At 37.9% G+C, this 123,219-nt stretch overlaps 2 protein-coding genes across 7 annotated transcripts; one reads left to right on the top strand and one right to left on the bottom strand.

Annotated features, from left to right (window-relative positions):
* Positions 1–19,654: 19,654 nt before the first annotated feature.
* GSTCD (glutathione S-transferase C-terminal domain containing) lies at positions 19,655–97,289 on the bottom strand. Of its 2 annotated transcripts, none has more exons than XM_074866863.1 (12): positions 97,211–97,289; positions 87,388–87,819; positions 85,312–85,773; positions 79,432–79,686; positions 78,664–78,757; positions 35,216–35,331; positions 34,955–34,999; positions 34,429–34,557; positions 30,056–30,189; positions 28,255–28,285; positions 24,077–24,146; positions 19,655–20,727 (listed from the first exon to the last, which is right to left on the bottom strand). In XM_074866863.1, exons 2-12 carry the CDS (start codon positions 87,796–87,798, stop codon positions 20,591–20,593), a joined length of 1,884 nt encoding a protein of 627 aa, XP_074722964.1. In that variant the 5' UTR covers positions 87,799–87,819; positions 97,211–97,289; the 3' UTR covers positions 19,655–20,590. The 2 variants fall into 2 exon arrangements, with proteins under 2 accessions (XP_074722964.1, XP_074722965.1); XM_074866864.1 differs by lacking the exon at positions 97,211–97,289 and adding an exon at positions 96,851–96,885.
* INTS12 (integrator complex subunit 12) lies at positions 96,957–115,507 on the top strand. 5 transcript variants are annotated; one of them, XM_074866868.1, is made up of 8 exons: positions 96,957–97,108; positions 98,142–98,213; positions 103,752–103,917; positions 105,921–106,073; positions 106,618–106,805; positions 110,614–110,773; positions 112,068–112,220; positions 114,552–115,507. In XM_074866868.1, exons 3-8 carry the CDS (start codon positions 103,762–103,764, stop codon positions 115,131–115,133), a joined length of 1,392 nt encoding a protein of 463 aa, XP_074722969.1. In that variant the 5' UTR covers positions 96,957–97,108; positions 98,142–98,213; positions 103,752–103,761; the 3' UTR covers positions 115,134–115,507. The 5 variants fall into 5 exon arrangements, with proteins under 5 accessions (XP_074722969.1, XP_074722968.1, XP_074722970.1 ...); XM_074866867.1 differs by lacking the exon at positions 98,142–98,213 and having other exon boundaries at positions 96,958–97,108; XM_074866869.1 differs by lacking the exons at positions 96,957–97,108; positions 98,142–98,213 and adding an exon at positions 97,503–97,757.
* The last annotated feature ends 7,712 nt before the right edge of the window (positions 115,508–123,219 follow it).

Here is a 123,219-nt window from a genome sequence, read left to right as displayed (position 1 = left end):
TTTCAGGAGTGTATGTTCCCCATGGTATGCTTTTTGTCCACAGCCTCAACCCAGCGCTTTTCAGACACAGAGAAAAACCAACTGTAAAAGCTACAAGGTCATGATTCTGCAAGGTGCTCATTACCTATGCTTAGACACTGAGCAAGCCCCCTTACTCTGATAGATATAAAAACTGCACTGAGGACCAAACCTGGTTCCTTTCATTCACGTGAAAGGCGAAACTGGCTGCTCGTGGCTTGGATGGGCACATGCTTCACTGGGTAAAAAACTGGCTGGATGGCCGGGCCCAAAGAGTTGTGGTGAACGGAGTTAAATCTGGTTAGCGGCCAGTCACGAGTGGTGTCCCCCAGGGCTCGGTTTTGGGGCCACTCCTGTTTAACATCTTTATTGATGATCTAGACGAGGGGATCGAGTGCACTGTCAGTAAGTTTGCAGATGACACCAAGTTGGGTGGGAGTGTTGGTCTGCTCGAGGGTAGGGAGGCTCTGCAGAGAGACCTGGACAGGCTGGAGCGATGGGCTAAGGCCGACTGTATGAGTTTCAATAAGGCCAAATGCCGGGTGCTGCACTTGGGCCACAACAACCCCCAGCAGTGCTACAGGCTTGGGGAGGAGTGGCTGGAGAGCTGCCAGTCAGAGAGGGACCTGGGGGTGTTGACTGACAGCCGGCTGAACATGAGCCAGCACTGTGCCCAGGTGGCCAAGAAGGCCAATGGCATCCTGGCTTGTATCAGAAATAGCGTGGCCAGCAGGGACAGGGAAGTGATCTTACTCCTGTACTCGGCACTGGTGAGGCTGCACCTCGATGACTGTGTTCAGTTTTGGGCCCCTCACTACAAAAAGGACATTGAATTACTCGAGCATGTCCAGAGAAGGGCAACGAAGCTGGTGAAGGGTCTGGAGCACATGTCGTACGAGGAGCGGCTGAGGGAACTGGGGTTGTTTAGTCTGGAGAAGAGGAGGCTGAGGGGAGACCTCATCGCCCTCTACAACTACCTGAAAGGAGGTTGCAGAGAGCTGGGGATGAGTCTCTTTAACCAAGTAATAAGCGACAGGACAAGAGGTAATGGCCTCAAATTGCACCAGAGAATGTTTAGGCTGGATATTAGGAAGCATTTCTTTACAGAACGGGTTGTTAGGTGTTGGAATGGGCTGCCCAGGGAGGTGGTGGAGTCCCCATCCCTGGAGGTGTTTAAGAGTCGGGCTGACATAGCGCTGAGGGATATGGTGTAGTTGGGAACTGTCAGTGTTAGGTCAATGGTTGGACTGGATGATCTTCAAGGTCTTTTCTAACCTAGACGATTCTGTGATGAGAAACTGATAGCTACACAGTGAAGACAACAACATGATGGCATTTGGGAAAGAGAGGAGAGCATCTAGCTCGGATTAGATTCTTGTTGAAATATAGAGCTGATTTCCAGCTCTTGACTGATTACTCTTTTTTTTTCTTCACTTGGATGTATGATGTAGGATAACAGACGGCGCAGAATTAAGTCACTGTCAAGATTTTACGGGCAAAAGGGGAGAAATCCTCTTTGTGAAACCACAGGGACTTCTTTCTGATAACAGCATCTGTCTGCATCTCTCCAACTTGTAGAAAAAAAGCATCCACAAATTACACCACAATCAAGTTCAGGACATGTGCCAAAAGCAACATTTGAACCTTGCTGTGAATTACAGACTAGGGCAACCTGACTCTTTTGCTCTAATGTCCAAAGGGACATGTCATAAAATCAGTTCTTTTCATGCAATGCTGCACAGTGGTACTTATGTACACAGCAACTTTAAAGCACATGCTACTCCTTTAAAGCATACTCACAAATGATAGTAAGATCATTTAACCTCTCCAGACTGCACCCAGTATTTAACATTTCCTCAGCAGCCTGTTTGGCACTCTTGTATGTTAATACTAGTGTGCTGGTCAGACATGGTGCCTACTCCAATTAAGATTGTCTGCTCTTGGTTAACTTCTGCTGCCTTTACAATTTGTTTTGGAACACCAGCCTGAAAAAACAGTTAACCAGCCACTGAAAGATCACATACTGCACTTCCATACCCATCAATGAGACTGAACATCCAGTTGTTTATGAACTCATTATTTTAGTGGTGCTTTATCAATGCCAGTGGAGTTTTCTTAATGAGGTTGTTTCTCATATCCAGAACACTAGAAGGATTACTGGGTGAGCTGGCAAAGAATCAAATCTCTTGACAAGTTAAAGGTGTATAAAGCTGTCTTCCATACCCCACTGCTGTGTGGGCATGCATCAAGGTCAATTATACAGAAGATGGAAATGGAAGAAGTTGTTGGAAGTACTACTAGAAGCACTTCTGTGCCTTATGTTTAGTGAAGCAGTATGAAAGCTTGACAAATGTCGAAGCCATAAGGTGAGCTGACCTGATGTTCAGCAAGACATTATCGATAAAAGTCCAGCAGCTGTGCATCAAGCACTCAGATGCCCAGCACATACCCAGCTACCAAGCAGAGTACGAAGTGGAACATGGACAAAAGAACAAGTGTCCAAGCAAGCTTTTTCAAAGATACTTGGCTGAGTGAAACATGATAGTCATGTTTTTAGCTACAAATTAGCAACAGTGAAGCAGAAACACGGAGGAAGACATAGTATTTTGAACAGCACGCTGTACCCTTGAGTATGAAAAAAACACATGAAGCAATTGCAAATAGGAAGGTAAATTTTGCCTGAAAAGGTGTTTATTTTATGCATAGTGACCCTTCCCACCATGCTTATTTTCCTCTTCTCCATTCCTCCATAAAGACCTTTATGTACCATGTACCAAAGAAGCCACAGTATGAGCCCTGATCCTTATCTCACTTTCATGGATATATCGAGCTCAGGTTGAGATCCTTCTAAGAAAATCAAGACCCCAAGCTTGTTAAGATACTCTGTGTTGAGAGCAAAGGAAGAGTCTAAAATACTTGCAGTTACCTGTGCCACTAGAAAGTCCATTAGGTTCTAATTTCCCAGGGGATGAAGCCCTAGGTATGTATTCTATTGCTGTGTTCTACACTGTAAGTGAATAAAGGCACATCTGACTACACACATGTCCTGGTTTAACCAGGATAGGGTTAAGTTTCCCCAGCAGAGGGGGGAGCTCTAGCCGGGTTATTCAGATACCATGCGGACGTCACATCCTGGCAGGTCACATTTTTCCTGGCGCGGAGCGCGGTGCACTCGTGGTTTTGTACATCGTGCTTCAAACTGCTGTATTTGGTAGCTATTTTGCTCTGTTCATTGCTATCACTATTACTGTTATTGTTATTGCTGTTGCTTGTTGTGTTGCTATTGCATTGTTGTATTAAACCTTTCCTTATTTCAGTCTTGGGGCTTTGTATTTCACTCCCTTTGTGGGGGAGGGGCAGCGGCCGCGTGGTCTCAGACCCCGGCAGGGGCTAAACCACTACAACACAAAACTGAATTTTGGCGATAAGGTGGCAGACAGTCAAGAAATGCTCTAAAGACTAAGGCTAACTAATTCTGCTGCAGGGAGGATAAAGGTGGTGATGACAACTGCTGCTTCTGGGATGGCAAGTGTGACAGTGACGTCTGGCACAGTACAGTCAAACAACACATGCAGGAATGTGTTCAATATACAGCTCAGTACAGTACTTGTATTTTTCAGAAAAACAACACAGTGCAGCGTTAAATTCCATTAAAAAATCAACGTAATGAGCAATATATGAAACTGGTAATACAAGTAATGCCAACTAAAAAAGCATGTAAACAACAGGAAATCCAGTTCTAATGAAATGAAGCTTACTTACAGCTTTCTCGAGTGAAACAAATCTTTTTTGTATGCATGGGACCTGTTCTTCTTGAACAATAATACTTACTTTTACTTCACTTGGGGTAGACTGTGGCCAGCGGTCTCAAGTGTTTAAAACTTCAGCTGCAGGGCTAAATACAGGTTTCTAATACACTCTTTGTAGCTATAATCATTCCTGAGGGGAAAAAACAACAGAACAAAACCAGTTTCTGGAATACTCCCTGGTATTGACTGGACAGGCAATATTAAGAAAAAAGAGCTGAAAAGATACAAGTGGTAGATACGTTAGGCTGACAGATATTGGTAGATACGGTAGATATGGCAGAAATCACACAGAAACAACGTTAAAATTTATCTTCATTGTTAGGTAGCTATGATTTGGACGTAATCGCACCAGTAAAAGATACTGCTTTCAGTGCAATCTACTGCCCGGTAACTTTTCTCTGAGGGAGGCATTAAATGAGTAACTTTTTTCAAGTCAATTTTTTTTAATATTAACTTCCTCCTTGTCTTAAAACACACTACAAATATTAATGAATTAAATCCTCTGTTCAGCAGAATCAGGCAATACTCCCATTTACATAAGCAGAAATTAAGGAACGGAAAAGGATCTGCCCACAAATCAAATCACCCATCTTCAAATCAGAAATAGATCTTCTGTTTTTCAATTTCCTACTTAAACCACAAATCCATCCTTCCTTCCTTCTAAGTATTTCATCCTCATTAAGGCTAAGAAAGTTAACCACAAATACCACACTACCCCAAGTCACTAAATCACACTATGACGTGTGTAAAAAACACTTCATTTGTAGTTAATGGTATCCATGATCATATTCTGCATTTGTGATGCTAATGTAACATGTATACTTGTTGCAAAATGGAAGAGAAGGAAGAATCCAAGTCCAAATAATCTATGAAACTTTTAATGTCCTTACTTTTTCTCTGGTGCTATACAATTCTGCTTTTCAACCAACTTTATATATATTATATTTAAAAATAGTATTTATTGAGTAAATATTATTTCCGTCATATGCTAGGTAACAATCTCTGTCAGTCCCATGCTAATAAGAAAACTGTGAGGCACCAAGAAAATCCAGCAATTAAATCAGCTAAATCAATCTTGGTACTCCACCTCCCTCTTAGTAAACCTACTTGAAAGGGTAAGAAAGTAATCAAAACCATTAGACATTGTAGTATCAAATTACCTTCTGTACAGACAAACACCGTGCTTTGGAAATACTAATTCAAAAGCTTCCAAATGCTTTTTCTGCATGAGGTCTTCCAAAGTAATTTGCTTTTTCCAGTAAGTTTTTTCCACACATACTTGACCCTTCTTTAAAAACTATGAGTGGTACTTGTGTTGAAGCTTCCTGCATTTCCTTACAGTGTAAAAAATTTATTTACCCCTGTAAACAAACAATAATTTACCTTTCAAAGCCCAGTAAAATTTCATATTCTGCTCTGCATATGTTTTTTAGACAGATTCCTAACTGCTCATGGTATCAATTTTTGTAACAAAGATATTTCACATAGGGGATCAGAATGATAATCCCCCAAATCTAACATTACTCTGTTCATTAGGGAGTCAGTCTACTTGGCCTCACTTGCAACACAATCACTGAATGCAGAAAAATCTGCAACTTCAGCAGGACGGTGAGGGACAGCATAGCCAACTTCAAAAAACTATGCTAAACTGCCTGCACTAAGCCCAGCCTTGCACATCCTGCACCTCTCACTGACGCCAGCAATGAAAGAGATGCAACTGTTGGAAAACATGGGTTTTAAGAAATTTTTTTGTGGACAGGACCAAAAACTACACTGCATTGATCCCCACTTGAAGGCAGGCAACCAGGTGGAACTGGGATGAGCTCTGCATGCAAGTAAAACAATGGCTTCACAGATTAAGCAGAAAACCATGCATATGGCCTGACGCTGTCTGAAAAAGGGAGAAAGAGAAGAAAGTTTTAGGAACCTGTTGAATAAATGATTGACAAGCTATTTTATGTAATCAGATTGTCAGCACTGACATTAGCATTGTTACCTACTCCAGGTTGTTTCAATCAGTTCAGTTGGCCTTTGGGAAAGCCTCACAACAAACCAGCTAGGTTCGGTGCAAAGGAGGCAGGGCAAAGTTTCCTAAGGAGCCTGGCTTAGTCATGCTTCTGTAACAGCCTTTTCCACATAATCTTTGTGAGGTCCCACTATTCCAGTAATACACTGAGTCCAATACAACTCCTATAGCTTTACAGCATGTGTTTTGCAGATTGTACTACAGCTCTTCATGTCCAGCTTTACACTGTGCAGCCAATGTTCAATGCTGTCTCCTTTCCTCAGGAAACCAAGCACTTGAACACAAGAGAACTGTTCATTATACATGACCAATACACCGTCACCTAAATCATTATCATCTCCATGGGCTGCGTGCACATGCAGTTAGCAGTCAGAATGAAGAGACCATAACAATTAAGACATCTAGCCTGAGTGGAAGATACCAAAGAAATATTACTTGCATGGCAAGAAAATGCACATAATCAGCAACACTCAATCAACGGTGTACTGTCTTCTTCACGGGCAAGAAGTGCATAAAAACCTTCTGTTCAACAATATTAAAGGCTGATGACAGATTCTTTAAAAAAAAAAAACAAAGCAAAAATCAAATCACCAGATTACTATCTATAACTAAAAGAAAAAACAAAGAAAACAAACCAGAAAGAGTCACATATGTCATAGAGAGGATAACTATTAAAAAAAACTGCTAAGAATCAAAAAACCACAAGTACGTGAGCTGAAACCAAATTTAACCTAACACTTTCTGCTATAACTTTAACAAAACAAAAAGGCAACATTAACAGAAAAGATCTCCATGAAGACATGTTCTTGACCACAGTTCTAATGTAAACTGATTTGAATGAAGCAGGCCAAGTGTTTTGTATATTACCTGAAATAATTATGGACTTTACGTAAGTTTTCGCTTTATGAGCCTGGACTGCAAGCTAGGACTTCCTGGGCTACATAAGAATTTTAACATATAAGAAATAGCCATAAATCAGCCAGAAGTTACCAGAATTGTCCTCAGGACAAAAGAAGCAAATAATCTGGTGCAGCATGGATTCAATTGCTCATGAAATACAGTCCTTGCAGCAAGAAATACACTGGGAGATGCAGAACCAGAAGGAAATGATTTACAGTAGCCTAAGATATCAGCCTTGACTATCAGTTTTTGTAACTTTGTTTTTCCCCATGCCTTGAGCTCACTGCCAATACCAGACAAAAAAAAAGTTGGAGGTCCATATATTAATACAGGTATGCTGCCCAGACTATCTGTATAAATTATAAAGTATGACAATGATTTTCCAAAGAGAAATAGCATAAATTCTGGCAAAGACGGAATAAATTAACTCAAAATATATAAATCACTCCAGGTCCCGATTTTCCCCATTTCATTTGTTTTCAGGTGCTGTAACATTGCTTGCCTGAGCTGAGCTACAGCTGTGTAATGAGATGTACTGGATGCTGATAAATTGACCTAGAACTATTTATATAAATGAGTTTAAAATGCTATTCTTGAGGGGAAAATGAGCTTGTCTAATTGATTAAATTCCTTATTTAATTTCCATCTTGTTTTGACATACAGAAAATACATTCTGAGCTATCAAGGGGGAATAGTAGGCAAGAAAACCTACTACAGATGTTCTGAGAGATTTCATAGTTGTGATATTGTTGACCCAGCTCCTCTGTTCAACTCTACAACTGCAATCTCCAAAAGAACTTTCAGAAGTTAAAACAGTGTGGGCAGCTGATTATTTCTGTCACTGCTTCACAGAATGGTTGAGGTTGGAAGGGATCTCTGTACATCATTTGGTCCACCCCCCCTCCTCAAGCAGGGTCACCTGCAGCTGGTCACCATGTCCAGGCAGCTTTTGAATAGCTCCAAGGATAGAGACTTCACAACATCTCAGGGCAACCCATGCCAGTGCTCAGTCATCACCCTTACAGTGAAAAAGTGTTTCCTGATGTTCAGATGGAATCTCCTGTGTCCCTTGTCTTGTCACTGGACACCACTGAAAAGCACCTGGCTCCATGTTCTTTACACTTTCCATTCAGATATTTGTCCACATTGACGAGTTCCTCCCCCAAGCCTTCTCTCTCCAGGCTAAATGGTCCCAGCTCTCTCAGCCTTTCCTCACAGGAGAGATGCTCTTGTCCCTTAATCACCTTCACAGCCTTTTGCTAGACTGTCTCCAGTACCTTTGTATCTCTCTTGTACTGGGGAGCCCAGAACTGGACACAGCATTCCAGGCATGACCTTACCAGTGTTGAGTAGAGGGGCAGGATCACCTCCCTTGACTTACTGGCAGCAATCCTCCTAATGCAGTCTAGGCTCATGTTCAACTTGGTGTCCACGAGGACCTCCAGGCTCTTTTCTGCAAGACTGCCTTCCAGCCAGTCAGCATACAGTCCAGGGGGTTGTTTCTCCCCGGGTGCAGGACTTTGCACTTTCCATTGTTGAACTGCATGAAGTTCTTGTCAGCCCCTTGCTCCAGCCTGTTGAGGTTCCTCTGGATGGCAGCATGGACCCTCTGGCATATCAGCCACTCCTCCCAGTTTTGTGTCATCAGCAAACTTGCTGATGATCATCCAGATCATTTATAAAGATGTTAAACAGAACTGGACCCAGTACTGACCTCTGTGAAACTAACAATTTATACCAATAACGTTTTCATATGTTTTAAGTCAAAACTAAAAAAAAGTCTCTCATAAGTATAATGTAGTAATAGTTAAATAAAGCACATGACTGGTATGATTATTGCACAGATAGCTGCTTGTGAGCCTTTTAATGCCTTTCAGCATTAAAGATTTTGTTTGTGGTTTTCATTAGGTAGGATTTGAGAGACTAAAACGTGCATGAAATTCACGTATTCAGAACACATTGTGAGAGACAAGAGGATGGAAAAGATTTAAGATGGGTTTAAGTGCTCAGTATGAAAGGAAATGAAGCAGTTTCATAGTTATCTACAGGTTTTGGTAGACAGTTACTGATTCTTCTATATTCTGCTAAAACAATGCAAAATGACTCAATTTTACTTTGTACTGTGTTCTTGAAGCTGTATATTCAAAGACAGTAAGTGAACCCAAATAACACTTCTAAAGACTTCTACAGGTTTTCACAGATCTCTTTTGAGAGGAGACAATAAATTTGGGATTCTGTTTTAAAATGCAATTTGACACATGCCTGAACTGTTGAAATAAACCGGCATTCTCCTAAACTGAGATTTTCCTAAGGTAGAGAAAAACAATAGATGGATTGGGAGCACCAGACTAAAAGCTTTTTCCATCAGTAATGAAGATAGTCTGCAGAAGGAAAAGTGAGAAAATTTCAGGAATAGAAAACAAACTGTAATGGCTAGCATGAAAGGAGAGGGAAAACCTAAGAAACAGTAAATGTGGAACAACAGGAACAAATCTGTCGACAATTTTAAAAACTGGTTTGCAGACCATATCAAAATGTTCTAGGACAAATGAAAACCAGTCCAAATTTTAAATGGCTCTGTAGAGCTTTAAATAGCAGAATCCACAGGTAACCAAATTAATGACAAAATTAATGAACAGTTCTAAGGACAGACAGAAGATGGAACTAGGACAAATGGATAAAAGTTGGTTCCTGTCGTGTTTCAGAAAGTACATTTTATTCCTGTCTTTTTAGTCCTAATACATAAATAACCATGACTGATAACTATGCTTGGTCAAGTAGGGGAAGTATTGGAGTTGAAAAGACAGACAGGGAAGTGTCTATAAAAAGCTCTACCTTCTTTCAAGAGCTATAGCCTGAACTACTCTAAAATATTTTGCAATAATCTGAAGAGTGTAAAAGCTGCACCTTTAATCTGACAAACTGTCAGCTCTCAAAGACAGAAGGAAACTATCCAGATAAATGAGGTGTCATTTTTCCTTCGAGTGTAGTTAAAGAATGTCAGCTACCCATCCGAAAATCAGACTGTCAAGCTTGCATAGTACTCAGTTTCCACTTTTACTGAAACTAAGGGCAATGATCATATAAGGACAAAGGAATACATTTTAAATATGTTAAATCAGGAAGCAATCAAAGGAAGTCCACTTAAAGGATCAGATTTGTTTGTATTGTAAATGACATTAAGGATGCTACTCTCTGGTTCTTGGTTTGATTTTGGAATTCAAACCAAACAAACGTTTGAACCCAAACCTAGTCATAGTGAACTTTTAGTTCGTTTAGTTTATGAATCATTTCCCCAACATCAATAGCATTACTGACATGAATAAAAAGTTAGGTGTGCACACTTGTAGGACAACTCTCTACATTATACGCAGCCCCAAAGATCAGTGCATCAGTCTGAACTACGGACATGTTTCGTTAAGCAGACAGGTCATAGAAATTCTACAGATTCCTCCTTGACAGCACAACAGGGTCCGGACTATAACTTAAACTAGTACCTCCTGGCATTTACTGCTTTTTGTAATTTCTTCCTATTTGGCATCATGGGTGTCCACTTCAGCTTTGATTTTCTTGGTTCAAACCAGAAAATTACTGAGTAAAGAAAGGTATTTTCTACTCTTTCTCAATGTGTGGAAGATGCGTACAATTAGGAGAGTCAGACAGCACTTACAGAAAACCTGCTGTGCTTCATGTAAGGTATGAGTCTAGCAGACCTGATGACCCAGGCACAAAGTGCTATTGTTCAAAATCAACTTGAGAGCAACAGCTAAAATCTTTTCCTTACTGCTTTCTGGCCTGCACTGACTCTTCTCTGTAGATGAAGGTAGGTATCAAGTCATCACAATTTTGTGGATAAGTATGCCTACATTTTCATGGTTAACAGACAACCTTCAGAAAGATGCTAACATTCTTCAAGATTAGATGCACAAGACTATCCTGAAAAATTTTTAAACTATACTTTCTAGCAATCTCTACATACAGCAGCAAATTCTGAATAAGGATGGTAGACACAAATGGTGCTGTATAATCCTCAGAACTTGAATGTTCCCACTTCTTTCAAACAAGGCAAGTGCTAACATCAACTTAATTAGATGATTTTTGTCTGTCAGGTTGACAGTACACGTCACTGGTATTTATTCTTGTAACAGTAGCTATTGTATATACCAGTAGTATACAGATACCCTGTTAATATAAGATTATCAAGAGCTAAAAACAACTGCAGTTGCAAATTCTCAGTAAGGATTATTCATCTGGAACATGTTTTACTTTAGAGGGCTTTTTGGTATTTATTAGAGAGCATATAAAAGTAATCCAATTGTAAGAAAGATTCATAAACTAACTGAAGGTTTCAAATTGCGTAATTGCTTTAAATCAGTTTTAAAAGGATTTTCTTTTCCAGAATCCTACTTTGAACATGAAATGTTACTCCAACATGGATGAGGCATCTATTTATAACCAAATGTTTGTGTGTAATGATCAAACACAAAAAAAAGAGGAATTTAATGTTTATTTTAGTCTTGATTTTCATCCAATACCTTGTGTAATTTATCCTGAAATTCTAATTATATCCCCCTATATAAGCACTGCAAATGTGAAAGCTGAGAGAAAGATCTATTTGCTAGAGCTTTTTTCCTCTTCTTTTTCCAAAGTAAAGAGATGCTTGCGGTCAAATTACTTAATGAAAAGAATTCAAAGTGTTAGCAATCATCCCAACAAAGAAAACATGTCCATTTACAGTATTGTTTAACTATTTCTATAGTTGGTGACCACATTAAATGGGTATTTGAATGGGAACATGCCAGATGAATAAAAACAACCTTCACGGGTGCCAAACATTTAGCCATTTCTACAAAATTAGCCAAAAGCATGCAAAAGCAATGTGCAAAATTACACACACCTACTATAACTACTGGCCTCTTAGGCAAAATGAGTAGCCTATATCTGATGTGATTTTGTTTAAGAAACCAATGTCAATAAAATACACTAGGAGCTACTACCAGCCCATTACGTCATCATCCAAGCTTATACTGAACCACAGCAATACATATGTATTATAGCTCAGGAACTGTAACAAAGCATGGGGCATGAAAAAGGGTATCTATTCATGAAAGAAATCTACCATTTATGCTGAAGTACATGAAGAATAATGTTAGCCCAGACAAAACCCAGAATAACCAGAAGCTGTGCCGTTCAGCAGCCTTTAGTAGTTGAAGAATAAAACTGAATAAAAGCTAATTTTAAGAAGTCAGCCACTGAAGACCTCAATTAAAGGACGGCGCCTGGGATTTGCCACAGTGAATGAGAACTTTGATTCTTCTGTGGTCCAGATTGGAGGCCTCTGAGAAAGGAGCAAAAATGTTTCTAACGAACAGTAGTTGGCTCCAAGTTCTTGGCCTAAGTTCTAAAACATGAGGCTTCCATCCCCCATGATCCTTCTCTATCATCTATTTGAGCTATGGAGAACTTCATTATCCTTATTTTAAAAAACCCTCTATTTAAAAACTTGATTTAAAACCTGGCTCAGCGACAGTTTATCATGGGGAATTCCACTGGCTAAATACAGATGCCACAAAGAAACATGCATGTTATAAACACAATCACTTGCCTTTAATTTTGCAAACTTAGTGTAGAACTCTGGGGGTGCCAATAAGTTGGTTATGTGATCCCAGACCACCACTTTTATATTTTCTTTGCAAAATAATAGGATTCTTTGTATACAAGCTATTAAAATCACCTACATTATTTTCTTCACCTTATGCTTGTGTTTTAATAAGTATTTTTACATAAACTGAATGCAACCAAATAGTAGGTCAGCTTGTCACAAAAAACATATAAGCAGCTCTTACATCTTCAAAAAGCCATAGATAACCCAGAAATGGTCCACAGTCCAGGAAATACCAGACAAAAAAATGGGGAGGGGCGGGGGAGAGGGTGTGTGTAGGGAAACAAAATTGCTAGAGGGAGAGAGTTCCACAGCTGGAGTATCTCAAATAACCATCCTCCATTGAACTCACCCTTCTCTCTCCACATTTACACCCCACTGCTCCTCTCCACATGCCTATACCAAAAGTACCCCAGCTGTCTTGAAAATATTAGGCTAAAACATCTGATAGAAGTCAGATGTTCCTCAGTGGAGTAGATACTGTGTGGCTTTTCTTTAAATGAGTAAATTAAAAGTTAATTTTAGACTTGTTCATGTTTATTTCATAGGCAAGAAAACTTATCCATTTCCTCTATGTTTAATGTTTCCCATCACACCATAGCCACAACCAGTTCCCCCACTTGGATGCTGTTCTCTAACTCATACATGTCCATAAGAGTAGATAGGACACATCTGAGAGTACTGGGAGAGCTGGCTGGCATCATCATGAAGCTGCTCTTTATTGTCTTTGAAAGGTTGTGAAGCCTGAGGAGGTTGTTCCCTGATTATTTCAGAAAGGTAAATCTTAGAGCAAGAAGGATAACACAGGGAACTATGTGCAGGTCACCCTCACTCCTGTCCCTGGGAAAAATCACAGAGCAAAGCCTCTTGGAAGCCCTCCAACCCGATGCGTCTATGATTTCCATCTAACTCTGTAGCCTCAAGAAACAGGATCACCTCTCCACACAAGCTCTAAAACTGAAAAAAATTCTCTTTCCTTTTTATTACTGCAACATCATTTTAGGAACATTTGTTCTAGCATATCAATCCCTAATCATTCCAAAATGATACATCTGTAACTGGAGTCATGCCAAGGCCTTTGACATGCTGCTGTTTGAGGGTGAACAAAATTACAAAAATCCAAAGAAAAAACACTAAAACTGAGAAACACATACGAAGCTGGACATCAAGACAATGATGGAGATAAAGGAAAGCTAACTTTTGAGTTTTCTGTGGCACATATTAATTTACTGTTGCACTGTTTACCTTAGATATGCCTTTTCCTCTATTACTTTCATATAACAGAAGTGATTTTCCTTTGTCTCGTGTGTCCATGACTGAACAATTGCATTTTTCTTGAATATAACTTGGAATTACATTGCTATAATTGCAGGTGTTTGAGCTACAACACAGTTGTACTGGTAACAGTTCGGAGTACAGTAACTTACTCTGTCTTCATACATTCAAAAATACATTCCTTCCAAAAACCTCCAAACTGTAATTATAATGTTAAATGAAATGTTACAACATTAAATGCAGCAAAAGCAACCAAATACTAATAAAAATGTTAAAAATTACAACAGTAGCATATAAAAATAAAGGGCATGTTAAGTACATTGGCATGTTATTTTGAAATGACACTTTAATGCTCAGAAAAACCTGTTAACAATTAAAAATATGCATGGAATGCTCTTCCAACACACCCAAAGTAACCATCTGGGTTGGAAAACTAGCACTGGGAGAGGGGAAAGCAAGAAAAAAGGGAGCTATAATAGCACACTAACAGAAAGATAAAATGAAAATTACTTAGGACTGACAGAAGTGTAAGAACGTTAATGCGAGCTAATTTTTTTGATGGATTAAAGTGCACAAAAATATTAAAAACAGTTTCTGAAATTAGACTTTGGCATATGAACACAGCTAACAAGCAAAAATGCCTTTTTTCTGTATGCTATATCTATTTCTAACCCTTTTGCAACTAGCAAGTAGTAGTTTATTCAAATTTCACAATCACATATATAATTACTGACATTATTTTAGTTTTCACATATCTAAGATTCTTCTGACTCCACCTCTCATTTAATCGCACTCTGATTCTGAAGGCAGACAGAACAGAGATTTTTTTCTAAGCTTCAAGAAATGTAACTCGATCCTCACCAATATACAAATACCATATTGGGCACTAGTGTTGATGAATGGATTCCAAACTCAAAGACATCATTGAAAAGAAGGGATAATTTTTAAAAAAGCAGTATCAGCAGTAGTATGATCAGCAACGAATTATTTCTACACTCCCAACGTACTTGCTGTGAACTAACCAAACCATAGGTAGCAAAGAAGCGTGTAGGTACAGTAGATCTAAAAAGGAGAAAAAAATGACATCACATCAGCGTGATGTCACCACATCAGCAGCATCTTTCAACCTTCAGATTTGTTAAGTGAGAAACAGTAATGGTTCTGCTCTGCAGGTGGTTTATCTATGCATTTTGATCAGTGGGTGGTGTAAATGTTTTACAAGATTTTCACAGTGAATCCAATAAAATTGGGTTGCAATACATCTTACACATGGTTGTGCCGTATACAGGTGCAGAATTTTATGACCTGCTGATGAAATGCTTCCTTAGTGCTGAAAGAACCACATCTCCATTATGCACGTTTCCTACTGGATTGGGCACACATGGTACGCCTCTCTGGGCCATCACTGCATCGTTACGCTTTGGTACTTATATACCCCATGACCCCTCTCACTTGCATCTCTGCTCCACTCAGCAACTACCAGCTGTATCTCTGGGAAAGTACAAAGAGCTCATCCTGGGTACTTTTTGTTCTAGCTCTGCAGTTCTATACCCATTTTCCATTCTGCTGCATGCATGACTACTGTAGCAACCTAGAGAACTGCAGAAGATTTCTGCTGTTGTTCAAGTCTGATATACATAAAACAGTTCAACTCCAACGTATTCAACAGTTTAACATATATATAAAAGTCACAACTCCAATATGATATTACAGATTCTATTAGGCAAGTTTCACTCAACCTCTCAAAAGATCAATTTAACACCCCCAAAAAGATTTTTAAAATAGAAGCCTCTTAAAACTTTTCAAATACAACAATGGAGTCTAAACATAGAAAGGGCTCATACACAAAAATAATTAAAAAGTGATGTTTCGTGTATTTGCAAGTCAGAGGATGAAAACCTCAGTATCATGGAGAGTTTGCCATCTTCAGTGCAGCCATGATTTCAACCCTCATGTATCCTGAGTAAGCGCTCTTCTAATTCTTAAAGCTCAAGGGAAATCTTTCACTCAAGGAAGAATGACAAATTTATCAAAAGGAATGTGACAGTAAAATTGCTGAAGCAATACAGGTACATTTCAATTCAGACAACAGGTTTATATTTCTCAATGATACTGGTATATGTTGTTGCTGGGGTTTTTTTTTAAAAAAAGATTAGCACTAAAATTAGTAGTCATATTCAGTATTAATATAACTGTATCACTTAGCAAACCTGTTTCAAGGGCACCATCACAGCTGATGCTGTGCAAACTTATGAAAGATCAGCAACAATCATGTAAAACATAGTCTGAAGGGGAAAACGCATAGAATTAGTCAATAATTTAATTTCTGAAATCAGTGATTACTTAATAAGAATACTCAAATAGCATCACTCACTTTTCATGAAATTAATATTTCCACTAGCACCTTAAAAAACAAAATGCAAAAAATTCAAACATTTAAGTAAAATGCTTTTGAATTACAAGTTAGGAAATACACCATTTAACACATACAACATTTAAAAATTGTTCTGTTTTCACTCAGAAATGATCTGAGTGATTTATTATAAAACTATCCTAACCATTCTTCCTTACATATGAGGCTTATCAGGGGAATTTTGAAAACACAGATATTTTCTTAAATTCACTTTGAGAAGAGTGCAGAGCAGGACACTTCATTACTCGTTTCATTTCTGAGTAAATAAAAGCTACAAGCAAAGAGAAAATGAATTTGGTTTCAGTTTTACTGTTTGCGTATAATCTTAATACATCATTAATTTAGGAAAATGAATTTCTTTTAATGATAGTTGCAATAAACTGAAACTTGCTAAGGACAAGCTACTGAACTGAAACCATGATAGCCAGGTAGTTTAAGTGCAAGTCTGAACGTGGAAAGTTCTGAGGTTTTCTTCATGTAAGTAACATTTTTGACACTAGACATATGGACAGGTACGTATATGATAACTAGATTTTCCCTTTTTTAAAAAAGTAGTAATAACATCACAGGAACTTAGACTGAGATTGTATATCAGGAGTTTCTTATGACAGGCAAATGCTCCCAGAAAAAAACACTGAAAGTAGTACTTGAATAGGCTTAAAGGAAAAAATTGTGCTTTTTTTTTCTGTTGACAGCTAAGCAACTAAGCACTAAGACTGAAACCAACACTTCAGCTGTTCAGTTACCTTTTGTTAAACAACGCTTTTCTAGCTCAATACTCTTTAAATATATATATATATTCATTGAAAGGGTAAATCACTATTCCCAAACCAAAATCTTGACAGAAAATAGCTGCAACTGATCATGTCTAGCCAAACTAATATGTATATAAACCCATTATAAAATCAACTGTGTGCTGTTTCACTGAAGATTACTTAAAGCTCAAACTTGTATGTGTACATATTTGAGCATACAGGGTTTTTTAATTGTTCTTTTCAATGAGAATACCTGGCATAGCATGTCATCTAGGAAGACAGCTATTTAAAAAGACATTTCTGCTTATCATCATTGCCTTTTCAAATGACAGATCCACCAGTCAAGCGATAATCAGAAACAGAAAACATCAGTCTAAAATTTATGGCAGTCCTACAAATGAATCATTTTATATGTGCCTCTGTAAGAACGATCGATGGGTAATTTTGACAACACATGTATTTTTCATTTCTTTAAAAAAAATCAATAGATTGATTTAACTGAGTAATACTAACATCTTTTTTTTTTTTTTTTTTTTTTGTTAAGATCAAGCCACTGTAAAATTAGGGGCCACAATGTACCTACTAGGAATGTTCCTTATTTATTACTAACCCTGCCTAAATATGGCAATACTAAAACCTCTTGAAATAGGACTGATGAAGCAGATAATTAACATGATAAAGACTAAAAACAATGAACAAAAATAAAGATACCCATACATACAGATGACTAACTTAAACACACAGAGGAGCTCAGTTCAGTTTGGTCATCTGTTTCCTGTTATAAACTTAGTTTTTCCAGGATTACTGGCTACAAGGGTAACATAAAAGAAGACTAGCAAGACAACGGAAAATTATGACTATGTTAGGACAACATTTTGTCCACCCTAAAGCTGGTCCCACTGGGGCCAGACACATAAGAAACACAAATAGTATGGGGACATATTGGGACATCAAACTAGCTCCCTGCATAACAGGCTGCACAACAGCAGTTGTTCACTTACCAGGACCACAATGTCCAGTCACCTTGTTTAGGGAATTCTAAGCTCTATTAATTCCATACCATTTATGTATATGGAAGCACATAACAAATTAACATACCTAGAAATTAATATAATTGAGCTCACATTTCTAGAGGGAAGTACATGGCACAGAGTGGCAATTTAATCTGTGGTAAATTAGCTATTGACAGCTGTTGAAAATATCTTCTCTTTTTAATGCTTTTTTTCATCTGTTCCTCTTGACTTTTCAATAAACAAAACATCCGTTCGCCTCAAGTATAGTTCAGGCTTTACTATTCATGGTAAGGTAACTCCATTCTTAGACATGAGGAAGATTCTGTTCTCCTGAGAAGAAAAGAAACCAAAGCTCATTGATGCCAACAGTGACAAGACCACAAAGCAGCACAACAAATCAGATGCAGTCTCACTATCCTGTAAGCCATCAAGATGACAGATACTATGAGATGCCACCAAAATATCCCTGACCTCTGAGAAAAAAAAAATCTGTCACAAATTCACTTTCTATAGTTTGGCTCATCCAAGAAAAATGGGATGTCATGATGCATATAAACACAGCACTAGTGTTGCTTCTATAAACCTCTTCTTCCTGTGAAGCCCAGCTCTATGTGGGGTAGCAGATATAAAATAATTTACTTAAGTCACAAATAAACAACACCTGTGGGAAGCTACATCATTAACATGAAAACAGGTACTTTAAAAATGGGAGAAAACCCCACAATACTAACAAAACAGAGAGTGATATTCAGATTCTTGTGTGACTTTAGCTATTTTCCAAATAAGGCTCCTTCTCCACCTCTGTGTCCAAGAAATACTGGTTTTGCCTGTTAAAAAAGTCATTTTTATCTTTTATTCAGTGACACACACGCTCCCTGTGGCACATCCCAAATGTATTCCTTCTCCTTTTCTGGTAGATCCAAAAACTATTACAGACCATTGAGATGGATATTGTAGAAATTTTGAAGCATTTAACAGCACAGATTTTTGCTCTACTGAAGGCTATTAATATCAGATCATGTCAAATATTCAACATCACCATAACTAAAACACTCATATTGGTACCGATTGCCTGGAGCAGAGCATTGTGAAAATCCTTACTGTAAACAGCATCAAAGCTTGCATCAGGTGTCTCACCTTGATGAGTCCTTCCTTCAGCATAAAAGGTAATGAAGAGACATTTTCTCATTCCAGACATAGTACCTGGAGTTCTAAATAAAGTAATTTAACATGAATAATGTTCAGACTTGACACAATGCTATCTTAAAAACTGAATTCTCTTTGGGCAAGTACGAGAGAAAATCATGGAGACAACTGGTATTGTCATATATTTTATATTTGCTATATATTCTTCCAATCTCCAGTTTCTCCTGTAACTATAAAAAGTTGGAGAAAAAGTATTTTGTCACTATCTACTGAAGAACTCAGGCTAAAAGTATGAATTCATACCTACATCACTCACCTTTGTGCTTCCAAATAAGTGTGCAGCTTCCTTCAGTCTTCACATTAGAAAAATCCAAGTATTTAGATCTTTTAGTTTCATGAGGAATGAAACATTTCAGGATCCTTTCTTTTCCTCCAATACCTATGGTTTGTAATTGTTTGCCACATGCACTGAAGGTATGTTCACACTGACCAAACTTCAGATATATTTAAACTAAACCATGGCAGAATTCATAAATGTCTCAAACCCATAAACACACAGTTAAAATCTCATTAGGAGCTATTTTCCATTGTGCCAGTGTCAACGGATGATTTTAAGTTGGGGTAGAGAACTGCCTACTAAGCAGAACACAGAAGAACATTTATTTTCATTTTACAGTAACATGACTGTGGTTGATCTTTTCAAATGATTTCACAATGGCAATTTTCTTCAAATTTTAAACTGAATATCAAATCAGTGAAGGCAATGTATATAGACACATGAACTGTCCTTAAAAATTTCTTCTGACAGCAATTTTTTTAAGAATGGGAAGCAATACACTTCAATTAGCAGAGGTGGCAGTGAAGTATCCATTCACTGACATCATCACTAGCTCCCGTTATCTGATCAATGGATAATTAGGGGTTTGCTTTCTTTAACTAAACACGCTTTCAAGTGCCTGGTTACAGAATCCTTGTGTAATATTTAAAGATAATTTTTAAGTCTTTTTAAAAAGATTAGTAAGTTAGAATATATTTTTCATAAACAGAATGATGCCCCAAGTATTTTGATGAACTTTTATTAAAAATAATCTTCCTACAATAGTACGGAATTCTTTAGCAAATTCAAGCCATCACCTGTCGCACAGCCTTCTTCACTAACACCACAGATTTGATCTTTTCTGTTCCTCTAGTGATCTGCATTATTGGCTGATAACTGCTCTGCTTAAGAACACAAATACAGTTTTGATCATGAATGCAATTTTGAAGCAGCCAAGGCAGTTTTACTAAAAAGGAAATCAATGAGACCAACTTTTTTCTAAACCTTTACAGATGGATATGATGCCATGCACAGTTGTTAGATCCAGAAACTTCTCAGTAACAGAACCAAAAGTTAATAACACAAGTACAATTTGTGATGCTCTGCATGCAGTTCACTTTCTAAGACCTTTTGTGCTGCTTCCTTTTCCAAACACAATGGGTTCAAGATGCGTTCCCAGCTATACTTGTATCTGATGGATGTCATTATGCACTGAAGATTTATGTTCAGCTTCAAATCAAATGCAAGTTTCACACTCTAAGTAGGGATGCCCACAAACATATTGTTCTTTGGAGAACAACTCTCTGGCTCCATAGATATAACTTGGACAGAGTAGTTACGTTCTTCCGCAGCCCATGCCCGATCCAGATCCACAAGCCCCATACACTGCTTTCCTAAAACGAGAGCAAAGGAGAGCATGGAAACTCTAAAAATGTAGAAACATTATCAGAAACATGTACTTCAATGTTAGGAAAACACATCGGTAAGTCATCTAAAAAATAAGTTCCAAATCTACTTAAAAAACTATTTTAATCTGTTTTACTTCAAATAGACAGTCATTAATAGTTCTAAATCACATCTGTGACTTGTAACCCTCATTCAGCAAAGATCTTGGGAGGGATTATTAACTCTTTATATATGGAGAAACATAACAGGCACAACTATGTTTAAGCATTCTCATAACTTACAGAAAAATCCATGCATTAATGTGAAAGCCACAGGAAGAAAAAAAATGCCTAGTTTACCCCTTAGCTCTCTGAATTGCCAAGCTTCTACTGCCTTTATAACTGTAACTGTTTTCCTCCTGTACTTTCATCTAAAATCTGAAAAATCTCTGGTTATTGAATATCAATAAAAGACTAAAATACCAAACAGTGATACAGTGTAATTGATTTGAGACATGAATGTAACTTCTTACAAACGAAAATACTAAATTACTAATGAAAACTAATCTTATCTCAGATTTACCTGCACAAAAAATTGGAATAATAAATTCAAGGGTTTTTTCTGCTTAGAAGTTTGTATTATCATACAGCCATGCCAAGGTGATGTGATGGGGCAATCTGCCTTTACGTATTTACTCATTATAATTGACTATGTTCTGAAATACAGAATTGATTTGTCAGATCATATTTTCAGCAGTTTGAAACTCTCTTGCAAGAAAGATTTAGCACTTCCCTCAAACGTTTTGTCAGTAACAAGTCACAAACAAGGCACAATCTTGCTTCAGTCTCAAAGCCAATGATTCTACCTCTTTTCTTGTTCCTGACAGAATTGTACAGTTAAATATATTTGGAGTCTAAGATGAAGGGAAGAGACAGGAGCACTCATTCTGTTTACCATCGGGATACATGTCTGGCATTTCAAACTACCCTCTGGAACTGTCTGCCTTGCCCACCTGAATGTATACAGAGCTTGAGTGCCTGTACCATTACAAGCCCTGATATGCATCCGTTAGGTGTCTGCAGAAGTTTTGGGTATGTTGCATAAGCAGGTCCCTCAGTATCCTTGTATTTCAGAACAGCTGGTGCGCACCACACTTTAATACAGTACTCAGTCCAAGCTATTCTGCTTTTCCCCTAGAAGCCAATGGCCAGAAGTATTTTCTTCTTCTCAGCTGAATTCCTTAGTTACAAAAGAAATTCACTACTTTGACTTCACCAACATTATGACATTTGGACTCTCTTCTGTTGGTGGCTTAGAATTTGAGAGGGGTAGTAATTGAGTAGGAAACAATTTAGAGATATAATAAGGTTCGGCCTGAAAAAGAACTTTCCAGCTCCATCCTGTATGGATTTATATGTTGCAGGGAGAAATTACCGGTTTATATAACCAGGATAGATCTCCATAAATTACTTCTTGTGGCACTATTCTCCCACGTTTGTGGTTTCATAGAAAATCACGTTCTGTGGCTGGTTGAACAAAATGGCATGTACATGCTCCTGCCACTGACACCAATATCATTATTATTCAAAGTGTACACACTAAAGGGCAGTTGGGATTGTCACAACTGGTGCCCGGTTCCCCGGGTGCTCTCAGCAAGACTGTGTGAAATACATGGAGCAGTTCTGTGATCTGACGGACTAAATCAGGTGGGCTGTAGCAACGTTCACAAAACCATTCGGTATGTTTACACTCAGGTCCCACTGCTGCATACAGTAGATAAAACACGCACATCCAGTGAAAATGGGAAACAGAACTTTGTTCATTTAAGAGGGAATTGTTGTGCGTAGCAGAACCGGGTTCAACTGCATATTTTTACATTCACAGATACTACTGAAATTGGTGATAGCTCCTTTAACAAATCCATTGTTTCAGCCATGACAGTCACAGACAGAATGCCGTACTTTAGTGATTTAGGGGCTTACAGGTAATGAAACAAAATCATTTGTCACTTCACTGAAGCTACATAAATTCAGTAGTATTTGCGAAAATACAGTTTACAATACAATCCTAAAATATTCAGAAAGTAGCAGAGTGAGTCATTTTGACACCATTTACAATAGAAAAGAAAAAGTCTTTTAGTGCAGTAAGTATAGGAAATACTTTGAATTCTTCAAATGAAGCTTTTTAAAAACATTATGATTATTTGCTACTACTGCTTTAATACACTTTCTAAGTTTTTCTTGCAAGCCAAATATCCTGAGAGGTCCCAGACCTTTCTGTCTTTTCTGACCTGGAAGCTAGTTTATAGCTTCTATCAGAACATGAATACCAGACAGGAGCATATTATACCCTTTTGTAAGTCAAAGAATACTAGAATATTGCACATAATGAAGAAATGTCTTTGCTTATTGCAAATATTTGAAGTGTTATGGATTTTGCTGTCCTTCTGAGTAATGAAATTCCATTTATCTTAATGATAGCTTCTTGCATTTCTTTTCCTCAGAAATCATTGACATCTGACTAAAACTAAAATCTCAGGGATCAACTTACTTGGCTGTTAATTGAACAGAAATGACCCAACGGAAGGCAGCTGGTCTTACTCAGAACAGCAATAAATACAAACCTGAAACAGAACTGATTACCAAAAGGTAAATATTGAGTACTACACTGCTGTAGCTATAAGTTTCCCCACAATGGGAAGGCTGGTACCCCAGGTAAGGGGTAAGCCAAACTACATTCTTTCAAAGTCTTCAGATTATAAATATTGTTCACTATTTAAAAAACAAAACAAAAACACACAGAAAACCTTCTGGGTTTTTTCTAAAATTATTATGATGACCCTAATAATGAGGTGGACCAAATAGGTTTGTATGCTCTTAAGCCTGCCTGTACCAAAGCTCACCCAGCCTCTGCAATTTAGCTTTATTGTTTCCAGGTGACATTAGATGTTTGCCCTTCTAAGAGTTACCACCAGCAATTATAAGCAGGACAAAGGGTTCACACTGAAAATCACTACTATGAATAGCCTGTGCTTTTAATGTCTATAAGCTGGCAATAGCAGGACTCTAGTGAACTTTTAAAAAACCCTAATTCTTTCCAGAGAATAGTGGGAGGAAAAAAAAAAAAAAGGTGAAGCAACAAAAATCAGTAAAATGCAAACCCTCTTTCTCATATTGATAATTCTGAAAGAGTTTCTATACCATAGTTCAGAACAGCAAGGGGAGAAATGTGAAGAAACACAAATTTTTCAAGTGTTATGTGAAGACAGCAACTTAATGACCTGTTCATAAATGTACTACTTCTTCCTTTACAATTCATTACTGAGATAGTTTACACAACAGCTGTAGAAATTCATACCAATTAGCCTGCGTTCAGGTGGAAGCTGAACAGCTGTCTGATCTGCAAATCTGCAAAGGATCATGTGCTCCTAGGAAAAAAAAAAAGAAATTTGGTCCAGTAGCATTTCCATCTTCCAAATAAAGTAAGAAAAAAAATCTAATTAAAAGTTTAAAAGTATCAAAAATGCTATAATGTTGAAGATCATATTTCTAGAAAAATCATCTGTGTGCAAATCCTAATTTTGATACTGCTTTGGCTTGTAAATGTGTGTGCAAATCAAGTGTTTGTAACCATGGCCACATTTCTACTCATGAGTATTTGTTCCTTGCTAAATTTTCTCTAATTGTCTGCAGCAGTTGAATTGGAATTTGATGCAATGTATACAAGATAGCATTCTTCAAAGACATATATAGACTAATTTTGCCTTCAATTACTGACGAGCAACAGAGACTTCTTTTAGCACAGTCATCAAGGGACAGCATCTCTGCATCAATAGGCAGTCAAGACAAAATTCTTAAACAGGTGATTTGAACTGCTGCACATTTCTCCCAAGCAGTGATTTTGAATCCCAGAAAATCCCCTTGTGGGTCAAACTTCCTCTGCTCTGCCAAATCCATTCAGGATCAATCCAAAAGATCCTGAAGGCAAAACATACCTGGCTGTGAATAGGAAAGTTTCCTACATCAAAGCGGGCACAATTCACTTTCAAATCATCCCAGTTCCACTTAAAGTTTCTGCAGAGGCTTCTACAACAGCTGCAGTTAGTTTCTTCCTGTCTTGTCACCCAGGGGCACGGTGCAGTGGAGGGTTAGCCCCACCACCTTACTCCCTGCTTAGATCACTACACAAGCAGGCAAAACCCCATCCTCATTTGCCTTCAGACAACACCACCTATGCTAACATAATGGTTTCTCAAAGACCAGTCAAGCCAAGGAAGGCAAGTTAGCCAGATGGTAAGAAAAAAAGGCTTGAAGGTGTAGCAATGAAATTAATGCTGATGACAGCTGTGCTCTGAGGGACAACTGCAATATTAAGTACAGGACAGAGTAAATCAGAACCATTTTAGAACTGTACAACATTCCCAAGTCTCCTATGATGTCATAGATCTGAGAAAAGGACATGTGTCTTGCATCAAAAAGAAAATTTTCTTTTTTCTTGTCTGATATAAAATGATGATTTTAAAGGTTTGGGTCCTGTAACAGATGGAGTGAACAACTTCACCTAAGGATACTTCAGCTTCCTTCAGTATCCTGAAGTAGAGGATACTCACTCCAGCTCATTATGGGGACATAAACATCCAAAAGGCTTCATTTCACAAAAAAACGGAATGAAATCCCATCTTCATATTAAATCAAGATGGTAACTCCCTCCGCAGTACACTCCACCCAATTCATAAATTTAATAGACACCTGACCACAAAAAAGCTTGCCCATATATTATAAAATGAAATATTATCACTACTTGAAACTCAAAATATTACTCATTTAAATAAATTTACAGTATCTTGAGGCAGTGACATTTGTTCCCCAGTACAGCTGATTCACGTGAAGGTTTTCAGCTCACAGCTCCACAAGAAATATGCAAGCAAAATAAGAACATGTTATAACATGTTTAGAACTTAAACATGTTATGCCCAGTCAATTTGGTTCAAATATGGCTATTTTTGTAGTACAAAAGAGCTAAAAACGTTAAACTCAGATGTGACTCCTGGAGAATGGAGGAAAAGGAGAGCCACAGGCAATGTGGCTGCTGTTAGGAGAGAAGAAGCAGTAACAGGCAGCTTGGAGAGAAAAAGAGGGATTCAGAGTACAGGGAAAAGATCCATGTTAGCAGAGAACCCCTCACCAGCCTTCAGGCACCCAACACAACCTGGCTCTTTGCAATATCGTGTTCTCAGCTCATCTGACCAGACCAGAGCCAAGGCGAGCCTCACCACTTAACCTGAAAATCTGGACTGACTCTAATGCCTTAGCTTCCCACAGAGATGATCCAAAAAGTTAAACTAGGGCCTAAGTTATGAGTACATCTTTTCCCCATGACACAGTCATTAAATTGGCACACTCCCTGTTGGCATAAATAAGAAGAAAAGCATTTCTAAAATAATGAAGGGAATTATAAACTGCCCTAACTTTGTGTGAGCATAAACAGTTAACTTGCTTACTAGAACTCATGGCTTCAATTCCCATTACGTTTTCAAAGCTGTATGTGCGAAGTTATTCAGTTTTACTTTCCAATTCTCCTATAGGGAAAGTGTATTGACAAACAGTCTCAAAATGTATCACAGTAGAAATCTACAGTTATCATAACCTTATTCTTTGCAGCTATAAACTAATGAATTACAGCATAATGTTCTCATCAAAAAAGTTTTGGAATTGCCAGACTTTTGGATGTCTTTTTAGATCTCACTAAAAAGAAAGATAAGAGAAATGAATTTAAAACAGGAACTGGAGGGGGGTGACACAGACAATGTCTGGCTAACACATGGCAGCTTTGGCTACTGGCCAGTAACCTGTGACAATTTATTAATATGAAATATATAAACGCATATAGCTAGCTGGATAACAGAAGTTATTTATAACTAGGATTATTTGAGGCACCAACCAGCCTAGATCATTTCTATAGACTCTTACATTATTAAGAGCAGCAATATTTTTTAGCATTGTCCTTGGCCCCTATGCCCTTCTGCAACACAAATAATAAAATGCTGGAACTTCTATAGTGTTGACAAATCCTGTGATTTAAACCTCCATGGATTAACAGATTAAGAAAAAAAAATTCTGAGTTTTAATGAGATTATACACTATCATAATCTAGGCATCCTTGACTTTATAACTGCCATCATCTCCTTCTGTACTTTCAACAGGTCTACTTTTAATAATATGTTAGTAAATAAACTTTTTCTGAATTGAAACCTGAGTTCTTCGTGATTATGCATTAGAAACATATAAATGTATTGAAAAGAATGTTAATCAATAAAAAAAATAATGGCAGGTCCAAATCCACTGCACTGCTTTTATCATCTCAATCTGTGGACAATTATTTCCATGTAAATTAGTAAAGTGTACATAAACCAGACTGTCATGAAGATAAGATCAGTGTATTACCAGATAACTGAACTTCCCTATATAAGATGGCTGGAAATTTTCTGATTTTTTTAAATGCCCTCATACTTGAAGATTAAAAAGGATAATCTCCGTTTTCCTGCTACATATAGCATCTTTGCTGTGCTCACTGTTCCAAAAACCATTTGGATATTAGAAATACCATCTCCCTCTCATATTTCTGTTACAAAGGATTATTCTGCATCTCTAGTATACATTTCTATATTGTAAACACCAAGACCCTTGTTTAGGATTTGACATGTAAACTCAGTAAAGTTTCTATATAGCCTTGCTTCTCTTAAATTGAAACATTTTCTTTCTACCACATTAAGTACATCTAACCTTCGAATTTCTGGTTGCTCATCACTAACTAGTTTAAATGCACTAGCAAAGCTTAATAGATCAGTACCAGTTGTCTGCTGTCCACCTCTCTGCTCTTGTCCTTTTTCACTCTCTTGTCACATGTTATCTTCATTCTGTCAGATCTGCAGGCCTCTGATTCTTTCTCCCACCTTCCACTCAGACTATGTCCACACAGACCCTGGCTCCCAAGCGTCAAAGCACATTTGAATATTTTTGAAATAATTTTGAATAACATTTTTAAAACAATACCGTATAAAATTCTTGCTGAGTATAAGCTCTTGCTACTCACTATGTCCAATCTTCTAGACATAAACTAGACAGAGATATCTAATGTTTATCAGAATCTAGTATCTATAAAAGCAGTAATTTTACCTAAAAAACGGTAAGACATTTTCACAGTATAAACAGTTGTATTTAAGACCTAAATAAATTGGTAACCTGTAACTGTTAACTGATGCATGTTGAAGTATTGTAGGAATGGTTTGCTTACACATGATAAAAAAGTTATCTTGTGGAGAAACTATTTAATTTTATTGAAGAAAAAAAGCTTTAAAAATTGGATGGTAGAAAGAAAGCAACACAATGACATCTGCATTACTAATGAACTTTTCACATAACGTGCTTCTCCTTGCAATTAAAAGATAGCCACTTATATTCCATTTGATAAGAAGACCCAGTGAAACACAGGAAACTGCACATAACCCTCTTCCCCCACCCAATCCTTTTACATACCTTGTAGGACAAAATTTCTTTGAACTGATGACTAAAAAAAAAAAAAAAAAGACCAATTCAATTAACATCTAAAAAAACAGAGGTGGAAAATAGAAGCGATCATTACATACTTGAACACATTTTAAACAAAATAGCAATATCTGTATCCTAGAGAAAGGTATTTAAAAAAAACCCAGAAAACATTACAGTTCCAGTTCACTAGAAATGGAAAAGTGTATCTGGTGTTGTCTTTTTTTTTCCTATTGTATTATTCATAAAAATTCTCTCTTTAAATCATTATAAATGCTAACACAGATTTACTGGCATTTCTAGAGTCACATAAACACTTTATATTACATGTACACAACCTCTAGAAATGCATATGTTTTGTTTGTGTCATAAAAGGTACCTCTACAGTGGAATTGAGTATAGAACACAGGCAAATACGGGGATATGTGCAGGCTATCATGTTTTATGATCATATCAAATAAGGCAGAAAGAAAAAGCAAACCCTAAAATGTAGCTTGAGCTAGGGCTGATAATTTTCTACATAGGATTACAATGTTAGATTCAAAATCTTGGCAAACACAAAACTGTGTTTGACACTCTTGCAGCATCTACATCAAGTTTTCTATCACAGTGAGCATTTCCAGACTTCATGATCTAAAAATGTCAAAAGTTAAACGGTATCCAGTCAATTTTAAAACAAGTCAACAGAGAACAGCTATATACCTGCTAACTTTAAAAGGCTTAAAATTATATTGCCTCTTCCTTAAGAATAATTATTTGTTTTACTGTGTCACAAGAGAAGACAAAACTGGACACACAAAGAGATGGAAGAATCAAATTGACTAAGAAAGCACTGTTAAACACAATTTTATCAAACTTATAAATTCTAAATATTTACCCTCCATGCACTTCTGTGACAGCACACTTCGATATTATAGAAAAATATTTAAAATGGATGCATAAGATTTTTTTTAGATTTGTTAATTCCTTTTAAGACAGCATGTTTCAGTATCTTATTTTAGCAGGTATATACCTAAGACAATGTTGTAATTCCTAATAAAATTAAATCTGACTAATCTTGGACATACAAAACACAAAGCTCAGGTTTATGAAAAAAAAAAAAAAACCAAACAACCCACAACCCTCTTCCCTCATCTAGTTCTGCCTCAGAAAGCTGTTAGCCTCTTCTACTACTTTATGCTTACCTTTTACATTTTATTTTTATCAAAGGCACTATAATTCTTAAGCCTAAGATATATAAGTATCTCCAACATGACAGATTTGAAGATGACAAAATATCTACAGTTCATTGAAAAAGTATTAAAAACATGAACTGAAATACAGGAGAGCTTGTCTACTTGGCAATAAATCAGAAGAGTTTCACAAGCAGTAAACTGTGGTATAAAGCAGACCCACTTCTTTAAGCTGACTGCTTACATCTTTCTCCAACATTAAAATGTCAATTCCCCTTCTTACAATAATTTTCATGAGTTTTCTATTAACTTTGTGATTTCAAGGTAAAAGGTCTGCATATTACACAGATTTCCACATACTGTATCTACTATGTTGATGGTATAAAGTCTTCTGAACTATGAATAGATAAATCCAGAAAAAACCCAGGAATTACCAATCTGTCTCCCTCTCAGGACAGGTTTGCAAAGAGAACCAGGAGGAAACAGTTGCATTATAACTGTGAACCAATTCAGCCTAAACACTTGCAATGATCTTCAATTGATTAATTCCATACTTTTTAGTATTTTCTTCCTTCATTTAAGTTGAAATTTTAAAGCTTATCTTGTTCGCTTTAGTTTACCTTCGTGGATATTTAAACTTCACTGTGTTTTGAATGAAGCCGTAACAACAAGGAGAAATGACAAAGGCTGCCCGTGACTTGATGCAGTGTTCGATCACCATGTCTGTTGCCACACCACATGCATGCAGAGCCACCTAGAGTGTTAAAAACAAAAAACAAAGAAACAAGCAAATTCTTTATAGCAATGTTCTAAATACAATCATGTTGCAGTATTTTTCTGGATGACTGAGTTACTTAAATATATGAGGAAGTTTTTGGAATGAAAGCTGTTATGCCAAAGGCCTGGTCCTTAATTCCTCAGTTTTTCGTTCCTCTCTTTCATATCTATGCTGAGAAAAATTTATGGTCTATTCCATTAACAAGGCAATCATCAACACTGATCAAGGGTCACTCACCAAAAGCACTCAAAAGGTTGGTGCACTGCATTGTGATATCAAATAAATCAAAAATTAAGCTCCAGAAAAATATTAAAAGAAAAACTACTATGGTGATTAGTTGTCAAGTAGAAAGGACTTAATACAAAGAACTATTTCAAAACTGTATTTCAACTTAGCAGTAAGCAAAGTAACAGATATACCTGAAGGTCACATTTAAAGAACATATACACATAAATTTTGAGCATTTCATTGTAAGGTATTGAGTAAAAACTTCAGAAAACAAAGAAGGGGCTGGGGAAGTATCAAATATAACTTGCCCTCCTTTTTTCTCTCCTTATTCTTTTCTTTCTTTTTCTTAGTGATGGGCTCTCAAACTAAAACTAGAATGCCATTCAAACACAACAGCTACCTGTAAGCACTGATGTGTGTTTGGGTAACGCACAGACCACGCAAATTCTTCATGCTCTCCTACAGAAAGGCAAGTTACTGCTGTACTCAATATATTGCAAGGAAAGGCAAGCAGCTCTCTCCTATATATATATACCTGTGATGCCAAATGGGTCAAGTAAAATGGAGGCATTACTTTCTCTGCCTTATTCCATGTATTCAGTAGCTCAGAGTAGACCTGGTGCATACACATTGATCTATGTTTTCATTAAACTGAAGACATTTTTGAGGCACATTTTTAATTCTGTGCAGTGGTGCAGATTTGTATGACTGCATTGTTTGCTTTTTGTTCACTGTAAATTTAGGAAAAGGTTTAAAACTGCAAAGCTCAGATTTCAGGGTTCAAAGTTGTTTTTCAAGGTACAGCAATTGGAAGATAAAAACTTTGCTCTCAGATGCAGATTAAAACAAAGACTTTTTTGTTTGCAGACTCCTTGATGTAAACTCAGCTGAGCAGACCATTAATCATCAGCTGAACTATAACTGCATACAGATAGCATCAAATATTCTTGTCTCAAGCAGAATATTAAAAAATTAATAATAAAATAATTTCACAACGAAAGTTTTCTACTCTCATGAATATAACAACAAAAATAGAACAAGTTTAACATCAGAAATAAATTCTTAATATCACAGCTATCAGATTATCATGGAATATAATTATAGTTACTTTGTCATCTATCCAAGCAGAAAACAAAGACCTCTGCTTTGCTTGCACGTTTGGAAAAGAGACTTTAAAACAGCAGTGAATAGCTTTGCTGAGTCTGTATGAACTTTTACACCAACCAATTTCCTCTCTGGGTTTCTCAGAATCAATTTTGTTAAGCAAAAAATCACAAATAAAATTCAAGACAAAGCTTTCTCAGGATATCCTACATTTTAAACTTGCTACCTGAAACAAAATAAAAAGTGAGGACTAATGCAGATAATGCGTTTGGATCACAAGTCCATGTATCTGTAGACACAGGAAAACAAAGTGGCCCCTGAAGAGAGCAACAGAGCTAACGCAGAGTGAGATCATTGTCCTGTATTACTCCTCTGGTGCTGCAACTCCCTTAGAACAGCCTAGTGCACAGAGAAGGCTTCATGAAACCTCACAGGTTCACTTTAGTGATCTTGAAAAGAACTCAACACACTCAAAAATATACCCCCCCCCCCCCCCCCAACCAAACCTTAAACTTTTCATCTTGTTCTCACAAATTAGCTGAGATAGTACTACAGAAGTATTAAAACCAACTAAGATCTCAAAGACTCCTCTGGGTGTTGGCATATAAATGAACACTGCATGGAAATATTTGGAAGCTTTCACTTTTAGACAGAAATCCTTTATTGTGGTTGGTGGTTATACACAACATGTAATAGTGTAGTGTACCAGTACATTTGGCACTCAAACAGGTTGTTTAAGTTCATTACCCCAACAATCAATAAGGGTAGAAATTTTATGTGGAGCAAAAGGGAAGTGGTCAACATATTTTTTTTTTTAACCTGCTTTTGAACTCCTGGCAGATAACAGATGAGAAAATAGCTAAGTAATACAGATTTGATGTCAAGGTAACTAAAACGCATATAAACATGTTTTAAACTAATACCAAAAGCAGAGATGACTACTTCTGGCACTTTCATTTTTCTATACCTCTTTACATTTCAAGCACTATAACCAGTGAATTTCTTGTCATTGTGTCCACCCTCACATTTACACTGCATTGTTTTACTGGAAATGAAGTCATGCAATGAGTGAATACCTTGACAAGCCTCAGAAGATGGGTTTAGAACTAATGCATTGCCAAACTTTGTACATATCCACGTATTCTGGTATTATATTGTCATTTTTTTATCAAACCAGTGTTTATGACATAATGATACAAAGGCAGCTAAACTTTACATTATTTACCTTCAAACAACACCAAACGCTTGTGCTACTGGTCAGTAAACCAGCCAGCTGGTGGCTGCATAGGAAAGTCAATCCTGAGTTAATGAGCTAATCCTGAACAGTGAATCATGGTAGGATACAAACTAATTCTGAAGCTGAGATTGATATAGGTCTCCCAAAAAAGGGAAAGCTCCAGATTTGTCTGTTGAATAGACTACAGAATCAAGTCAAAGAAACTGAAATCACAGGCCTGGAAATTAAGAAATTCCAAGTGAATTTTTCTGACATATACTTCAATATTTTCCTTGTCACAAAACTCACAAGAGAATATAACAATTTTTTTATTAGAGATATTTAACTTAGTATTAACCTTAGAAACAGACCCCAAAAAAAGAACACAGGAACTCCAACAATCACAAAATTGGAGACTCATTTCACTGAAAAACTATTACACATTTCACACACAGAATTCAGTAAATTATTCATGATTTTTTGAAATAGATCTCTAGGTCATCCAGTGAAATTTATATGACAACAAAGCACAGAAAATAAAGCTAGAGAATTGAAAATTTACACTTGGAAGGACTGGGCTGAAATAATTTATTCTCTCCTCTTTCTCCTGCACTGTATTTCTTTTCCTTTATTTAATAAACTAACCAAATATTAAACAGCACTGTTCACGTACCATAAACCTTCAGCATTAAAGATCCTCAGCTACAGCCGAAACAGGCCCTTGGATGGATGATTTAAAGAACAGTCAGACTCACACTGAAAGCTTGGGGCTTGCTGCAAAAGTTCAGGTTCTATTAACAGAATATAAAACTGGAAGACAGGAATCTTTCAGAGTTACAAAAGACTATTTATGCCTTACTCTTCACTAGGGCTGCAGAACTGTGGAGAGGACATTCATCTCATTTACTTACCGGTCTACCACAGATGCTTCGAATCAGTATTCAAATCACCTACTTTGCTCCTGCAGAACTCAAATTCCTCCTTTGGCCTGCTCATTTACAGTTAACTGAGAGTCAGAATATCACCTGTTGACTGCAATAGGAGTGCTCAGCATGAGTCCTACAGAACTGAGATATCATTCTGCCTTCATAAATATAGCTTGAGTATACTTTGTACATTGAATACACATGTATGTCATCAGTATAACATTCTCTCCGTCATGATAGTTCCTTCTCAGTTTTTTATTGTGTAGTCTTCGAGTTGTTTGTTTTATCTTAAAATGCTTTTACTGTCACCTAACTACACTTCTGACCTCACTTTACTGTACTCAGGCTTAATTTGAGAAACAGAAGTCTTCTCTTCCCATCTTCAAAACCTTCTCCAGAATATATCCATTAATGAATCACTGATTTTAAAATAACAAGATTAAACCGAGAATCCGCCCCACTTTTTCTTCAACATGGTCAGACAGCACTCATATTTTTTATCTGATTGGAGCAGACACTTCCTTCTTAACTCATGTAATATAAAAGCAATGCCGATTTGCAACAAATAATAAATACAAAACAACATTAATACAGATTAATATAACAAGGGTGCTTCTCATAGCATCAAAAATACCTGTCTGTAAGGACACACAAAATTTTCTTCTCATAGGTATTCTAGTTGTTTTAAGAATAATTAACAAGACACTAACGTTTTGAAGTGTAAAAGTTATAATCACTCACCCCAATGTTAAAAGTCCCATGAAAATAGTCCAAATTTGCTTGAATGAACCAAATGTTGTTTAAACCTAGTTCATCACTTCTGTCTTTAGCACGAACCAGAGACAACTCCTTATTTTCTATAAGCACCACCTAGATGTCATACATAGGAGAAAGTAAGGCAAAATAATACTGAGAAATCAAAGCACAACATTACCAACAAGTGCAAAACTTTGTAGTTTAGTTGAGAAAACCTATAAACTACTCGTTGCAGAGCATGAGATCTCCAAAAGGATTAGCAATGAAAAGCATTTAATACTTGCCAACATCATTCATCTTGCAAATACAAAGTATTTTCTTATAATTTTTGTTTTCTCAGGAAAGCACTGCATACATTTGGGATTATGATAAAAATTTGCATGTTTCAAATCTAAGTCCTCTGCTGAGACAACTGTGTCTTCATATTTATTCTCCCTACATGTGCATCTTTTTAAGATGATTATCAGAGACCAAAAGCTCATACCCACCTGTACTTTTAGTTAGAATTTACCTGACATGACGGCATCATGTGAGCAAGAACAATTCCAACATGGCCCTGTGAAAACAAAAACAAACAACAAAATCTGAGTCACTTTTCAGCGTCCCCCGTTGTTAACTCATTACATGATAAGCATCGCCTAACTAGTGACAGAACCTTTGAAAGCATCCAAGATTTCAGTATTTGTACTTTTGCTTTGCAGCAGCAACCACCTAGAACTGCAAAGATGACAGCTGAAAGAAACTGTATCATGCAAACAAAAATATACATTACCCCTCCACTGCAAAAATCCACAATCACATCTCCAGGCTTAGCAAGCTTTGTCACTGCTGCTACCAAATTATTCAATTGCTGCTGCTTCCTCAGAGCCCGGTCTCTAGACATCTTTCCTGGGGATGACAGAGAAAATGCCTAAGTAGTGATCAGAAGTTCTCAATGTTGATAATTTTAAATGGGTAACAGCAAAGCATTGTAAATTAAGTTTGTGACTGAGATTAAAAAATGGCTGGAACACTTGGGCATCCAAATCCACTTTGAGCTAAATTCACAAATATTTGTTAGAGCTTTCTCTATACCTTCAGCATATTTAAAAATTTATTTTCCAATTGTTGCTGTTAATGTATCCTTAGGAACGGACTTGTATAAAGTATTTACAAGTAATTTAATATAAAATAATCAAATCAGTGTAAGGTCTAGCCTGATTATATACCAAACCTGTGAACCATGCCCAGAAACAGAGCTCAAACCCATTCACAGTAAGGCTGCCAAAATAGATCCTATTTACTATAGCTACACAACATCCTTAAGCATCTTGTTTTTAAAAGTTGTATTCTTTCTCCTGACACTTTTCATAATAAGCAGCCCTGTTTATTTAAATGATTGTGTGTGTAAGGAGATACATCTCAAAGCAACTACTCCTGTGTAGAAAAGTCTGGCTTCCCATCACATCTGTAACACAACCAGAAACGGAAAAACTATTAATTTCTTTCAAATGTGCTTGGTGAAGTCCAACATACAGTTGCTTCACATATAATGAATTTGTTTAGTCAGCACTTACATATTTGTAAAGACGCATTTTGTCTCAGTGGGGCTAATAGAGTGCAGACCGACCTGTTTAATTTTCTTGTTTGTTCAGAAAGCAGAGATTGACATAGACACTGACAATAAAAATATTCATCAGCTCATCTTTACAATGAGTTTCCATGAAGGAGGTTTAGGTGTACCAATCATAATGTTCTCTGAAATATGAACATACTTCCTACTTGGAATACCACATTATATTTGAGTATGGGTACTCTCCAGTTTTGTATTAAATTCATTAACTTTGTCTATTAAAAACACATTTTTTCCAGTACTGAGGAGTAGTTCAGAATAAAACCCACAAATCAGTGAAGTTTCCTGGTTGCTACAAAAGCAGTTCAATTCTCATCATCATCATAAATTGCATTTATTATTGTTTAAATCTCTACCCTGAAAATGTATTTTTTGTGTTATATTTTACTTTAAATAACATTTCAGTTCAACAAATAATCCAGCAAATTCAACAAATTCATCAGATAAAATTATCACTGCATTGCTGTGGGTAGAATGAGGAAAAAAAACACTTTTCAAGACATTACATTGTATACTGTCAGGGCAAAGAAAAGAAAAACCAACAACAGAAGGCAGAGGAAGAAGGGCAGAGTTCATTCTGCACACCTATTGCACAGACAGTCATTTAAAAAAACCAAAGTAATGATATTTTAAAAAATATTCCTAGGTGACTGTGCTCCATGTCAATATTAAAACAGGTACTACTTCTTAACGGAAATTAAGAGACTGAATACAACCTCCTCACTTATCAACTTTGTAAGTATAAACCAGTACATTTTATAAAAATAAAACCACTGTTACATTTCAAACATTTTTCACCCTTTGTCAAAGTTGCCATAAAGAAGATTATGCTTTATATACATCCCAGAAAATGAAGCTTTCTAATGACAAAAATGTATACAGGGATTGTGGGTATGAAACATTTACCACATTATGTAAAGTAACAAATACATTTTAAGGAATCATCTCTTTCACATGAGTAGATCCTTGGAAAAAGTTTTTATGAAAGACTATACTGGAAACCCTAATTCCTTGTGTGCCAAATACCTATGTGAACTGCTCCACAGATTGCCTTTAAGTTTCATGCTTCTATTTGATAACCTAATGTTCAAATGTTCTCAACACCTACAGTTCTAACTGTAGCCAGTGGAAGATGCAGGTATTCCAGCATGTGCAAAATCAAGCACTGTCACGGTACTTGAGCTAGAAATTCAGCTTATGAGGTCAAACCTGTAATTTGTTAGATAGGTGGGTATTGTGCTATTATACCTAGAAAATCCTATACCTAGAAACCACACAAGTACGTTCTCTGTGTACATGTATGCACATACCCGCACACACAACCACAATGAATTGTTTGAGTTTTAAAAAGTAGCTGTTGTCCTGCACATAGATTTAATCTAACTGAGGCTACCTGGGCAATAAAATAATCAAGAAAACTAATTTATATTTGTCTGCTATATCCCCCACACCTGAAATACAGCTGTGGCAAGGGGGTACAGTTAACAGGGACTTTTATCTTGATAATACAGACTACTACTTGCATTTGTTTTCATCAGTCAGCAGATCTTATTGTTTCTGTTTCAATTATTTTAATTCTACCTGATAAAGTACTTAGTAAAATAGTTGTTGCTCTAAAACAGAAAAGAAATGACCAGATGCCTTCCCCTTTTATGCAGGCAGCAAGAAACTGAGTCACATCTGAATTCTTTCATCTGATAAGCAAACAGGCAGCCAAGCAAGTCCAGACTTCCTAACAGATACACAGCTTCCTTAGCAGCCCACTAGAAGCTGCCCACGCACAATATCTACATCTGACTATGATTACACAGCTCTAAGAAGAGTGACTGCAGCTCAGCTCAGTAAATCTGAGCTTGCTTTAAACAACCAGTTTGCACACATACAGCAACACTGCTATGACAGCTCTGCATTTAGGGCAAGCCAGCCTTCCCGAAATGTGTTCAGCTCCTATTCTGCTAAAACCCAAGTACCGATTTAAAATTAGCTCAGCTTATCTTTATAAACTGCAGGCACACTTCTAACTGTGGTATAAGCCTACTCTTGTGATATTGAAGGTCCAGAACTAGTGGACAGCAGCAGCAGGCACAAACAGCAAGAAGGATACATGGACATAACTCCTGATCACTACTGGATAAAATTCCAGGTTCAGTTAAACACAGAAAAACAGGCTTTCCAAAAGCATGATAAAAGCATAAACAGAGTTTTTTTGTTATACAGAATTCAGTATGGACTTGCCCTTTGAACCTCAAGACAGCCAAAGCACACAGAATCCCTTAGGAATACACTGCAAAGATAAAAGTTCAGCTCTGTTCTCCAAAATGGGTTTGAACACAACAAAATTTGCCTCATAAACTTAGGTGGCTTCATTTACAGTGTGATGCATTTTTAACATGGGTTGGTTCTCACAAGCATTAGGTAAAAAAAACCTAAAACAAAACCAACTTTGACCTTTACAAATTTTCTTTCTACTTGGTGAAAAAAAAAGTAATAAAAGTACTTAAAGCTCATTCCTGGTATGAAGTTGCAAGCTCCCTTTGTGGAAAGCCTTTAGAATTCAAGGCTTCCTGAGCTCAAGTAACTGCCATAATTAACTTAATGGGATTTGTTGTAAATGCTTTTTTCCCCTGATAACTTTTGTATCGCTCTCTTATATCCACTTTCGACTTCAATATTCGTAATTATGAGAGGGACCAGGCAGACAATTCTGTTTCCAATTCCTGCCTCTCAACAGCATTAGCACAAATGTTCTGAGCCATTTTCCTGCACAACACTTGAAGGACAGACCACACCTGTCATGCCACAAACAGCACAAAAATCCATGCATGCAAATGCTCTTACTTCCTTATCCAACTTCTCCCCTCTTATTCTCTAATGCTAAAGTTTTCCTGAGAGGTGTGAGATTTATTAATATCAAGTACAACTGAAAGACACCATCAATTTTTCATACTATGCAAAGTTAGCAAATAGATCCTAGAGACACTAAAAATCAAAAAGTATAATGATAACAGGTTTCATCAGCAACAACAGATTCACTACCTGAGTTGACCTCCTGAATATTAAATTAATAAGAAATACTTAAAAAAAAAAAAAGCCTATAGCTTTAAAAACTCTCTGAAAATTCAGTCTTCGTGATCATCAACAAACAAGGTTTCGTCTTCCCTTACTGTGCATACAATAAGTAGCATATATTCCCTTGAAAGATGGAGAGAACCAAGCTTGAACCAATAGGTTTTTTTTGTCTGCTCTACCTCTGTATTTTGAGCTTGGTATCTAGAATTATGGAAACACAGGGAGCCATAACATAGCCTATAGAGAATGTTTGTTAGCACAGCTAATTAGTCCTTCATTAAGCAAAGAGGCAATGAATTAAACTAGAACTTCTGCATCTAAAAATACTACAGTTCACTTTGCATTTCTGAAGCCCTGTGATGGTGAACAATACTGTTGTCTTCAAGAACCAATAAAAGAGAAAGTAGCTTGAAATTTAGCCCTACAAGGCAAAAACCTTGAAGAATGTGGCCTTTTTCTACAATATACTGAAAGGCCCCCATAAAATGGTTTGTTGCCCTCGTAAGAACCCAACTGACAGATTGCCATACAGTCCCAGAAAGATTCATATTCATTTTCAGTTAATGATCATAACAAAAGTATTTTGACTTCACAAATCAAACTTTATTGTTAAGTCGGACCTTGTCAAGCAGAGTTTTAAAGTCTCTGTGGCACTTACAGATCTTGCATTTTGGCACAAAGAAATGTAACTTTTCAGAAGGCAAAAAGTCTTTATTTTTATATTACCTTTTGTCAGTGTCCAAGTTCATATAATCCTTCAGTCCTCAAATAACACTTCCATATTTCTCAAGTTAAACTTGAAAAGTCATAAAAGTTTCCTTAAATGAGCAAAACCCAAATATCACCTCTAAGACTTTAACCCTATTCAACTCTGAAGTCATAACACCGCACAACTGAACACACAGCTACCAAAACAAACATATAACACATAACATGCATTCTCCTATTCCATATAGCAGAATTGCATACTTCTATTGTTTTAGCACAAGTATCTTTTTATTAGGTTTTCCAGAAGCCTGAGATAATTCAAATGGTAATGTGTCTACTTTTCCCAGAAATTCAGGTAGAGTGTATTTATTGTTATGTTGATTAGGGAGATTTACTCTTAGTACAGCAAAAAGACTCGGTAACTATAAGCAAAAGCAACAGTTTTATTATTTTATACTAACCTGAACAAATTTTTCCAGAACAAATGCTTTTATTTTCCTCTGGTAGTTCCTTACAATAATTCAGCACATTCTAATTATTTCTTAATACTCAGTTCATATCTCCTTTGCCTTGATGATGTCATCTCCAGCTACACTACTTTTGGTGCCTGTTGGCAGGTGGAGGGATTGCCTGCTTCATTGTTTTGGGAGTGGTTGTTGTGGTTTTGCATCATGGGTGATTTTTTTCTTTTTACATGTAGTATTTGTGAGATTAATATAGCTGTACAGTGGTTCCCATGCAACCGCTAGAAAAAGCGGAATTCAAACAGATGAAGGATGCCAGTTCAGCTGACATTTATTTACAAAGAAATACTCTCACTAGTCACAAATAATAATACCTTCTTAAAAAGAACTTTGCCAAATCTGGCAATAAATACAACTAGCAAGGACAGTAACTTTGTTGGGGTCCAGTGGTCACTTTGGTTACTTGAACAATATTCTTCTTCAACTTCAGCTGCTTTAATTCAATCTGTGTGGGCCTGTGCTGAAAGTTGAATATCTGCCTTCCACCTCTACAGCCTGGGGCCACCTTCCAGCTGCCCCCTTTCACTGCACTGACCTGACTCCCTTTCCCTCCCTCCCAAGAAGGCAGCTGTTAGCTTTCAGCCACATCTGTTTCCTACTCTTATTGCATGACCACACCAGAGGAGAGAGGAGAAGTAGCAGGAGATGGGCCAGCCAGTCTAAGCATCATCTACAAGTATGCCGTGGTAAAGACCCAGTTGAACTGCAGTCTAAAATACATACTCCATCAAAAGGCAAAGAGGCATGCGATAGGCAAGTGTATCTCAATCCTCCTCTACCTCTCACCTCCCTTTTATAACGATGAAGGGAGGCCACTTTGACTGGGAAAATGGGATGATTATCTTTTTTAAGCAGTATCTGAACTCAATACAGAAAATAGTGTGCTTGTGGTTTTTACACTTGGGTATAACTCAAAGTGGGGGACTCAGAAAAGAAAGCATGGCTGCTGAGAGAGAACTCTGACCACATCCTGTATCGGGACTTGAATATCTCCTAAATGATATAAATCTGTCCATTTAGAAGCAAAAAATTGCATTCTTCAGAGTATGGTTTCAGCTTCAGGAATAAAGCAGGCTCTTACAGAGTAGCTGTAAAACAACACTGCAAAATGTCCCTAACTGATGATTCCTCATGGCAGTCTAGATTGCAGAATGACACTAACCTTGGCCCTCCACTTGTCAGGCTCAGTATAAATTATTTTCCTTATGTCCAACTCCCTTATTGTTGCATAGCTTTGTGAAATAATTCAGTCTGGCTCTTTTCATTGATGCCGGAATACAAAGTGTCTGTCAACTGAAATTTACCTCTTACTTACAAAGAATGTACTCTTTTACTAACTGCATTAAGTCCAAGGGTCAAACTGTGAGCTCTGACATGAATGCAGCATTCAAAGGCTGGCCTCTAACACAGAGTAGTTTTGAGAAAGAATTTTGTGTATTTGTTTTTACTATTTTACATTAACATATAGTATAAAGTAATTTATTAGCAATAATCTTGCTTCTTCATCTTGAGAATTCTCTTTCATTTGCTAAGAAAAATAAAGGGACACCTAAATGGAAAATAAATTTGAGTCCACCCAAAAAAGGAAGTCTGATCCAGACTAATGCTAAAACAAATCATTTGACATGTTAAAATGAAATTTTACAAGCTTATGAAGATATGAAACCGACTGAGAAGCAAAGCTGAAAATACTCAGGAAATGCAGAACCTGCTATATTTGGTCATAAAAGTATTTCTTATAATGTGGGATATTGAATCTGCTGGAATTGACAGTGACAAAGAAAACATCAGTCAAATTATAAAAAAAAGTTTCAATGTTTTTACGTTTTCCATTACATCGGTTCCCTTTAAAATTTAATACAATTAACTGTGGGTGAATACAATAGGTGAATTTTCCAAATGACTCTCACTGAAAAGTAAATGGAAACATTTAATTCAGACCAACTTCAAAGAATTTTCAAGTAGATATTTAATCAGCATTTTCCTTACATTGAGGAGATATTTCTGGGTTATCCTACCTGCAGCAATGTTTAAAGACATTTCAGAAGGCCAGGGACAGACTCATCAGAAGCAAGAGACCTACTTTGAAGCAACACAAAATATCTAGTTCTGCAGCCAAAGCTCTATGTCGGAAATTATGTTTTATTGTAGAGAAAACTACATCAAACCTTAATTTTTTTCTGTTTCATTCCTCTGATCTTGTTACCTTTCCAAGATCATCTTCCCAGGGTATACCCAAAAGGCAACCTGCAGGTGGGGAAAGTACATGGTTTTTGGCTCTTCAGACAATATCATAGAGTTGTAATGTGATATAAAGAGAGCGGGGCCAGAGATCTCCAAAGACTACTGGGATAATTAAATGCTCAAGCCTTTTCAAGAGACATATCTACAAGGTGCAGCAAAAAGATGCAGTTACACAAGATGATGGCAACTGTACTGGCTCTTTGAGTGGTAACAGTCCTGTTAGTGCAGTGTTAAACTCAAAAACTCAAATTCCTTTGTCTCTACTACTATTTTTAGGGAATCCTCAGCTTGTTTCTCTGTAAGGTGCTACACTGCACCCTATGAAGTAGGTCTCATTCACTGATTAATCGAGTATGTCCTAGTGCTGTACTCCACATTAACATGGTATACGCGCACTTCAGCTTCCTCCTTGGCTTTCCCTAGGCACTGTGACATGGTCCTAGAAAGCAAACCAGCATTTTAGGACAGAACAGAATTGTTTTGCACTTACAAAGACTGATTATAACAATTCTTGTAGGTTTTCTTAAGCATATGACCATGACTGAAGCCCTCAAAGCGTAAATCACTTCCTCTATTTAACCAGGTATAAATTCCTATGCAAAAATCAGACTAGAAGATAAGCTTTACTAATTGTATCACCAAGCGACATTAACCATCCTTTTCCCTAATTCTGGATATAATATTAAAAGAATCGTAAAGTACAAAAGGGAGCTTGCAGGTGAGTTGAAAAATTGCTCACTGAACTCCTCAATAGAAAAATGTAAGTAAAACAGAATAGCATCTATGGTGAACAACCACCTGCTTCCTAACTCTCCTACATAGATGACTCAAGACAATCTATCATTATTTTTTAGTTCTCAGAGAAATAGGAGCCCATTCTATTCCATTTAAATTGTCATGTTTGTTTATAGAGGCTAAAACATTTGCTCAATTAGATACAAGATCGGATAACTTGGGGTATTATTCACTCATTTGCTCTTCCTTTACTTTTGCAACTTGCTTTTCCGATGATTTTTACCACACACTGGATATGAAAATATATACATATGCATATATATGAACATATATACATACATATATATGTTCATACATATGATCTTTTCAGCTTAGACTTTCTGCATTGGCTTAACATGATTTCCTCTTAAAACAGATTTCCCACTGATTTAATTTAGAAAGTAACTGAGTTGGGTCAAATTGAAAAAAAAAAATAATCTGGCTCTGATTCTATAATTATTTCCTTACTTCTCTATCAGAATTTTAATGTATTAATCCTATCATGAAATATCCTACTTTACCACTTGAGAAGTGGACCTGTGCAAACCTCATGAAGTTCAACAAGGCCAAGTGCAAGGTCCTGCACATGGGTCGAGGCAATCCCAGCACAAATACAGGCTGGGCGAGGAGTGGATTGAGAGCAGACCTGTGGAGAAGGACTTGGGGTATTAGTGGATGGAAAACTGACTATAAGCCAGCAATGTGCGCTCACAGCCCAGAAAGCCAACAGTGTCCTGGGCTGCATCAAGGGAAGTGTGGCCAGCAGGTCGAGGGAAGGGGTTCTACCCTTTACTCTGCTCCCATGAGACCCAATCTGGAGTACTGTGTCCATCTCTGGGGTCCCCAGCATAAGGACATGGACCTGTTCAAGTGGGTCCAGAGGAGGCCACGAAGATGATCAGGGCGCTGGAGCACCTCTCCTGTGAGGACAGACTGAGAGAGTTGGGGTTGTTCAGCCTGGAGAAGAGAAGGCTCTGGGAAAACCTTATAGTGGCCTTCCAGTACTTCAAGGGGGCTACAGGAAAGATGGGGAGGGACTCTTCATCAGGGAGTGTAGTGATAAGATGAGGAGTAACAGTTTTAAACTGAAAGAGGTAGATTTAGATTAGATATAAAGAAGAAATTATCTACTGTGAGGGTGGTGAGGCACTGGAACAGGTTGCCCAGAGAAGCTGTGGCTGCCCCCTCCCTGGAAGTGTTCAAGGCCAGGTTGGACGGGGCTTTGAGCAACCTGGTCTAGTGGAAGGTGTCCCTGCCCATGGCAGGGGGGTTGGAACTAGATGATCTTTAAGGTCCCTTCCCACACAAACCACTATGATTCTATGATCACAGACATAAGCAAAACAGCAAGTGAGTAATAAAACCCAGCAACATTAACTGAAGGACTGTGCTTTTATTATTGTTCTCCACACCTCACCTCTGCCTGTTTTTAAGCTCTCTCTCCATTCGCTCTTGGAGAACAAAAGTATGAGCTAAAGTTTCATGGAAAACACTGTTTTATAAAGCAGGTTGCAACAGAGAAAATCTAATTTTCCTCTATTTTTACTATTAGCATTTTATAAAATAATTTGGTTTATCATGTTACTGTTTGTAGCAGACAGAAGGATATCGTGCTGCCCAGAGTGCATTTTTATGAATAGAAGTAATCAGCAACCACATTTATCCAAAGAGTTCAGAGGAAGGCTTTTTTTTTTGGTTTTGCTGGGTTTTTTAACCCCTGAGTGGATGTTCTGGAACTATGATATCTGGAAACACATGCCTTTACTTGTTGGTAAAAGGGCATGTAAAAGCTTACTTTTTAAAAGAGGTAACAAGTACATATGCCAATTCTACAGATTCATGTATTTCTAAAAGCAGCAATACCTACTAAATGAAGAAAATTGCTATTAAGTTGTCTTGGTATAAGAGTCTATTTACCTTTTCCTACCAGATCACTGGGTATTCATTGGTACTTTGTGCCTTAACTTTTCCAGTTCATCACAACAATAACTAGATTTTCAGGAAAGTTGTGTTGTTTTGTGCTATTTTGATTTTTAAACTAACCTCTGATCAGGATAGGACTAACAAATAGGTTGGCAAAAGCCAACATTTGATGCCCAGAGCCTCATTACAGCTAAGAATACATAGCTGCTCTGCACTTTGCAGTTCAGAATGCATCAGTCTTCATTCTGCAGAGACCAGACTTTGCACACTTGAATGTTCCTGGCAAGTCTAAGAGAACTAACAGCATTCACAAAGTTACTAATGTGTACACATGTAGAATAACAGCCTTAGCATTCATTGAAGTGGGAAAACAAGAAAACCCAAAAACCCAAACATCACAATAAAGTCTATAAACTATCCTTCTGGAGAACATATAGCATGCACTTGCACTCAACAGATAAGGCCAGAAAAGAAAACTTCAGAGTACACATTATTTTTCCTATACAAAGGATTTTATGATCAAAGGTGGTGATATTTTAGCTACAGTCAAGGGCAGAGAAGAGAATGCTACGACGCATGGTTTAAAATATATAGACATAGGAAAATAATAAAAAGGACAAGACAGACAACTGAGCTCCACAAGAGCATTTTATTGGTTTTTTAGATATGAGTCCCTTCTGATCTTACTAACCAATCTGCTCTTTATTAAGACAAAATAGCTTTATCACTTCAGGCATAAAAAACCCCTTCATCTCACATACGCTATCTTGGTGTAGTCTAAAAAGGTCAGACAGCCATGAAAACTGACCTTTGACAACCTAAGCAGGAATTTGGCCTGCTTCTGTTTTTGTATTATCAGACTTTAAGCAACAAAAAGAGTAAGTCACCTTTTTTTAAAAAAATAAAGGTCAACAGATGCCAGTAAAAAGAAATTAAAATTAATGCTGAGCTCCCCCTGAATGTAACTATGTTCTACTTACAAAAGTTTTTGCTTTGTTTTTCCAATTGCTCATCTTCAGAACCCATCTTCTGAATATTCAACAAGCTATCCAGACACAGCTAACATAATTTTTACACATCTAATCTAGTATTTACACTGTTTTTAAACTTGTGTACCAGATTATGAAGCCTCCATATGTACTCAAATTAATGGTATCCACACTAGTTTGTGCTTGTCAGAGCCATGCTCTTCCAAGTTTTTCACGTTGTAATATTGCCAACAGCAATCTTTAGAAAAATCATGTATCAGCACCTTTCCCAAAACACTAGATTAGTTCCAAAATTTTGAGCTACTACACGTTCAAGCTATCTGACAATGTCTGTTCATCCTTCTCATTCTGAAGATTCATATTTTTAAGCTATTTTTCTAGAATCCCAAAGATTAGGGAATTACTTTGTTTTAAAATGAAAGCAGGCAATATTATATAATCATGGACTTTCAAGGAAGATATCAAACACCGTGTCATGACAGAACTGAGAAAAGAATGAAACTGCATTTACCCTTCTTTCACTTCTTTTTCTCACATTTATTCATATACTGCCTCTCCTGCACTCCTGTCTCTTTTTTTCCTTAATCTCTCTCCCTTACCTCCACTTCTTTAGGGTCAAGATGTCACAAACAGAAGTTAATGTGTTCAGAATTCATGAGCAGTTGATCATAAGGATCATAACTGATCCTACTGGACTACATGACCACCTGAGGTCCCTTCCAACCTGAATTATCTTATGATTCTACAAATGGATATGTTACAGGTAGTAAGATTTCTAAACATCTTGCTCAAAGAGCAGGTGTCAGAGAAAACACAGTACAGCAGACAGATTTGTAACAGCTTTACAGCAGTGGTGTTCCTTTAAAATTACATCTCCTGTCCTCACCTTACCTCCTCTGTTGCTGCTACCTGAGCCTTTATCTTACAGTCCTTAGGTGCCCAAACCCATCTATAACTTGCAGCAAAGTGTTTGAGTAAGATCTGAGGAGAAAAGCACATCAATACAAACCTTAGAAAGTGAAAAAGGAAAAAACTTTCGGGGAAGAATAAGGGAAAGGGAAAAGCAACTTCTGCTGTCATGAATGTGGAAAAAGGAGTGCTGTGTTTACCCATGAATAATATTATACTAAATGTCAGGTTTGTGAGGTAGGGGCTGCTCCCTTTCTGCAAAATTTCTTCAGATGAAGATGTCACTGCCTGACAACGAAACAAGAATCAAATGGTTTCTTTACCTCTCACAAGCCTAACATACTGATAGACAGCTACTGTCTTGCTGAGAAGGGGGAATGGCTAATTCCTGCTGAATTCAGCGCTCACCAGGGGCTAAAAGCAGTTGTCTCTCCAGAAACAGGAGAGCTTCTTGCCCATCAGGAAACAGAGACAGGCCCTTGTTGAGGTCAGAACAAGGGCCAGAAGCCCCTGCCATTCATACTCACAGCTGTTCAGCAGGATCTTGCCTCCAGGGAACAAACTCTCAGTAGTTGAGAGGCAGCCTATACACAGTGCATGCAGGAACACAGCAGATTTCCCTTTCTAAGCTCCTTATGCTGAATATCTATAACTGATTGTTAAGGAAAAAGAGCTAAATGCCTCTTTACAGTAAGGAGTAGCTAATCACAAGTAGTTGAAGGTAAGACTGAAAGACACCTTTTGATGTATTTCCCACCACAGCCTCTAGTTAAGCAAAAATAATTTTAAATATTAGGTATATTATTAATTTGGATGATTCCTGTCTCTGATTTGCTTATCAATAAGAGTGAGAGAACCTAAACTAATAATTCAGAAACAGGAAGAGCTGACTTTGAAGACAGATACGATTTATTTGGCCCTTATGTGTCAAGCAATTGAACAGCTGGCTGCTAGACAAGCACCAGTACTTTCAGCTTAACGTTACACATCATGTCTGTCTACTGTACAAAGATAAAGGGCTGGAGGAATCCCTCCAAACACATAACCTAATGAAAAAGAATTTCACCCCTGAAAATTCATCCTGCATTTCACTCATTATAAAAATTAAATCTTTTTCAGCAACATGGACAGTGGGATTGAGTGCACCTGGAGCAAGTTTGCTGATGACATCAAGCTGTGTGGCACAGGGAAGAGATGCCATCCAGAGGGACCTGGACAGGCTTGAGAGGTGGACCTGTGCAAACCTCATGAAGTTCAACAAGGCCAAGTGCAAGGTCCTGCACATGGGTCGAGGCAATCCCAAGCACAAATAAAGGCTGGGCGAGGAGTGAATTGAGAGCAGACCTGTGGAGAAGGACTTGGGGTATTAGTGGATGGAAAACTGACTATAAGCCAGCAATGTGCGCTCACAGCCCAGAAAGCCAACAGTGTCCTGGGCTGCATCAAGGGAAGTGTGGTCAGCAGGTCGAGGGAGGGGATTCTCCCTCTCTACTCTGCTCTCATGAGACCCCACCTGGAGTCCTATGTCCAGCTCTGGGGCCCCCAACATAAGAAGGACAGTGACCTGTTCGAGTGGGTCAGAGGAGGTCGCAGAGATGATCGAGGGGCTGGAGCACCTCCCCTGTGAGGACAGGCTGAGAAAGTTGGGGTTGTTCAGTCTGGAGAAGAGAAGGCGCCAGGGGGACCTTATAGCAGCCTTCCAGTACTTCAAGGGGGCTACAGGAAAGATGGGGAGGGACTCTTCATCAGGGAGTGTAGGCATAGGATGAGGAGTAACAGTTTTAAACTGAAAGAGGTAGATTTAGATTAGACATAAGGAAGAAATTCTTTACTGTGAGGGTGGTGAGGCACTGGAACAAGTTGCCCAGTGAAGTTTGGCTGCCCCCTCCCTGGAAGTGTTCAAGGCCAGGTTGGACAGGACTTTGAGCAACCTGATCTAGTGGAAGGTGTCCCTGCCCATGGCAGGGGTTTGGAACTAGATCATCTCTAAGGAACCTTCCAACCCAAACCATTCTATGATTCTAAATCCCACACTTCAAAGGTTTTGATGACTGATTCATAATTCATTAACATTTTAATAAGCAAATATAACTTCATTTCACAATGGCTGGATATGAATTCCAAACAACGGCATTCTAGTTGCACATGGGAAGGCCATGGTTACAGATTTCTACCTTGTCTGATCTACACCGCAATTATTACAGCACTTATAGCTTGATCCTGTATAAATCTGGAGTTTATGAAAATTGTACTCAATTCAATTAATTTTACTCTATTAGATGAGTGTGTCTGGTATTTACATGGTTTATGTTAGTTAAAAGGGCTGAAAAAACATTCAAGAGTTCATAAAAAATACAGGAATTACATGACTGCATCATGAGGTTTGAATTCAGTTTTAGTAACTGTTTGACCACTTAACTGTTTCATTTCTTTTTTTTCTAATTAATTTTCTCAGCAAAGTTGGGGTGGGGGGAATCAAAATGAACTGCAGTTTAGGCAGTAAACACAATTAATTCCTTTTAATACTCAGCTAACTAGGATGTTTTCCATGCAGTTTTGAAGTGAGTCACCAGCTTTGGATAAGTGCTCTTTTAATCTCTGATACTGAAGGTCAGTGTCTACTTCTGCCAGGTTACCAGTCTACCACTGTAAATGCTGATGATCAGAATGAAAGTTTATTTATTATAGAATGCAATTCTGGAGGTCAAACAAACTTTTGTTATGAGTAGTACATATGACAGATTTTGAAAAAAAAAAAAGTTATTTTCAATTAGCATTTCTCTTTCCATATTCTTTTCCCTCCAGTGCTTTCTCATACTACAAACACAAAATGAGTAAGCCACAAGTGGCTGAGAGGGCAGTCCTCTAGTCATAATTAAGTTCCTGTTATGGAATGTTAGCTGTGTAGTTGTGCAGGTAGCATACCACAGCCAAGTATGGTTAGCAGATAGTCCTTTGATATGTTTATGGTGCTCTGGGTAACCAATTTGGGTCAGCATTTTCAGCTTTGAGGAGCTCTGTAACTATATAAAACCAGACCACTTGCTAAGCAACTTAGGCATTTACTATTATGAAAAAAACAGGCTTCAAAACAAATATATTCATATAGTCCATTGGTACCCAAACCACCTTCAGAGTTCCAACAGATATGTTATTTATACACATGAATCAAATCAGGGCATTTTGCAGAATGCTCCTGTTCAAACTGCTCCTTTTCATTGTTGTCAGTAATCCAAACCACCCACTCAAATCCTTCCAAATTAGGTAAAGCACAAATTGACTATAATCAGCACCAGCTAATTATAGTGCAGTGGAAGACAAACCAATGAAATGAACAGAATAAATACCTACTTTTTTTCTTTCAATATAAATTAATAATGGTGTGATCATCTGATTCATACTTCATAGCAATAGTCATCCATTACAAACAAATGTTACTTTACTGCACACTTTATGACAGAAAGATTGTGAAATTGAACAATACTGTCATAAATAGAAATTTTCATGACAGGTCAAAAACATGCAACATGCAGACAATGTTTTACATCAAGTTTAAAAAAAGAAAATGTAATAAAATTTCAACATGTTTGTGGTGGTTTGACCTTGGCTAAATGCCAGGTACCCACCAAGTCGCTCTATCACTTCCCCCCCTTTCCCCTTTTTTTTCCTCAACAGGGCAAAGAGGAGAAAGAAAATAAGATAGGAAAAAAAACAACCCTTGTGGGTAAAACAACAGCAGTTTTAATATAAGCAAAGCGAAGCAAAGGTCCGTGCGCAGAAGCAAAAAAAAAGAAAACAGATTTATTCTCTACTTCCCATGAACAGGCGATGTCGGGCCTTCTCAGGAAGCAGGGCTCCAACACGCGTAGTGGTTGCCTCGGAGGACCAAGGGTGACCCCACCCCCTTCCTGTTGAGTTGTATGTTGCAGGAAGTGATGGAGCAAGTAGGAACGACGAAGAGTGAACCACATATGTGCGATGATGACCCAAACCTAGCCGGTGCTGGAGTCCAACAGTCAAACATACTGCTCCTGTCCTGAACATCCATCTTGACAGATGGGAGCCAAGTCACTGAACATCTGGAGGAGTGAAGAAAGCTTACGGAATGAATAAATGAGTGTTATGTGGGACCTGGGCATGACGTAAATGGTATGGAATAAGGGGTGGAGACTGTACCGGGTCTGGCTGAGCCAGAATTGGTTTTCCCCTGTAGCAGCCCTCATGGTGCTGTGTTTTATGTTGGGAGCTGGCAGGGTGTTGATAGCACACTGCATTTCTGAAGGACTACACATAAGGGGAAATGCCTCTCTAACACAGAAGTGCCAGCTTATGCCATACAGCACTTACAAATAAATACATTCATTTTCAGAGCAAGTATAAAATACCAATTAGAGACAATTTGGGTATATCAATTCAGAAAGCTGCCTAAAGGCAGCTACCTAAAGGTAGAGAATATTTTAATTCTGGCTAATCCAATGTAAGATCACTTCAGAAACACTGCTGAAAATCTAATTGTCCATACAGTTCTCTACATTACAAATATACATGCTTTTGACAAAAGAGCAAAAGAGAGTCTTTCCTTACTGATACTATAAGGAATAAAAGTACTCAAGCTTGCAAAGATTGTCACAGGTTCTCATTTTCTTGGAATCCAAAGCAGAGGCAAAAATTGGGTTTCCAAGACAATGAACACATACAATTGGCAATTGTTGCCTAATCAATGGTTTTAATAACAAAAAGCTCCTTTTACTTGTGTCTTAAGCAGCTTTTTGACTTTTGTATTATTCTGACATAGTTTATGAAAGCAAATAGCCAGAAAAATCCATAAATCCCTTCAACCACCTTTGAAACAGAGACTGGGATTTAAATCTAAAAAAAAGTTCATGAAAACTGTGAGCACCAGCCCAGTACCGTACTTGAGTCCCCTAGGCTTTACATGTAAAGAACATTAGGAAACAAAGACATGATTTCATCTGGCCCTTCCACAACAAGCAATTGAACAGCTGGCTGCAAGACAAACAGCAGTACTTTCAGCTTAACTTCACACATCACTCCTGTTTACTGTACAAACAGCGTACTTAAGGCCACCTACCTAAACAGCAAGGTCATCTATAAACTTATCTCCAGCATGAAAACTCCGTATTAATTAATCTAGAGGAGGAAATGTACAATAGTATCTTCCTACTCTTTATGTTCTCCCTTTGCAGAAGGGAAAACATTAGCGCATTTCTCTCCCTCATCTCCCCAGTGTATTTTAATAACTTTATTATACTTGAACAAAATTAGACAAGCAGCTTTGAGGGGATGGAGAGAGACAGAAAAATTGGGTAGTATGGACTGAAGTCATTCAAACAGCTGGCTGAATTTCCATAAATATTTCAGAAATTGATCTGAAGCCAACAGAAATGAAAAATTATGAACTCTTTTCCAACAGAAATTAATCAGCTTTCAACTAAACAAAGACTCGGCAAAGAAACATCTGCCTTCAGAAACTTAAAAAGAAAATCTATCTCCTACTAATTGGCAGAAAGCAGATTCAGCAAAACATCTGCCTTAATGAAAAATACACAACTAAACACAAGAAAATAGTAAAACCATGAGGTAGTTCAAGAGTAGTATAGAACATAAATCTAAGATATTTAAACAACAGGCAAATATTTGTAGGGCATTGTGTAGAAAATGGTCTCTGACACAAACTTTATATGCCACTATAATGTCAAAGGAGCCAAAAGCTGGAAAATGCACAAAGAAACAGTACAATAAATCATCACAGCAAGGGCTTTTTGGATAAGACCTCTAGAGTTATGCTGGTACAATCTCCTGCTCCAATTAGAGCTACCATCAAGACTTGGTCAGGCCTAGCCAGGTCTTAAAAAACCCCAAGCATACAAATACCACAGGCCACTGGGTAACCCATTCAAGTACCATACCGTCCTTCTAGTGCAAAAATAATCTCATACAATTACTCTTCCTTCATTAACATCATCTGTGGATACAGAGTTGGGGTACGGGAGATCATACAGATATATTTACCATATCATCATCATTTAATGCTGATGCAGAAATTGACCTAATAGATCACCAAGTGTCTGTGACTATAGACCACTTCACCACCTAATAATTGTGATAGGGGATGTCTAGCATTGAAAAAATGAGTACTTCATACACTTTATAGCAGTACCTGGCTAAGCAATGCCTCAGCAGTGCCTCTGCTAAGCAATGCCTCAGCTAATAGTTCTTAAACATAAAATATATTCTAATATATATAAACATATATTTCTGATAACTGACTGTAGGAATGCTTTGCATCATTTACAAATGAAGACACTCAAAAATGACTACATAAAAGTGGAAAATAAAATATATTCTTTTTGGAGTTATGTAACTTTTAAAAATGTATGGATAACATACAGAAGTTAAGCCGCTTTAGCATCACGTCCTCCTTAAAATGTCTTCCATTATATATTGTATGTTATCACTGCTCATTACTATTCTAAACAAGGAAATCAAGCACCACTTCTGCTAGAAAAATAAGAATATAAACGACTCTGTATGCTCAAGCTTGGCAACATTTAAACTATCACAGCTAAGACTAATGAAGAATCTAGAGCAGCAGCAACATAAGATATATAAAAGCTCTGTACTGCATGGATTGCTTGCTATATTTGAATAAAGTTTGCCTGTCACAACTTTTTTTGTTATCCTGTTTTCCTAAGTTTTCCTATTCACAAACTCCATGCAGAAAAACCTGCAAGATTCCTATTGCATCCCTTTCTACCTATAATGTAGGCACTGACAGGCAGAATTATTTCTCTGGAGCTGTAACTGTGTGGGGAATTGAGAAGGGAAGGTGTCAGTAACACAGGTCACTAGGAAATCAAAGCTCCTCAAAGTAGCTGAAAGGAACTGAGAAACATGGGGATCCTTCACCTTTGCATGGACACCACCTACGAGAGCAAGGCACATACATACTCCTGTGATATTCCTGAGGCAGAAGTTCTGCAGATGCTTGAGACCTTTGCAAAACAAGCATTCAAAGAAGAGCAAGCTAAAGGGGTATTGACATTGAGAGCAAATTCTCCTCAAGGCCAAAAACATAAAACTGTTTTGACAGTAACTAAACACAGACACAGCACATCACAAAGCCAACCTACAGAGAAAAGTCTCATCCGTTGGATTGATAGTTATACAACTATAATCCTTGAAATAGGCATTTCTGGTATAAAAGTGGAATTATTTTGAGGCTATTTGATGGGATCATTTTATTTAAATCAAACCACTTCTTGAGTAAACCAAACTGAAAAGACACAAAGCCAGAACAAGCATCTCTACACTAAAATAATTATATTGCAATTACAGGGGAAAGTGTTTCTTACAATAGGACAAAAAAGACTATACGTGAGTATAGAAGTATTCATAACTGAGTATTCTGTAATTTTAAGGGGTATTTTTAATTACAAAATCCAAGAAAACCTGAGCTGTGATAGTAACCGCAACCTCCATCATATACCTGCGTAATGGTGAATATTGGCAGAAAAATGCAATATAAATAGTCTACAGTCCCTAAAATCTTCGGATGGAAGATAAAGTAATCGATGGTTTTCAATTCATTTCCCCCTTAAGTACAAAGGTGCTCAACATCCCTTGATAATCAATGGCTGTTCTATAGTCCATTTCTTCTCTTGTATTGCAGCTTTATATAAAAATATAATCAGGAAGTATGCTTCTAATCTTACTCATGCAGCAGCCACTAGATGATTTACGAATGGACTACGGACCACATTCCATCAGATTTGATTTCTCCATAAAGTTGTTTTGAGTTAAATATTACAGGGTTAGGTTTTTTGGGGTTTTTCTTTTTGTTTTGTTTTTTAATTAATTATTACCAAGTTGAAAATACTTCAGAAAATTAACTGAAAAAAATGAGTTGAGTGCTATGCTCTGTCCCTCTCCGACACACAATGAAATTAAATCAAATGGGAAATTAATGCAGTATGGAGCACTCAGCTATGCAGTATATTTGTGATACAAAACTGAAAGAATACGCTAAATAGTCTTAAAATTTATTTATTTGGCTTTGCATATATTGCACAGTGGCAAATCTAACTGAATCACCTTAATGAACCACATAAAATGAAAGCTGTGATTCTACTAAAGCTCTCATTGCTCAGTTTTCACACATGATGTAAACAGGAATACTCCTACATTTAAACAAAGTACATATATGGTTGCAGTAGGGAAGAATAAGCTCTAGAAATCACTGTAAAAATTAAATTTACTTTAAAAAAAACTTTTTAAGCAAGTATTTATAGTATTTATTAAAATGGTGAACTTAGATAAAAAAAAAGTTCTATGTTCATAAAATGCCTTGAACTAGATATGAGATTACCTGATTATTAGAGATTAATTTATCCTTGCAGGACCGTCAGGAAAAAATACAGCACAGAATCTGCTCATCTCCTTGATAACAAAACCTGATATGTTCATATAGACCTGCATGTTTTCAACTTGATACAAAACCAGGTGAAGCTGAATCTACAAACAACAAGCATGTTCTGCAGAAAGTTTCTGCAGTGATTTTCAGCCCTACTGTTCGCCATTGCAACAGCTACAAACCAATCTTTCAACAAAATTTCTGATGTTATGGCTCAAATAGAGTTCAACATTCATAACCTCTGCCATGTGTTCTACTTGCTCCCTACAACCAAGAATCAACTGGGGCTGTAATCTTTATGCCACAGGTAAAAACATAGAGATGTAAAATGCATGTATTAATCATGAAACAAGAAAAAAAATGGCAGACACAAATATAGAAAGAACAATCTAACCTTTGTTTACAAATTGATTAAGATTCAAAATGTCAAGAAAGCTTGATTGAAGGTATGATTTATTTTCTGCATCGCATCTCAAACATTATTCAAAGTAAGTTACAGAGAACTTATAACTCCAATATACATCAAGTGGGATCACAACTGGGCCAAAGCATCCGCTAACAAGCACAAGCAGAAGAATGTCAAATATGTGCTGCAGATAAAATGGAAAGTAATCCATTTGGCAGATGTTTTTTGAATAGCATGTAACACAGGATCAAGAACTATTCTGTCTCAGCTCAAATTCTTTTTTCAGGGTTTGGTTTGTTTTTAGAGAAACAGATTATTTTAATTAAGAAACCATTTCCAGTCTCTCAAAAAAAGATGAGAGTATAGCAAAGAAATTATGGCAATGCTTCACAAAAATTGTACAGCAATAGATTGTGCTCAAAAAATACATTACAGAATATAGGGACACCAACAATTCTGAAAGATGGCTATATACCCATTTGTGTTGGCTTTCATATTCTAGTTCAGGTAAACCAAGAGGAATGACATGAACAAAATTTATTTCTATTGTCACAATTCCTCAAAACTGATACCTGCCTAGCAGGCTAAGGTTACTTCAGATAAATCTGAAATACATTTTGGGGATGACAAACCTGAATTACAAAGAATGAGAGTCTAGCAATGGGCAAGCAATGGAGTGCTCAAATGAAGAATTTTACTGTTTATATTTATATACTTAAAAAAAAAAAAATCACTAGAATCAACAATGGCTAATTTAAGAAAGCATGAAGCATTCATTTGATTTATTCATTAGTTCAAAATGCATCTGCCTCCCTCAAAAACTATCTGACCCACAGTCAATTACAAGAAAAAGAGGTTCTGCAAACCTGGAGAAAAAATATGGAACAGAAAGTTACTATCATTAAGTGCCAGACTTATTTTCACATTATTTTTGACAAGTGTTGTGACAGAGAAAATAAAATTCTACATTAAGTGACTAACGAATGAGATGTCTTATTTGGAAACTACCAGTCTGAAGTTAAAGGATCTGGATGTAAAATTGGGGATTTGCTTCCACATTTCCTACGCTTAAAGCATAGTGACATTTATTTTTGCTTACTTCCAGTTTGCCACAGAAATCACCAAAGAATGCAAACCATTTCAGAATTAGCACACAGAGAAGAGCTGTACAGCTACTTTATGGCTAAAGTAAAGGGCTATATCAGCTAGAACAATAAATTCAGAACCTGTTCAAGAATAAACAGTCTTCTTAACCCTTCATTCTAAAAGTTACATATGAAAAAATAGTTCTAAAACTCCTGGCTACAAGACTTTTCACAGTACTTACAGTTTTATATTTCTATTATAAATAAGAAACATATCCATATACACCGATCCATAAATGCAATTAAAGGATATCACAAATACTTTACAATACACATTTATACTAAAAAAAGTTCTAGCTGCTTGCTTAGTGTAACACCACACTGGTCAGCAACACGTTTCTGTATTACAGGTAAAATAGGTCTGGAAATCCCAACTCATTATTTTGGAAACCATTTAAATTATAATCAGGATTCCACAGAGTCTTCAACAAACAAGGCCTAAATTCTTAGGTCATGTGTTATTGTAGAGCTAGATCTATAAACTCCAATAGTAAGCAGTTGTGCATTTCAGATTAAGCCATTTACTGAATTTGTTAGGACTGCCCACATTTTCCTGGATCTTCCTCCTTCCCTTAAACTTTAAAGGTAAAAAAAATGGGAGAGGAAACCTTGGGTTTCTTAATTTACTGATTTACAGTGATCAGAGATGCAGTGATCTCAGCCAAATTATTTCAAAACCAGTCATACTACTGAATTATTGTCAAAAGAAACAAAATAGTACATTGTTTTTATGCTAGTCCAGAGTTGGGCTCAAAATGTTTCCATAGAGTTAGGGGGAAACAAATTTGATAGTAATGACATGGTGAAATGAACAGACTGATCATACATTCTTTCAGATGTTCAATACTGGAAGTGAGGAAGGACTTGACATTAGAACTGAGATACCCATAACTCTCTGCTGAGTTCTATATCCTTATCTTTTCTTCCTTAGGAAATGACTCTGAAAATGAACCAAGTGAAATCAAAGTACAATTCAATACATGGAGGAAGTGGCAGAATCAGAATCTTCTAGGAAGAACAAGGGAGAGATTCTCCAAGCAACAAGCTTTTCTGGGACAAGGACTCTAATTATGGGTACATGCAGTATTAAGCACAAGAAAGGATTCTAGGTCAGGTGGAACCTAAACAAGTTATGAAATCATGTTTGAGTGCTACTACTACCAGACCAAACATGTAGCTTCCTCATATTGCAAAGCATTGATTCGATATCACCCTGGGGACTCAAGTAACACTTTTAATTCCACACCACCCCCACCCACCTTTATTTTTTTGACATTTAACTTGTACTGAAAAGCTTTAATCTAGACAACATTCTCTCTATAGCACTGTTTCCAAGTCAAGTATGGTTTCAGGTGTCCTCCCACAGCTAGCATAGGAGTATCTAGGCACAAGTTCCAAATTGTGTGCTAATTTGTCACAGATACAGTAGAGTGCCAACATCTAATTCAGATCAGACTTGTACTGCAGAGATCTGGCAGTAAAACCACTGCTGCTGTTGAGAAACTTAAGTACTACAGGAATACAGACAACAGAAAAGTCCCTGGCCTTAGGACTCTGCAGACCAACAGATACCTACTATGATTGGAAAGCTCAAAATAAGCAAATATTCACAAACTGGAAGTGAAGGAAGTCACACCAAAGCCACCCATGACAAAGGTCATGGTGACAGGACTGAGGCAGTCTCTTCTTAATTACCTGGATTGTTCTGCAGCATTAGACTGCACAAGTACATTGCAGTCTTTTCAACAGAGCACACTTCACAATCATGCCTTCAAGAAGACACATAGCACAAGAACAAACAGAATATAGAACTAAATTAATATAACTAAACAAACATTTTTCAGTGTTAGCACTGTTGCTTCATCCCTCTTTCCATTTTGCTAAATATTTAAGTAACCTTTTTCAAGGTTTGGAGGACACTTCACAGCACACTACTAACAAAAAAAATTAGTTTAACTTTGCACTGCAGAACAAACTATGCTTTCCCTCTCACATTAAAAAGAAAAAGTCTACTGATTTCAGAATCAAAAGAATTCATTTCCATTCAACAAGCAACATCAACACCTGTGAAGAACCATCTTTGGTGAACAGCCACCTTCAAGCAAGCTGTTAACTTCTGCTTTTGAAAATAAAAATTCTCCATTCTTCACACTACCAAGTGTACCTATTTTTAAAAAATCCACTGAAGTATCTAGCCAGAGGATTTGAAAATGTACTCATGCAAAGGAAACAAACATGTTGAGAGCGTGTGGAGGACTATAGATACTGCAACCACTAAAGAGCAGGGGAAAAAAAAAAAAGCATTTTCACTCACACTTAGATTTGTAGCAGTAATATGAAGCTCGTTAAAAGTTAAAACAGTAATTCTGTCTATTACAGTTCACAAGGTCTAAAAAATATAAATCAAAAAAAGCCCAAATCATCAATTTAAAATATGAAAGACATTAGAAATTTATTCATATTCATGCCAAACTTGTCATTAAAGTCCACCAAATTTGACTTCCACAGCAAGTCTGGTTTCTGAAGCTTACCTATGCATATTTGATACCCTGGTTCACTTTTCAAGTTACTACTTCTGAACCAAGATTTGATTACATTCTTTTCCCTGTATGAGGGAAAATGAGCTACAAACACCAAATCCCTATGCACATTTCAGAACAGGCAACACATATACAAGTAGCTTCTGTGGATGACACAGAAGCATAAGAATGATACAGATAAATAAAATTCCAAGCAAAATATATACAAATATTACTATAAAACACAATAGAAATATGAGGCATGATTCAAGGTCTTATATCTACAAACTGCCTTACTTTTTGCACAAAATAAGCCAGTCATGATGCAAGTGACAGAACCGTGTTCTTTCCTAAAGATACCAGCTAGTTAAGTCCCACTGAACTTGCACCGAAACACATGAATTCACCCAGGATGCAGCATGAAATGCTAGCTCATGAAAGTCCACAACATATACCAGTATTTCCCAATGTCATTAACTGATGAAGGATAGGGAAAGGAAGCCAGTTTCCAGACACAGTCCTGAACATCACATATACAGCCTAGAACCATTTACAACCTCAGCTAACTTTCAGCACTGACTTCAAAATGTCAGGTACAAATCTAGGACAGCAAGGAGTGTTTGTATAAGCCAGAGGAGTATAAGAGTGCATTTTGATTTTTTCCCCGCATACTATCAAAGGAAAGACTGCAGATAATATGCAATGCAACTGAGACCCAAGATAAGAACTTTGTCCAGTTTACATTTCTTCATGGAAGCACTCAGAACAGTTTATACTGCTAAGATGTATCTTAGTCTTTGGGGGTGAGGGAATGTTGTTTTGTTTCTTATTTCATGTCACTAAAAACACAAGAAGGATTGGCAAATGGGTATTCAAAAGCATTTAAGCATATTTAAGAGCATTTCACCAATAAGACACATAAGAAAATTCCAGGTAGGATGTGCTGATGGAACAACTAAATGAATACTATCTCAGCTGGCCTACTCACAATACTTACACTAGCAATTTAAACATCAACACAAAGACTAACAACTCGGTGACAGATCTGCAAAAGTTTTAAAGTAACCTCCTGGCACAAACTGAAATAAAAGTATCATATCTCTCTCTTATCTCTGCATTTTTAAATTAATGTTCCACAACAACAGGGGCAATTTTATTGTTTCAGATTAGATTTGACTGATTTTAATATTGGGATTATTCTCCTATTCTTCTATACTTACAAGATAATTCTACAAACAGCTGAATTTCCTACTTTAAAAGTTTTTAAAGGATGTGAATTCCTTTTGATATTGCTATGGTAAGATGCCAGAAAATTGACATGAGACATGCGCCAAAAATTAACTTTTCAGAAGCTATTCCAGACCATCTGGAAAAGATGCATTTCAAGTACAAAATAATTAATACCACCTTCACTAAAACATACAGTAGTCTGGCCTTTCCTTTGTGCAATTAAAAGCTTTGAAAGTATCACACTACTCAGAACAGATTATTAATCACTCAAAATAATTTTCCCTTTTTTTTTTTCACTACCAGGTTTGGGGTTTTTTTTTTTCTTAAACACAGCAGTGCTGTCTTCCTTGAAATTGCTGATTAGAACTTTAAATGCACAACTGTGGCCTAAGAACTCACTTTCAGGAAGAGGTAAATGTGGAATTGTATCCAAATCAAGTAATACTTCATCGTTCTTAACACCGAAATCTAAAAACACTGAAAGTGCAGATGGAAACCATAAGTAACTTCAACAGACACAAAAATTCCTCCTTATCTCATATTTTGTCACAAATGATTTATGGGTTGGAAACAAAATCTGTACCTCAAATCTGCAACAGATGAAGATTGGGGGATGGAAAAAGAAGGTATATACAGCCACTTGTACAATGCTTACCTTTAACAGTACACAAAACAAAAAACATTAGTTTCAAAGTATGTTTTATAGACACAAGTCTGTTGTATTGCCTCAATTAAATATGTTGTGATTCATAAACTCCTTATAAAATGTCAATAAAGAGCTTACAGAAATTCACTAATGCTGCACAAAACTTGACAGTACCTTGACAATGATATGACTTTTACATTACAGTGATGCAGTCCCATCCCCGCAATGTACAAAACTCTGACACTGTAAAATAAGGTTGTTAAAAACATGCTTGCCTACATTCCTGAAGGAAACTGTGTAGCTTAATAAACACAAAATAAACCTCCATTTTTTTTATTATGACAATTTATGAATTGACATAAAATCTGGGCAATCACAAACGCTGGAAACAACCAGTAGCCTTAGAAATAACTCCTTAAGGATATTTTATACTAAGTAGGAGTGATGAATAGAGTTTCAGTAATCCGGTAAAATAAGAAACTGCAAACTAAGTACACAGGTTGAATTATTTTTCACAAGTAATCTACAAATAATCTAATGGGTTCTCCAGAGACCATTATAAAAAAGGTAACGTAAATCATCTATGAAGTATTTAAGCTTCCAGCAAATCCTCTCCTCCTTCCCTCCCAAATCAATAACAAATAATGCTTTTAAAGAACCTATCCTCAGAACAAAATATGAGTGAATTTCAATAAACTCAAGTGAGAACAACATATAAATTCTTTCAATATATTTACAGTATTTTGTTACCAAGGAAGAGGAAAAAGAGATGCTCAGGCTCAGTTTCAGTCATTCTCTGGGCTGCAGTCTTTTCTGTGCCCAAGCACAGAAACTATACCTTCTTTCTCATGTTTCGATAATCTTCTGATCTTAATTTCTGTGTAATTTCCCGGTGCCTACATTTCCTTTTTTGAAAGCAAGATTACACCAGGAAAAGTAGTTGTGAGAGGTTCAATTAAGAGAGAGAATCCTTTTTGACTTGTTTCTGGGGAACATTTTCAAACATTTGCATAGGCTAGACAGCTCTTTCACATTCTGACTACTGCCCTTCACTCCTAATGAAGAGGGTCACATGTGCTCAGAGTGCTGCTACAAAAAAAATTAGTGGTCAGTTGCCTAAAATTCATCTCTTTACATCCTTTCATTTGCCTACTTTTTTCTTCTACCATATCAAACAAGTTAATTCCCTTTCCTCTAAATTCCAGCCATAACCTAGCCTTCAATGCTATTATCTTTTTCAGTTACCAAAATGCTGGCCCTTGAACTATGGCAGCATTTACTGATTTAAAAAAAAAATAAAATTATATCACTTGCACAAATCTTCTCATGTTGTTACATATGTGCCAGGAAAAAATCCCCTGAAATTTCCACTGAGCTTCTCATTCTCTTACAAATACCTTCCCAGCATTCTCCTTTACCCCAAAGAATAGAAAACTCCAGCAGAAGTTGTTTAGCTCATCAGTTTTCCCCCTCCATCACTCCCTGCTCAGCTGTTACCTCTTTTCTTAAATTTGAAAATATTCAAGGCAGAAGGCATTACTCTGCTATGTGTTTATACAGCACATAGCATAGACCGCAATTAGTGCTTTTAGGACCTACTCTAACACAATGACTATGTCAACTGTTAAATCATGAACTCTAATTTGAAGGAAAAAAAAAGATGTTTTAAATTACTTTTTCCAACGGGTGGTCCCAAATTTTGATATTAGAGGTTATTGAGCTGAGAACTGCCACACAAAAAGCATCTTTCCCTTGGGCGACTCAGTCGCAGGGCACAGCTCAATCCATCCAGGTACAGTTTCTTATCCAAATAGATTTTGCTGCCCTCCTGTGGCCTGTGAAACTTTTAAGCTCCAACACTCACACACAGCAGCGCACTGGTGAAACAGCCAAGAAAAACTTGATTCCGCTCGACCAGTTCACACTTCTGTCTTGAAAGATAGATTGCACAGCTCAGCACTACACTTTGAAGTAAGTAAAAAAGCCAAAATGTTGTTTCAGAGGTAACGAAGGTCTCCTGATGCATCTGCCTGAAAGGACTGCTTAGGCTTTGTAGCAGAAATACAGAGATCAGTCATGCTCGCTTAACAGTTGAGCTGATAAATTTAAAACTAAGCTGCCCCTCAGTTACAATGTGTAGAAAATAACAATGTAAGTGACCTATAAAAATACTGCAAAGAAAGAGAAAAAAAAAAAACTTTAACTCCCTGTGTTGGTTATGCTACATAACTGTATGAATTATGAATTCCCATATTCTCAGATAGAGCAAATGGATGACACATGAAATAGCTAAAGGACACAAGATTTACAGTGGTTACACCTTGTCATCAATGTAGTTGGGATTTAAGTCGAGAAAACTTACAGAACACTCTTCAGATAAGCAGTGAAGGCATTTTACAGCAAGAAATACCAGGATACTGAAGCAGATTAAATATCTCTCTTAAAGACAATGCCAGTGCTACAAAAGATCAATTTAAATTGTACAGCAACTGAAATACTAATGTATTAGTATATTCTGGAAAAAAATGATGAAGACTAATGTCCTCAACAATTTAACTTTTTATCCCATAGCATATTCAGAATATTTGAAGACAAAGAAAGGCATTAACTCCCCTTCCTCCTAAATCTTTGTAATTAATACATATGCTAATGCATATGGAATTCATTACTACAAGGTTTGATTAAAATACTGAGAAACTTAAAACATCTTTCAAAAAGGGAAATATTGGCCCAAATTAAATAAAAGCAATCTTTTTACTTGTTTATGTGAAAACGGGACAGGATTTCTTTACACATCTTTACAATTTTTTAAATGGTATCCAAAGGTTTTTAAAGGAATTCATGTTCCAAAAATGGGCACATCATTACAAAAGCATGCTGAAAATCAGGTACATACAGATTAAAACTAGACAAGGTATAAAGATGAATTTGCTGTAAGTTTGAACACTATATATACTTTGTAGGAAAGTTCCCATCTACTAGTACAAAGACCAAAACTCCTGAAATGGGCATTTAGTTCTTCCTCATAGTGGCAGATGTAAAGTCTGTTTTCACTTATTCAGACACAAGCAAGAGAAAATAAATGGAACATGAACAAAAAAGCCAGCATTTCTCCATCTAGTTATCTGTTTATATTTTTGAAGTTCTGAAACAGGCAGATTTTTCTGACAACTAGATATTCAGCTGCCATGAGGACCTTCTGAGAGTCAGTAGTGCATGAATGATCAGCATCTGTGTAATTCAGACTGGATAGCATATATGGAATCAGTTGTTATGAAATGGCTACACTATAAACAGGACTAAAAAAAAGTAGTTAAATGCCTTCTTGTATGTAGTTTCCAGGCACAAAGGAACAAGAGATGTGTCATCACTGTCTTCTCTACAAAGTGTCACTTTGTAGCACAGCATCACTCCTAAATACACCTTATTAACCACTAAAGGAGATAAACTGCTATATACTCTGGCTTCCCCAAAAATACCCCTGCTGATGATTGAGTCATGTTTACAAGATGTCCTTTTGGATCACATTAATCATCCATCCCAGATTTTTCCTGGACATTGTCCCAACCAAAATTACTAGAATCCATCATCAATCCTTCTTTCCTCAATAGTAATCTTCCATAAAGAATGACCTGCACCTCCATGCTAAAAAGTTTCTGCGAAGTACTTCATATCTAAACCTCTGGCTTAAAAGATAAATAATATAACTTTGGGGCTCTGTTATCCCATGAACAAGGAACACAAATATAAAAGGGACAAAGAAACAAGTAAACTCTACTACAATGATACCAGGAGGAAAAGATAGACCAAATAGCTTAACTGAAACAAAGGCCACAGTTACTTAACAGGCTATTGAACATTCATTAAAGATTTCTGAGGAAGACATGGAAAACTAATTTAATAGTCCTGTTTAAAAAAATAAATAAAAATCTGCCAGTCATCTATGTGTCATGGTTTGAGTGAGTGGCAGGGGTTTTTGGTAGCAGGGGAGGGAGGGCTACAGTGGTGGCCCCTGTGAGAAGCTTCTTGAAGCTCCCCCAGCTCCAAGTCAGACCTGCCTTTGCACCAAGGCCGAGCCATTAGCAACGGTGGTGGTGCCTCTGCAATAATATTCAAGAAGGGGAACCTGGGAGGAGTTGGGGGAGTTGAGGAGAAGATCTGTGTGAACACCAAGGTCAGTGGAAGAAAGGAGAAGGGGGGGAGGTGCGCTGGAGCAGACATTCCCCTGTATCAGGGTGAGATAGCAGGGCAACCCCCCACCACCACCCATGGGGGTCTATGGTGGAGCAGATGTTGATTTGTGGCCTATGGAGGGCCCCACGCCGGGATGGGTGACTGCACCCAAAGAAGATGGGGAACCCATGGGAAGAAGGCCCCGCTGTTGTAATTCAGCACTGGGAGGACTGCAGCACACAGGGGTGACCCACACGCCTGCGGGAGTGACTCATGTTTGAGAAAGTTTGTGGAGGACTGTCTCCTGTGAGTGGGGGACTGCGCTGGGACAGGGGAAGAATGTCAGAAGTCTGCCCACCCCGAGGTGGAAGAAGCAGCAGGACTGACCACACCCCCCATTCTCTGCCCCCTGCACTGCTAGGGGAAAGGAGGTAGAGATATTGGGAGCAAAGCTGAGCCCAGGAAGAAGGGAGGGATGGGGAAAGGTGTTTTCAAGATGTGTTAATGCTTCTCACAGTCCTACTCTGTCTGTTAAGTGTTGTTGTTGTTAGCGTCTGTATTAAATTTCTGTTCTTTTTTTCTTCCCCTAATGAGTCTGTCTCTTGCCTGTCACAGTAATGGATGGATCATCCCTCCCTGTCCTTGATTCCTGAGCATTTTACTTTACTTGGCCCTCCCCAGCGCTGGGGGGGAAGGGGGAACTGAGTGACTGCATGGTGCTCAGTTGCCCTCTGAGCTCAAACTACCAAGCTTTTTTACTTTATTTTCTCCTTCTCAGTGCTGGGAGGGAAGGAAGGAGTAAGCGGCTGCATGATGCTCAGCTGCCCTCTGAGCTCAAACCACGGCACTATGAGTTAATGTTTTTAGGTTTTATGTCCTTCCGTATGTGTGAGAACTCTAGAGACAAAAGGGAGAAAAAACCCCACTGTTTAATGAATAAAACTACTTTTTCTATTCATGGCAGATCACACTCAAATTCTATCTACACATAGCCAGCTTAGGTCAGTGACTGTCAAGTGCAGCCACTTTGTAATTCACTCTGATTAATCAAGAACATGCTTTAATTTAGCTGTCAGAACTAGGACTACTGTGAATTTACAACACCAAATCATTAAGAATTGCCCTCAGTTCACAAATCGTAAATCCCTAAAACATTTCAACTGGCAAATTGCAGCATTTAATTTTAATTCTTTAGATATGTTCAATAAACAAACACAAACCACAACAGGACTAAAAGCCTCTGCTGAACTTTATACACTGTATTCTATAAAACAAATCTCTCAGAAGCCTAATAAACTCACAATTAACAAGGAATTGTAAAACCATACCTCTAGGGATTAAACTTCACCAAAACCTGAACTCCTGTTATAGGGGATATTCAATATGAAGGGCTAAGGCCTCTGTAATTCTCTGAGGGTTTACACTTACTCTATAAAGCAAGGCACTGAAACAAAGGTGACACTTTTCAGTATGATTATCAGCCATATAGAAAGTCCGTCAATCACCCTCACCATAGTAACTTATTACAGAACAAGCCAAACACCAATGAGAATGTCTCCTAACTGAATCAAAATGCAGCTGTTCAAACTTGATACTATTCTTTCTAGTCTGACTTTCAATACGATACACTAGCAACTGTTTTTTCTTTGAAGATTTTTAGTATTTCAGAGGCTGTTAAGCATGTCACTTAGACCAAAACATCACTCAAAAAGTGCAACAGACTTTGAGCAAACAAATGTAGTGAACTTGTATCCCTCATAATGCAGATGCATTGCTCTCACGAGGCATAGAAGCCTTCTATGTTTTCAAAATGCATTTGTTTCAGTAAAACACTGTACCTAAAAATCATTATTACATACTAATTTAACTTAGTCATGTAATAGCTTTGCCTCCTGTCTCCAAATATGCATCTTAAAATTATAAAATAATGCATTCTCTTCCCTTGTTTAGTTTGGTAACCAAGACAATCACAAAAGAAAAATGGAGACAGAGCACAGTAATAGTAGGAACAGTGTATATTGCTGTGGACGAATTATCCATTTTGGTGGCATGCATAATTTATTATTTCCAGCTACACATAAAGAATTCTTTGTCTAAAAATTAGCAATTGCATTCAAACTCCCATCAAAATTGTCCTCAGGCTAACTATGCAATGCTATATCCCACAACAGTCAAAAGATCCAAAAAAGTCACATATGAAATCTAAAGTTTTGCAAGAATCCTCTTTTTAAGATACCATATAAAAGAAGAATATAGTAATAAGCTTCCCTTTCCTTACACTTATCATCTCAAATACCAGTGTTGCCTATATTCAAGCTGTGAGCATTTTCTTTTCTGTTACTGAAAATTGTTTACTTCTCAAGTATTTATAAAGAATATGAGGCAACCTGGCTCCATTGCAGGTTTTCCAGATCTTGAATTGCAAAATACAATACAATCATAAATGTGGTTTAAACTTATAATGAGTGCAGCAAAAGTATAACTTTAAGGAGAGGTTAATGAGAAGCAGCTTCAGTTGAGTTTCCCTTGGATTGTTACCCATGTGGCTTGCAGGCAAAGAGCTGTCTGATATGGAAAAATCAGTTGAAGAAGAAGGATGAGTTCCTGTTTCAGGATGCTTGAGATACTGAAATAGGCTACAAAACTATTAAAAAAAAAAATCTTCAAAGTCTTTCAAAAAGTTCTGACAGGCTTGGAAGGGAAATAGAGAACTTTAAAGTGTTTCTTTTAACTCTTTTTGTTTTATAGAATAAATGACTGCCTGGATCCCATTTTAGAAACACTGTTGCTTTTAACATTTAAAGTAAAACACATAATTGGCATTTCTTGATTAGCAAAATTTTTCATAAAATATCAGATTCCCTATTAAAATTGAGTTTTAATAAAATAACAGCCTTGATTTTTAAGCAACATCTATTCTCATCTCAGAAAGCATCTCTCAAGTCTAAAGTATTCCAAAGGTAATACCAATATAAAAAGCGGAACGAAATAACTGTGACCTATCCTCACAAAATAATCCTAGAAGCAACGTGGATATATTGAATCAATCTTGACAACCATTTAAAAACAAATAACTCTGCATCTAATAAAGCATTTATTCCATAATTATTATGTTAGTCAGTTCTGTTAGCAATTACAAACAATTTTAACATGGACCGAAAGTCACAAACTTTTAAATTGGTTAAAAGATAATTACATAATCTAACTCTGTTTTCCTTCAATGTTGTAAAAAAAAAAAAAAACACCCACAAAAAAAACCCCAAGCAGCAATTATTAAAACGTCAGTCATAACTAATCACATGAAGTTAGAGAATGGTTGATAACTGTTTGGTATAAGGGCAAAACCCAAGAAATCAACATTATGTCCAAAACACAGGGAACTCAGTCAGAAGCCAGGCTTTTCAAAGGTTAAAGGATCAGTTCAAGAATCTCATCATAGCTCACTGAAGTCATCTCCTCCCTTTCTTTAAAGATAATTTTGTATATGATAAATGAGGGCTGAAAATTTTTCAAAAGTTTCTTCTGCCAAGTTAAGAAGTCTCTGTATCCTCCCTGTTGAGAAGCCACACAACATTAAAATATCTTTTACTTAGTTCTGGAAGCTGAAGCTAACACTGATCCTTCAGGATTGTTGTCTGGTATACCACTAAGACTGCTTAATCAAAACATCAGTTAATTCCACAGAACTATAACACTGTGTTCTGTACAACTGTTATTGTTCTAGACTGTGTTATTTAAAGGCACTCAAATTTTGAAGATGTTTCTAAACTAAAATTGTAAACATTGGTTTAATTCTTTTTGGTCCACCTGCTATGTTTAACAGAAGCTCTTTTAGAAAATAGCTGTCCTTCATAACTTATTCTTTCACTTTAGAATATCTAATTTACAGTTTCATCTCTGTTCTGGAGAAATAAAATGATACTGTGAACCCACAATTCCTCCTTCAAACAGGTATCCTTCTAACATTATTATTATTCTGTGAATCATTCTGCTTGATGCAAGCAATTACGAATTCAGCTTATAGCCAAAATCAGGCAGGAGACAGGTATAGATGTTACTGATCTAAACAAACAGAGTACAGAGGTATTTGTTAGTAGATTAGTATTTCAGATCCTGTCCAGATAAAAGATAATAGAATTATTGGGTGAGGTAGCGGACAGGAGGAGCTGGGGAGAGTCTGGGGACCTGAGAAGTCATTTTTACAAAAAAACATCCTAGTAAATAGGTAAATGAATTTTAAAAATAGACTCACAACTACTTGTATATTTAGTCTTCAAAGAAAGACCAGAGGTTTTATTGCAACTGTAGACAAATCAGCTGATACCTTCATTCAAAAGTTATGCACAATGGAAATCAAGACTAGAGATCACTCTGAACAGTGACACTGGTCAAACCTGATGAACAGGCATCATGGAGAAACTTGTTTCAATTGTGCTACTTTGTCATTTGATGAAGTAACTGCAGCTCCTAAGACAGACTATATTTGTAGTGTTAACTTCTAAGTGGAAAAACCCCTTAAATCGGTGTCTCACAGAAAGTAGATGAGGAAGTAAACTATCGAAATAAATTCCTCTGCATACTTCATTTACAAATACTTTCTCAAAGCCTAATGCAGTTTTATTATAAAATGTTCTATAAAAAAATCGGTGTTTATGAACAGAGAAGGAAAGGAGAGCAGGTATGGAGAATGAGTCTGCAGAGTAGCAAATTACTGACACAGTACTCAGTATTTGCAAAGCACTTATGATGAACGAACTCGGTCCTTGAGAGCTGACCCAAGGACAAACCAAATTGCTTTGGAATAATATACTTAAATGGGATCTCCAAGATCAATGGTTGTCCAACTACAAAAACATTTGTGAGGTCCACATCCCAGTGAATTTTTATTTAGCCAATTCATTTTTGCCAACAAAGAAAAATACTCCTGCCTTCCTAAGATATTTTAACAACTCCAGTGCAACAAAGTGTCAGCCAAATGTCTGTAATTCATTTTTCTTTCTGCCAGAAAAGACTTCTATTACAGTAACCCTAAGTTATGTTGGACAGTTGGTTAAAAACAAAACCTGGTTTGCAAATAATTAATGCCACAAAGAAAACATGAGCATTAGCTCTATGTGACAGTTGTGGAACACAAAGATCCTCCTCCTACAGGGAAGCAAGTTTCACTGTTTTGGGGTTCAATTATGTGTTTTTAAAGAGGAAAAGACATTGTGACAAACAATTCCTCTGCAAACATGTAGCATTAAGAGCTTTTCTTTTTTTCAGTGAAACACATAAAAATAGCGGAAGTCTCCTATCTTTTCATGTTCTTAATTCATAAGCAGTTTATTTAAAAATAATTTTAAGAAAATTTTCTATTCTTCATCTGGCCATACATATCGTGATGTCAATTCTCAAAGCCACATACTAGATTTACTCATCATTTCTTGTCATACTCAAATGATTTGAGATAACCAGTCATCACAAATTACGCTCAAACAGTTTCACTTATGTTTTTGCCAAATAAAGCAGTTTCCCAATCCCAAAAATGTAGCATTTCATTTTGGGAAAAAATTATCACCACTACCAAACACAAACAAAGGTGGCACAGGAAGAAGAGCTTCATTCTCATGTCACTAGTCTTTCTGGAAATTACCCTGGCTTCAGCAATCAAGGATAACAAGAAATGTTTCTATAAGTATGTCAACAGCAAAAGAAAGACCAGGGAGAGTATCCATCCCCTGCTGGATGCGGGAGAAAACATGGTAACAAGTGATGAGGAGAAGGCTGAGGTGCTTAATGCCTTCTTTGCCGCAGTCTTTAATAGCAAGACTAGTGGTATTGAGGGAATCCAGCCTCCTCAGCCAGAGGACAGAGACTGGGAAAACGACCCCCCCCCGCAATCCAGGAGACAGTCAGTGACCTACTGCATCACGTAGACACACACAAGTCTATGGGACCTGATGGGATACACCCGAGGGTGCTGAAGGAGCAAACTGGGGTGCTCGCCAAGCCGCTCTCCATCATTTACCAGCAGTCCTGGCTGACCGGGGAGGTCCCGACAGATTGGAAACTGGCCAATGTGACGCCCATATATAAGAAGGGTTGGAAGGATGATCCAGGAAATTACAGGCCTGTCAGCTTGATGTCGGTGCCTGGGAAGCTGATGGAGCAGCTCATCCAGAGTACCATCACACAACACATGGGGGACAACCAGATGATCAGGCCCAGTCAGCATGGGTTTATGAAAGGCAGGTCCTGCTTGTCAAACCTGATCTCCTTCTACGACAGGGTGACCTGCTTATTGGATGAGGGAAAGGCTGTGGATGTTGTTTACCTCGACTTCAGTAAGGCCTTTGACACCATTTCCCACAGCATTCGCCTGGCAAAACTGGCTGCTCGAGGCTTGGATGATCGCACGCTTTGCTGGGTAAAAAACTGGCTGGATGGCCGGGCCCAAAGAGTTGTGGTGAATGGAGTTAAATCCAGTTGGAGGCCAGTCACGAGTGGTGTCCCCCAGGGCTTGGTTTTGGGGCCACTCCTGTTTAACATCTTTATTGATGATCCAGACAAGGGGAATCGAGTGCACCCTCAGTAAGTTTGCAGACGACACCAAGTTGGGTGGGAGTGTTGATCTGCTCGAGGGTAGGGAGGCTCTGCAGAGAGATCTGGACAGGCTGGAGCGATGGGCTAAGGCCAGCTGTGTGAGCTTCAATAAGGCCAAATGCCAGGTGCTGCACTTGGGCCACAACAACCCCCAGCAGCGCTACAGGCTTGGGGAGGAGTGGCTGGAGAGCTGCCAGTCAGAGAGGGACCTGGGGGTGTTGATTGACAGCCAGCTGAACATGAGCCAGCACTGTGCCCAGGTGGCCAAGAAGGCCAATGGCATCCTGGCTTGTATCAGAAATAGCGTGGCCAGCAGGGACGGGGAAGTGATCTTACCCCTGTACTCGGCACTGGTGAGGCCGCACCTCGATGACTGTGTTCAGTTTTGGGCCCCTCACTACAAAAAGGACATTGAATTACTCGAGTGTGTCCAGAGAAGGACAACGAAGCTGGTGAAGGGTCTGGAGCACATGTCGTATGAGGAGCGGCTGAGGGAACTGGGGTTGTTTAGTTTGGAGAAGAGGAGGCTGAGGGGAGACCTCATCGCCCTCTACAACTACCTGAAAGGAGGTTGCAGAGAGCTGGGGATGAGTCTCTTTAACCAAGTAAAGAGTGATAAGACAAGAGGGAATGGCCTCAAGTTGCACCAGGGAAGGTTTAGACTGGATATTAGGAAGTATTTCTTTACAGAACGGGTTGTTAGGTGTTGGAATGGGCTGCCCAGGGAGGTGGTGGAGTCCCCATCCCTGGAGGTGTTTAAGAGGCGGGTTGACATGGCGCTGAGGGATCTGGTGTAGTTGGAAACTGCCAATGCTACGTTAACGGTTGGACTAGATGATCTTCAAGGTCCTTTCCAACCTAGATGATTCCGTGATCCTGTAAATCAGACAAGCTCTCTGTTTCTAATGTGAACATTCTGTACTCTATATGTACATAAATAACTGAATATGGCATCTTTAGTAAGATTTATATTCATGCATATATTAAAATACTCCTATTAATAAAAGCAGGCTTCAAAAAAAGAAAAAGCGATGAAGATCAAATTCTCAGCTGACATAAATTATTTAGGAAAAGAAGACAACATAATGGCAACCTTTTAAATATTATATACTTGTATTTCCTGAATTCTGCTTCTCTCCCGCAATTTTGAATTACTCTGCGGCTCATAATTCAAGGTAACAAATCTCTTCTCAACAACCATTTAAGGGACATCCTTACCCCTGAACCACAGATGTTGGGCTTTCCGAATTCTGTCTCATTTTAAAAGCTAAGCATTCTAAAAATCTAGCAACTTTCTCAAAGATCTGAAGGCTTGAATGCAAACAAGGGGCAAGTATCAATCAGGGTATTGTTTTATCCAGGCTAACCTTTCTGTGATAGTTTTATATAGTCATTTAATGTGGCCATCAACTTGCTACTGATCACAAAGCAAACATAAATGAAACAAACTTGATCATAGTCATTCTGTCTTCAGGTAGGCAGGTATGCATTGCCTTGCAATGTAGTAACACACCGTTTCTTACACTTGTGTGCTGGACACCGAAGATGTGAAAGGTCTTTTCTTTTTCCATATCGGCTTTTTAACATTCATACATGGAAAATTTCACCTCAAGTCAAACGCTTGTCCTAATCAATTCAATACTAGGAGTAACGAAGCATATAAAATACTTGACACGCTTAACTGGGAGTCATGTTTATACACAATCCATTAAAATGTACTTGTTTAGGAAAATAGGGCCAACTACAGAGTTAAAGGGCTACATGTCTTCCATTAATTGGTAAGAGCAAGCTGCACTTGTAAAATGCATTCATTTATTTTGATCTAGCTTTATTTATCTGCTTACATTTTTTAAACTAAATTCCTCCACCTCAAACTCTTCACAGATTCTGTAATTGAACTATCTCCTGCTGTGCATGTACTCCTCCTGGTTTTTATTACAGTGGTCTTTCCACATTCACCTGACAGCAAGTCATATTTCAGCTAAGGAGCTCTTTTCTGACCTACTATAATTCCTTCATTTAAGAAAAAATATTTTTATGAAGAGAGCATTACTCACAAGCCTACAGAATGTAGTTTACTACTTGCTACATTCATTCTGTGAGCAGTTTCATACTTTGGAAAGAATAGTATAATTTGTTCACAGCTAACTACTACCTTTCTAAGTAAATACCATCACATGCACACTTTGTCAGTCTAGCTGGTAATTTCAGAATGAGATACCACAAATAAAGCACTTTTCTTCTTTTAAGTACTTCCTGCTTAACAAGTATTTCAACTCATGAGAAAAGAAGAAAGCGTTTGTGAGACTGTGGGCCAGTTTTTTTTCTCATTCTTGAATTTCACAGTTGGGTAAAAAAATAAATAAAAAGCTGTTTTAAAGAAAAAATAGATTCCTGTTAAAAAAATATAACCTTTCTCCCTTTTTTTGTTTCACAGTGAATACAATGCTTGATGAAAAAAATCACAGCAAAGACTTACATCCCCATATATCATCAGAATAATAAAGTGGCAACAAGGGTTATCGCTCTCCATTTCCACATACACACACTTTCCCCCCTCTCCTTAATGTGCTTTAGGTGAGCCTAAAGGAAGCACTTCTAATCATAACCAAACTGATCTTGATATCCACAAGCCTTTGCAGCTAATAGGAAATTAGCCTGAAGAGAAGGAACAATTTCACACACATGCAGAGGACCAGGAATACAAGCAGACTCCAGGATTGACTGAAGTTCCAAAAAGGATAAAAAAAAATCCTTACTACTGCTGCCTAATATGAACTGTGAAACCACAGAAGAGATGCCCCATTTCTCTGTTGGACACAAGTCTAATTAAATATAACCTTCTCTTTCCCAGACCTCACATTTAATCAGCAGTAGCACACTATTTCCATTCAGCATTCCTATTTCAACAAGACCCTCTTCACAAAATTTTAGCCACCACCTTGCCAAAAAAAAAAAAATGAGAACATTTTCTATGCTGACATACATCATGTGATTATTTCCCTGTACTGCTGATTTAAGTATCTCATTTTCCATCAGTCTCACATTATAACCACCTACACGTTCATACTCTGACCTGCCACCCTCTTCTTCTACTGTCTGTACATATTTACAATCGTATCTACCTTTGCTTCTATGGAAAGCTCAACACAACCAAGCACCAAGCTTGGTTAGGACCTCTGGGCTAGGATCTCTGCCAACTGAAGTGTTTATTGCAAATAATTATTTCATTAAATATTGTAATGGCATACAAGTTTCCAGTATTTGCCTCCAATATAACTTAGAAATACTACATTTTCTTTTGAGATTTTGCACAAATTGATTTTTCAGGATCAAGAGATGCATTTAGTGAGAAAGGTTCGGTTTGTGTGCTTGCAGGTAAGTCTTTATACATTATGTGACTTGGAAGAAACAACGAAGTGCTGAGAGGTTTTGGCTTCTGTATTTAATAGACAATATCAACATATTTCTGTTCTAAACATAGATTTGAAAAACAACCTTAGAAAAAATATACTTCAAGTACTGGCCAAGCTTTTATATAGTAAACTAGAACAGAAACCAACGTTTACAATACATTTTAAAATAAGTTAAATATTTTGTGTCAAATTCCTTCCAAAAGTGAAAGTTTGTAACAACAACTCAACAACTACAATATCCTAGAATATCAACAGTTACAGAGGGCACTAAGATACTATATTTTGGGATATTTTGCAATGTTTCCAGTACAGTCCAGATGCTCACAAAGGCTTACAGATTCACATGTTTCAAGGCCAATATACACAACTTTAGAAGACAAATATTTTAGAAGTAATTTAGAAATTTAAAAAGCTGGAGGATATCCAAAATGTAAACATGACTGCATTTTGGTCAACCAAATACCTTTTAAAAATTGCATCAGAACTAGAACAGAGGTTTTCACATGGGAATAGCTCAAAGCTGCATCAGGGGAGGTTTAGACTGGACATTAGGAAGCATTTGTTTACCAAAAGGGTGGTCAAACACTGGAACAGGCTTCCTAGAGACGTGGTCAATGCTCCAAGACTGTCAGTGTTTAAGAGGCTTTTGGACAATCCCCTTAACATGCTTTAACTTGGTCAGCCCTGAAGTGGTCAGACTATTTCAGCTGGAAGAGACCTATAATGATCATCTAGTCCAACTGCCTATCTCATTCTGCTTCAGAAATGCAACTAAGCAAATTAAATTAAAATCGTGATGTCATAATCTTTAGTTTTGCAACAGTAAATAGTCCCTATCAAAAAACTGAATGAACTTAAATGTCTAATATAAATAATACATTAGAACTGAAATCATCAGTAATTCTTTTCTGTAGTAAATAGCTGTGACAGCAAAATGGTCTAATTAGACTTACAGACAGACTGAACAACTCAACCTAAGAACTTCCACATACATATAACAAATTCTGAGTTATCTAAGCTGAGAAAGAACAAAGACAGGATATCATGTATGCGATTAATTTAAGATTTTCCGGCAAATTAAATTTAAAGTGAATAAAAAACAAAGTGTTATCTTTGGTTTTTATAACTGAACATTCTCTACTTTGTCTCAACTGCTGTGAACATTAGTAAGAGGAAATTTACCAGTTATAGGGGTAATCTGTGTGAGAGTTTGAATTGCATTACTTAAATCCAGTTTAACACCCTGTCAGATCCAGTGACTATTTTCTTAGTGTGCCAGGTAGGATTTAGTAGTAAAATATTGAGAATTCAATTCATATAACAATGATTAGGCTGTACTAGCAAAAGAATCAGGAAACAGAACAGTACCACTTAAAACACCAGAGGTAAGCATGCAGATATATCCAACCAAAAAACAAAATCAGTTCTCATATCAGGAAATCTCTTTTCATCCTATGTGTCTCTGTTGCTCCTGGACTAAAAACACAACCATCTGGAGTTTCCCTAAATCAGAAAATGGCATCAGCACCACTGTGATCTTGGATGGAGGGAGGTGAAAGCTCTCCCTCATGGCACCTTGTTGAGCTAGCAAATCTTCCAAAATATTTAACTGAAAACCGATTTCAGATATCGATGTCATGAGTAACTATTTCAGCAAACATGAAAAAAGAGAGAGCGAGCACACAAGCAGGCAGGAAGCAGCAGGAGTTGATTTTTCTCCCAGTCAAACTGAGTCCAAGAGACTCTTTCCAGCACAAAATTTCCAAATATACATTCATTATGTGTTTTTGTATGTTATGCATCTTTTTCAAAATTTTCTTTCAAATAGAATAAAATAGATATCTCAAGAAAAGAACTAAAACTTACAGCCAAAACCCTGAGCACTGGAAATAAGCAAAAAAGTTTATTCACTTCCAGCAAAATACAGAACTTGTCACAGAAATTCAACACACGTAAACCTCTGAGCATTTCAGCAGTCAGACTGCAGAGCTATTTTAACATAAGTAGTATATCAAAAACATCCCCATAAAGTCTGAAGAAGCATCACGTAATGTTGACAGGTGCAAAACCAAGTTTTGTTTTGTTTTTTCTTCCATGCTAAAAGAAAGAATCAGTAATTAAAGCAGGGTGTGCAACTTCCCAGTAAAGAGTTCTCTCAGGACAAACCAAAGGAAAACAGCTCAGGTTAGAAGGATGGACACTTTATATAAATGGTATAGATGAGGGTTTTGTCATGGCTTTGTGAACTACACACCAGAGGAAACCAACTTAAAATTTGATCTTATTTTTATAGCCTGTATATTGTAGATGGGAATACATGCTGTATTCACATAATTAGATATTTTTTTAAAAAAGCTTTTTTTGTAAGTGCCTATAGCTTTTCAGTGATTCCTAACATATTCTGTGAGGAATTTCACATATTGGTCACTGAAGAGCACCTATACTTTGCATGTATATTTCTGTACTCTTTAAATCAGAAGTTCTACACCACTGAGGCTAGACTGACTTCAGTATCTAAGTTATCTTATTTACACAAAAGAACGCAAACCTTCTTCTTCCCTACAGAAAGGAGTTACCATCCACTAACTTCTTACTGTCTGGCAGTATGTATGAGACCTTTTAGAGGAAACTCTACTGTGTGGTAGAAGAGGTATTCAATATTCACAACACCAATGAAAACAACAAACATTGTGATAAATCAGTTTTTTCTCTGTAGAACTGTAGACAGTAGGCAACAGACCACCCTGCAACCGAGCAAAGCAAACAACCCCTACAGGGCGGGGAACACTGCCACACAAGGGAAGACTCACTCATATGTAGCTACCAAATTTTTCTAATGAGTATGAAACAGTTAGGTAGCTTCACCAGAAGAAGGCACTGTTAAGTACATACACACATGCATAAAAATGCTTACCTTCTCCAGGATTGACTGCAGATGGTAGATTAGTCCAGTCTAGGGTCCAGCTGGGGCATGGATGAGGAGAAAACTTTGCTTCAATACCATTTTCCTATGTGAAAGGAGGAAAAACAAATTAAGACCCTGCTCCTTTACCCACTGAAGTTGGTAGCAAAATTTCCACTGCATTTAACGGCATCAGATCAAAATATGCAACACTTTCAGCCTAACTGAAACTAAAGAGGCAGCTGACTCTACATTACATGGGATTCAAATTATTTATTTCTCTCATTGTCATGAGAAAGACCTGTTAATTTTCTTTAAGAAATGCCATCAGCCTCTATGCAAAAAATATTGAGAATTATGGAACATAACAGAGAATTTTCTTTAACAAAACTCATTAGGGTTCCCAGATGTTCAAAGCTCTAATCAAAAAGCAAAAAACCCAAACAGAAGCAATAGAATAATGAAGCCAAACATCAAAGTAACGTCTTTTGTCATCCTTTTTATAAATTACTTTAAAAGAAGAATACAATATTGCAATTCAAACAAAAAGTTGCTTTGATTATTCAGAATTATTGATAGGGCTTCCAGCAGTCCTATCTTTGCTCAATTCCTGAATGATCAACTATCAGAACAAAAAAGTAAAATCACTTTTAAGTCAATGCATATCAGACAGAAGATGGGCAAAAGGTATTTTCACTTCTTCAGTTCTAATAAATTTCACCTATTTCAAATCAAGCACAATACTCCTATTAAAAATAACTCATTAAAAGCTTAAATTACCATTAACTTAGTCATAGTTGGCCTTGGACCACCTATAAAATTACTGTCTTCATTCTCCTCTTCTAATTCATCAGGAACTGAAGAGAAGTCTTGTAGCTGTTCCTCTGGAGCAGACATCAACTCTGGAAGCTGGAGAAGTGCCATATTGCATTTGCCAGCAGCTTTCTTTACTCCAGGTACTTCTTGAACTCTTCGATACCAACTGGATATCAGAGGTAAATTTACCAGATTCTTCCCTTGTTTTATGCTGGAAACCTAGAAAAATAAAATGGAAAGGTTACTTGCTACTGTAAATTTCTTCCTATAAGCCACAAGAAGGCACAAACTACAGAAGCGAGCTTGGCTCCATGCCGAGCATACCCACTCATAGGATGATAGTAATGCAACAAGCTAACCAGTTAAGAGTTCAGGCCTGCAGGTGGAATTGAAAGTTGGCCACTTAGACTTCACCTGCAATTCCCATTTGCTTAACAGGATGAAAAGGTTCACATGACCAATTTCATCATAATTTCAGACAGTAACAGGAAAACACAATTTAAATAATATTCTTAATTATCTGCTATTTCCTAACAAGGGAATGATTCATTTTGGTTGGTAATCCCAAAAAAACCCCACGCAGTAATTTGCGATGAATACTGAACTCTATGCATGACACCTGAATGCTCTTCCTTCCCAAGAGAAACCCTGTAGCCCTTTAAAGCTCATCCACTGACAGCTGTTTTGCTGGCAACTGCAAGTCTGAAATACCTTTAACTATGTGGGAACAGCAAAACAGGTACAGGCATACATTGCCCCTGGTCTTTACTGAAGCCTTTGCACTACATCTGTGCCTTTTCTCTTCCTAGCAGTGAATCCAAAATTTTTTCTTAAATCATATATGTACTCAAACTTTTTTACCATTTAACTTAGCATTTTTACACAAAAATGGTAAGTAGTATATTTCTTTTCTGAAGAAAGTATGCATGACGGTGAGATGCCTTCAAAAGAAATTAGTTTTAAGTGTAAACAAACAAAAAAAATTCTTTAATAAGAATATGGTGCATATATTATAAAAAACATACCCAAATCACATTTTTACATGAAGACCAGCTGATTTTAGAAAGGACACATTTGGTGAACTTAAGTAATTTTTGATCAGGTTCCTAAACATTTTAGAACAGTGAAGATCATCCTCTTACCGGAGAGGTTGAGAAGTCTCCATCCCTAGAGACACTCCAAACCTGACTGGACACAACCCTGGGTAACTGGCTCTAGCTTACCCTGCTCTGAGCAGAGAGGTTAGACAAGATGATCTTCAGAGGTGCCCTCCAACCTCAACTATTTTGTGATGTTGTGCCTGCTTTAAGCAGAAAATTAAAAATCATGATTACAGGAAAACGCAGAAAAGGCCATGCAAAAACAATGCTGCTCCACACATCTGTCCTCAGTGTGGAAATAGAAATTGGAAAAGAACACTTGAAATGACACAAAATTTCTATCAGCTTTCTTGCATGCTGTGTTTATAATGTTCTTAGGGTAATCACAAGTAATTAGTAATAGCTAAAGGAGCAAAAGGAGGATGAACTGTGTAATTTTAGTATCTAATTCAATATCCTAATGGTAACACAAGCAGAAATACATTAATTCAGTTAAGGAAGAAGTCTTTTGGAAAGCAATTCTAAGAGGCACTGTTACACTTGATAACAAGTGTTCTAAATTGTATTTTAAAAAGTGAATAGTGGTTTCTCCCAGATGGAGAACAGAGCTTTTGTTATTCTTCTATTAATTTTAAACAGTTACAACTAATAGAAAGCGTAACAAAGCTAACCTCAGAAAGATAACAGAAATGGAATGAGGTAATGAAAAACAACTCTTCAGCTTCATTATCTTACTTTTGGTAATTATAATTACAATCAGCTAGTCATGTCTCCTCAAATTTACTGTATGATACTTTCCAGACACATACCCATTGAAGACTTCGTAATTATTCACACCCTTAAAGCAAAGTGGAAGTGCAACTATAATGATTTTTTTAAAACCAGAAGTCCAGTTATATAAGTGATAAATATCATTTTAATACAGAATTAACTCTGGCACTTCCATCAACCAGAGCAGTTTCAACCCACTGCCTGCAAGAAGCTTTCAGATGCAAGTTATTCAATTTTGATGATAACTGTAGGAACCGAGGTATAATTGCTTAGAAAATGATCATTCACCAGAGAACAGAAATAAAACATTATCCCAGAGCTCTTACAATTTAGGTAAAAATGAAACTGAAAGCCAGTTTTTTAAGGACAATCCTTGGTGCAAGCTAACACAAATGGATTACACAATATATAGCGCATAAACTGCAGACCACCAAGGCGCAAGGGTCACACATGAAAAGCAAATAAATACAGCATTGTCAGCTGCTCACAGTACATCTACAGAATGATTTCAATTGGATTGCTGAGATCAATTGTGCATCTGATCCAAGAATCTTCTCATACCTAGCACCAGTAAATCAAACATTACTGTAAAAAGTTATGGTCTTATTTAAAAAGGCCTTGGAAAAACAAAGAAGACTGAAATACATTAAAGTTTTTTAAATAATAGGAAAGCATTTTGTCTTACTACTTTTGTTTAGTACCATCTATACAGAAATTGCTGTTAATCCTCTATTACATTATATGGAAAACAAACAAAGCAGTGATGAATTAACTATTTTGGTAAAATAACTCATCATCTTAATTCAAAGACAGTCATATTAACCTACTTCTGGATTCCCATATTGCTATTACCATACAGAAATCCACTGAGGATGATGATCTTGGTTAAAAAAATTATAAATTGGACATTTGTCACACATTAATGTTCGCTAGTAGTTATCTTGATTTTAGAGATTGTTTCTCTGAATCTGACTGACAGCATCTTCTCCAGGAATTCCATTTGTTTTCAAACACCATAAGGCAAATTTGGCAAAACAACCTGCAAAATCAAAATGCGCATACCATCCTCACTCAGAGCTCTTCCTGGCAACAGATACCAGCCTAGCTATCAATCTCATAGAGCAACTGCAGGAATACCGGTAGTAGGCAAACTCGTATCATTTTATTGTCATGCGAAATAAAGACACATTTGTTACAAATTTCCTTAGTTCTTTTCCATGTATACATCCTCATAAAACTAAGTATACAGACTGTGCTGAGCAGGACTCACACAGTCTTGCCACAGAAGTTCTTCCCACTGTAAACTGGTTTTGAAGCTGAGCTTATCGCTTGCACTACAAGCCCTACCTCCTTCCAGAAACTAGAAGAGGGTAGAGGGAGAAAAGAGGGGCATCAAGGGTTAAAAAAAAAAGTAAATAAAAATCAAATTGCATGGCTTTATTAGGCTCAAAATGTATTTTGATATATTTCCTAATCCAAACATTAAGCTATTTGTACAACAGAATCTGCAAGACACTGACACTTACTAGGTAAGTGCGACAAAAAAAACAACAACCAGCATACGCACATGGAATCTCCTTCTCAGGCCCAGATAAATTTTGTACCAACTGAGAGATGCACCACAAAAGATTCAATAACCAAGTGACTAAGGCTCTACCCTACAAGAGGGGTGAAATGAGTTTTTAACAGATCATTGATCAAAAGCTACAGAGATGGGATTTCACTGATTCAAATTGCAGTCAAGTTGACACAACCAATAGTCTGGCAAACTGCCTCCTGGAGTGCAGAAACTTCTAAAATCGGCTTTGCCACTTGCGACAGTGTTTCTATAATGGCATTCTATGTCGAGGAGTAAAGATTATTCCCCAGTTTTCCACATTCTATGTGGTGCCCTGACTGCCAGCTGTGTCAGTGCTTTTCTTGTTTTATCTTGATGAAAGTCTTTGAAGGTTTCAAATTCCTCCTTATACAGACTGGGAGATCTTTACAGATCTCTAAACACAACACAGGATGCAAAATAGTCCTACACTCACAATGAAATTTGCATATACCCACTATATACAGTGTCCATGTTACTTTGCTGGCATACACTGTTTTTCCTCATTGTGCCACAAAAACCTCTTGAAGTGAAGGAGAAAGACAAGGATGAAGACAATTGAAACCAGTCCACTGGTGTTTGTTCAGTACTGGGAACGTGCTACGTTGACTACAATGGAGAAGAGAGACAAAGGCATCTTTGAATAGACCACACTTTTGGCATTTCCAAAATACTTACACAATCTGATAGGAAAACATTCAACTTCCCTAAAGGAAAGTGTGGGCTTTCTCTCCATATGCTATTGGACCATACAGGTAACACAAGATTATATTAGGAAAAAAAAAAAAAAAAAAAGGAAGCAGCCAATCTCACAGGACTGCAAGGAGAATGGTAACTTTTCAGTTATAAACTTTACTTCAAGAGCTTCTAGCAATGTAACCTTTTCCAAGGAACTTCTCTCACTGCAGTAAACAAAGGACATTCCACAAACCATGAAAAACAGTTTAGTAGCAACAATACTATGAATGACAAAACTCCAGATGACTGGAAGTTTCAGGGACTGAAGCACATCCCAAAGAAGCTGGCTCCCTAGACACACCACCTCATTTCTGAGCAGGGTCACAGTGATTCGTCCTTGCTTGAAGAAGAATACAAAGTTTTGTAAAAAAAACCTGCACAGAATAATAAAAGGTTTGCTGATATGTAGGTATTATGCTGTCCTAGGCACTCATCTTTATCTACAGATGTGCAATGAAACTGGTTTATTTTGTGGGAGGGCTTGATAAAAAGCCATGTTAGCTACACAGGAATGTTTCCTCCCAACAAAGAAGTCATTCCTAGGAACTAGAAGAAAACAACAGCAGAGATTAAGACTAATTAACCTATTATAAGGAGAAATCAGCAATTCAGAAGTCATAGCACACCGTATTAGACAAAAAAAAAATTCTCAAGAGAATCTCAAGAAATTATATACCAGTACCATGAATGCATACCAGTAGCATAAATGAATGAGCTTTTGGAAGTCTTTCCCTAGTCAATACACAAGTACCACTTCACTCTAGTAGGGGTAAGGAGAGCCAAGGCTTCACACCTCTAAAAAGCCACTACAGTCCCTGAATCTCTCTCCATTCACTGCCTCCCTAGAAGGCATTCTTGCTTTCTTAGAAGGTGTTTGTTTTCTTTTAGGCATATCCATCCATGTCAAGATAAAGTCACATAAAGTTTCAAGTCTTTGCTGAAAAGAATTCCAATTCAGATTAATATCCATGTAGTAAAAGTCCAACAAACTGGGTGGGAATTAATTTTGCCTTGTCCCCCAGTACACTGAAACCAAAATTAAAATAGGTTCATGCTTAACTACTTCCTTCCTATCCATATTACAATGTACTTTCAGTGTTCATGTTAAAACTCTCATGAGGGACATCTCTTCTAGTATTTTAAAATTATCATACCATTCTCAATCCTCCCTCCTTTTAAAATCTGCAATTTATGATGGAACCAAAATTCCAAATTTCAAAAAATTCCTCATGGAAAAAATGGTCTTATTTTAGAAAATATCTATTGAGTCATTGCCATAAATCTAGTACACTAAACTCAAGCAGGAAGATAGGTTCATGCTTCCCTACTTTTGCTTTATGCATATTAGAATGTACTTTAAGTATTTTTCATGGAGGAATTTTCTGGGCAGCTTGGTGCCAAAATATTTCAGCATAATATTTTAACAGTTGATAGTGTTGACATGCTATGTATTTAAAAGTAATTTGGTGATCTCACCGTTTTTTGTTGTACAATAACAAAGACAAATCTTCTGTTTCAGGTTAAGTTCACATTTCAAACACCACGTTATATTTTAAATTAACATATTTTACAACATCCCAGTTCTTAAAAAAAAAATACATATACACTACTTAATATTGGCAGAACTTGTTGTCTTACCAAGAACTGATGGATGCATGGCAAAAGCACTATATCTGCCAAGGTAAAATAAAGCCCTTCTGCAAAAACATGGTCCAAAAGTGGAAGGTCAGAGGTTTTTGTTCTCCTGATGTGAGCAGCCTCCCTGTTGACTGCATTTGATGCTTCCTGGACAAGTAGCTTGGAGAAAGCTATGCTCAGTTCCAAACTTGGGAGTGGATGTTCATGCGTTTCCACTGGTTTTCCCTCCTCTGTTGCTTCTTTACCAAGTACAGGCACTGCAGCCTTGGCATCTGCCTTCTGTTGTTGAAGTTTTTGCCTTCGAATTTTGTCATCATTATGTACTCGGACAGGTTCTCCAAGCTTCCTTTCAAGCTGTAAAATGTCAGGAGGAATAGTCTGACAGTGCTCAGGAGATGCCGTCAAAAATCCTTCCACAGCCAGAGGTATGCTGATCTCACAAAGTCTGGTCCACTGGCTAACCTGTCGGATAAATTTATGTAATTAATGTCTATACAGAAAGAGAAACAAAATCCAGGGTATCTTTTTGTCCACTTTAAGCAAAGAAATTCCAGCTTCAAATACATTCTTTGTTAATCTTAGAAGCTCAGATACTCTGCATTGCTTTTGCAATAGCAGAATGAGGAACCTAAATAACAGAATGAACAGTTATCCAGTATAGCATAATTTTACTCCTTATTGGCATAAGATTAGGGTGCCTGCATAACTCATAAGAAGCAAAACTGACTGATTTATATATATCAGCTCTACCAAGTGCTGGTAATAAAACCTGATTACACCGAACAGATTTTGAGCACATTTATTTTACAGAAATGCATTAGTAGTATTTTAGTATGCAACATCAAAAAACTTTTGTCTAACTGAACAGCACCTTAAAAAAAAAAATTACTTTTTTTCATGTTCTTATCCTTATCCTCTTTTCCTTATTATCTGTACTTAAAGGTTTTAAAACTTAAACTTTTTTTTTTTTTTCTCATTCAGTTTACTCACTTTGCAGCCACCTGAAATACGAAATCAAGTTTTTCAGCAGTTCCAAGAAGAGATCAGAACTAGCGGTTTCTGGAGGATGTCAGGGACAAATTATGCTAGTGCTAGATGGACTAACACAGGATATCTGCTTGCCCAGATCTGCTACTCACCAACAGGACTGAAATGGGTTAGAGGCATAGTAATCAATGGCAACCATGGATGTAGCGATGATGAAACAGTGGAGTTCAACCTCCTGAGAGGAGTGAGGAAGGCAAGTATAGATGGACAAGCTGCCGGATGGGTAAAGTGCTATGTGACAAATGGTCTGAAATATCAACTCAAAGGGTAGTAGTGGTTAATGGTTCACACTCTACCTGAAGGTCAGTTAGAAGTGGAGCTCTTTAAGGGTCTATGCTGAGGCCTATCCTATTTAATTACGTTTACCAATGACTTGGAGGGGGAGGTGGAATACACTCACATCAAGGGTGACAGTGTGTTGAGCAGAGCAGTCAGCAAACTCCACAAAAGAGCTGCCACTCACAGGGGCCTGTACAGGCTAGAGAACTGGCTGACAGGAACTGACATGAAACCCAGTAAAACATCCTGCACCCAGGACGGGCTAAACCCCTGTAATGGTACAGGGTAGGGACTGACTACCTAGCCAGGTAGCAGCTCTGCTGAAAAGACCCTGGACATCCTGGTGAGCATAAGCTAAACATAAGCCAGCAGTGCGCCTCCTTGGCAGTGATGAAGGCTAAAAGTATACAGTGCTCTTGAAATCAAAATTAACAATAAATTAGGTATTTCTTAGTTTACTTCAAATTGCAAGAGCTGTGCATTGAAGCTACACTGCTACACATGAAACAAAGATCTGACCTATTTTTTGAATGCTTAGGTTCTTTTTTTGCTGCTAGAAAGTAGTATCTTTAAAAATAATTATTTTTCATCTTTATGCCAAAATACAGATACTTCTCCACTGAGGAAATTTCACTTTCTAAGTTCTTACTAAAAGAACCTAGTTTACATAAATATTAAGAGTCTCCTTCAGAGTATTTAATGATTATAAAAACCCCTATTAATGTATCTAAGAGAAAGAGATGCACTCACTTCAGCACAGGCTTTTAGGCAGGTCTTCTTAAAGCCTAAGAGTTCCAAAACATCCTTCTTAGATGGATCTGCCTCATACGTTTTCTGTATTATATGCCTTAAGACAACAGAAAGCCCAGCTCGGCAGAACTTGCCATCTTTCACAACAACAGCAGGTAAACAGCAGCTCTGCACTACCACTGGAAGCTGGCATCTGGAGATTAAATGGACCTCAAGATCACCAAGGAGGTTTTTTGTCACAAACTGATCATCCACATCTTCACCAGTCGGCACTAAGAAAATTTTGAATAATTTGCAGTCACAGTAGGATAGCAAAAACAGTGAAATTGATGTATGAAGAGGAAAGATACTATCTCTGTACTTATGAGAAAAACCCAAATATAAATGTTCTTCAGCAACACTATCTTTCATCTTCCTCCTGAGCTGAAGTTCCTGAAATAGAAATCAGAGCACAACATTCATAAAAGAATATTGAATTTAGAACAAAAAAGAGGGTTTGAAACAGTGGTCCTTCTACTATCTGCTAAAAAGGATTTTAACATAAGACACTATTAAAGACACCCTGCCTAAATAAGTGAACTGCAGGCTCTTCTTGAGAGAAATGAATGGTTTCACACTGTCTTTTCACATCAAATCACTGAAATGATCTGTGTAATTTTTTTTACATTTTAGCATACTTCTGACATTAAACAAAACACACAAAACCAAAAGAAAATATTTCCTTTTAAATTTTTTAGTGTTGAAACATTTTATAGCAAAGCTTTTTTTAAAAATCAATAATCTCCCACAACATTAACCATATATTACTGAAAAAACAAGTTCCTGAGCACATATCTACAACAGTCAGTTTTCTAATGCACACATATGTCTTTCTGTAACTGTTAGAAGGCACATATATAGAGGGTATTTAGGCCATGAGAAATAATACTGGGGTTTGTATTAAAAATTTATCTAGAACCTGGCGAGATACTAACTGAAGGTCAAGAGGACACATAAGAAGAAAAAAACCATTCATTTCAAGAATGCTACATGAACACCTCAAACACACAACTACTTTCAAGTAGTTAAATACAACAGTAACATAGCTGAAATCAATGCCTTCTCATTATATTAAAAACTTAAATTCATTTTCCTTATACTTGGTTGAAAATTACATTTCTTCCTATTAAACTATTCCACACCAGTTTAATATAAAACAATGATGCAATAATTTTTCTACTCCATCACTCAATAAAATTGCTCATTAGCTTATAAATCACAACTCGTACTGAAAAGCTTTGGACACTAGATGGCACTCTTAAAACAATCATTACAGAAGAAAGCTTTATTATAATAAAAGAAATTTGAATGTTGCTAGGAAAGGCCAGCATGGTTTTTTATATACATATATATAAAGCACAAGCAACACTGGAACAGCATCAGTCTTTCAAATAACTGTCTAGATTAATAAGGTCTCTATACAGTTACATGAATATGATGTAATTCTTAAAAAAGCAAAAAAGGTTTTCATTTGATGTATCTATTGACTTTTTTTTCCATGTAGATGTGTACATTAAATTTACTATTTTATATCATCTATCACCAAGTTAAATCAATGGTCCAAAACAAGGCAGTGGAAGACTAAAAGCAAGTCCACCTGACATTAAGTAAAGATCATTATAATGATTGTTTTAGTGAAGTATTTTTAAACCATGACATGACTTTGCCTCAGAACAACAGTGGCTCAACATAGTAGTACTGTCATTTTTCTTTAATTAATACACTTGCCACACAAAGAATAGTACAATACATAATAAGATACCTACCTTCCTAAAAGCTATTTGGATAAATCTTGACAGCATATAAATTGAGACAGATTCAATATTGTAAGTACAGTTCTGTGGAAGGTACTGTTGAGATTAGTCAAGAAGAGTTAGTCTTAACTGATAAATCCATAGTTGCTAGAATTTAAACTTATATCCTCAACTATAGTACTTCTTTCAATATTAAATAGTACTCTCACATGCATTTGGGTTGTTTTTACTTTCCATGGGAACCATGGAGCATACAACCCCATCTTTTCCTGGCCACTCTAGCCACGAAGACATACAATTCACCTTACAAATCACTTCACCACTGAGTTTTTTCTTCTGGTTGACCTTACTGGACACAATCAGCTTTTTTGGTCACTATCATGCTGTATAGAACAGCTAAATATTTTGGTAAATTCCAAAGAGGTTTTAAGTATATTATTCTGTAGTTTCCAACTGTTAATCACCTGTTCTTACAAATGATTCCAAATCCATCACACAGAACTGCACAAATAAAACATCAACCTTTTCACCACACAGGTACTCTCAATAGGCACACTGGCCCTTACCCATTTTCATCCAGAGTAGCAGCTCTAAAGCACTGTTTCCCCACAGAGGATAACATATCATTATACTAAATTAAAAAAAGGAAAACAAACAAACCTGAAAGATGTCCAAATAGAGGTACTACTTAATCAGGCTACTGATTAAAATGACAAAAATGTCCTGCTATGAAAACTGGTAGATGAAAGGGTGAACACCGTCAATGTGAATTCTCCTCCAATCCGTTAAGCAAAATTACTTCTACCCAGCAGCAATGAGTAATAGGTAGCAGCTGTCAGTCAGTCTAGAGACAGTAACTGATTGGAAATAATGACTTGTTGGTTACTGGTTTGCTCTGTATTCAACACAGTAAATGCCACAGCTGACACTATCCTATTAATCTACCTGTCTCCTTGAAGTTTTAAATTTGACTTGAAATTTGTCTGGTCAAATTCAATTACTCTTCTCCGCAGGTACACAACTATCACATACAGAAGTCACATAAACCACAGAAACTAATACTGGGATCTTGCTGAAGCAGGACAAGCAGATGTTGTCCAGGGCTACCCACTCCACTCTCTTGCAGGGTCAGAAAATGGGAATATGCATGCAGCCTACTTCATTCAGTCCAGAGTATCTTAAAGTCACTTCTCTCAACCATTTTAGGTAAGGTTCCAGATTTTGCACTGAAGCAAAGGTACACTCAGGAAACATATGTTCTTCTAAATGCCTTGAAGAGAGAACCTCTGGGAGACAGCTGGGCCAGACAGCTTAAGGGTGTTTACTAACTTCTTCAAAACTAAGTAATTTTTTGTAAACTTACACAGTAATCTACCACTACTCAGATGCAACACAGTGAACTAGGACAAAGAGACTGAATTATTTTTCTGAACCTAAACGAACTTCTACAAAAACTGAAATAATACACAAACAGTGACATACATGATCTACTTAAACAGCAGCGCTGTGCTCACACTGTAAAATCAGAACAGTCTGCAGAATTGATTGAGAAAAAATTATTTGCGGGGGGAGAAGGAAGAAAGGGCCAAGACTTTTCTCTCCCCTCAGCCAGAGCAGTAAACTAATGTCACTCAGCATGTAGCTGCAAAAGTGTCTGTGAAAAGTACATGGTAGAAATGTGAAACTGCAGGTGACAGGGAGCCCAGGAAATTACTTGTCAGTGGCTTGGACCTAGATAGCATCAACAGGTCTTTGTATCTCACTGAATCAGCATAGTACTGTCTAGTCCCATGACTTGTTATACCTTCTCCACACAGTCAGTTCAGACTCGGACTTGGTTCTTTCTCGTATTCTCCTTCCTTACGTAAAGCCACCTCACACAGGCTTGGGAGTGCTTAAAATAAGCTTAGACAGCCCATGAGAGGGATTGTCACTTAACACTGTCCAGTACAACACAAACTGCTGTACTCAGTGGCTAGCAGTCCTCCAGCACCTGCCTGTAATTCTACTCATGAGCCCAGAAGGACAAAAAAGTTCTCCAGTAACTCTCCACAGAGCTATACAACTCAACTCCATGAAGCACAAAGAACCAGCAAACAGGTCTACAGAGGTAAGCATGATGCTCAGCATGATTTGAAGTTTAGCCGCTCAAACACAGGTAGCCATATTAATCCTGAAATAAAAACAGAGCTTTCATTGCTCACTGATAAGAATCTCAAGGCTCTTAGTGAAACTGCAATATCTGCTGTTGAATCTTCTGATATATAAAAAGACATTTATATATTTTCTTCTAGTTGGATAGGCAGTTGTTTTTAATAAGTATTCCAATAGCTAGATTCTCCTTTAGCTAGGTTTTGTGAACATGCTGAAATTGCATTTATCCCAAAAAGCAAAAAAATGCAAATACCACTCATTTGTAAAACATTCATTAGCTACTCAGATTTTATTTTTTTTTTAAAAGTACTCATAAAAAATTTTAGAGAGGGATTCTCATATCAAGGTGATGCGGTAGAAAAGTCAAGCTAAGGCAGCTGTTTAGGTTAATTAGACTCTCCCCATATGGGAGGAGTAAGGAAAACACCAAAGATGAAATTTCTGGTCAATATTATGAGAATTTCCCTTTTAAGGAATCACATAAACAGTGACAGTGTCAATACAGCAACAATTAATCATTCCAGTCAGTAATTCTGAACCAAATAAAAACAAACTGTAAATTGCTAATTTCTGACAAACGTGCAAGTAACTAGTATCTTACCCTTAGCAGAATAAACTCCAGAGGAGGAGGCAACTCCAACTCTCATCACAAAAATACAAATGTCTCATTTCTTTGGTTTTCAGGGAGAGTTGAGAACATTGCACATTTCACAAGATGGGGTCTTAAATCCGAGAATAGGTACTTACATACAGAAATGATTTCCAGACCCTGACAAACCAATCTGCCATTTCATCATCCATATGAGAGGGATTCATTTTGGTTCATGCAGGCAATTAGATCTCTCTTAACTAAAGGCCCTGATCCTGCAAGTACTCATGGTGCCTGACCTGAAGGTGTCTTTGCAGTATACTGTCCAATTATCTTCAAATATAGTCCTAAATTTTTCTCATATACTACACTACTACTATTCTTCCTACCAAAGTCCCTTTCTCTTCTGAAATTAGCATTGCTACAACACTGAAATTGGTTTCCCAGAATGATACTCCCTGTTCTGTTACTGATCAATTTAGATAACGAGTTATTAAACTTGCTATGTGGGGTAGAACAAATTCTATTCTTAATTAGAGTCCATTTAGGACAGTAATACTTTTGTTTCTGCAGCTAACCTTCAAGGGATGACAAGAAGAGCTTCACTCAGCGGGAAAACAAAAGAAATGTTGCACTTGAAGCTCTTGTTTGTATCCTCCAACTGTTTCTCTCCTCCTTTGCTATGCCCAGTGTAGTGGTCCAGGGACACATGTCCTGTACAATTACCAAAGAACTTGCTTCTAAATTCCAAGGAAGCTAAACAAGTATGTTAAGTTATGTATCTTTAAATTCATAATTCAGGTTCAAATATCAAACTAAGTATTCTTAAAACTCTTAACTATTGATTTAATGAAGGTTAAGATTCACTTGTCAATTTGCTCAGGCTTGCTCCTCCCCCTCCTTCCAATACTCACACTTAATTCTTCACCCAATTGAAAATACAAATTATTAAGATGAAGGTACCATCCTCAAACAAGAACAGATAAGCTTATGAGCTGATATTTCTGCTGGTGATCAAGTTAGGCAATTAACAGTGTTCATGTCAAAATCAGCTACCAGATAAACACCCTTAATTGCTGAGCAGTAGAAGACAACATTTTTTCAGAATTCTAAAGGAATGAAGGCCACTGTTTTGGTTTATACTTGGAAGTTACTTTTTGCAACTAGATTGGCTGTAAATTGTTTCTAAGTTAATTCTTAATATACAAGACTGTCAGGGAGCAAAGGACTTTTCTTCTGTCCTTTAAAACAGTCAAAAGTTTAAGGGTTTTTTGCTTTTTTAATCTATTTGTATTTCACAGATTTCAGAAGGTCAAAACATAGCAATGAAGTTAATCTTGTTCATAGATACGTAAGTTAAACAGCCAAATGGCATTCTGAATAAACTAAGTCTCTATTAGAGATTCAGTTGCAACTATAGAGCTCATAATGCATGAGGTAAACACAGAAGAAATTTTAACCTATTTAGAACTTCCTACTACATGAAGAAGGGGGGGAAAAAAAAATAGCCTGACTTCAATTGCTGAGAAAATCTTTTGTAAATCACCTTATCCCATTTTCTGACTTCTAAACGCAGCTGTCTGAACCTACCAATTTAAGGAAACACTGTTAAAAGTTCTCCACCTTTATTTTTCATAAAGCACTTACATGGAAAGTGTAATTTCTGAACTCATACAGAACTTTCACACAGACTGTGCAATTGCCAAATAACATGCCTACCTTGGCAACTTAGGAATTTTTTAAATTCATATTTGAAGTTACGATTTAGACTAATCCAGCAGGTTTCTCTTGCTCTTACTACTCTAGATATAAAAAATCTATTTGCCACAGTGACTACCTCAAAATTTTATCCAGCAAATTTTCTTTTTCAGCCTCAGACAGAGAGTGACCGATGTGAAGCTATGTGCAACATTCCAAGGGCCCATATCTTGAATTACAGGGTAACCACTCAAATAGATCTTCCTCTTTCCCCATTCAACATCTGGTTCTAGATTTACTAAGGTGAGAGTAGCATTATTAAAATATTGTACCAGACATTTTAGAGGTCAATAAAATGCACATTACCTAATACAAGAAACAAGACTTCTGTCCTGGACAGAAGCTTTGCCATATAAACATCCAAACTACAAGAACTGCATTCACTGGCCAAGCACTGAAGTCTGTCCTAGTTCATAGCGGCGGTTCAACTGTCCATGCATGCCACAAGATCTCTACTGTCTTATGTCTGACTAGATCACCGTAACAGTTCTTCACAACTGGAAGCACTGACTCTTCTTCCTTTACTATAATCATATACCAAAAATTATTACTCTAACATGTTGTTAACTAGTATTTTTCTTTTACTTTTTGCCTGAATTTAAATTGTGCTATTCCATTTGTTCAGAGAGAAGCTGGCAATTTTTAAACAAACTGGAAAAGAACAGGAAATATTAACTATGGGGATGTTTAAAGTTATGTATTTTTCAGACCAGCAGGACAGACTTTTTCAGACTACAAGGCAGAGAAAGCTAGCAACAGAAAACTCCACTCTGCTTTTTGCACTGAGCTTTTCAACATCAACAGAATTACTCTAACGCTTTAATTCCCACAAAAACTTTAAAAAATATTTTTAACAAAACAGGCTTCTGTAATGACTGCAACTCATTACATATTTATTTCATTAGGACAGCAAAGCATTCAGCCTGGATTTATTTATATTGATCATTACTGTAAAGACTTCTACGTCCCTTCATCACAACAATGATGTACTGTCTCACAGACTTTCCTCCCTAAAGTCTTGCCAGGTGGAAGTTTCCTGTGTTCCCATTATACACGTAAAAAGCTGAAGCACAAAGAGAATTTTTAGTTCACCGTCACACAGGGAGTTTGTCCTAGAGCAACCCTAAAAATCAGACATTTTCCTTAAGGGTTTTTTGTTGTTTGGTTGGTTGTGGGGTTGGTTTTGGTTTTTTTAAGTCCAGTCTATGAATACAACGTAAAACTACAATCAGGCTAATTTTATTCCCAAATCTCTCACAGAAGAGAAACTGAAATAAATCTTTCCAGGAGTTCTTTCTGTAAGTGACTTTACCTGTGTTTCCTTATTGTTTCCTGTGAGAAGGTAAGGTCTTCTTGCATCATCGCTTCAACTGAACTGTACACTTACACTGCCATATGTCATCCCTCTCCCATCTTTTACTTCAGAGAATTCCTCCTAACATCTTATTTCTGAGCACAGACTATAAAGTCTTGTTTCCTGTATTTTTTTGTTTTTAAGACAGTTGTTTTTCTGCACTATTTTGGCTCTGCAGAGTACATCTTCCTAATGGATTTATGCACAGCCTTTCCTCTGAAAGACCTAAGAGCTTACCTGGTTGCACTTTCTCACTTAAGTATTTTCACATAACCACTACCCCTCCATTAAATGTGATAAATTTATGAATCCCTTGGCAGCTTACTAAGACAAAAGCAGACACAGACATACACAATAAAACAAAAAATAGAGCAGAGAACTAACAAAACCTACAAGACATTACATGATTCACTCACAATATTTTTCCTGGCACTTTTTTCCCCTCTAACTAGACTGTAAATTCTGTGGGAAGATTTTTTTTTTTTTTTATTCTTTACCAGCCTTATTTACAGTAGCCACTGTTGAAGGAGGGAAAGGCAGAAGCAACGAACATCACAGGATTTGCAACGTAACTTAAAGATAAATAATCTTGTCTACCTTTGGTATAAAAATCATCTTGGTTACTTAAAAATAAAAAACATTAAGTAACTATAATTTTTCACTAACTATTGTTTGTTACCATTTTCTCTTGCCTCTCAACATGCACTAAACAGCAGTTAAATTAGCTTCATTGAGCTACTGTGTTAACAACGTAACTAAGAAAATTGTTGGTTTAAAAACAAATGTTTCCCAGGAAAACTTTAAATAAATAATTATATAAACATCCTCTTCCTTTTAGTTCCTGAAAAAGATCTTATTTATTTGTCAATTATTACATGCTAAAACAGAAATTCTGGTAAAGACATATTAACATCTGAGAAATGGTCGACATAGTCATTTAAAAACATAAGTTTTTCTCTAGCAAATATTTAACTTAGTACAAAGTAAAATTTGTGCTTTAAGGCTGACAACTTCGGAGGTTGGAGTTATATTTCTATCCAGACAATCAATTTGCTGCATGAGTTAAGGGCCACTACTGCATCCTCAAGTGAATCCAAAGAGAAGCATCCAAGCTTTCCATTAAGAGCTTTAAACCATAATTTCAGACAGGTATATCGCTGAAGTAAAAATTGTCAATGATTCAAGAAAGTAAGACACGGGCTAAGAAGAACAGAAGCCAAACTTTAAAAGACAGCACAGCAGAACTCGGCTGTTGCATAAAATAATACCAGAGTTAAAACTCCTTTGGAGATTTAGTCCATAAAACCTCCACTCTAAGCTTCTCCTGCAGTTTGTCAGCCCAGAATAATAGGACCTGGTAGTCAACACGGAAACTTTTTATTTGCTTTTGTTGCTTTTTTTTTCCAAAAAACTTAGCCATAAGTCACCAAACGTCATAGGAACGACACGAAGGCTACAAACATCTTTCCATCAACTGGTCTTCACCGACAAACACCTCAACAAGTTGTTTCCAGCCAACACCCCTTCGCAAAAGAAGACAACTAACGGCAAAGGGGCGGACGCAGCCGTTCTCAGGAAGCGCCGGCGAGGGGGAAGCAGAAAACCGGGGCTCCCCAGGGCTGCGCGGAGAGCGCCCAGACCCGCCGCCCTCGCCCGCGAGGGACCCCGGGGCGACTGCTGCCGCCGCACACCCGCCGGCCGCCCTCCCTCAGACAGCTCCCGCCAGCACCAGCCTCTTCCCGCCGCGGCCGGTAACGGCCACGAGACAGCAACACCCGCCCCTCCCGCCAGGGCTCCGTGTCCCCGCGCGCTTACCCCGCCCCACCCGCACCGCTCTCCCGGCCCCGCACGCGGACCAGCTCCACCGCTTCCGCCCCGGCTCCGCCCCTTCCTGCGCGCGCCCCGCCGGGCCCCGCCCCGCTCGCTTCCCACTGCCGCCCGCCCGCGCGGAGCGCGCCCCCGGAACCGCTGTCTCCAGGCTCTGGTTGCGCCGGGGGACCGGCGCGGCGGCGGACGCGGCTCCGGGCAGAGAGCGGCGGCAGTGGTCCCCGCGCATCCTCCTCCTCCTCTTCGGTAAGAGCGCGGCGGGCGGCTCCGCGGGGGCAGACGTGACTTCGCCGGGACCTGGAAGGAGGGGGTTTGGGGGGGAGGAAGAGGGGGGCCACTCACACTCACCCTCACTCGGCAGCTGCTACCGCCGGTCCCGGGGCGGGGCGAGCGTTCAGTCTCCCTGTGGCGCGGGGAGGGCCTGGGTGGAGCCGTCAGGGCAGCGGAGCGGAGCGGAGGTGGCCGTGTTGGCCCTGTGGGTGCTGGCGTCCTTTCTGCCTGTGTCTGGAGGGACGGTACCCCCTAGTGCTGCGGCCCGCTGCTGCGGTCTTGAGGAAATCGGGCTAGGGCGGTAACGGGCGCGGGAGGGTCCCCGCAGCCGTCTGGGGCTCCGCCGGGGCGGGAGCCCGTCGCGCTGCTCTGCCCCGGGGCGGCGCGTCTGGTGGGTGGTTTCCACCCCGGGGCCCGGGGCCGTGCGGAGCTGCCCAGGCCGCTCTCGAGCGGGAGGTGCCGGGTCCCGGTGCCTGACTTGGGCCTGAGCGGGCTCGGTTGCTGGCGCCGCAGTGAAACGGGAGGTCAGCTCCTCCGCTGTGCTAGGGGCTGGCTGCGGAATGAAGGCGGCACTGGCCCGCCCGTGGGGACAGCGATTGGGAAGAAAGGGACCGAGCAAATAGAGGTGGTGTATCTGCAGTACGGGGTATATAAGTTTCAACCGTAGCATAGGAGAATTTTTTATTAAAAGATAGCGGTTTTTTTATTCTTTTAAGCATTTTAAAGAGTGACTTTTAGATGAGAGGCTTTTCCTTCATTCTTAAAGGAAATGTCAGGGAGGAGTTTGCAGCAAGTATGTTGCAAAGGATTGGGTCGTAGCTTTGGTGTAACTAATTCACAAATTCAGTTGCTTCTTCCACTAAGAAATCACCCAGGAGGATGATAATCTAGGGAATTTGTAAACCTTATAAATTTCTGCAGTCATTGAATTAGAGAAAGGTGAAAACGATAATGGAAACGTAATAAATTTGCGACTTAAATTAATGAGCAATGACATTTGTTTAAACAGCATCTTCAGGTCCGTTTTTGCAGAATATCGAAGCTTGGTGGTGGCAGAGATTAGCAAATCTCAATTGCGTAGGTATGATTATCTCGTTTAGTTGACTAAATGTTTTTTATAAAACTGATTTTTGTAGCAACACAGTTATTCATGAGAACAGAAACATTTTGTAGAAAGGTAAGGCAGATGTAACAGGAAAAGGGCTTGATTAAGCAGGGAACTCCAATGCAAAAAGGACATATACAGGAGGTGGAAGTGGAGATAAAAGCTACAAAGGAGGAATGTAGAAATATTGCCCAGGCATGTAGCAATGGTGTTAGGAAAGTCAAAGCTAAGCTAGTTTTGAAACTAGCAAGCAATATCAACAGAACAAGCTGCTGCTTATCAGGGAAAGGATTCACAAGGAAAATACTCTGCTGCTGCTCAGTGGGACAAGTGTTTAGGTGACAGCAGACACAGATAAGGGTGAGACAGTTGATGCCTTTTTTGCAGCAGACTTCACCAATAAGGTCTCCCAGGCCTTTAGTCACAAGGTAGGGTTCAAGGAGAGGAGGAACTGCAAGTTGTGGAAGAGGATTGAAGCAGGGATTTACCCACCAAGTCCATGGGCCCAGGTAGACTGCATTCAAGGGTGCTGAGGGCTGACAGTGTCTTCACAGAGCTACTCTTTGTCATCTTTGAAAGGCCATGAGACTGGGGGAGATCCCCAAAGACTGGAGAAAGGCAAATCTTACATTCATCTTCAAAAAGTGCAAGAAGGACAATCTGGAGAACTACAGGCTGGTCAGCTTTGCTCCCTCCACCTGTGGAAAGGTCATGGAGGAAGCCATTTGCAGGCATAAGAAAGTGCAGGTGGTGACTGGGGATAACCAGCTTGGGATCTACCAAGGATAAATCATGCCTGACCAGCTGGATTGTCCTCTGGGACAAAATAACTAGATCTGAAGATGAAGGGAGAGTGTTGGATGTCATCTGCCGTGGGCTCAGGGTGACCTAATGGAAGCCTTTATATACTTAAGAGGAGACTATTGAAAAGATAGAGCCAGTCTTTCTACTTGGGTGCACTGCAGAAAAATGAGAGACAGCACAAGTTAGAACTTCCAATTCAAAGTAAGGAAATGAGGGCAGTTGGGCATTGGGACTGGTTGCCCAGAAGGTTTGTCACATTCCTGTGTTTGGAGGTTTTTCAAGATCCAACTGGACAAAGGCCTAGGCACACTGGCGTGAATTCAGTGTTGACTTTGCTTTGAGCAGGAGGTTGCACAGGGTGACCACTTGGGGTCCCTTCCAAACTGAATGATTCTGTGATTCGTAAACAATGTACTGTTTGTGAGGAGTAGAGAACAGCAAGTATAGGGCAATAGTGTCGTCTTATAAATTTTGGGTAAACAGATTATGGTCATATTGAAATCTTATTTTAAAAGAATAGTACAAAATATGCTGTAGAATAGAATGTAAAATGAAGGATACTGGTACTAGTAACTCCATAGCAGAAGATTTTACTCCAGTCTTCTAAAATTCTTTGGAGAAGATGTCAAATAAATAAGAACTGATTAATACAATGGTTCTGATTAATCCGATTGTCTGGACTAATAAAGTCTGTGAGTTTTTAAATATCTCTCATGGGAGATAACTGAGAAATTATGTTGTCATAGATCAAGTCCTATTAAGATACTAAAACAAAAACTGAAAATAGAAGTTCAGTTTTTCCTACTTTCAAGATTTTCCTTATCTACTTTAAGACTTAGATTAAATCTGAAAGTGATCTGGAGAAGGCATTATTGGTAAGTAAGCGAAATCTGCCACTGTCACAGTTACTAGATTAGTCAGGAGTAGAGAAGATCCTGAGAAACAGAAGAATCCAAAGGGGGAAAAAAAAAAGGGTGAATTGATATTATGGTGGTAAGTGAAATCAAGTATTGATGAACACAGTGCAGTGTATTGGAATTTTGTGCTATTGATTCATGTTACTGGGTTTTTAAGTTAACTGCTACAGATGTTGAAGGTAGCTGAAGACGATATGTAAATGAAAGTCCTTTTAATAATGGGTGTCAGTGGAAAGTAAAAGTATTGCTGAGTTTGTAAAGAACGGGTTTGATAATAGCATTGCAGTAGGAATTGAAGTTGTGCACTTTCTTGGAAAAATATCTTCAATTGTATGCCTGTCTCAGAAAATAATAGAAAAAGGAGTTCAGAAACAGGTGGATGAAAATATGACCATATCTGAAAATGTAATGTAAGTAGATCCATTTAACTGAAAGTGATGATGAGTAAGACAATATATGTGTAGGCATGAAAAATAATAGCTGGCAAATAAATGAAGAGAGAGGGGCTCTTGCACCCTGGAAATCTAGTGAGTCTATTAAATTGGAAGACCACATGTTCAGTATAGTGCTCAATTAAGCTTGTGTGTATTTAGCAGAAGACAATAGTATGCTCAAGAAATGAGAGACTCAAAAAGTTCTTAGATGTTTTAAGAATAACAACCCAATAATTAACATTTTTTTTTCCCCACAGAGATTTAAACCACTTAGAGTAGTCTGCATTGGGAAGTTACTCCGGGATTGTCTGTTGTAGGATTTTTAGTATTGTCTCAGATACTTCAGAGAGTTTTGCTACCTTATATTTGGTCTTGTCTGTTCATCATCAAACAGTTCTTACACAATAGTGAAGACGTGTCAAACAGACTGGAGCTGAGAAAGGTGCTTTTAGGGCTGGACTAACGGTTCAATGCTTAGTTGCAACAGGGCGCGCTTGTCCCTACTCCATGAGTTGCCTGCATGTTGCCTCCAATTACTACTGCCTTGTGCAGAACCAGTTTTTCTCCGAGTTCCTTTATAACACAGCCCTCTAATCTCAGAGCTGCCTTGTCAAACTGCCACACAAAAGACAGTGTCATACGCACTTTTTTCCTATTTTTTTTTCCTAAACGGTGTTTGAATTATTTTCTGTACCAAGATTCCACTTCAACCAGAAAGTCAAGGAGTGCTCTTGGGCAGAATAACCTACGGCATCATCATTAAAACACTGTACTATTCTTGCTCCAAGGCTATCAAGTTGCTATATGCCGACTTCACCACCAGAGGGGCAGTGTATGAATGAAAACATGGATGAATGAATGTAATTGGATCTTAAATTTATAAGTATCAAACCGCTGTTCTGATCTGTAAACCCGTGGAAAAAGCCACTGCCAAAAGCAATAATTTGTCTTTTGGACCAGGCCAGTTACTGGTGTTAGCCTGTTTAACAGTTGGGTTATTGTGGTCCAGTAAGGAGAGTATATTTATCAATTTACTTTTTCCAGATGATGCTGGTTTTGAGACAACTATTGATGTGTTCATCTTTCTGTTAAATATACTTACCTTCTTTAACTTACAAATAGATTTTTTTTTTAATTTTAAAATGTGCCTAAACTGAGCATAGCTGAACTGTTTAATAAGCCCAATTGCTTCTCTTCTCATGAGAAATTTCATGTGATATGTTAAGTTATAACTGCAGTAGCCTATGACATTATAACTTTCCCTTGAGAACAGAGAAATAATTGCTGCAATTTCATACACAAATAAAAGAATAGATGCAGAGAACTCTTTTGAAATTTGGATTTTAACAGATCCTTTACAGTAGATGTCGTTTAAAATGCTAGAGCTAGAAATAACTCTGGGAAGTGTTACCTTCAGAAAGATGAAAACGGAATTATTATGCTTACACTTGTTCTCTAAATACTACAGGCATCCTCAATTGGCTGCTAATGACTGTTGAGGCTACCTGTTCCTTACGTACACAAGTATATATTCCTAGAAGAAGCCTTGGAAAAGAACTTAAAGGATTTTTTTTAACAGGGAATTATTCCAAATTTCTGAAATTACTGTTTTAATTCTACTGTTTTCATTCAACAGAGGGTTTAGCAGAGTCCTAATTTAAGTTTGTATGGTACTGAAATTGGAAGGCATATTCACAGAACAAAGAAATAGAAGAGATAACCTACCCACAAAACTCAGGAGCATCCTGAAAATTTATCAGAGGTAGATGCATAAAAAAAGAGTGTACGTGCTTTCCACACACATTGAATTCACTTTTTGTAAACATCAGAGACGGACTGAATTGTCTGGATGGGGCTTGCACAGCAGTCTCTGATCAGTGAAAAAGCAGAGTAACTGGTGTGTAGTACTTACTAGCAGAAGTTCTGTGGCCACCAGAAAATGATTTGACAAGTAGCAAAGATTAAGGAAGAGAGAAGAGGCTCTTGAAGAGTATTCTTAACTCTCTGCTGGGTCCATTGATAAAATCCCTATGAAGTCTACTGTATGTCAAACTCCTTGATGATCTCAGTCAAGCGATTCTCTGGTGTCTCGTGAAAGCTCAGCATGAGATAAAGGTTCCTGGAGACTTCTAGGCAAGTATTGAGGGAGCAGGCTGCCACTGCTGGTGTTTTGGCCAGAGAGGTAAAAGTTCACTGCCTTGAATATCAAAAGGAATTCATCAGACAAAACCTTGGAAGCTCCAGCTGAAAAAGCTGTCCAGGCAGTGCTTTTGAGCAGAACTGATGAAAGCCTTTTCAAGAATGTCTTCTAGATTACTGTATAAAAAATAAAAAAAAAGGCCTGATGTGTTTTAAATGAGATTTGAAGGGATTATTAGCCATACCACTTCTCATTCATTTTGAAAAAGAGCAGGAAACTTCCCTACCCTTCTTAAATGATTAGTTGTTAATTACTGATTAAGTTAGAGAGCTGTGTATCCTTGTTGGGACAATTTCTGATGTAAATGAAGTTCCTTAGAGCTTTTGTTGAAGAAATTAATAGAGGAGGCTCCAGAGTGCAGGAGTGTATTGCTGTGAGGCAAACTTTTTTTTTTTTTTAAATTTGTTCTAAACTTTTCCTCACTTTATTCCATTTACATTGACTGTGTCATCTTGGAGCTCTAGATAGTCATTACTCAACATGAAAACCTAGGCTGTCACAAGAGGACTTGGATAAATCACAATCTGAATTATAAATTTTCTCACTGTTTCAGCTAAATTTAAAAATGTACCATATATTTTTTCAGACTTTTAATATATATATAAAATCATATACTAGCTGGTTTGTATCTCTTATATTGTATGTTACAATGAGTTGTTCTTTTCAGAAGTTTCAAGTTATTTTTTCTGCAAGTAAGATTTTTCTTTGCTATTCTGAAATGAGCAATGAGATAGAAATCACTGTATGTGCAAATAATGTTAAGGAGAAGGGTGGTAATTGCTTTTCTTGAAGTTTATACTTATTTTGCATACTTTTCAATATTCTGTATGTACGGAATATCAAGAATATGAAATATTTGTTCCATTTGTGTAAGTATGATGAGTTCAGTTACTGAACATCAGATATGCCAAATAATGAATTTGACATCACTTCTGATGTAAAGCCAAATTCAAGTTCTGCAGCTCTGAGGTTCACAATCAGTCATCTTCTAATGATGATAATTAATTTACATATCATCTTTGCTGTGATTTAATATAATTTCATTCCACACAAAAAAAAAAAATCTTCTGTGAGATAGTTAGCCACATGCTGTTTGAATTATGCTCCATATGAATAAAGCTGTCGTTGGTTTTCCTTTTTTTTTTTTCCCCTCCTCCAGGGCCACCCCAATGGCTGCTACAGTGAACTTGGAACTTGATCCTATTTTTCTGAAAGCCCTGGGCTTCTTGCATTCAAAGAGTAAGGACTCTGCTGAAAAGCTGAAAGCGCTTCTTGATGAGTCTTTGGCCAGAGGAACTGACTCAAGCTATCGTCCGTCTCAGAAGGTACTGGTATTAGAGAGCACAGGACATTTGTGTATGCCTTTTTAAAACTCCTGCTATTCCTAGTTCGCTTTTATAGCTGAAAAGTTAAGAGTATCAGAAACTGAGGAAAAAGAAAAACTAATTATGGAACGTTCATCATTCCCCTTTTATGCAATCTGTTCGCTCAGTTGAAGTTAATGGGAAAAAAAAAATCTATTTACCTTGTTGGTTTACCAAGACCTGTGAAAGAGATATTCCACACTATATTGCAAGTGTCATGATTTTGTAATAGTACTTTTTGTATTCACTTTTATATCGGTTTTGGCACTTTCATTCGTAAGCTATCATACACTCTATCTAAGGTGAACCCAAAAATTACATATTTCCTCAGTTACAATCAAAACTAAAATGTCTTTAAAATGCAGATTGTTTTTGCCGCAGATAAATATGAAACAAAACGAGCTATTTACTGATAAAGCTGGATCTCTTTTCTTGAAACTGTTGCTGAAGTCATATGAGAATGAAAACCACCAAATGGTTCAAAGCAGAAATGATTTGCAGGCTGAAACCATTGCCATCCAGTGGACAAACATTATTTTTCATCTACTGAAAATCACTAAACACCTGCTAGAGAGAATATTTGAATCTGAGATTAGTCTATGGAAATAACCAAGCGGGGACATCCTGATATTGCTACATATTGCCATATGGATAATGAGGTAGTGTTCTCCCCTAGGATGCCTAGAAGTCACCCTGGTATATTCTAATGATGGTCTGTATGCTGATACGTTAGTAATATTTCACTTCTACGTGTACGTGATTCTGAATAACTAAAAGGCACTATTACCACTACAGCATACATCGTGCTAGTACTGTGTGGTCTAACTCCTTTATATTCAAATTGTTAACTCCCTGAAACCTAAACTGCAGCTCCCTCTAACACAGGTCTCAAAACTCTCAGGTGCTCACTATGTCAGAGCTCAAAGAAGCGTTGGTTTAAAGAGGAGGCAGGGAGCTGAATAATAGTACAAAGAGGCAAGCCAATTCTAATAATGGTTTGGCTGGGAGTCACCTGCCCTCAGGTGAGATTGAGGCTCATGCCAGAGGAAGAAATCTTTTGTTCTCCTCTTTTCAGTGTGTCTCCAGTGTGTCTCAGCTGGACTGCAAAGCTCAAAAATGGAAGAAGGTGAAAAAATTCCTTTCCTTGCATTCTCGGGCAGCAGGATTAATTTGTAGTTGACCATGAAGTCCACGAACAGAGTAAGGAGCACAGGATTACCACAGCTGGGCAAATGAGGAAATCCATTTCTGACTCTGGATGCAACAGGAAGTTAGCAAGCTTGAGGGGGGCTGAAGCTCAGGACCCATCCCAGTATACAGTAGAGAATTACTCCCTTCTTACCAAGCGGGGGGTGGTACCTTGTTCATGCAATTGGTGTGATTAATCACTCATTCACAGATTCACTTGGTTATTATCCATTGCTGACACTAATGTGACATTAATAAGAGCTATTGATTTCTGTTGAGATGTAAATTTATTAATCTGATAGATGAATATGGACTGAGATTAAGTGGAGGTCAATATTTTTCTCCATGAGGGAATGAAATATTGATGTGTGGTGACATCAGATGTCAACTTATGTTTTCAGCTTATATTGAATTTTGTCCTCAGAACTATCTGAAAATTTGTGTTCTTTATCTCTTTGATTTTAAAAGCAGAAAAGTTTTCCTTTTTAATTAATGTTCCAAAGAGGATCTGTCTTTGGAAAAGGAGCACCTTTTCCTCTGGAAGATGAGTGATCAGGGAAGATTTTAATAGTTGACTGCAGCTTAAATACATTAATTTGTTGATGTGATATGAAAATATTTAAGAAATGTTTTTAAAAAGAAAGTGTGTGTGTGTATATATATGCATGATCAATGTTGTATGACATGTTGTTTGCCTATTCTGTTATCTAACTAGTTGCAAACTAGGAAGTAACTCAAGTGTAGGGTTTGCCTTCATTTTTTGTTTCTGTTTTCAGGAAACAGAGCAACCAAAAGTATCTGTTACCAAACCTATTTCCAGTAAGCAAGAGCCTAAAGCTTCTTCTAATTTGCCTTCTGGCAACAACAATGGCAAGCCCTCTGCATCAGAAAAGGTGAAAAAAGAAACAGAAAAGAGATCTGCCGATAAAGTAAGTAACTTCTGTTCTCTAATGAAATAACTTGGTTAATAAACTTGAAGATGTTTTAGACAAAAGCTCTCCTTAACCTATGTAAGTCAACTCATCTAATGGTGCATAGCCTGTGAGCTGCCTTATCCAGCATGTTGCCATTTAGGCAATCCAACAAAAGTCTTGTTATAATTATTCTGTGAATGTTTTCTCTGCTCCTTCCAGGGGGGTTGGACTAGACCTTTAAAGGTCCCTTCCAAGCTAAACCGTTCTGTGATTCTATGTTTTAAATATCCTGATAATAAGAGGTTACTAAAATGTAGCAAGCTGAAATGTGGGATTCCCAAAGCTTTTTCAAGGATTTTGAGGTGAAGTACAAAAAGTGGATTTGAGCTTCTAGTTCATAAATATTCTGAAGAAAATATGTATCGAAGGAAAATATGTTGTCTGTATGCTGTGTAAAGTACACCTTCTTATACTGCTAACCTAATTGTTCCAGTCATCTTCTCATTTTAATAATAACCATTAGCTTTTTGCATTTTCACATTCTGTGTGTGTGTAACAGATAAAAGGGGATACCACTGAAGGAGCTGATACACCAAAGAAGCCCAGACTAGAGAAGCAAGAGGCTCGTTCCTCTCCTATTACAGTTCAGACAAGCAAGGATTTATCCATGCCTGATTTATCTAGCTTTGAGGAAACCAGTGCTGATGACTTTGCTATGGAAATGGGATTAGCCTGTGTTGTTTGCAGGTAAGTCAACATTGCTTCATTGCAATTGTGTGGTTACCTTTTTTTTTTTTTATTGTGTAGAATTGAGTTGATGTTTTCTATAACTTTATTCTGGAAATCACTTAAGCAAATATCTAAAATTAATAATACATTTAAGCATCCTTCATGAATAAGAATGGTTTCTTGAAAATGGAACCTTTAATGTGAAAACCAACTTTTCATCTTCAGGAAAGGACAAGTGAAAAATAATAAACCAAGACATGATCCCAATGCAAATCCTATCATGACAAATACTGACTTTTAATTATTAGAAAACAAGTTAAAATATTAATGGCTAATGATAAGCATTTTTAAAAAATCAGTTCTCTTCTGAAAACACTTTTAAGTTGCATTATTATGAGATCTCTATGTGTTGCTTCTCTTTTCATAATCATTTGACATTAGTTTACACAGTTAACAGTGTAAATATATCTTGCAGTCAAGACAGGTTCTCTTTACTTTTCAGTAAGGGCTCTAAAATTGGATCTTAGTAATGTTCTGCTAACAATACGTTTCATGTTAACAGATGTATAAAATATGCTTTTGAATATCCATCCTGGGATCAAATCACTCAAATCGGGATTTGGTTTCACAGATGATTTATATCCTTGTAAGTCCCCACTGCTGCCAAAAGGAACAGTTTGGCTCTCCCAATTGTGCCTCCTCCCCTGTCCTGTTCAGGGGGTGTATTGCCCACACATGTTTGATCAGCTGCATCAGCTTCTGGATCAGCTGTCCACTTGGGTTTTCCAGTAGGGTAAGGTCTTAGTCAGCTTAGTGAGTGTGAATGCTTATGCTGGCACACGTGTGGATGCAGGAATGTAGACCCAGGGCAGAGAGGAAAGTGGGACTGGCCTTTTGGTAGCAGTATGTATTTTATCTCAGCTTAAGTCAGTTGGGAAACTGTGCTTTATAATTTTGTTCTTCAGTCATTTCTGTGGTCATTCCTGTTGTGCAGATAAGGAGGTGTCTCCAGTCCATGGAGGATAAATTTCTATTGTTACAGCCAATTATACTGTTAATCAATTGTGGACTGATGAGATTTCAAGTCACATTATTCCCATGTGTTGGCACAAATGTTTAATTTCTTATTATAGACATCGGAAAAGGAAAGACAGTTAAAACATTTGAAGTATGAAATAAATATTTCAATTTTATCTTTCTTCCTGCAAATTCCACTTTTGCTCTCTCCTAAAGGAACGAAGCCCTGTTCAGGAGTATGTTAAAATCTACTACTAAGAGTATGGTATTAACTTATTTGGCAGGAAAAGTTTTGTTTAGACAGTCTTGAGCTCCTGTGGATTATTAATTCTACATCTTCCCTGGCAAAGGAAAACACATACAGGCATAATGAGAAATGCCTGCAAACTAAAGAAAGAAAATACAGCTGCTGTGCCTAGCATGGCCAAGACTTTGCTTTGAAAAACATAGGCCAGGTATGTGGTTCCATTAGCTGTTCCACAATCAACGTTTAACCTGGCTGCTGAAGGCGTTGCTTCTAGCTAATCGTGGTTACAGTTTCATAGGGCTCTTGCAAAAAGTGCATCTATCCTGGCTAACTAAAATAGCTCTCATTAAGCTGATGCCAGAGGGAGGGAGAAACACAGCAGGGAAAGAAACAACCCATTAGAGAGGGGATGGCAACAGTCACCCAATGTTCAGGATTTATTTTCATTTTGCATGAAACCTGCTGGAACTGATGTCATGTGGTTTTTGATCTCCAGCTCACGCTGGACAGGACGTTTTTCAGAGTGCTTGTGCTTCAAACTTTCTGAATCCAACATGTTGGTTAAGACAGTATTCCACAGTTTACTGCTCAGTTTTCAACATGTGGGCCCTTTTTGGGGTTGGCCGTATTGAGCTGAAATAATAACATCCCAGTACATATGAAATATAAAAGCACTGGATAATCTGTAAAATAAATCCAGTATGAATATTATGTAGAAAATGACATCTTTTAATAACTCAATTATTCAGTCAACTGTGAATGAAAAAATCATGTCCAATTGCAGAGTAGGTGGGGTTCATAGCCACAGGGTTTATACTTATATTGCTTAAGAAGACAAGTTAACAAGAACCCAGCTGTAGGTTCACAAATGCAAAAGATCATTGGAATATTAACTATTCCTTTTTTTATAGATGTAAAAACTAAAGCAGAGACATTAAATGTTTCTTCAAGATCTGCTAAGTGTCAAATGTATTTTCATAGTGACTAGGAGTATCAAATGTTGATGCCTGTGGTGTGTTTCTTCTTGTTCCTTTATACCGAGTTAGTCAAGGAGAGAGGAAGTATTAAAATAACTTCACTCTCTGCAATACCTGCAGATCTCAGAAAAACAAGGCTTCTCAGTTAGAAGAAGAAGAAATACTACATGCATTTTGCAGATGATAGTGAACTCTGTCTCTCAAAAAAATGGAAAAAAAAGTCTTCTAAAAAGCCTGGTTTTGAAAGAACAACCTTATTTTTATTAATACTTTTCTGTTTGGTTGGTTTCTGAAGGTGAAAATCATTAGGTTTATTTCTCAATTATCATACCATTTAAAAATAACTCCGGTTTAACTTGTTTCTGGGCATGAAGAGTTCATGGTTTTTTAATCGGTCTGGGATTGTTCTTTGCAATTTTAAAATAAGGTAGACATGGTGTTGAAACGTCACTGCTTTGTTCTGACCCAGTTTATTTAGGAATAACAAACAAATAAAACAGCTTTTGAAATATCCTGCATCTAAAGTAATGGGTCCTGGAATTTCAGAAAGACTTCTCCCTCTGGTTTTAAATAACCCATTTAAAAAGAAATATTTCTTAGAAAATATTCTAGTATCCATATGGACAATACCTTCAGACATCATTTTCCTGTTATATAAAGAAATAAGGGATTACCTTTCCCCACCCATCTACAAATAGAGTTTCCATGGTTACCTGGGTACCTGCTCCTCAGGGATATGAGCAAAAGCAGCTTAGCAATTAAATAGCTTGATTTGTCATCTGAAAGAAGAAATCATTAGGAAAATGGTATTTGGCTAATTCACAGACATACTCCTAGTCATGCGTAGATCACTAATTTGTCATTTATACAGCGTGATTACTTTCACCAGAGGCCCATGCAAAATTAAGTCCTCCTCACCAGCTTACATGTTTGCTTCAAGGCAGGACTGCACAGTTAATCCTTTCTGTTCCATCTTTCCATGATTCTGGTATTATCTCGAATTCCAAGTGTCTGTTTGTGTAGTAGGGGCCAAAAGGATGGCTAATAAAGCATCTTTAAAGTAGTATACAGCTTCAGTGATGATGCTTTTAAATCCTGTAGCAGAAAGCACTCTTACAGGCTTGTCACTGAGATATTATTTGTTCTTGAACTATATTGTTCTACAGTTTACAGCAAAATTATCCAAATGTAGACCAGGCCTTCATATGCTAATATAATGAGGAAGTCTTATTGGTATACAGTGAGGTATGCATAAAATGCCCAGGTGGAGTAAAGCAGGTGAGACATTTCTAATATAAAAATCAAACAGGAAAATCAAAAGTGTCATGTACACATGTTTAACAGTATAGAAGTTTTAGATTTTTTTGAAAGAAATTACCTTTGAAAATACAAAATTTCTAAAATATCTGTTAGGAAGAACTCCCACAGGAAGAAGAGAAATACATTTCATTTGCCACAGGTAGAAAATGTATGTGAAAGCAAAAATATTGTTAGTTTTTACCTTAAACCTTGCAAAATTGGCAACAATTGGGTAATCCTTTAAGTGCTTTCTCCTATAATCTGTTCTTAACTATTTGCTTTGCAGGCAAATGACAGTTATTTCTGGGAATCAGCTAGTGGAGTGTCAGGAGTGCCATAATCTTTACCACCAGGATTGCCATAAACCTCAGGTGACAGACAAGGAAGTGAATGATCCTCGACTTGTATGGTATTGTGCCCGCTGTACCAGGCAGATGAAGAGAATGGTAAGAGTCAGTTTTTTGTCTCATATGAGCACTATTTGAATACTGCAGGCTATTTCTAATACGTGAGAGTATTTTATGGGTTTCAGAAATCTTTGGAAGCATGTTGGAGAACCATTTTTCTCAGCAGTGCTTCCCTTGCTGCAGCTGTGTTTTTTAACGTAGCATCTCAAAGAGATTTCTGTAATGTGCTTAAACAAAGCTTTTTAAAAAGCAGAAGTGAAGAAGAATGAAATAGGATTATTTTCTACTTGGTAAGCAGCAGTTGAAAACTTTTTTTATTCCAGGTGATACTCAGTTTTTATTACATGTTTACCAAATAGCCCTACAGTTTTAATTTTCTTCTTAGCTTTGGAATGGTTGTTTTCCTGTAAGACAAGACTGCAAATTTCAGTCCAGATCTCAAGTATTCAGTGTTCTCAGGCTTGATAATAAGCTGAGGGTAGCACATTCCAGGAAAATATCCCTTTATTTTGATTGATCTGCGTGTTAATTTCTGGACTAAACAAACTAATTACTCCTGATCTCATAGGAATCCCACTCATCTTATTATAAGAAACAAACATCAGAATGAGAAAGCATCTTTGGGTGCATGAAACATTAACCATTAGTTCTCATGACTTTAGTTCTGACATTTTAAAATCAAACCCTTTCATACAGCAAGAAATGTGTTCTCTTTTGGAACTGTTCTGTGGTAACTTAGCAAATTGTTACCTGTTGAAATGGCTCTACTAAGAAACAGGGAAAGAAGGCAATCTAAGATCTTACAAGGCCTGATTATTCTGATGATCATCAGGCCTTTGAACTGAGAGGAATGTTTGCTTGAGGTCAGTTACTGCACAGGATAGCCATTGCAGCCATTCAGCATTTGCCTTCAGAATCCTTTCCTTTTTTTGTTTGGCGTAAATTCCACCATTTTACCTGCCACTTCTTAGCAGGCTTTTGCAGCCTGCATCCCAGTACTGCTGGATTCGGTTCCTGTCTTCAAGTTCACCTGTCTTTACCTTATTTCTGCGAAGGCCCAGTGCTTTTCTGTTCCCAAAGCATCAACACTGCCATTCTTTCCACACTGAAATAGCAAGTTCTATTCAGTATGCTTTTGGGCTGGACTCTGTCCCCAGTACCATACTCAGAACTACCTCCACATCCCCTATTACCATATTTCAGAGACACCGTTCAGCTTGAAATTGTAAAGGCTAGATTGCAATCTGATAATGCTCATGCTTTTTTTAAGTCAAAACAGTCAATGTTAGGCCCAGAACTAATTTGGGGTGTTTTTTTCCTGCCACTTGCACAGGCTCAGAAGACACAAAAACCACCTCAAAAACCAGCTCCTGCAGTGGTTTCAGTTGCACCAGCTGTGAAGGATCCATTGGTAAAGAAGCCAGAAATTAAGTTAAAACCTGAGACCCCACCAACATTTCTAGCATTCAAGAGAACAGAAGTCAAGGTAATGTAGTTTACATTTTCCAGAGTGAGAGTTTACATTTCACTGCATAGATTGGTCTAATTGAAAAAATGACAATCTTTTCTCACAAGAACCATGAATGAAAATAGTCTGCTATGCTGCTATGTGTACTGAGTAGTACCATAGCATAGTTGATTTGTATTAACACTAACAGACTGGGGGGAAAAAAACCTCAATTCAACTGTAAGTCCCTGAAGAATTCAACTCTTGACTGTGTTTTTGTGTTACAAGGGAGAGAACAGAATTTCTTCCATGGATTTTTTTTTTTTATGATATTTTATACAAGTAGAAAACCTCATAAATAAATGTGCACTAGCAGCCCAGAAAGCCAATTGCATCCTGGGCTGCATCAAGAGAAGTGTAGCCAGCAGGTCAAGGGAGGGGATTCTCTGCTCCTGTGAGACTCCACCTGGAGTACTGTGTCCAGCTCTGGGGTCCCCAACATCAGAAGGACATGGACCTGCTCGAGCAGGTCCAGAGGAGGATGCAAAGATGATCAGGGGTCTGGAGCACCTCCCCTGTGAGGACAGGCTGAGAGAGTTGGGGTTGTTCAGCCTGGAGAAGAGAAGGCTCTGGGAAAACCTTATAGTGGCCTTCCAGTACTTCAAGGGGGCCTGCAGGAAAGATGGGGAGGGACTCTTCATCAGGGAGTGTAGGGGTAGGACGGTAACGGTTCTAAACTGGAAGAGAGTAGATTTAGTAAGGAGTAAATTCTTCACTGTGCGGGTGGTGAGACACTGGAACAGGTTGCCCAGCGAGATTGTGGCTGTCCCCTCCCTGGAAGTGTTCAAGGCCAGGTTGGACGGGGCTTTGAGCAACCTGGTCTAGTGGAAGGTGTCCCTGCCCATGGCAGGGGGGGTTGGAACTAGATCATCTTTAAGGTTGCTTCCAACCCAAACTATTCTATGGTTCTATGAATTGTGTAAAAGGTATGATTTGCACTCTGTGGTCAAGTAACATATGCGTATTTTAATAGTTAGAAGGCTTCTTCTCATGGTAATAGTGGACTTGACAGTGCTGGGTTAATGGTTGGACTCGATGGTCTTGAAGGTCTTTTCCGGCCTAGGTGGTTTTATGATTCTACAATAGAGAAACTAGAGCTGACTGTGAGATCTAATTTAGGAGGCTGCTGCTTCTTATATATGTTGCCTCATGTTTCTTTTTCTCCAAGTTATTTAATAAATATTGTCAAAAGTTAGTCAAAGGTAGTAAACCAGAGCAGTGTAATAAATAACATAGTAGTCCATCAAAGCATGACCCTTACCTAGGAAAACACATCTTTAACTCAGAATCAAAGTGATTATTCATATGCTCAAAGTTATGTTTGCCATTTCTCTGCCTGGATGCAAACCATCATGAATAATATGATGGCTACTGCTCAGGCACTTACACTTGTGAATAACTTTTTTCACCTCAGCAGAGTTATTTATGTGCCTGAACAGGTTGTAGGAGTGAGGCCTGATTTCATCCATCATCTTTACTGTTTAGAAACTGTCTGGATATATTATAGAAGGGGTATTACTTGAATAGAGGGTTTTAATTTCCGTTTTGACTCTGCCATTTGGTATAACTCTGGTTTAATAATTCAGTGTGTGTATTATCCCCATCTGAAAACTGGGGATTATAGGGTTTGTGTGGGAACTGCAGTTAATGGATATAGCACTTTGCCCGCAAGGAAGACTTTGTTTACAGGAGGTTTGTATTTTGCAGTACCTGAATGGGAAGACTATAGGAAAGAAGTCCAGTGACTTTTTTTTTTTTTTTTTAAATATGGCACAGGCTGCTAAGAACCAAGAGCAGGGAAGGGAACGAAAAGAAGTTTAGACACTGCTAATTTGACCAAAAGACTGTAACAAATGTAATACTTACTTGCTCAGTGTCCAATTTTTTGTCTGAGCATCTGTGATCTTGTTAAAAAGTGACACCAGGTAATGACAGTAAACAATAAAAGATGGTGGCTTGCTTCCCTCTTCTATACTTCACAAATTTGGGCTTTTTGTAGTTACTTCAGTTAAACCATCTTTTAGAGTTTAAGGGGGGATCACAATGCCATATGATAGCCTGCCAGCTGTATAGAAGAAAGGGAAGAAAAGGCGGTACTGGTTTTATGTGGCTGGGAAATTAAAAGTTGCCTGCAGCTGGCATCCTTTCCTTTTTCATTAATACTTTTAACCGTAGTGACCAGTGTTGAAATATTGTCCGCTGGGTGTTCCTGGGAAAAGAACTGAAACAGAGGCTCGATCTATTCCTGCTGTGATGTTACACAAATAGATGCTATTTGTTACACAAATAAGAATGCTTTATTTATTTTAGACCTCGGCAGCAATTTCGGGGAACTCGGCCAGTACAAGTGTTTCCTCTTCAGCAACCAGTGGCCTTACAGGATGGGCTGCTTTTGCAGCCAAAACCTCCTCTGCCAATCCATCAACTGCCAAACTGGGATCAACAGCACAGAGTGCCAGTGGGAAACCTGCAGCTTCTTCAAATAACCAGAAACCTGTGGGTTTGTCAGGGTTGGCAACCTCCAAAACAGGACTAGGGTCAAAAATAGCTTCTGCCAACAACAGCACAAACCCTGTTCAGCTGAAACCTCCTCCACCTCTGACACTGGGGAAAACCACTCTTAGCCGTTCGGTAAGCAGTGACAATGTCAGCAAAGTAGGTCTTCCTAGTCCCAGCAGTACTGCGCCAAGCACCAGCAGCCAGGTGACCAGTGGGAATGGCAACAGTGGGACTGTGGGTAACAGTGGGGGCAGCGCAAGCAAAACCACGGCAGATACTGGTAATCAGTCGACCTCCCTAAAAGGCCCGACTTCTCAGGAGTCTCAGCTCAATGCTATGAAGAGGTTACAAATGGTCAAGAAGAAGGCTGCTCAAAAGAAACTCAAAAAGTAGTATGGCTGCGTGGTAATTTTGTTGCTTGTGTTCTGTGAAACAGCAGGGTTGGTGTTTTTCTTAAAGAAAATCCCCTGGTTACTGGATGAAACAGTAGTTAAATCAGGGAAGCCCAAAACCTAGGTTATACAGGAGGTCAAACTTTAATCCTAGTATTTCTTCTGACTTTGCAAATCTACGAATTGAATATGTTGGAGGAATTCACTATTATATGCTCCTGTTCTTTAGCTCAAAGCACTGAAACTTGAAATTGTAAAAGTTGGGTATTTTGGAGTATAAAAAAACCACAGATTTATGTGGACACTTAATAAATTGAACTGACTGAAACTGTCATTCTTAAATGTTATTAATAAAACTATTATTAATCTGGGAAATCATTGCTGGTTTTCTTTCACCTGATTTTCTGATACTTAAAAATGCTTCAGCTGGTCAGAGTTGTCTGTATTGTACAGAGTTAATGAAACTTATCCCAAATTATACATTTCCTTAGGGGAAAAAATATATTTTCTTTTAAACAATTTCAAAAATTAACTGTTAAACAACATATTCTATTTAAAGCAAGAGTTTTAAATGGCCTGTTTTGGTAGGGAACTTCTCGGGTCATTTTGCTGTTATACTTCTCTGAGGGAGGAGGAAAGAGCATTGGCAGAAGATAAACGGTCCCTAAACCATAAAAAGAGCGGAAGAGCCAGAACAGTGTTTTCAAGCTTTCTTAATCTGTAGAGAACCTTAATATTGTCCTGTTGATTATGAATAGAAAATAAGTGGTAGGCAGTGTATATTTTAATTAAAACACAATCTGATTGAACAACACTTTTGTTGATGTGAGAGAGGGGAAAATAGAAGAAAATGAAGGGAATTGTCTTAGGTGTCAGTAAGTTATCTTCCTTTCTGGCACACCTGAAACACAGAAGAGTTTTCTGATTATCTAAGTATTCCATGCTGTTAAGTATTACTATAAAATTCACAATCCTTGCATCTGTCAGAGCAGTATTGTTTGCCAACCTATCCTGGAAAATGAAGCCTCTAGTCTCTGAACTGTTCTACCATAGCCTGTATGATTATTATCTAAAATTACTGCTTCCTCATACAAGCAAGGAGCAAAGGCAGAAATCTCTTCACTAGTTAGTGACAGTGTTGGTCACTGTTCAACACTTCAGATAGATAAAAACCCTTTTCTAGCCCTGTCATCTAGTTTCTAGGAAGGGGTGGGGCAGGGAGTTGTTTGTTGCTTTTTAAAAAATATGTCTATTACAGATTTTTGAAATCAGTTGGAAAACCTTTTCCAGCAATTTCTGTAGGAGCTAGGAACAGAAGTAGACACATACAAATGCATGTCTTCTTTCATGATACGCAAAGTAGCAAATGGATTCTGTATATTCTAAAAGTTTGGTTTCTTTCCCCTTCCCCTCAGTGATTTGGATTTTAGAGGGAACACTGCTCATGCATGCTTTCCCAAATCCGCTGGAAGACCCTGTATTTGAATTTACCAGCAAGTGTTGCAAAACTACTTCTAATTGGATATTGGCATTGGATCTTTCAAGGCTTGTATGTAGATGGGTTTAAGCCTGGGAAAAAAGGTTGGATTTCCAGATGCAATTTGGAGAGAAGGGCCAGGACGTGGTGGAGGTTTAGAAGAGTCTTAAGCTTACAGGAAGCTAATTCCAATCTCCTGGCTGCAAAAACATAACTCACAAAGAAATGCTAGGACACAGATGTTACCCAGCTGCATTATGGTACCTGTTTTATCCTTTGAGTTGTAATTAGACACAGAAAAACTGCAGACCACCCCACCAGTTCTGATGTTGCAGTGTGTCAGATTCATACTAATGTAAGACTCACGGCAAGCTCCCTTCTTGGGTTTCAGGTTGGCTAGCCTGCCAACCATGTCTGAAGGCACAAGGGCCAGGGTCTGGAACTTGGGAGACCAAGTGTTAGGATCCATGTAACCCAGAACTGGGATCCTAATATGTCACTGTCCCTCCCATAGCATTCATGAGACAAAGGGTTTGGTTGATTTGGGCAGGGGGTAGAGGTATTCAGAAACCCTTTTCCTTTCTCTTCAACTCAGACTTCCTTTTACCCCTCTACACTAGTTCCTTTGTGGATTTGCAAGTGTCTGAAATAGTGATATGAGGTATGTTAGCTGTTAAAATAGATCAAAAATATTTGTAATAGCATAGAGTTTCAAATAGACAAGATTGTTCAGACATCTGAATATATTTAGCCCTTTGTCCAAATGAGAGTTTATATTTTGCTTTCATAAAGAATAATGAAAAACATGGGTTTTTTTAACCCTGCATAGGAAAAGTTTTCTTGTTACACTGAGTGATGTATTCCACACAATGTTTATGGGAACTGTCATATCTGTGTCTACCTATCTGTGTTTCATTGTTACTTAGTGTCTCAGTTCCAGGAGCAAATGAAGCAGATGCCCCAGGATTATTGCAAGACAGAAGCTGTGCTAGGGCAGAGTTGCATCCAGACATCAGCAGTGTCCAAGGTAACTTGTATCCTAGCAGCATCTTGGCTGCTCTGCCTAACTGCTAATAATACTGTGAACCTGTAAGGGGAGGCCAGGGGGAGGAAGAGGAATTTGTCTCTGTGTGTGGGTATTGTTCAGGCTGAATACGTTAAATTCCCGCTTCCAGAGACTTTGGTGGGATCAGCTTTGTCTCTTCATTTTGCAGAATGTAATCCCCCTCTTTCCCCAGCCCTAGCATGGTCTTGTACTTAGCCCAGCTACTGTTAGAAAGGAGGTTTGTAGGTGCTGTGACTGCCTCTCTGCAGCTTCTGTGGAGACGTTCGTGGCTTTTTCCTTACTGGGCTCTTACACCCACAAGCCTCCCTTCAGCTAATTTCACGTATCCTGCCGGATTCTGTTACACTCCTTCAAACCTGTCCCAGCCACATACAGGTTACGCTTCATGCTTTACCATTACAATTAAGACAGGTAGTTAAAGCATCAAGACTTCCAGCTCTCCACTCACACCCCTGAGCTGTTCTTCACAGCTTGTGCTCCCTCTCTTCATCCTGGCTGCTCCAGGTTTTGTTTGGCTCTCAAGAACTGGCTCAGGCTGAGCACTGGAAAAGGATCTTGAGTCTTTCTGTCTGTGATCAGTGCTCTACTAATCCTCTCTCCATCACTTCTGTGATGAGGAGAGTATCTCTAAACAGGAAAACATCTCAGACTGTATTGGGTTTGCATGGAAAGGTTTTGGTAGTGAGGAGTTACAGGGGTGGCTTCAGTGAGAAGCTTCTAGAAGCTTCCCCTGTGTCAAATGGAGCCAATACCAGCCGGCTCCAAGACAGACCCACCACTGGCCAAGGCTGAGCCCATCAGCAACAGTGGTAGCATCTCTGTGATAACATATTTAACAAGGGGGGGGGGGGGGTGTGGGGTGTGGAACCTCCTGTGTAACAGCAACTGCAGCTGGAGTGGGAAGTGAGAATATGTGAGAGAAAACTCTGCAGACACCAAGGTCCAAGAAGGAGTGGGAGGAGGTGCTGTGGGCACCGGGGCAGAGATTCCCCTGCAGCCCGTGGTGCAGTCCATGGTGAGGCAGGCTGTGTCCCTGCAGCCCATGGAGGTTAATGGTGAAGCAGATGCCCACCTGTAGCCCATGAAGGACCGCATGCCAGAGGAGGGGAATGTGCCTGAAGGAGGCTGTGACCCCATGGAGATCTGTGCTAGAGCAGGCTCCTGGCAGGACCTGTGGACCTGTGGAGAGGAGCCCACCCTGGAGCAGGTTTGCCAACAGGACTTGTGACCCCATGGGGGACCCATGTTGGAGCAGTTTGTGAGGAACTGCAGCCCATGGGAAGGACTCATGTTGGAGAAGTTCATGGAGGACTGTCTCCTGTGGGAGGAATCCCATGCTGGAGCAGGGGAAGCGTGTGAGGAGTCCTCCCCGTGAGGAGGAAGGAGCAGCAGAAACAACGTGTGATGAACTGACCACAATCCCCTGTGCCACTGGAGGGGAGGAGGTAGAGAAATTGGGAAGAAGGGAGGGGTGGGAGAAGGTGTTTTAAGATTTAGTTTTTATTTTCTCATTATCCTACTCTGATTTGATTGGTAATAAATGAAATTAATTGTCCCCATGTCAAGTCTGTTTTGCCTGTGATGGTAATTGATGAGTGATCTCGCCCTGTCCTTATCTCAACCCACGAGCCTTCCATCTTACCTTGTGCCACCCTGTCCAGCTGAGGATGCGGAGTTATAGAGCAGCTTTGGTGGGCACCTGGCATCCACCCAAGGTGAACCCACCACACAGACTTTCGTAGTTAGGTGAAAGCTACAGCTTTTCTTAGCCATCCTGTATTTTAAGTCTGTGTAAATCTGATACATGCAGCTATTTCCCATACCTCTTTTCCCTTCACCACATTTAAGATTTAGGCTGAGGTTCCTTAAACATCCAAAGGAATAGTTTAATTTACTCAGGATTGCCTTAGCTACCTGGAGAATTTGCATACTTTTTCAACCATTATTTCCTGTGGAGGAAAAAAAGAAAGGCTTTGTCTTTGTAGTGCCTGCGGCTTCCAGGGCGATTTAAAAATAACAGCATGAGGAGGAGGAATCCAGAACTTTTATTGCTTTTCGATCAGCCCATCCTTCTTCCTCTCTAGCACAGAAGGTTTTTAATGGTGGTATAGTAGGAAAAGATACTGAAGCAGTTTCCATTAGCAAACAGAAGGCATATTTTCTTCCTAAATGTTAATCAGAAGAATGTTGCTTACACTATGAAGTAGAGCATGAAGATAGATTCTGTTAATGGCTGGAGTGCTCCTATGTAAAGTGTTCACTCTAGTAGTAAAACCTGCTCCCCCAGGAAGGTTCAAGGTGCTAGCTGCCTCTGTCTTGCCTCTAAGTATACATATAGTTTTGCTTGCCAGGAGTTCAGGAGCTTACATGTGAACTGGGCAGATTACTTTAAGTACCACATATGGGGTGAACCAAAGCAGAAAAAAATGATCTTTGTTTTTAAATTGTGATAGCTAGTGCCATTTAAAATACCTCTGAGACCTGATTCAAGTGTATCCTGATTGTACGTCTGTAACTCTGGCATGGGTTCACCGTAGGTTATCTCCTATTCATTTAGAATAAAATAACTTAACTCTATACCTTTTATGCATGCCTGTCTTTTCCCCCAAATAAGGCCAAGTCTAGCTGGACTTGCTGATATCACTGTATTAGCAAACTCTGCAATAGAGCTGCAATTTGTATCAGCAAAAGACTTTCTTCCACTGTAACTTTCCCAGCTTCCTGAATGAAATAGCGTGTCTCCTTCTGTTGGTATAAAAATGTCAGTTAGGATTGTGATTCTTTGAAGTATTATATCAGGAGGGATTTATAGCATAGACCTGGTCTTTTAAATCAAGTTTTTAGCTTGAATATGTAAGATAGGCACTGCTGAAAAACAGAGTAGATTGAAGGGAACAGTTGCTTTCTGCTTTGAAGTTATAGTTAGGATGGAATTAACAACTGTATTTTTAGGAAAGGAGTCTGTTCTGCAGGACTGTTTGACTGAATTTGCACGTCAGGTTGAGTAATCTAGTGTAGGGCAGAAAGAAGGAAGGTCCTTCTGAATTTTGAGAAGCATACCTCATATTTAGAAAAAATAACTGGAAAAAAGTCCTGTGACTTTTCTAACTCCAAACCCAATTGCTCTGTGATTTACTATAAAAATAGCTACTTGACTTTTCTTACCCGATTACCATTGGTATGGTAATATATTACTTCCACTTATATATGATGGTTTTTCATAGATGCCCAAACTCTGATACCCGTAGTAATGTGAAACAATAGGTTACTCTGGTTCCATGAATGCTCCTTCTGGCCCGACTAGGGCATGCTTGTGATACCTGGGTCTAAGAGGAAAGATCTAACACAAAGTTCTGTAATTTATTTTAGTAACACAAGCTTTTATCTATTACAGCTCATGACAGACCTCTGGCTGAACATAGCAGTAAATAATGGTCACGACCTCAGGAGCAGCTAGGAAAGAACAGAACTAAGCTGACATTTGGAAACTTGAAGTGTATTTTGAAACTTGCTCAGTATTTTGATAGTGTTTGACAACTTGTAATATATTGATAGATAAGCATACTAGAAACACATACTAGAAATGCAGCATTTTATCTGAGGCAACTGTTTCCTCTGCTCTGCTAGTTTTGCAGTGATGCTTTTTATAGTTCACAACAGAAGGCAGATCTTGGATAGCATATAAAGCTCTTTGCTTCTGGAAAAAGTCTTACTTTTTAAAAAAAGAACAAACAGTTCTTTACAAAAATAGATTTTTATTATTACAATAATTTAAAAGAAGATTTTTTTCACCATTTCTGAGCAAACAATATTGTAAGAGGAATTATGAGTAATAGATCTACAGGCACAAGGATTGTCATGGCTGTGTTTCCTATTGCAGGTGTTAGGTCCACTTCACATATCTGCATTTTCACAAGCTATCTTAAAATGACAGCAAAAATATACTTCAGTGTTTGAAGGAGGTAATTACTCAGTGAAGCTTCCTAAGATGAAAAGTCAGAAGGAATAATTCTTCAATCTGTGTTTGCATTGAAAAGGTGAATCCTTACTTCAGGTTCACAAGCACTGTCCAAGCAGAGGGAAGATGATGAAGCACACAGGTGCCAGAGGTCAGGGCCAGAGACTCCGTGCTGTTCATTGGCTTGGACATTTTCTGCGTTCCAGGTTATCAATGGCAACTTAAAAATACTCCCTGAATGGAGAAACACTTCCATTTGAGTGGACCCAATCTTGTACATACTTGCTGTCACAACGGTTCAATTAAGTAAAATGCAGATTTTAATAAATGCAAGATTGGTCTATTAAACTGCAGCCTGCCTCAATCAAAAGAAATTAGTTTTGTCATTAATCAGAATAAGAAAACTCTTAGAATACTGTAACCTTCTCTATGTTAAAGAAACAGCTGCAAAATCACTGTATATTCTGAGGAATTTCTGGAGCCTTAACATAGCTCAGTTTCTAGTATTTAAAGCACTATCTGAACAAAAATGTGTCTGAGTAAGTCTAATATGAATTGGTTTAAGTCTCCTTAATGTAGGAAGGCTTTAGATTCAAAGAGCATCTCTTAATCTTTTGCAGTTGTAGTTTGCATTCATCTGTTTTAAACAAAAATAAAAGTTTGCAATGTATTTGTAATATCCAATGATAACAACTAAAACTTTGAATTTCTGAAATGAAGTAAACCAGTCCACCTGGGTACCTAATAAAGTACTTTGTGGGTCCCAAGTTATGAGGATATAATAAAGTAATATAAGTTATCCCACAACAAAAATTATTATGGGTCCTAACCATACACTGGGATTTCATATGGCTACTAGGAGTTCCCAAATCCCACAGTAGTTCAATGAAATTTATGTGGCCAGCTCCAGTATATTTCATCCTTCATCCCCTGTTACTTCAGGATATCAGTGAATATTTTGGAGAACAGCATTTGAGTACGCTTTGAGACACCTTCACAGAGCCTGATTTTTCATGGGGAATGTACCTAACACTCAAAATCAGAGCTCTCCCTATGACTCAAGCTGAGTTCTCAGAACTAAGACTTCAGAAATATTTTTTTTTCCTGACTCTTGTCCTTAATTAGTTTCACTGTCTGAAATACAAAACTTCACCATTGTGCTTACATGACTGCATTAAGCCTATTAAGTACAATTCAGTCATTTCTAAAACTGTTTCAACTACTGCATAGATCATCTCCAAATAAAATATTCTAAGTTGCAAGACATACTGAAAAGCTTCTTGTCCACATCTTCCCCATAATCTTAAAATATAAAAATCAAAGCAGTGCGAACTTAGTAGAGTGAATTGTGGTCTTTCAGTCCATTCTTCTAAGCTGACACTCCCTCTCCAAAGCTTTATTTTCTTCATTTAACTAAAGGCAAAGTTTTCTGTAAAAACAGCTACATCCATTAATAAAATGGATGAGAACCTTTTTTGCTTGCTGTAGAAACAGCAAGATTTAAATGCATGAGGTGATGCACAATTAGGCAAAATAATGCATTATCTGTTATTATTGATCACTGGATTTGCAGTAGTTCAGAGTTT

The sequence above is a fragment of the Strix uralensis genome, chromosome 4, assembly GCF_047716275.1.
Source record: "Strix uralensis isolate ZFMK-TIS-50842 chromosome 4, bStrUra1, whole genome shotgun sequence".
NCBI classification, from domain to species: Eukaryota; Metazoa; Chordata; class Aves; order Strigiformes; family Strigidae; genus Strix; species Strix uralensis.
This window is presented reverse-complemented; position numbering and strand designations above follow the sequence as displayed.

What these genes read in the sequence shown, in the direction of transcription:
- GSTCD (XM_074866863.1), bottom strand. Translation starts at nt 87,798, where the DNA reads ATGAAAGATAGTGTTGCTGAAGAACATTTATATTTGGGTTTTTCTCAT. An exon ending in CATGCATCCATCAGTTCTTG is followed by an intron (nt 79,687 to 85,311) that starts GTAAGACAACAA and finishes TTATTTTTCTAG; the next exon opens with GTTTCCAGCATAAAACAAGG. An exon ending in TGGATTTTTGCAGTGGAGGG is followed by an intron (nt 35,000 to 35,215) that starts GTAATGTATATT and finishes TTGTTTTCACAG; the next exon opens with GGCCATGTTGGAATTGTTCT.
- INTS12 (XM_074866866.1), top strand. Translation starts at nt 98,116, where the DNA reads ATGAGCAATGACATTTGTTTAAACAGCATCTTCAGGTCCGTTTTTGCA. An exon ending in GCTATCGTCCGTCTCAGAAG is followed by an intron (nt 103,918 to 105,920) that starts GTACTGGTATTA and finishes TTCTGTTTTCAG; the next exon opens with GAAACAGAGCAACCAAAAGT. An exon ending in TCAAGAGAACAGAAGTCAAG is followed by an intron (nt 112,221 to 114,551) that starts GTAATGTAGTTT and finishes TATTTATTTTAG; the next exon opens with ACCTCGGCAGCAATTTCGGG.